At 41.6% G+C, this 135,311-nt stretch overlaps 2 protein-coding genes and 1 non-coding gene across 10 annotated transcripts in view; all 3 read left to right on the forward strand.

Annotated features, from left to right (window-relative positions):
* Nucleotides 1-7,009, forward strand: part of EIF5 (eukaryotic translation initiation factor 5) — a 9,451-nt gene extending 2,442 nt beyond the window's left edge. For both annotated transcript variants that reach the window (XM_063118087.1, XM_063118088.1), the window contains 10 exons: nt 175-454; nt 573-654; nt 1,252-1,424; nt 2,719-2,830; nt 3,815-3,960; nt 4,121-4,276; nt 4,481-4,642; nt 5,114-5,278; nt 5,920-6,057; nt 6,617-7,009. In XM_063118087.1, coding sequence (XP_062974157.1) covers nt 383-454; nt 573-654; nt 1,252-1,424; nt 2,719-2,830; nt 3,815-3,960; nt 4,121-4,276; nt 4,481-4,642; nt 5,114-5,278; nt 5,920-6,057; nt 6,617-6,709 — 1,299 coding nt within the window. In that variant the 5' untranslated portion in view covers nt 175-382 and the 3' untranslated portion in view covers nt 6,710-7,009. The remainder of the gene's footprint in view (nt 1-174; nt 455-572; nt 655-1,251; nt 1,425-2,718; nt 2,831-3,814; nt 3,961-4,120; nt 4,277-4,480; nt 4,643-5,113; nt 5,279-5,919; nt 6,058-6,616) is intronic.
* LOC134393828 (small nucleolar RNA SNORA28) lies at nt 3,037-3,158 on the forward strand. The gene has a single exon (XR_010025113.1). It is a non-coding gene; the product is annotated as a small nucleolar RNA SNORA28 (small nucleolar RNA).
* Nucleotides 7,010-47,901: 40,892 nt separating the features above from the next.
* On the forward strand, nt 47,902-121,521 carry MARK3 (microtubule affinity regulating kinase 3). 7 transcript variants are annotated; one of them, XM_063118089.1, is made up of 19 exons: nt 47,902-48,964; nt 59,004-59,042; nt 62,365-62,556; nt 72,653-72,706; nt 77,644-77,692; nt 82,825-82,890; nt 86,287-86,357; nt 88,435-88,491; nt 89,673-89,909; nt 90,040-90,159; nt 92,232-92,331; nt 92,579-92,691; nt 96,497-96,650; nt 98,970-99,187; nt 104,545-104,648; nt 110,115-110,372; nt 114,455-114,481; nt 119,046-119,090; nt 120,939-121,521. In XM_063118089.1, exons 1-19 carry the CDS (start codon nt 48,908-48,910, stop codon nt 121,282-121,284), a joined length of 2,307 nt encoding a protein of 768 aa, XP_062974159.1. In that variant the 5' UTR covers nt 47,902-48,907; the 3' UTR covers nt 121,285-121,521. The 7 variants fall into 7 exon arrangements, with proteins under 7 accessions (XP_062974159.1, XP_062974163.1, XP_062974161.1 ...); XM_063118093.1 differs by lacking the exon at nt 119,046-119,090; XM_063118091.1 differs by lacking the exon at nt 114,455-114,481.
* Nucleotides 121,522-135,311: the final 13,790 nt, after the last annotated feature.

Genomic DNA, 135,311 nt, shown 5'->3' on the forward strand with positions numbered 1-135,311 from the left:
CTACTTGTTCATACATACTGGTACTTCTGGAGTGGATAAGGGAAGTTAAAGTAAAGTAATAATACTTGACTGTTTTTTTAAGCAGTATGTATTGGTAAGGGATGGGCCTTACCTGAATAATAACCACATAATATTATTTTAAAACAGAAGTCTTCTTGTTTCTTAATCTTGCAGAGCTGTTGCGCAGCCATTGGTACCTGTATTGGGGAAATATAGCATACAAGCAAGAACCTCACAGCCTCGGTGGCGAAAAATTTTTCATGTCAGAGACCGAGAACTCTTGCAGTCGTTTATGTCATCACGTCTTCTCCAGACAGAAGATACCAAAAAGTTGCAATCAAAGATCTCTCCATCTTATTGATAAAGCTACTAATAAGCCAAAATGTCTGTCAATGTCAACCGCAGTGTTTCAGATCAGTTCTATCGCTACAAAATGCCCCGTCTGATTGCCAAGGTAGCTGTTCCACTGTTAATCTTAAGTTTCACCTTATTTAAAACTCATGAAACTTAAGATTTGTTACTTGAATTGGACTGCACTTGATATATGTATTTAACCAAACTTTTTTTCCTAGGTTGAGGGCAAAGGAAATGGGATAAAGACAGTTATAGTCAACATGGTTGACGTTGCAAAGGCGCTTAATCGGCCTCCTACGTGTAAGTTGGTGCATAGACTTTTTCCTCAGGCTTCCTTTTGTTTAGTACATTGCTGTAAATATGCATCTCCTAGAGATTGCAAACAGCTTATTATTTAACACTTTTTCTGCAAGTCTGGCTTGCTACTGCTACACTTCTCCTTTGAACCTGGAAACCCAAATAATACCCATAATACTGCTTCCACACTGGTGTTTGCCTTTCTGTTTCATGGAGCTAGTAGCCCTTAAGGCAGAAAGGAGAACGCTATATGTAGCTTGACGTGGTGGTGATGACAAATCCTGGTGTGCAGAGTACGCTCTCACAATGCATAAAACTCATTTTCTGCTTTCCTATATTTTACAAAAGGCAGTGCTGAGTTGGCTGTGCAATGTATGGTGCTTATTAATGTTGTGCAAATTTTAAAGCTGTTCTTAAAGATGATTGGCGGTAAGACAAGCTATGTTACAGATGTTCTGATGCTCGTAAGAATTTTATTAATGCTTCTACAGATGTAGGAAGGAACTTGGTCAGGGGAAATCCTTTTAATTCTGCAATCATAAATGACTGTGGGAAGTGTTGAAAAGCCTTATAACTCTCTTTTCTTTATTCTTTTGAAAGATCCCACCAAATTTTTTGGTTGTGAGCTGGGAGCGCAGACCCAGTTTGATGTTAAGAATGACCGTTACATTGTCAATGGATCTCATGAGGCGAATAAGCTACAAGACATGTTGGATGGGTTCATTAAAAAATTTGTTCTCTGTCCTGAGTGTGAGAATCCTGAAACTGATCTGGTAGGTGGTGCTTTCAGAATGGCAAAAGTTATATACACAATCGTATATTTCAGGTAGATAATAGTATAACCAGGGCATCTAATCCAACCATCTTACTGAAACTTAAGTGAACTAAATATTCAGCTAGAATCACACTAATTGGAGGACATGTTTCCAGCAACACATTACACTCTTATTTGTACCAGAGGACAGGCAAAATATGGAGTAATAGTATAATTAGGGTTTGGGGAGCTCAGTTGGGGCCCACCCTGCGAGCTTGCTGAAACAGACTTCAAAGAGCCTGGCTGCACGAGCCTTTACCATCCGCCCTCCCACCCCACGTCGGTTGGGGCCTTAATGGTCCTCTTAAGGCAAGGCTTCCTTGCACTAAGGCCCTGATTGGTGGGGGGAGGGCGGTATTTTCTCCCTCCACTCTAATGGCAGCTGCCATTAACTCAGCAGGGGGAAATCCACCCCGGGGCCGATGGGGGGCTTTAAATGCCCTATTAATAGGTCCTTTAAGGCCCCCATTGGGGGAGGCGAGGAAATTGCATGTTTCTCCCTCTATTCTAATGGCATTAACGCAATAGGGAAAGCGACAAAGGCTGTGACTCAGAAGTCAAGGGGGGACCCGCACCGTAGCACTCTGGAAGGATCACATGCAGTCAGGCGTGGGTCCCTCCTGACGACGAGTGGGGGCACATGGCCCTGTGAGGGCTGGATGTGGGGCGGTCCGCTGCCCTCATCGACCCAGGTGGATATCCACTACAATGCTAATCATAATTTAGACTGTAATCCTGTACTTTGGAGGGTGAGAGGCAGTTGCCTCCTTCCCAATTCAGCTAGTGAAAACTTTCTCTTGACAGAGCGGCACTAGTTTGATTCTGCTCTCCTTTATCTACCTTTAAGGATGGAAATCCTTCCAAAGCAGCTTACAAATGAAATCACATTACAGCGATTCAATAACATTACAGTGAACAATATTAAAACAAGTCATCAGGACCTTACTCCCAGAGCAGTTGGTCTTGGGCTGTTGGTGGGGGAAAGCCATCTAGAGTAAATTTGTCCATCCGTCTTGCCTCCCTCCATACTCTTGCCCGAAGCCATTTAGAACTTTAAAGTTAAAGCTAGCATTTTTAATTGAGCCCAGAAAGCAGGTCGGTAGCCGGTGAATCTAGTACAGCTTTGGTGTAATAAAAATACTCTGTATATTACTTATAGCTTATCAGTAGCAAAGACATCATATCTATTTTAGCTGCTTATTCCAAAATATTAGGAAGGTAGCTGATACTAAACTACTGTTCTTCTTTGGCAGCATGTCAATCCTAGGAAACAAACTATTGGTAACTCTTGCAAAGCCTGTGGCTATCGAGGCATGCTTGACACAAACCATAAACTCTGCACGTTCATCCTCAAAAACCCACCTGGTAAGTGAATGTATTTGTGTCTCATTTTTGTTTCTCATTTTGGTGCTGACCTGTAAAAAGGTGAGAAAATAGAAACATTTTCTTCCTAATGGAATTTGCAAAGTAGTTGAAATCTTTCAAGCAGCATAGTCAAGTGTTAGAACTACTCTAGTACCCAGCAGGCATCAGTTATGCTCAGTTAATGTTGTTTTAAGATTAATTTATGCAGGCAACACTCTGTGGTAGATACCTAGTTATCTACTTCAATTTAAGCTTGCTACAGTAACATAGTCTCACTTATTCCAGTGGTCTCTAAGGTGAGGTCAGCTGTTATATAGACTCTAACATCCCTAGTTTTCTCCATGAGCAAAACCTACTGTAGTCTATGTGGGATGGTTATCTTTCATTCATGACTGCCTTTTAGCTTTGTAATACTGCCACTGAGAGTACTTCTACCGTGTCACTACTGGTGGCTGGTCAAGTATTGCTGACATTTCAAGCTGTATTATCTCTAGATGGGTATAGTAAAAGTCACAACTAGCAGTAGCACCCCTTTTGTGAGTCATGGATCATTTCGTGCAGCTTGTCTGGTGTTTTTTCTGGTGTGTCTGGATTTTTATTTCAAAAGTGCTGAAGTTTGTTAAGATAACCTGTGAAGTTTTACTGCACATTCTTTTGCATCCTAGAACTTTGAACTGTTCTAGGAAGCCATTTCATAGTCTAGAAGCTAAAAGCAGTTTGCTCTATTCTCTTGATTCTTAGAAAGTCAGATGTTTGCCATATATTCTGTCTAAAGACAGCTTTACAATTTGGCTTGCTCTTGTACTCCAGTCTCAAAATGTGTCTATGTACTTGTTGTCAGAACCTGGTTCAGTGAGGTAGAACCGTTCAATCTATATTTAGAGGTGTTGGCTAGCTGTGACTGAAACTGGAAAGTTAGCAAAGGCTTAGATTCACATCTGTTTGAAATACAGCTACTGAATGGACACTTGTTAATGTTTGCAGAGAGCTGTGAGACTGGTACAGGCAAGAAAGAGAAAGAAAAGAAGAATAGAAAAGGCAAGGATAAAGAGAATGGTTCTGTGTCTAATACTGAGACACCATCGCCACAGTCTGCACCACCAGAAGAGCTTAGTCCTCCAAATGTAGCGGTAAGTGACCAAATCTTGAATAGGTGAGAAATATTTGGTGCGATCATAAATATCCCATGTTGTTGGTCCTGCATATTACTTTCCAGTAAGAGAGAAGTATGTGATGAACTGATGCATGACAGTGGCTGTTGCTCTTACATTAACGTTCTAAACTTTTCAGGAGGATGATGATGATGACTGGGGTGAAGACACAACTGAAGAAGCCCAGAGGCGCAGAATGGATGAAATCAGTGATCATGCAAAAGTTCTCACGTTGACTGATGACCTAGAGAGGACCATTGAAGAAAGAGTCAATATACTATTTGACTTTGTTAAGGTAAAAAGCATATTAGTGTATTCAGTTCCCTCTCACTTCTTACAACATGCAGTTTGAAATAGCATTATCTCATAATAAGACTGGCTGGTTCACTTCATTAAATGAACTAGTCTTAATTGTTGAGGTATTTAGTTGTGTGGGTGACTACATGGTTAGCATGTTGTAAGTACAGCATTTGATTTAAAGCAAATTGCTCTTTTTCAGAAAAAGAAGGAAGAAGGTGTCATAGAATCTTCTGACAAGGATATTGTCGCAGAAGCAGAAAGACTGGATGTTAAAGCTATGGGCCCCCTGGTATTGACTGAAGTCCTCTTTGATGACAAGATAAGAGAACAGATAAAGAAATACAGGCGCCATTTCTTGCGTGTAAGTTCTACCAATGTTTTCACATGGCTAAGAGTGGGGTGTGGTAGTAGGGGCGGGCAGAGGCAGGAGTGCCTTGCATCTTCTGCCAGATTGCAAGAGTTTTGAAGATTGGTGTTGGTGCCGTTTCCCTCCTTTCCTCTCTCATCAGCCCTCTTGATTACTGTGCAGAATGTATAGCGGGGAGCTTCCCCTCCTGCACATGCAATATGGAAACGCAGTGGACGGCCAGAGGAAGAGTGAAGCCCTCCATGTCTCTGCCAGCAGCCCACTTAGTTTCTTTGCTGGGCAGGCAGGATGCAAAGTGCACTCCTCCATACCCAGCATAGAAATGCAGAGTGGGGGACTGTTCCTCTTCTGGCTCACTTGTCTGAGTAAAATTCTTACTTGCCTATGTTGAGGCAAGTTATTTAAAAACAAAGCTGATTTTACACAAATCGACTAATGTTTTAACATATCCCCTTCGCTTCATAGTTCTGTCACAACAACAAGAAAGCTCAAAGATACCTTCTTCATGGCCTGGAATGTGTGGTAGCCATGCATCAATCTCAGCTGATTTCTAAAATTCCACACATCCTGAAGGAAATGTATGATGCAGATCTTCTTGAAGAAGAAGTCATTTTTGGTTGGGCAGAAAAGGTTGGTATTAAATAGACATCACTATATATCTCACAAGCAATCAAATTGCTTGTAAGCCTGGTCTTGCCTTTGAGATGACAGTGTCTGAATTATGTGGTAATGTTTCCATCGGGTAAGCCTTGTTGATCCTCTAGGACTCTAGAAAGAAAAGGAGATTGATAGAAAGGACAGTAGGAGGACTTGTATTTTGTAGGATCCTCCCTTGCAAGGGAGATTGCGGTAAATCCATCAGTGTTGTGAAGGCAGATACCCAGATTCACTTTCATACTACAAACTAAAGAACCAAAATCTACATCCAAAGATGAAGAATTGCAAAGAGAAAAAAATAGCAAACTCAAAACTTCAGTAGTTTCCTGAAAATTAGTCTTTTATAGAGCACCATTTTAGAAGTTCTTCCTATTTTTATGGTTGGTGCAACTTATTCTAGATGAACCTTCAAATGAATTTTGTGAACCACCCAGAGAGCTTTGGCTATTGGGCGGTATAAAAATGAAATTAAATGAAATAAATAAATAAATAAATATGCTAAATGGTACCAACAGGGAAACTTCTATATTTGTACAACCCTATGCATAAACTTAGCAAATAAATAAACTGATGGTATAGTATCTCTGTCAGCTGCTAACTTCACTCTTTTGCAGGCCTCGAAGAAATATGTCTCTAAAGAGCTTGCCAAAGAAATTCGTGTCAAAGCAGAGCCATTCCTTAAATGGCTGAAAGAAGCAGAAGAGGAATCATCTGGTAATGAGGAAGAAGAGGATGAAGATGAAAATATTGAGGTAGAGCTTCAGCTAACAAGTATTCAAGCAGTGGGTTACCTTATATCTTGGAAGCTTTATTTTGAAAAGATTCTGGTTTTAAAAATAAACTAGGAATTAGTACTTTGCTCTTTTTCCCCCCCTTCAACTTTTGTAGCTCTAATCTTCTGAGTGAGACCTCCTTAGAAGTCCTAGGCTCAAGGCCAACCCATCTGGAATATGGCAGTGTAATTTTACAAGAAAGGGGATCTGCATTTGTGTTAACTAGAATTGTGGTTGTTGGGTTGAAATTGCACTAAAGGCTAAACTTACTGAGTGCAGCACCAGTGCAGTGCAAGATTATACCATTTTGTGTGTACACAACAGTATATAAGCAGCCCCATGCACTGTGGAAGAGACGTGTGGTCTTTGTAGATTTCTTTGATGGTAAGGTAGCAGAAGTATTTATTCCTTCTGCACAGGCATAAGTATTATAGCATGCCGTCTACATAAAGCGACCCCAAGCTATGTGCAGCCTTCTAAAAATTACTCAGACATGAGGCATCAGTGTTTCATGAACTAAACTTGCATATTCTTGCAGGTGGTGTACTCCAAGACTGCCAGTGTACCTAAAGTTGAAACTGTGAAGACTGCGAACAACAAGGAAGAGGACATTGATATTGATGCTATTTAAAGTGAAGCAACCTAGTTTCCAGTGTTACAGTGCATACCTCTCTCTGCATCTCTTGACAGAAGTGCAACATGTGTGCACAAGCTGTAATAGCTATAAACATCGTGCTACACTTCTTGAACTCAAATTTCTCTTACCATGACTGGTATTGTAACTAAGCTTAACAGATGAGAGGAGTTAATACACCAGCGAACTGATCCAAGTTTGCTGTACAGCATGTTTCTTTTAAACTTGTCTTGGACATAAATACTTGGAGCACATTTATACAGTTGTGAAAATAAAGGATTTGGTTTTGGAATCTTCTATCATGGTACATTCCTGGTGGTTATTCACTTAGTATTTTATCTAATCAGGCTGAGAAACAATCTAGAGTGGATTTCCTCTTGCTTGCCCAGAGTCATTGGGGGCAATGTATAGGTTTAGTCTCCCATCTGAACAGCTTCCCTTAATGTGTCCCTTTCCCAAGTTAAATTGCTGGAGCAAGTACAGACTGCAGAGAGTAAAATGCTGTACTGGGAGATGCTTCATTCAACACCCCAGTCACTTGTGGGCTCTCCCACACTAGAGGCATTCAAGAGGCAGCTGGACTACCATCTGTCAGGGATGCTTTAGGGTGGATTCCTGCATTGAGCAGGGGGTTGGACTCGATGGCCTTGTAGGCCCCTTCCAACTCTGCTATTCTATGATTCTATGATCTGGACCTTGCTCTCTTCCCTTCACATGCATAGACCATACCATCATAATGACAGTATTTTAGCTAGTAGGTGATGTTTATCCTCATAAGACCCTACATGGTGGCCTAGAAATAATTTTAAATAAATAAATTGTACATGCTTGGCTAATACGTGAAATTTGTTGATTGAAGATCCAAATTATTTGGGAAGCAGGTGGTGATATATTTGGGAAGTATATGGTGGTGGTACCAAAAGGTTCTGCAATCAAGTCTACTATTCTTCCCCTAGTGTCAATGAGGGGCCTACAGCACTGTTTCCACAGGATGATGGGGGAAAGTTTGCAGTTTTAAAATATATAGCATTTCGTAAAACAGCTTTCACCTCATGATCAACCTGAGCGTGGACCAGTACCTGAAGCCAGTTTAGTTTCTGGACACTACTGTGCAATTGTATAATGCTCATGGAAGTACAATGTTCTATCGGAAGTCGCCTGCTGACAACATAAGTCATAACTTCCACCATGAACACACCTCAAAATCCAAGTTCTACAATACTGCCATATTTTCACACTTACAGATTGAAATAGCTGTTGACAGAGAGATTTCTTTTCCTTCTGAGAAACTAGCACCCACTTGTGTTAGTGTAGGGCAGCGTTCAACTGGAAAGACAGAAGTAGCTACTGTAGAGGACAGGAGTGACATATGCTTATGCAGGCTAGTATGGACCCCAGAAGACTTGTTCATGAAAATCCTGGACAGCAATCGCGAAAGGGAATCCAACCTAGCCCATTTCAGCCCATTGTTCAAGGGGAACTCTTAACGGAACACCTCCCTGGGTAGTATAATACAAAAGTAGACTAGTTGAGTTGACGGGGTGCCGATCAAGAAGAATGAAGCCTCTATTCTCTACCACAGTCCTTTGAATCAGGTATCCAGGTATAGATCTGATCCCCTCTCCTACTGCAAAGTGAGAAGGTTCATGTCCAGGTGCTACACAGAAAGAATAGATATAATCCCAGTGGCCTGCCCAATCCTCAAAGTAGTTTCAGCACCTTGGATAGCTCCTTCAGAGTTCTAACAAGTGTAGAGTGGATTCACTGCCCCACCAATATCAGAGCCCCCAACCTCCACTGCAAACAAGTTAGTTTCTATGCAAAAGAATAAATGGACACATCTGGTATTGGTAAAGTCAAGATTCAAATCCCAGGTAGGGAACTCAATCTCCCAGGACACTCAACGACCTTAAGGTGGCCATTCTTGAATAAAGGAACTTCAAAGACCGATTTTAACACACAATGGCTGAACACAATTTGTCAGGACGGCTCCTATCATGTGGCTTGAACTGGGACAAAGGCTTTTTATCACACTGCAACCCTGTTCAGATGATGTGCTAAGCTACATTAGTTAAGCATTTTTAGTTGAACATTATGGCTTAGCATGTCATGTTAACCATGACTTAGTGGCTCAGTTCAGACAAGGTAGTATAAGTAGTCATCTGTTGTTTAAATAGTCAACAGTTGGTTATTGTGTTATTTGTCAGGCAAAAACCACCCCACGGTTGACTATTTCCTCAAAATAACCAATGGAAATAGCCAACTCTGCAGAGTTGACTGTCTGCACAATCGTTGTTTAGCGTGTATTAGGACATTTGTTTGCACAAGATGTGGCAAAATTGTGTGCAACAAAGTGTACAGATTTTCTTGAAATATTTTTTTAAAAAAAATGGTCATTGTTCAAGGGAAACTAAAGTTAAAATTGAAAAAAGAATGAGAAAGTGAGAGAACCTAAGATTGACAGATTTGTCCATCACTAGCTATGGACTGTTGCTTAACCCAATTGCTTAACAATTATCACTGTTGCTTAACCCAATTTTAGTGGTTGGCAGATGTGTACTAAAATTAATTAAAAAGGAAGGGTGCACCCCTGCTGCTTCTTTTCTTTTAAGGTGAAAAATCTCTAAATGTATGCTTTAGGGTGTATTCCTGCATTGAGCAGGAGGTTGGACACGTTGGCCTTACAGACCCCTTCCAACTCTACTATTCTATGATTCTATGATCTCTGTGTAAGACACATCATGCTATGTTGCTTAGAAAGCACTAGGGGGCGTTTCTACAGCAAGAGTTTCCTTTTTCGGGTGATGCATTAGAAGTCAAAGTTATGGGAAGCGTTTTGGTCTATGAAAAAGGTGTCATTCTATGGCTCCTACGAGCCCAGTTTTAATTACAATTTTTAATGTTTTTTTTAATTATTCATTTCAAATGGTCTGTTATTGTATATTCCACCCTCTTGGTTAAGAACATAAGTGCCATGCTGGATCAGACCAAGGGTCCATCTAGTCCAGCACTCTGTTCACACAGTGGCCAAGCAGGACATGGTGCAACAGCACCCTCCTACCCATGTTCCCCAGCAAATGGTGCACATAGGCTTACTGCCTCGAATACTGGAGATAGCACTCAACCATCAGGGCTAGTAGCCATTGATAGCCTTTGCCTCCAGGAATTTATCCAACCCCCTTTTAAAGCCATCCAAATTGGTGGCCATTACTACATCTTGTAGTGAGTTCCATAATTTATTTGTCCTGGATCTCCCACCAATCAGCTTCATGGGATGACCCTGGGTTCTAGTATTATGGGAGAGGGAGAAAAATGTCTCCCTATCCACATTCTCCATACCATGTATAATTTTGTACACCTCTATCACGTCTCCCCTCAGCCTCCTCTTCTCCAAGCTAAACAATCCCAGGTGATGTAACCTACCCTCATAGGGGAGATGCTCCAGCCCCTTAATCATTTTAGTTCTTCTTCGTGGTCTCTGTGCATCACACATGGGCTCTGCACCTGCACAGGGCCAGCTTCGGAAACTTCTTTAGCTGAAATCTTTTTAGGCGGGAACCCCTCCCCCACCATCCACTGAGCATGCTCAGGGGTTCCCGCCTAATCCCCTCAGTTCTCTTCAACCGCCTGTAGGGTCAACAGCATTTGGAGACTTCTCTTGTATTGTGGTATTTTACCTCAGCTGAATCTACTATTTTCATCCTTTATCTTCTCTCCAGTTTTTCCAACTTTTTCTATATAGTTATAATAATAAAAAAAGAGAGAGAGAGATTTGTTTGTTCGTTAGTTTAGCCTTGGTGCCTATGGCACACCAAGGCCTCTTCAAAAAGTGCTCCGGTTGCGGGCAGAAGATATCGCAGACCGACAGACATTCCCTTTGTTTGCTTTGTTGGGGAGACACATGTCGTTGACTCCCTTGTTGGGGAGACGCATGTCGTTGAATCCTGTTGCTTTTGCCTAAGATTCTCTAGGCAAGCCAGGAAAAACCGCTCAGACCGCTTTCGGGCGTTACTCTGAGAAAAGGCGTTGGAGGCAGTGGAGAAACCGAGAACATCTCGACGCTCCAAATCTAATACAATGGAGTCTATGCCCCAACCTCCTCCCGCGTGGAGTGATGCCTTATCGGTTCCCCCCCTCCTCCTCCTCTCAATCCACATCTTCAAAGGATAAGAAGATTGCTAAGAGAGTGAGAGAGCATCCTGGGGCAGAAGAACCCCAGAAGAAGATAAGCAAACTCAAGACAAAGATGGGAAGAAAAAACCGTCGAAACCGATTTTATCAGTACCAAGAAGCCCGGTACCGAGCACTTCGCTACCGTGGCATGCGGCAGGGCACAAAAGCCCGATACCGAGCCTTTCATTGCAAAGGTCTCCGCCACTACCGATAAGCCCGATACCGAGGCTATCGCTACCAAGACCATACTACAAAGGTCTCCGCCGCTACCGATAAGCCCGATACCGAGGCTATCACTACCGAGACTGCAAAAGTCTCCGCCGCTACCGATAAGCCCGATACCGAGGCTATCGCTACCGAGACCATACTCGATACCGAGATGTGTGACACAATCCTCACCGCCGGTATCGAACCAGTGGACAAAGAATAATGCACCAGTGGACAAAGAAGGCCGTAGGTTGCATGGCCTGGGGAGAAGAGTATACTCTTCTACAGCTTTATCCCTTCGTGTGCATAATTACCAAGCCACAATGGCAAAACGTAAGCTCTTTTTATGGGGGAAGATTACATCTCTCTCCGGATTCTTGCCAGATGACCAAAGGGAACTGGCAGATGTTTTTGTACTGAGGCTATGAGACTTTCTCAACAATAGCTTAATACAGCACGCCACGCTACAGACTGCGCCTCAAAGCCATGATAGTTTCCATTGCGCTACGAAGGCATGTGTAGCTGAGGTCCGCAGGGCTGTCCCAGCAGGCACGCACCCGCATAGAGGACCTGCCGTTCGATGGAAGCCAGATCTAACCACTACTGTTAGAGTCCCCATGGCTGGCCTCCTTGGTAGCAATAATAACTAGGTTCTTCAGTACACTGAAGCCTCTCGGTACCGAGACTTGCAACAATATAACTAGCTTCTTCAGTGCCTAGCCTGTGACCTCTCGGTACCTAGACTGCTCTCAATACCGAGAAACAATATAACTAGCTTCTTCAGTGCCGAGCCTGAAGCCTCTCGGTACCGAGTCTGGCAACAATATAACTAGTTTCTTCGGTACCGAGAATGAATCCCTCAATGCTGAGACTGGCAACAATGTAGCTTCTTCGGTACAGACTGGAGCCCTCGATACCAACAGTGGCAATTACGTAACTAGCATCTTCAATGCAGACGCTGGAGTTCTCTATGCTGACACTGGCAATGAACATAACTGGCTTTTTTGGTACCAAGGTTGAAATTTTTGGTACTGAAAATGACAATAACATAACTGGTTTCTTCGGTACCAAGGCTGGAACCCTTGATACCGAGATTGGCAATAACATTAATAGCTCTTTGGTACAAATGCTGAGACTCTTGATACCAAGAGGGCATCTCGCATGCAGCTTCAATGTCAGAGGGTGAGATGTAATATCTCTCCCCTCCAAAGCCAATGGACATCTGTCCACCACATCAGGCAGTGTATACCTTGCAAGCGAACCACCAATTTCAAGGTCCCCATTCCAGAGTCTCTACACTCTGAGTGCTTTGCTTTCAATGGAGAGCGTTTTATTACCATGATGTCTGATGTCATCATTCTTGGGGCTCCCCCCCCCTTGGAAGAGGAGGGCACACAATGTTAAATGGGCCACGTCTCCTGAGAATACCATACAAGCATGGATACTGGCTTTAGTACCGTGATGGGGATACGTACAACCGTGATCACTGTCATTGCGACCGATACACAGGGCTCAGCTGTTACAGCCACAATGCGTCAGCACAATTACTTAGCTCTTCCCCATTCCACCCCCATTCCATGGGACATTAGGAGATCAACTTGGGGAAGATGAGTTACAGCATAAGAATAGACCTGATTCCCTTCAATCCTTTGAGGACTATCAATCGGTCTCAACATTGCTCTCTTCTGCATCACCTACACAGGGCAGAACTTCCTTTGGAGGACTTATACCACTTCCCGGTCATTGAGGATGACCAGGCTTGGTATTGAGACACATAACTAGGAAAATAAAGTGCAGGTTTTTGTATCTCATGCTGTATGTACTGAGAAGCCAACTCCAGTGTCGATATTTTTCCTCCCAGCACTGCTTCTGACAGTTAAAAATTCCTGGAAGGGCCCTTCTTTGATGGCTCTGACATTGGAAAGTGCAGAATCTTTACATAAGGTCCAGTAATGGACATGGGGTTTTTTCTTTATGCACCTGTGTTCCAATTCTATATTAGTTCAGTTAGCCCCAAGGGGAGTTTTCAGAACATATTCATCTGCTTTGGGCCCCAGAGTCATACACTATCTAGTTATGATGTCCAGATACAACTTATCCTTTTGTCAGCAACTTTACATGACCCGTCACTTCACTGTGAGTTGAGAGCGATGGTGCGTGCTCTAGCGCTTTGCATGCATACCTATGATTAGCAGGTCTCACTCTGTGAACTAGATTGAGGACCTACTATCCGATGGTGAAGGATTGTTCAATCTCATTGCTCATCTCGTTTACTGCATCAGAACCAGCAAATTACAGATGACACAGTCTTTCTTAATGCTGCTTCTCAAGAAGGGAGTAGGTTTTGCCCCATACACATAAGTATGCATACTTCCATATAGCCATTCAGAACACTCGCCAGAGGTACCTTGGGGTTATCATAGGTACCGATATGTCCCAGTTTGGGTGCATCTGTTGGACCTAAGCACAGCCCACCGAATGTTTGCAAAATATATGGCAGTTCATTTGCCTACACAGGGTGAAAGTCTACCTATATTTAGACAACTGGCTTCTAGTGGCATCTTAGAAGAGGATGCTATCGAAGGCAGTGGGAGTAATCCTCAATTTATTGAGCTCTCTGGACCTCATAGTAGAAACCACAATGTTAGACTGTCAATCCTTACCCCCGATATATGGGACATAATTCTAGTAGCTAAGAAACTAGCGACTAGAAAGTCATATGCTACCAAATGGGAAGCTCACTCCTCCTTTGCACTAAGCAGGAATGAGAAACCCCTTTCAGAGCCTATTTCCACCATCCTCACTTTCCCTTTTTCCTTGTTAAAAGAGGCCTTAAGTTTCCTCACTTAGAGTTTATCTGGCAGCGATTCTGCCTCACATTTATGGATTCAGGGCTGTTCGGTCTTCACTCATCCACTGGTTAAGCGCTTTATGAAAGGGATGAAAGATACAGTTCCACCCCTTTGTTCCTTTGTTCCGCAATGGAGCCTTTCCGTGGTGCTCAAAGCACTGTCTGCCAAGCCTTTCGAACCGTTGGCAAAGACAGATTTGCGTTTACTGACTTTTAAGGTGGTATTCCTTGTTGCCATAACGTCTGCTAGACGTGCATCAGAGTTAGCAGCACTCCGTATGGACTCACCTTATACGGGTTTTCATGCCGACAAAGTGGTCCTTAGACCGGACCCAGCTTTTTTCCACAGGTTGTTTCTCCTTTCACCTTGGGCAGGATTTTACTCTGCCAAGCTTTTTCCTTGCACCAACAACTCTTCTTGAGTCGACACTACATACGCTGGACAGAACAGTGACTCTTCCGGAGATCCCTAAGATTTTTTGTTTGTTATGGGTCAAACAAAAGGGACTCCAAGCATCTCCGCAGACAATATCTGCTTGGGTTTTTCAGTCTATCAAATTAGCCTATGAACTTGCTGGCCCCCTGCTGAAGGGGAAAGTGCGCTCTCACTCCACCAGAGGAGGGGCCACTGCTACAGCTTTTGAAAGAGGTATTGCCATACCGGACCTCTGCAAAGCGGATACCTGGTCGACACCTCTGACTTTTGCCAGTCACTACCGTCTGGACATCAGAGCGCGTAGAGACTGTGCCTTTGGGCGTGCCGTTTTATCTGCAATCCGTTGAATTTACATCCATCACCTGACACCACCCACCTCCGGGTAGTCAGCTTGTTATTCGCCCATATGTGTGATGCACAGAGACCACGAAGAAGAAAGACAGGTTGCTTACCTGTAACTGTAGTTCTTTGAGTGGTCATCTGTGCAGTCACACAACCCTCCCACCGTCCCCACTATGGTGTCATTATTTTTGATCACCTGGTGGTTCTCCTCAGTGAGACTGTCTAGGCGGTTTCAGGAACTGAGGGGATTAGGCGGGAACCCCTGAGCATGCTCAGTGGATGGTGAGGGAGGGGTTCCCGCCTAAAAAGATTTCAGCTAGAGAAGTTTCCGAAGCTGGCCCTGAGCAGGCGCAGAGCCCATATGTGTTACTGCACAGATGACCACTCAAAGAACTACAGTTACAGGTAAGCAACCTGTCTTTACCCTTTTCTGCACTTTTCCCAGCTTCTATAATATACTTTTTTAGGTTTGGTGATCAGAACTGTTCTCTTTATATGTATTTTATGAGCTGTCCAGGTCATAAAATACAATGAGAAGAAAATCCTACTAGGCCTGCTCTTAGACCTTTTAACAGAGGTTTGTTTGCTAAGGTTAAAGCAGAACCTGAAGCTTCTGATCGCATGGGGCTGAATTTTACATTGCCAGCTATTGGTTGCAATAGATCATGTTGCTTTTAAAGAGAGAGCTACAGGGTGGTGTCAAAAGTTGATCACCCAACACTAGGGAAAATCTGTCCATTTTGCTTTCTCTCCATTTCTCATTGTTCAAATTTTCAATTTGTTTTATTCCAGATTCTGAGACAGACTGAGGGGAGACACTTTAGGTACATAAAAGGGTGCCCCAGGGAGGAGGATCAAGAACTATTTTCCATTGCTGCAGAAATTAGGACCCAAAATATCACTTCACATGAATGGTTTAATTAGTTTTCCTGCATATTGCAGAGGGTTGGACTAAATGATACTTGTGGTCCCTTCCAACTCCACAGTTCTATGATTCTATGATTCTTATTTTTTAAAGTTCACATGAACATTTACGTGCATTTTTATTTTCAATATTGCCTAATATATGCTTCTTTTTGTTACCAATTTTCCTATTACAATGCATTTGAAAGTTATTTTCATGAAAATAGGCATTCTCGTGCATGCATACACATCCCATAATATGCATTTTTGTATACATTTTTGACTGGAGAATTCCATTGCAAAATTCAGAGATGTGCGAATTTCGAAACATAACTGAGTTTCTATCCACGTATAGGTTCAAAAGTAGAAAATTGGGGACACATTTCTTCCCTATCCCTACACCCAGGTGTGTGGGGGGGGGGGCTTGAGAGACTGTAACTCAGTGGTAGAGTTACAAGATTTACATGCAGATGGTCCTAGATCTAGTGGAGGCAGGTGGCTCTGATGTCCGTGGGGCAGTGAGTCCACTCCAGGTTTCATTCTGAACCAGCCAGAACTCTAAAGGAGCTCTCCAAGGTGTGAAGGATAGCTCCTTTAGAATTCTGACTGGTTTGGACTGAAACCCAGAGTAGATTCATAGACCCACTGCAATCGGAGCCACCAGCCTTCACTGTCAATCCTTGGCACCTCCAGTTAAAAGGTTCAGATAACAGGTGGTAGAAAATCAGAACTGAGGGAATCCGGGGCAAAATGGTAACTGCTGGGCCCCCTCCTCCTTTGGTAGGCCCTAGTGGGCTTACATGGCAGCAGTGGGCATCCAGCACTCTGAGCAGGTGAGTCTGGCGCCCTTTTAAACTACCCACAATGCCCCAGAACAAAGCTCGGTCAGGGGCATTGTGGGGAAATTAAGCACTGGCTACACCCAGCTCTGCTCAGAGACCTGGGACAGGAAGGAACAAAAATTAAGGATGACCCGGGGCAATGATAGGCCAAACCAGGATACTGGATGCACAGTGTTGATGCTGGTCCTGACAGGAAACACCCTGGAGGGACTGCTGGTAGGCTACGCTGGCCTAGATGGATATTCCACATTATTTGGTATTGGCAGTTCAACATGTACAGTGGCAGCGGCTATTCATTATTATTTATTTTTATTTATTTACAATATTTATATATCACTCCCCATGCAAGGATTTCAGAGCGGAGAACAAATAGAATAAAGGAATAAAACAGACTAAAAACATGTTAAAATTACATTTTTAAAAGAAACAAACATGCAAATAAAACCAACAGTGTGTACGGAGTGTTTCAAAGGTCGTCTATGGAACTGTAGCCTGACTTATATTTGTAATCTTAATGGTATGAATTTCTGGGGTTTAACAGTGTTTTTATTTATTTATTTATTTATTTAATTTATTACATTTTTATACTGCCCAATAGCTAAAGCTCTCTGGGCAGTTCACAAAAATTAAAACCACAATGAAACAACCAACAGGTTAAAAGCACAAATACAAAATACAGTATAAAAAGCACAACCAGGATAAAACCACGCTGCAAAATTGATATAAGATTAAAATACAGAGTAAGAACAGTAAAATTTAAATTTAAGCTAAAATTAAGTGTTAAAATACTGAGAGAATAAAAAGGTCTTCAGTTTTATGATATATGTACAATTTGAGTCCTGTTATGTGCAGCCCAGGGCCCCGATTAGAAGCAACTGTGGGATATAATAATAATAATAATAATAATAATAATAATAATAATAATAATAATAATAATCCCAGTGGTTGTTCTCTTGCAGTCTAAGTAGTGTAAACCTGCCCCATGTCAATTGATTATTACCTACCAAGCTTGCAGTGCCTCACCCATCCAGCAGGTGGGGCAGATAACCTACGCGATTGTCTGAGCTGGGTGTTGGGGGGGGGGTATTGCATTGAGGTGGTTTAGCTCCTTCTTGGCTCCAGAAGGTGGTCCTTGGGGAATATTGCTCGGTTCCATGGATTCTCCGGTATGGGCTTTTAATGCATTTTTATTTGAAACCAGACTGAAATATCGTCAAACTGTAGTATACAAATCCATTCTGAAAATTTTGTGTCTCTGTCTTGTGTGATCTTAGAAACATTGGTTGGACAGATGGGTGTATGGAAAACCAAATAATTGTCCCCTCTGTTTAAATAAATATGCTTTAAAAACATTCAACAGAAAATAGGGGCAAACTGTTTCCCAGTTTACCAAAAACTTCAGTCTAGATCTGCCCTTGGGCTTGGGGGCACCAATTGCATGATTCATCCAGGGCAGCTGGTCTAGGGCCGACCCTGGGAATCATGAGTGTGTGTGTATGGATCCTATAATTGTGCTCAAGTCCTGCTTGTGAGTTTCCCATAGGCATCTCATTGGCCGCTGTGAAGACAGAATGCTACCCCTGGCCTTTGGTCTGATCCAGCACGGTTCTTCTTATGTTCACTGCAGTCTTATGCCTATTAACTAAAGAATGCTCAGTCTGACTTTGACACTGGTGAAGATACTATAACATGTTGACCCTGTTCAGATGACATGCTAAGCCACTGTGGTTAAGCATTTGGAGCTAAACATTGGGCCTGTTCAGAAGACACCTTAAACCCTGCTGGTTAAGGCTTTTGGTTAAACAGTAGTGTTTAAGGTGTCTTGTGCATTTTGCTAAACCCTGCTCACTCGCTCGGACCGTCTGCAGCAGGGTTAGCAGCTCTAACCATGGCTTAAAGCGATGTGTGCGACAGCACAGCTTGTGGTTAGTGCTAACCCCAGAGCCTGAAGTGTCATCTGAACAGGCCCATTATGGCTTAGTGTCTAATGTGAACCATTCCTAACCATGGTGGCTATATAACCACAGTTTAAACACACTCACTAACCATTTACTGCAAAAGGGGTAGTGACCTAATCATGTTTTAGCATGTTGTCTGAACAGGCCCATTATAAACAAGTATGCATCTTGATAACAATGCAGTGACTAGCAGAAGCCCACATGGATTTGTCAAGGATAAATCCTGCCATAGTAGAGCTGTGTATTCTCGTCTGGGCTTCTAGCTTTGTTACCAAACCTCAGCTTCTGTACAGCTATGCGGTGTTTGAAAAAGTAAAGATTTCATAATTTTATTTATTTATTTATTTTTACTTAATACATTTGTTTTTATTTAATCAATTTATTTTTAAGAATATCTATGGCCTTAGCTAGACCTAAGGTTTATCCCGGGATCATCCCAGGGTCATCCCTGCCTGCTCCCTGGATCCCTTGTGTGTCATTTACATGAACAGGGATGATGCTGGGACAATCCCGGGATAAACCTTAGGTCTAGCTAAGGCCTATAAGCCATTTCACATCCAGCTGAAATCGTAGTGCATCTCTTGCAAGGTTAGTTCTGTGCTATAAAACTGAGCTTAGAGACACAGAGAGAAAAGAGAAGGTGGTGCCTTAATGGGGTCAAAGTTCAGCGCCTTGGCTTCCAGATGACACTGAGTGTTACTCATGTTGAGCGGTTTGTGTTTATGTGTCGATAATTCTCGGAGAACGGTGAGTAGCCTGCTTCTTGGAAAGAAGGTCTGACATCCACCAGTAAATTTGCTGATTTTTTTAATATCTGGCAAAAGTACAAGACTTCCCCCCCCTCCCTCTCTTAAAGTAAGGTCCAAATCCCCAGCGCAAGCGTATCTGGCCCTGCTGTTTGCAATCCAGCCAACTCATAAGAACATAAGAAATTCCCTGCTGGATCAGACCAAGAGTCCATCTAGTCCAGCACTCTGTTCACACAGTGGCCCATCAGCCATCAGCCAGGGATGAACAAGCAGAACATGGTGCAACAGCACCCTCCCACTCATGTTCCCCAGCAACTGGTGCACACAGGTTTACTGCCTTGAATACTGGAGGTAGCACCCAACCATCAGGGCTAGTAGCCATTGCTCGCCTTCGCCTCCAGAAATTTATCCAACCACAACCCTCTTTTCAATTGGTGGGCATCGCTACATCTTGTAACAAGAGAACCTTATGCCAGGGACCTCCCAAACCTTTTCAGTGTGCAAATAGTTTAGAAGAATGTGTGCCTTTTATTACAAAATCCTCTCCCTTCCTTCAAGAGCCTCTAGCACAGCCTTCCCCAACCTGGTGCTCTCCAGATGTTTTGGACTTCAACTCCCATTTGCCCCAGACTGCAAGGCAATAGTCAGGAATTCTGGGAGTTATAGCCAGAATAACTCTGGCTATAACTCTGGGGGAAGAAGCTTCTATAGCATGTATCAAGATTTTTCATAGCGTAAGGAGCCCAGATTGGCATCCTCTGTCCTGTGTAATCCCCCTACAGCGGCATACATTTTGGAGCAGGCCTGCACAATTTCTGGCCCCAGTGGTGTCATCGGGGTAGGACTTTGGGGCAGTGGTCCAGGGCTCCCCTCAGCAAAGTGAGCAGGAGGGCCCAAAATAGGTTGGCTGCTTATGCATCACCAAAAAAGAGGAAATGCATCATCAAAATCAGAAGTCAAGAGACGGCACACATTTTCATCGAATTTGCACTAGCTAATTTCTAAGCATAGGTACAAATGGAAAAATAATGGCTGTCATTGAAATTGAAATGCAGTACATCTCATCATAATGGGCAACAGGGTGCCCAGGTCACCTGTGTCCCTGCTCAATCTACTGTCCAGGTGCTATCAGTTGATGCTGAGCCACTTCCAGGCCCTTTTTCTCCCTACATGTGGTTCTTTATCTTTAAATTGGAGTTAGACTGAGCAGCCTCTCTAACAGAGAACTGCCCTCGGTAAAGTAGGGCACATGGCCAGCTTAGCACAAAATGCAGGATGACTGGCTTAATGCAGTTTTAACTAAGTGAAGCAATACCTGTTGCCATCTAAAGAGAGGTAGGAGCTGGCAGTAAGTATAGGGTGAACATATGAAAAGGGAACCCTGCCCTGAGTGACCAGATAGAAAAGAAGGCAGGGCTCCTGCAGCATCAACTGTTGTGATGAAGAGGGAATTCCGCCAGGTGCAGCATGCATACAAATGACACCTGCTGAAATTCCCTGTTCTACACAACTGTTAAAGATACACACGCCCTGTCCTCCTTTCCATATGGTCACCCTATAGTGAAATACAGTTGTGTTCTAAAGGGTCTGCTTAATTCTTGCCTCCCTCCCCTTGCTATCCCAACATAATCGGGCTGTTTGCATGACTATCAATGGCTAAGATTAAGGGGAGACATGATAGCACTCTTCAAATACTTAAAAGGTTGTCACACAGAGGAGGGCCAGGATCTCTTCTCGATCCTCCCAGAGTGCAGGACACGGAATAACGGGCTCAAGTTAAAGGAAGCCAGATCCTGTCTGGACATCAGGAAAAACTTCCTGACTGTTAAAGTAGTATGACAATGGAAACAGTTACCTAGGGAGTTTGTGGGCTCTCCCACACTAGAGGCCTTCAAGAGGCAGCTGGACAACCATCTGTCAGGGATGCTTTAGGGTGGATTCCTGCATTGAGCAGGGGGTTGGACTCGATGGCTTTGTAGGCCCCTTCCAACTCTGCTATTCTATGATTCTATGATAATAGTTCTGATGGCTATATGCTACCTCCAGTATCAGAGGCAGTAAGCCTATGTTACACCAGTTGCTAGGGAAGATGGGCAGAAGAGTGCTGTTGATAGGTACTCATGATAGGAGTCCCAGAAACCTCACCATGCCTGATGCTGACCCTGATACTCTGATCATTGACTTGAAAATAACCAGACATGCCTATCTTTGATGCCAAACCTATCAGCAGCAGAATTGGGGCATGCCGGGAGTTGTAGTCTACCGCATCTGGAGGGAACCAGGTTAGGGAAGGCTGATCTACAGGTTCATAGAATCAAAGAATCATAGAATAGTAGAGTTGGAAGGGGCCTATAAGGCCACTGAGTCCAACCCCCTGCTCAATGCAGGAATCCACCTTAAAGCATACCTGACAGATGGCTGTCAAGCTGCCTCTTGAATGCCTCTAGTGTGGGAGAGCCCATGGCCTCCCTAGGTAACTGGTTCCATTGTTGTACTGCTCTAACAGTCAGGAAGTTTTTTCTGATGTCCAGCTGGAATCTTGCTTCCTTTAACTTGAACTCATTATTGTATTCCATGTCCTGCACTCTGGGAGGATCGAGAAGAGATCCTGGCCCTCCTCTGTGTGACAACCTTTTGTGTACTTGAAGAGCGCTATCATGTCTCCCCTCCCCAATCTCTTATCCAGGCTAAACATGCCCAGTTCTTTCAGTCTCTCCTCATAGGGTTTTGTTTCCAGACCCCTGATCATCCTCATTGCCCTCCTTATACCAAGATCCATATTCTCATAAGAACATAAGAAGAGCCATGCTGGATCAGACCAAGGGTCTATCTAGTCCACCACTCTGTTCACAGAGTGGTCAACTAGCTGTTGACCAGGGACTCAAAAGCAGGACACAGTTGCAATAGCACCCTCCTGCCCATGTTCCCCAGCAACTGGTGTATATAGTCTCACCGCGCTCTCTCGCTTTTCATCTATCGATCAGGGAAGGGGAAAGGAATGCTGACTATATTTTCAGAGAAATCATTTCCATTTAAAGAAAAGTGGCTTCTTACCACAAAATATATAATTATGTTTCACCCGGAATTATGGTCTCCCCCTGCCCCTCTTCTTGCACACCGCAGAAACAAATGCCACGTTCCTTCAGGTGCACTAAAACTTGTTAGGCCACTCGAAAAATGCAGTGATGATTTATATAGCCAGGAAGCAGGTCTTAAACCACGGATGGTTTCCAGTTTCATTGCCGAAAACGCGTTCCTTGCAGGGGGTGGGGGTGTAACTGAAGTGCATTTATTGGAAAGAGCAGTGCTTCAAGAAGGGGAAATTCTGAAGCTCTGGAACAAGTCTGACTAACTTTTTGAGAAGAAACTCCTCTCTCTCTCTCTCTCTCTCTATCTATCTCTCTCCACAACGCCACCCACACCCACCCCGATCACCCAAGGGGATAATGACTGTGATTCAGTTCTGCATTTAGATTTTAGAAAGAAGGTTCTTAACATTCAGAGTCCGGAATAATTGGAACAAACCCCTTATTATAGTCTTTAACTGTGTTCAACAGCCTTACAAATAGATGGAACACGTGGGACCTGAAGCAACAAAATGATGCCGTGTCTCCTCCCCTCTTTGCAGGAGTGGTTTCTGTCAACCAGCCCGTCCGTCATGCCTTCCTCCAGGATACCATAAGCCCCAAGTTTCCTCTTTTCTTTTCTTTTTTAACTGCCATCAAAAGCAGATTGGGCTTAGATGATCCAACCTCTGAGACTGAAAAAAGTTGGCCATTGCTGCAATTGATGAAGTGGGCTGCCTCTGTATTTAATTTATTTTATTTTAATTTATTTTATTTACTTATTACATTTTTATCTTGCCCAATAGCCAAAGCTCTCTAGTCAGTTTATAATTAAAACCGTAATATGCCAAAAGTCAAGATTTAAAACTTTAAAGATATCACATAGAATCAGAATAAGTTATCAAGAACTCTCTGCTTTAATTTTCTTTTCTTTGAAGGTAGTTGACTAGCCCTCATGGTTTACAATGTAAATAAGTGTGAGTAATGTGCATCAAGTGTGGGGGAATCCTAACTTCACATGGGGTCTGATGGGATCTGAGCTGGTGGTGATTGACAAGGACAGAGCCCTTGGGGCTGTAGTGGACAGCTCAATGTAAACATCACCCCAGTGTGCAGCTGCTGTGAAAAAAGCAAATTCTACATTGGGGGTCATTAGAAAAGGAATCGACAATAAAATTGCCAATATCATAATGACTTTATGCAAATCTGTGGTGCAACCACATTTGGAATGCTGTGTACCATTTGATTACTGCATCTTAAAAGGGATATGAATTTTTCTACACAAAGATATAAATCCACTGTATCTACTATTGGTTTCGTCACAGAATTGAGTGTGAGCAGTATATGAAGATCATTTCCTTTCCTGCTATATAACCACTAGGTGGTATAGCAGAATGGTGCAAATACACAGGTGAAAAAGCATTTTCTTTTCATAGAATCATAGAATAGCAGAGTTGGAAGGGGCCTACAAGGCCATCGAGTCCAACCCTCTGCTCAATGCAGGAATCCATCCTAAAGCATCCCTGACAGATGGTTGTCCAGCTGCCTCTTGAAAGCCTCTAGTGTGGGAGAGCTTTTGTTTTCACAAATAACACCGCATTTTACCTGCCCTACAAAACTCGCTGAAAGTGCTGTTTAAAAACCAAACTGGAGGGGCACATCATCATCTAAGAACCCATAAACAATCACGAGAAGGGAATGCCAGGCACACAGTAAATGCCTTTTGTGGAAAAGCTCATTGTGGAACAACCAAAATGATCAGGAGGTTGGAGCAACTCTCATATGAAAAAAAGTTTAAAATATTTTTGGTTGCTCAAGGCTAAATTATATGCTACATTAAATACTTACCATGCAACTGGCCAACACCATTTTGTTTATCTTAGTGTAAATTTGTGGGGGGTCAAGATCTAGATTGGGACCACTATGCAAGGATAAGGAACCTTTCCACTCAGCCACTTTCTCCCACAAAATCCACCAAAATTGTGGATGGGCTTAAACCTCTCGTACCAACGCATAGTGTTCCTGATCTTGATTGGGCCCCAACTTTTTTACATTAAGGCAGAGGGACTTAGAGACCCTGATGTCAGTGGGGTGGTGAATCCATTCCAGGTTTCAGTCAGAACTCTAAAGGAATTATCCAAGGTACTCTAAAGGAGCTATTTAAGCAGAAGGATGTTATTGTACTTAAATCCTGCTTATGGACTTCCCACAGGTGTTTGGTTGTCTACTGAGGGAAGCAGAATGCTGGAATAGCTAGGCCTTTGATCTGGTCCAGCAGGGCTGTTTTTCTGTTTTTCTGCAACTTTGGGCATAATCTTATGCGTGTCTGTACAGAAATAAGTCCAAGAACTCCCAGCATTCCCCAACCAGAAATTATTCCTACAACTCCCAGCATTCCCCAACCAGACGTCCTACCAGCTTGGCTGTCTGGGGAATGCTGAGAGCTGTGGAACTTATTTCTGTCTAAACATGCATAGAATTGTGCCCTTAAAAAAATGCAGATGATATCTGTGGAAGACTTCAGTAACTGGGAGACATGGCATCCATGTTCTTCCCACTTTTTGGATCTTTATTCCTTCTCCACTTGACACCCCATATGAAATTTGAAACACACATACACACAACTGGGCATGTTTAGCCTGGAGAAGAGAAGATTTGTGGGAAGACATGACAGCACTCTTCAAATACTTGAAAGGTTGTCACACAGAGGAGGGCCAGGATCTCTTTTCGATCCTCCCAGAGTGCAGGAAATGGAATAACGGGCTCAAGTTATAGGAAGCCAGATTCCAGCTGGACATCAGGAAAAACTTCCTGACTGTTAGAGCAGTATGACAATGGAACCAATTACCTAGGGAGGTTGTGGGCTCTCCCACACTAGAGGCCTTCAAGAGGCAGCTGGACAACCATCTGTCAGGGATGCTTTAAGGACGATTCCTGCAATGAGCTGTGGGTTGGACTCGATGGCCTTGTAGGCCCCTTCCAACTCTGCTCTTCTATGATTCTATGAAATTGCGCATATTCTGCCAGAATTCTAATTCTTTTCCATTCTGAAGGGGATACACAAATGGAACAAAATGTGCACAAAACAAATCTGCCCAGATAGCATTGTCATCACCGTTTGCTGAAGCATCACTCTCCCTTCATTCTGTCAGCTGTGGGTTGTTGGATGTGGTTGTTGCTGTTGCTGTTTTGTTTGCCTTTTGCAAATAGTGACATTTGCCGCATCCTCGGATAATTACACAGCTTTAACTATAAGGTTCGGATCCTGCTACCAGAAATAGCATTGTCTCCTTTCTGAGGGACACACTGTTTACAGATCCGAAGTTGCCCTCATGTCGGTCTAATCAAAAGGGTTCCCTGCTAGTAGGTGCTGCTGTACAGCTCCTGGCAAAGTTCTAACCAAGAGCAGCATCTTGGCGTTCATTCGCAGCACGCCGACTTGACAGCCTTTCTCTAGAACCATAGCATCATCAGGTTGGAAGAGGCCACCTCCCTGCCCAGTGCAGGAATCCAGTTGGTTTCATTGTAAGTTTGTTTCATTGTCTGACTGCTCTGACCGTTGGGACATTTTTTCCAATGTCCAACCCAAATCTACCTTCCTGTAACTTAAGCCCATTATTTCGTGTCTTACCATATTTAATGGTAGAGAACAGATTGCAGCCCTCTTCGTTGTGACAACCCTTTAGGTACTTGAAAAATGTGGTTGTATCTCCCCTCAGTCTTCTCTTCTCAAGGCTAAACATACCAAGTTCCTTCCATCTTTCCTTGTAGGACTGAGTTCCAATTTTATCTGAATAAACATGAGCAGCAGAGCAGGGCAAGCCTCAGGAGTAAGCGGGACTAAATCACTCAGCAGCTTCCTCCTCAGGTCCTACCTCTCTCCCCTGCAGGAGGAAGCTATTAACGCCAACCAGCAGCTTTTCCCTGCCAGGAGAGGGGGCACTGCATGGGAAAGAAGTTGGCATGCCAGATGGGGAAGCCCTGTGGGCTGAAGATTCCCTCTCTCTGGTCTACTGTGACTGGTAGTAGCAGCTCTCCAGGGATTCATGCAGAAAGAGTTCTTTCCCATCACCATCTGATCCTTTTAGCTAGGGATGAGTAGGTCATTAGTAGATGTTGGCTTCAGTCTCCAGCTTCCCCAGATAGGAATGGGAAAGACCCCTGTCTGAAACCCTGGAGAGCTGCTTCCAGTCACTGGGGCTGTTCACACAACACACTAACCCACAATCAGTGGTTGAGTGTGGGTTGTTGTTGAACCATAGGTTAGTGTGTTGTAAAAATCCAAGGGCTTGTCTATGCGGCTTGTTTACCCCAACCTAAATGCACATATTCACGTTTCAGGACACATGATGCAGCTGTCCATTCACCGTAGCACTGGGTTTTTAATGCGATAATGTGTTTATTCGCATTTGCGATTTACCGCGACTTTTGGATCATATTCGAGTTTGCGCCGTGTTATAGTTATGTGTCGTTGGGGGAGTTGAAGCACATTTTGACATGTGAGTGTAACTTTGAGGGCAGGACAAAGTGATTGGCTGATTTCCCGCCTTCCCACCTATCACGTCCTCTGGCTGCCTCGTTCCTTCCCGCCGTTTTCATGTTGAATTAAGATGGAGCTTTTACAATGAAGACAAAGAGGGGTGATCAGGCAGTGAGAGAGAGGAGACCTGTTCAGTCCCCCGCTTGCATCCTCGTCTGCTGCCTCGTTCCTTTCCCCACTTGCTTTTCCTCTTCTATGAATCTGTGGAGCTCCGCAGATAAAATTTATAGCTTGCCTGATCTACAATCCATAGCCTGGTATGTGCGAATGTGTGCACTAATAACTGCACTATAAAAAAAAAATCAGGAGATAAATCGCTGTTGCTGCTGCAGTCTGACACTCATTGGCTAGATTTGAATCAACTAAAATTCGGATTAAAATTCAAAGAGAAGCAATCCCACTGTCATATAGACGAGGGCCAGGACATTTTCTACAGTGTGGCTGGTTAACTACCCTGAGCAACCCAACAGCAAGCCATTGTTTCTTAAGGTGGCTTGTTCAGGAAAAAAAGATGCCACACGGTGTTGTTAACAAGCCTGTGGGAAATGTCCTGGGTTCAAACAACATGCTAACCCATGGTTCAACAAACAACAACCCACACTCAACCACTGAGTGTGGGTTAGCATGCGGTGCAAACCCTATCACTTTAGGCCACCTTCCCCAAACTGGTGACCTCCAGTTGAGTTGAACTCCAACACCCATCATTTCTAGGTTCCCAACTAGCATGGTTGTTGGGGGAAAGTGGCCATAGACCAAGGTTGGGAAGAAAATAGACTTCCATTTGGCCATACTGGCAGGGGCTTCTGGGAGTTGGTGCAAAATATCTGGCGATACACCTTCAGCCCACCCCTGCTATAGACAACAGTGAGCGACACAGACCAACAGTCTGGCTAGATGGTATAAGGCAGCTGCCTATGTCCCTGGGAGATGTTGGAGACTGAATCTGGGGCTTTCTACATGCAAAGCCTGTGCTTTCCTGCTGAACTACTGTCCCTCCCACATTCCTAATACTTTAGCAATGCAATAACATCCCCAGGTCATTCTATAGTCCCAAGTCTAGTGTGGAGAAAACAAACAGTTTTATTTCTATATTTTATTTGTTTGTTTATTTATTTATTTTTAAGTACATGTCTAATCTGCCCAATTCGCTAGGGTGGCCATGTGTCCTCTTTTACAGAGAGCAGTCCTCTATTTGAAGGGCTGTCCAGTAGGGTGACCATATGGAAAGGAGGACAGGGCAAGAAGGAATTTGTGATGAAGAGGGAATTTCACCAGGTGCTTCATGCATACAAATGACACCTGCTGAAATTCCCTCTTCATCACAACTGTCCTCCTTTCCATTTGGTCACCCTACTGTCCAGTTCAAGTCCAGCTTAAAGATCTAGAACCATCAAAAGGAAGTGCAGAGGCTGTCCTTGATGGTACCCATCCACTTTTAGTACCTGGACAGTAGACTGAGCGGCAAGCATGCAGGTCACCTACTACAAAGAGACGTATCACATTTCTATTTAAATTATAACAATTATTTCCAAATCAGCATCTGTATGTGTTAATGAGCACATGCAAATTTGATGCAAAGCTGTGCCCACTTTGGCCCTCTTTTGGTGAGCGTAAGTAGCTACCTCCTTCACTCTGAGCCCCTGAACAGCACTCGAAACCCACCCGTTCCTAAATACCCAGAGCCAGAAGGCCTGAATTTGAAATGTAACCTACAGGGCATCCAGGCGGAGTCCTTGATGGGACAGTGAGACACCTGCCCACCCAAGCCACAAGCCTATTCGAGCGCCGTGAACAGCTGTGTGTGGATGCCAAACAATCCCCAGGGACTTGTACAATGGTGAAACCCAAGCGTAATTACACATTGCTTGCTGTTAAAGATGAAACGGAGAGATTAAGCTGTTGGTAGGCATGGAGCAGATCCAGACCTGAAAAGTTAGCACAGGCTAGCAGAGAAAGACAACAAAAATTCCACCAGCCTCCCTAGACACTCAGGACAGATCACACAGCTAAATTACATGTTACGCTAATTGCGTAGGGTGTAGCTGAGGCTTGCCCTTTCTTTTACTTTGGTGTAGGAGTGGGCAACTTCGTAAGGTGCATGTGCCATTTTCACACACACACACCACCCTGTGGGCCACACCTCCCCATCTCTACCCCATGGTGCCAATTATTTTTTTAAGGTGTTGAGAGCAGCTATAAAGGGTCAAAAGGGTCAAAAATAGATTGTTTGCAAGCTTTTTGATCCTTTTGTTGTTCTGTAGCAGCTACAGAGCACTAAAAGGGTCCAAAAGGCTGCTCAAGAGACCTTTAAAAAAACAATTTTGGGAGAGAGTGAGGGCCGCATGGTGTCCGTGGGTCACATGTTGCCCACCCCCTGTTCTAGCATAAACATGCACACAGCCCTGATTCAGATCCGGACCAGCACCATGATCTGAGATGGGAGGATTAAACTCCCCCCCTCCTAAAACAAAAACTCCCCCCTGCCTTGCAAGAGGGGGTTAACAAAAGAAAACATTTCCATTGGTGTCAATGGAGGCTTCGATCCAAACTGAAGCTGTGTGTGCTTACAGTACAGTAAAATAAAAGTCATGCCTTTTATTTTACTGTACATGCCACCCTTTTACATGCCACCCTTCCCCAACCGGTACCCTCCAGATGTCATAGAATCATAGAATAGTAGAGTTGGAAGGGGCCTACAAGGCCATCGAGTCCAATCCCCTGCTCATTGCAGGAATCTACCTTAAAGCATATCTGACAGATGGCTGTCCAGCTGCCTCTTGAAGGCCTCTAGTGTGGGTACTTCCCTAACAGTCAGGAAGTTTTTCCTGATGTCCAGCCGGAATCTGGCTTCCTGTAACTTAAGCCCATTATTCCATGTCCTGCACTCTGGGATGTTCGAGAAGAAATCCTGGCCCTCCTCTGTGTGACAACCTTTCAAGCATTTGAAGAGTGCTATCATGCCTCCCCTCAATCTTCTCTTCTCCAGGCTAAACAAGCCCAGTTGTCTCAGTCTCTCTTCATAGGGCTTTGTTTCCAGACCCCTAATCATCCTCGTTGCCCTCCTCTGAACACGCTCCAGCTTGTCCGCATCCTTCTTGTGTCAGACTACAACTCCCAGTATGCTGGTTGGGGATGCTGGGAGTTGTAGTCCAATATATCTGGAGGTGATAATCATAACATATAGCTGTGATTAGCATAACGTGTTGTTTGGCTCTCAACCCCAATTGCTGCAGGTTCACCGGTGGCGCACCAGCGTTTCACATAAAGAGTAGACAACTTACCCCCTGTTTTTAATCATTTCAAGTGGCAGTTTTTAAAATACCTTTATTTTTAGCCTAGTTTTTTGGTCACAAGTGGATTCCACAGGAAATCCTGTATCAATGGAATAAATGGGGGGAAACTGAGGGGGAGGTTCTGTGATTATGTTACATATATTAGCAGAGATATGATCTATAAGCTGTTGTTTAAAAAAAAAATACAGAGTCTATAAATACTTGCTCCAGCTGTACCAATATCCCCTCATCTCTCTTTCCTTGAAGGCACCTGTTGACACTAATGCCCGAAGTTAAGATTAGCTGCACAGTAGAGAGGCACTAAATCTGGAGCTGCCGGCAAGACAATCTGTGTTGAGGAACAGACATTCGGCTGCCCCATTTCAGAAGATCCCATTGGTGGTCCAAAAGAGGCAACCCAAGACTACAAGCTATATGGTGCCAGGGTTGGCTTCAAGGCTCAGCATGGCTGGGGCACCTGCAGGGGGCGCTCTCCCCAGCAGGGCCCAAGGACAAGAGCCCCCTGGTGTTGTTCCTCTTCTTAACCATTTGAACCTGCTTATTCACCTGCCTCTCGCTCAGGCCCAGTGTTGATGAGGTGGAAGAGGAGAAGATTTATTCATTTATTTATTTTGACATTTTTATACTGACCAATAGCTGAGGTTTTCTGGGCAGCTCACAATTAAAACCATAAAATACAGCAAGTCAGAACATGGTGACCCTGTTCAGACGACACACTAAGCCACGGTGGTCAAGCATTTTGAGCAAAACATTACGGCTTAATATGTTGTGTGAACCAATCCTAACCATGGGGGCAGTGTGGTGTAGTGGCTAAGGTGTTGGACTGGGAGTCGGGAGATCCGGGTTCTAGTCTCCACTCGGCCATGGAAACCCACTGGGTGAATTTGGGCCAGTCACAAACTTTCAGCCCAACCTACCTCAGAGAGTTGTTGTTGTGAGGATAAAATGGAGAGGAGGAGGAGGAGGAGGATTATGTATGCCACCTTGGGTTCATTGGAGGGGGGAAAAGGCGGGATATAAATGCAATAATAAAATAAATAAATAAATAAATAGGTTTCCAGCTGTGGGAAATTGGTCTTTTCCTGAGCTGGTGGGAAAGCACTACCCTCTTTCGGGCTCATAAGCAGCCCAACCTGATTGGCCGGACCTCATCACCTCACCTGCAGGAGCTGAGGGGATAAAATGAGTTCGTATTCCGGTGGTCTTTGTTCTCTTGGGGACCCCCTGTGTTCGGGTTAGAGCGCAGGTAAAAATCAGGTTTTGTTTCTAGTCTGGTTGCTCCAGAGAATTTGGTCGCCCTAGTGGCGTTTTACGATTGTTAATGGTTTTATTGCTTGCTGCTATCTGTCTTAACTGACACATTTTATTGCTCTCTTTTTTTACCCTTCCCTTCCCATTCCCTTTTAATTAATCTGCCTCTGCTAAAGCCTTAATATTTCCTTTTAATAAACTGCTTAATCGTGTTTTTATTTGCAGACGCTATTGGCTCCCAGCTGGGTTGGCTGGTGGTTGAGGTTGGTAGGTGCTGGGGAAACTTGGGTGTTTGACCTGGGTCACCCTTGTCAGGAGGGTGTGGGAATTCACACTCTCCTTCACAGCTCCTTTAGAGTTCTGACTGATTCATACTGAAACCCAGAGTGAATTTGCCACCCCACTCACATTAGAGCCACCAGCTTCCACTGAACAAAACTGTTTGCTAACCCTGATTCAAACAAATGAATATTCCGAGCATGTGCTGTTAAATCATGACTATGGGGATAAAACACAGTTAGTTTCTGCTGCCTTGATGCCCTCCTTGTATAATAGTGATGGCAGGAGATCACACTAGCAGAAAGTTTTACCAAAGGGTTAATTTGCTCTTTGAGTTTTAGAAATGTAACTGCAGGGGTCACCCAGAGGGCAGCTCCCCTGGACACATGGAAGGATAGATCCTAATAGATCTGCTGTCCAGGTGCTAAACTGTTGATGGGCACCATTAAGCCCAGCCTCTGCTCTCCCTTCTGATGGTTTTGGCTCTTTAAGCTGGACTATTTGATACCGCCCAATTGCTGAAGCTCTCTGGGCGGTTCACACAACTTAAAACCAGTCAAAATATAAAACAAACAGTATAAAAAACATGATATAAAATACAATATTAAAACACAACCTGGATAAAATCAGAAGCAGTGCAGAAATACAATTTTAAAATACAAATTTAAACAGCAAACTTAAAATTAAATTTATAAACGGTTAAAATGCTTAGGGAATAAAAAGGTCTTCACCTGGCATCCGAAATAATGTAGTGTAGGTGCCAGATGAACCTCCTTAGGGAGCTCGTTCCACTGCTGGGGTGCCACAGCAGAGAAGGCCCTCCTCCTGGTAGCCACCTGCCTCACTTGGGCTGGACAGCTCTTCAAATAGAGGACACCTTCAGTCCTCTGAAATCCCTTAAAAAAAGAGGACTGTCCTCTATAAAGCAGGATACCCTAATAGAAAGGAACATTTTATTTATTTATTATATATTAAAGAGTGCATAATGGAAATATGGGAAGGCATTTTCCTACAGGTTCTTCCAGTTTGCTCTTAGGGTTTCAGATCTGTTTGCTGTCAAAGCATCACAACGATTTTCTAGTAACCACTTTCACCCCCCCAACCCCTTTTCTTCCTGAACAGGAGATTTAATCTTTGTCCTGGATGTGCCTTTATCCCAGGCAGAGCTGTCTTTGTTACATGAATCAAATTCAGGATTTTCTTCTGCATCTTCTTAATCCCCACCCCCAAGGTTGCCTTCTTTTGTTGGGACTCCTGTTATCTGCCAGCTGAAATACATGCTAAATAATTATATTAATTATATAAGAACATTTTGCCTTTATGACTCACAAGCCTTGTTACTGCATGAAGTTTCTTGCAGCAGTTGTGCAACCCAGGGAAGAAGATACGGGAAATTGAAGTGCAGTTGAGTAGCATCTATTTTTCAACCCAACTACGCTGCTACTCAGTTGTGCTGCAGTTGTATGTATCTTCTTCCCTGGGTTGCGGGGAAGAGAACCAGTGTGGTGTAGTGGCTAGAGTGTCAGACCGGGAATCAGGAGATCCGGGTTCCAGTCCCCACTTGGCCATGGAAGCTCACTGAATGACTTTGAACCAGTCACAGACTCTCAGTTCAGCCTACCTCACAGGGTTGTTGTTGTGAGGATAAAATGGAGAGGATGATTATGTACATAAGAAGTTCCATGCTGGATCAGACCAAGGGTCTAACTAGTCCAGAACTCTGTTCACACAGTGGCCAACCAGTCATTGGCCAGGGATGAACAAGCAGGACATGGTGCAACAGCACCCTCCCACCCATGTTCCCCCAGCAACTGGTGCACACAGGCTGGAGATAGCACACAACCATCAGGGCTAGTAGCCATTGATAGCCTTCTCCTCCAAGAATTTAGCCAACCCCCTTTTAAAGCCATCCAAGTTGATGGCCATCACTGCATCTTGTGGTAGTAAGTTCCATAATTTAACTATGTGCTGTGTGAAGGAGTCCTTCCTTTTATTTGTCCTGGATCTCCCACCAATCATCTTTATGGGATGACCCCAGGTTCTAGTATTTTGAGAGAGGGAGAAAAATCTCTCCCTGTCCACCTTCTCCACACCATGCATAACCTTGTACACCTCTATTATGTCTCCCTCAGCCTCCTCTTTTCAAAGCTAAACAATCCCAGTTGATGTAACCTTGTCTCTTAGGGGAGATGCTCCAGCCCCTTAATCATTTTCATTGCCCTTTTATGCACTTTTTCCAGCTCTATAATATCCCTTTTTAGGTGTGGTGACCAGAACTGTACACTGCCTTGGGTTCCTTAAGGAGGAAAAAAAGTGGGATATAAATGTAATAAATAAATAAATAAAATAATAATACAAAACAATAACAAGGGGTCATGGAATAGAGGAGAAAGAATGAGAAGCCATCAGAGGGAGAGGTGGGTAACAAATAAATAAATAATAATTATTATTATTAGGTTAGGGTGTCTACTTATGTATATTTACTCTTGCCAGTGCAGCTCGTTGTGTCGTGCGAACCCAGCCTGAGAATAATTATACAAATTCCTCTGGCGCATGGCCACTGTGGCTTATTTCCTCCTCCATGATCGTGCAAAACCCAGTCAGAATGTTTTAGGCAGTCATGAAGGGATGTGGGCAGACAGTGACCCAAGAATGAAGTGAATCTTTGTAATGTAGCAACAGTTAAGAAGATGGCTGAGAAGTGTGAAACAGCCAAGAGGCTCCTTGGAGCTTTGCGATGCCTCCTTCAAGCCCTGGTTTTTAAAAGCATTTCAGGGGGAGCTAAAATGGCTCACCCATGCGGTGTTCCATGTGGCCAGCTCCACGTTTAAATTCGGCCCTCAGCTGCTATGTTTGTGGCGTTGACATATCAGAAGCCATGGCCATTGGCAGGTGCCAAGATATGCTATTTTGCACAGCTGGAAAAGCGTATTATAGAGCTGAAAAAGATGCAGAAAAGAGCAACCAACATGAATGGAAGGCTGGAGCACCTCTCCTAGGAGGAAAAGCTATAGCACTGGGAACTTTTTAGTACAGAAAAAAAAGGCATGTAAAGGGTAGGGGATAAAAAGAGCCATGCTGGATCAGACCATCTATGATGCATGGTGTGTCTGGAGAATGTAGGCAGAGAGAAATACTCTTTTAAAACATTAGAACTGAGGGTCATCCATTGAAGCTGAATGGTGGGAGATTCAGGACAGACCAAAAGTATCGTCTCCATCATCATCATCATCTCCATCATCCCTTTACTGCCCCATAGCCAAAGCTCTCGGAGTGATTTACATAAGATTAAAACATTAAAAGCAATATACAAAATTTTAAACCATAAAAACATACCAGAGACAGTATACATAAGAACATACACCCAAAACCAACTATAAGCTATCAGTCAAACCTAAAAATAGATCCAGGATCGATTAAGCTTATCACATATTGCTAAATGCTTGGTTGGGAAAAGTGAAAAGTCTTGACCTGGTGCCGAAAAGATAGCAATGTTGTAGAGATTGTTCCATAATTGGGGGGGCTACCGCAAAGAAGGCCCTCTCCCTTGTTGCCATCTTCTGAGCCTCCCTTGGAGTAGGCGCCCGGAGGGGGACCTCAGATGTTGAGCGTAGTGTATGGGTAGGTTTGTGTTGGGAGAGGCATTCTGTCAGGTATTGTGGTCCCGACTCATTTAAGGCTTTATTGGTTAGAACCAGCTTCACACACTGCCTAATTAATGTTTGGAACTCACTGCCACAAGATGTGGTAAATGGGAAAGCCTGACACCCCTGCACTTGAGGTGTGGCTGCCTATTGCGATGATTGCATAGCCTTCACATTCCATGAGTTCCAGTAGACAAGCATGGAAAAGTACTATTTTCAGACTTGTAACCAGGATGCTATGGACCAGGGATGAAAACCTCTGGCCACCAAGATGGATAAGGCCTGCAGGGGTTCCCTACACAGCCCTAGAGCTTCTGCTTCTGTCCCTGTCCCTACCCTCTCAGCCATGGAGGGAAAAGCAGCTGATCAGAGAAAAGTGCTTTTCCCTGCTGAGCGCTGAAAAAAGGCTTCCTTTCTCAGTGCTTAGGAGGGGGAAGCACTTATCTTTGATCAGCTCCTGACTGGGAATAAGAGCTTCTGTGTAGGGCAGGGGGTGGGGAGCAAAGAATGAAACTGCAAGGTGATTCAGTCTTGCTTCTTTCTGAGCAGTCATGCAAGGGCTATTCGAAAGTGCTGCTGGATGATTCGGTCCTATTTCCTTCTGAGCCTTGCCCTGCTTACTTGTGGGTAGATCTTCAGTTGCTTGTCCAGCTTACTTGTGAGTAGACCTGCAGACACTTGATATTGGAGATGCCTTTTGGAAGTGCTGCTGAGTGATTCTGTCCTGCTTGGACAATGAATGTGATCAGTTTCAGTTGCCTGTCTCTTGCAGAAGTTGGACAGAAAAGAGAGAAGAAGGCTGGATCTACACTACTGCTTTAAAATGGTTTGTAACGGTTTTGACAACTGTTATGGTCCAGGACACGCTGGTACAGATTTCAAACCGTTTTCAATGTGATACATCCTGCTTGGAGTAGATTTGGAAAGTTTTATTCTTCAGAGTAGTTACTTTTTTTCTATTGGATTATTTCGGATGTTCTCCAGTTTTGTCTGATCTTGGGGAAGTTATTATTATTATTATTATTATTATTATTATTATTATTATTTATATAGCACCATCAATGTACATGGTGCTGTACAGAGTAAAACAGTAAATAGCAAGACCCTGCCGCATAGGCTTACATTCTAATAAAACCATGATAAAACAATAAGGAGGGGAAGAGAAAGCAAACAGGCACAGGGTAGGGTAAACAGGCACTGGGTAGGGTAAAACTAACAGTATAAAGTCAGAACAAAATCAAGTTTTAAAAGCTTTAGGAAAAAAAGTTTTTAGCTGAGCTTTAAAAGCTGCGGTTGAGCTTGTAGTTCTCAAATGTTCTGGAAGAGCATTCCAGGCATAAGGGGCAGCAGAAGAAAATGGACGAAGCCGAGCAAGGGAAGTAGAGACCCTTGGGCAGGCGAGAAACATGGCATCAGAGGAGCAAAGAGCACGAGCGGGGCAATAGTGTGAGATGAGAGAGGAGAGATAGGAAGGAGCTAGACAGTAAAAAGCTTTATAGGTCAACAGGAGAAGTTTATATTGGATTCTGAAGTGAATTGGAAGCCAATGAAGAGATTTCAGAAGTGGAGTTACATGGTCAGAGCGGCGAGCCAAGAAGATGATCTTAGCAGCAGAGTGGTGAACAGAAACCAACGGACTGATGTGAGAAGAAGGAAGGCCGGTGAGAAGAAGGTTGCAGTAGTCCAACCGAGAAATAACCAATGCATGAACAAGAGTCTTGGCAGAAGAGACAGACAAAAATGATCGAATCCTGGCAATATTATACAGGAAAAAACGACAGGATTTAGCTACTGCCTCAATATGAGGAATAAAGGAGAGTGAGGAATCAAATATAAAGCCAAGACTACGAGCTTCCTTGACTGGAGTAAGCGTAACATCATTGACAGTAAGAGAGAATGAGAGATGAGGAGAAGGTTTAGGAGGAAAAACAAGCAATTCAGTCTTCAATTCAGTTCCCCAAGAATTTTAATGTTTGAGTGAGTGAGTGAGCAAGCATCTATTTTATTTATTTATTTATTTATTTTTATATCCCACTCTTCATAAAAATCCCCAGGCAGGTAATAGTATTAAACAATAATATTTATATTTATATTTATATTTATATTTATATTTATATACCACCCCATTGCTGAAGCTCTCTGGGCGGTTTACAAAAGTTAGAAACAGTGAACATTCAAAACAAATATACAAAAATTTAAAAGCATATAGAATCATAGTATAGTAGAGTTGGAAGGGTCCTATAAGGCCATCAATGCAGGAATCCACCCTAAAGCATCCCTGACAGGTGGTTGTCCAGCTGCCTCTTGAATGCCTTTAGTGTGGGAGAGACCACAACCTCCCTAGGTAACTGGTTCCATTGTCGTACCACTCTAACAGCAATATCATTTAAAACAACTATTCTGGATACAACACATAATAAAACCAATAGAAAATCAGCAAAGAGAAGCAAGTTCATAGAGGTCAGTCATATTTATTGACTGCTCAAAAATGCTCAGGAAATCAAATTGGTTGGCACCAAATGCCTGTAAAGTTGGCGTCAGGCATTTCTTTTGGGGGTGGGCATTTTTTAATTGCATTCACAATGCTAGAGTATTATAAGAAAGCAGCAGTGGCATCTTCTCTTGGCTTAAATAATTATTTTAAGCCAAGGGAAACTATTGTCATGATGGAAGTCTGCCTAAGTATGCCCTCATTTTAACAACCAGCTCCTTCAAGCATATGGGCCCAGCATGTCTTCGACTGCACTAGCTGATTTAAATAGTACTTAATATTCTATTCATTTCTTTGTGTCTTCAACGCAACGCAGAATTACTTTACTATGCAGCATTTCCCATTTCCCCTTGTTTTTATGGGGGCCCAAGTCTCTTTTTCTGGGAAGCATTTTCCTTCTTTTTACTCCTATAACTCAGATTGACTTCCATAAAATGTTTAAAAACCAATTATGTCAGATGACAGCCAGTAAAGCATATAATAAGAAGCAACAGCACTTCCAGAAAACATTTAGTAAACAAGAGACCAAACCACTGAGTTCTTGATTTGGGGGGTCCTTGACTGATACGAGCATGCATGCATGTTTCCCATAGAAAGCTTTCACTCTTTGTCTAGCAGCTTGTAGGATGGAGCTCCTTTGTGGGTTCCTTTTCACCCATTGCATGGCTAGCGCCGGAAAAGCTGGACACAAGGCCATCCGGAGTCCATTGAACTCTCTGCTCGTTCCCCTCCCTGCTCACCCCCCAGAACCCAGAGTTGCCACTGCCACCACTCATGCGGCTTATGTTTGCCATCCATCTTTCTCCATTAGAGCCTCGATTTAAAGGTAAGATGGGGGCTCTCTAATTTTTATAGCTCTATGGCAGCAAACTACAGAAATGGCTTTTATAGCAAAGGACAAGATGATTTCGTACTCCATTCTGTGTAAGAAGCCAACTGGACTTGGAGCTGAATCTTATTTCAACACCGCAATGGAATAGCATCCTCAACCACACCCAAGGGCAGCAGGCTAGCTTAGAGGGTCCAGGAGAGGCACGTGATACATACAGCTCTGTTCTCCAAAGCCTTAGCTAGACCAGGCTTTATCCCGGGGCAAACCCCGGGATCGTCCCTGTGCATCCAGATGACGCACAGGGGATCCTGGGATCAGGGAGGGATCATCCCTCCTTTGCCCCGGGATAGAGTCCTCCCCTTTGGGACCCGCTTTTTTCATGGTCTCGGGCTAAGCCTGAGACCGTGGAATGTGTTTGTCCACGGTTTGACCCGGCTTCGCGTGAGTTCTGAATCAACAGAGGATTGTACAAGAAGCATGTTGTGCTGATGGCAGCAGCCCTAACACACATTTATAATAATAGGATGTGCGTCTGTCCATCCATCAGCACCACAGTGCTAAGACTATGAAACCTAGACACCTGAATCATGGCATGTATACTAGGGGGACCCTAGGTTTGTGCACCTTGGAGTTCTTTTGTTTTTAAAACACATTATTTTATGTGTTTTTTATGTGGGGGGAGCGGGGAAACTAAATTAAAATTTAAAAAATCCTTACCTTCAGCGCACAAGCGTTTGTGCGCTCCGTCTTCTTTAAAAATAAAAAATGGCGGGTGCGACGCCTCTCTTGCTGAGGTTGTCGCGCGTCACGTGTAAACGGAGGAGGATTCTTGCATTAATCACAATGCGAGATCTTCCCTCCTATGTTGCGGAACAAAAGGTAGGTCTAGCTAAGGCCCAAGAGTGGGGAACAGCTGGAGGGCTCTGGAAGAATGGCTAGGAATTTGCTACTGCTACCAGTTGCCTCACTCTGCCTAGTGGTAGGGGCGGCCCTGTTGTAATATTTATATTTGTTTTCAAATATATGAGGTCAACACAGGTGAAACGCAGCTTAAATCCTAGAAAGAACAAATTCCATTGCCGTACCTGAGAGGAGTTTCGAAAGGACTTTGCGATGTGGAGTTCCAGGCTGCTGTTCAACCAAGGCAGGCGGTGGGGGGGTGGGGGGAGAGGCATTAAAAAGTCCTACTATTGAAGCTCTCTGTATTCTTGCATTTGAGTTTACATTTGAAATTGTCTTGATGACTAACTTTTGTATGGCCTCTGAAGATAAAGATAAATAAATCTTAATAGTATTAGTTTAAGATTACTGTCTTACTACTGCTGCTGCTACTCCTACTATTACTACTACTACTACTACACAAAGAAACGCTTAGGTTGCATCTTTGGCTGCCACAGAATAAGTTCCTTCCTGCTAATGTTCAGGCCCATCAATTATTAATTTGCAGTTGAAAACATTACATGGTCTGGAGTCATCTATTTTCTTTCCCATCTCCATGAATGGAGTCTTTGATTCAATATGATTAACCACACAGGAAATACAGTGTTGCTGGAACAGTTACATGCCTGACTCAGAAGGCAAAGCATTTGAAAGGAGATGACTCTCCATAGGGGATGTGCTGTGATATGAATAGACAGCTTCTTTAAAACAAGTTTGTTGGTTTTAAACATGTTGGGCAAAATTAATTATTGGCATCACTTCATTGGTTTCAAAGGCAAAATTCCAGGGAAAGTTTGACCTGCTGCCCTTAAATGGCATTTGTTTTACAAACCACAAGTGATCACAGATTTATAGTATGCTAAACATAAGGCATGCTAAGTTAACAGACTGATCTTAAACATCCTTAATTGGAGGATGGCCCATTGATATCAGTGGTCTTATAACCTTTGAAGACGGTTCGGAAGCTGCAGCTTGTGCAAAATGCAGCGGCCAGATTGATAACCAGAACCAGAAGGTTTGAACCTATAAGACCGATTCTGGCCCGCTTGCATTGGCTGCCTATATGTTTCCAAGCCCAATTCAAGGTGCTGGTTTTAACCTATAAAGCCGTACATGGCTTGGGACCACAATACCTGACGGAACGCCTCTCCCCTACTCATACACTACACTCAACATCTAAAGTCTTCCTCCAAGTACCTACTCCAAGGGAAGCTCGGAGGATGGCAACAAGGGAGAGGGCCTTTTCAGTGGTGGCCCCCCAATTATGGAATGATCTCCCCGACGAGGTTGGCCTGATGCTAACATTGTTATCTTTTTGGCACCAGGTCAAGACTTTTCTCTTCTCCCAGGCAGTTAACAACATGGTATGACAATGGAATCAGTTACCTAGGGAGGTTGTGGGCTTTCCCACACTAGAGGCATTCAAGAGGCAGCTGGACAACCATTTGTCAGGGATGCTTTAGGGTGGATTCCTGCATTGAGCAGGGGGTTGGACTCGATGGCCTTGTAGGCCCCTTCTGGCTCTGCTATTCTATGATTCTATGTGCTGAGTTGTTTGTTTTTAACTGACCCCAGAATAGTTGTTTTAAAAGGATATTGTTGTTTTTGTGCTTTTGATGGTTTTAAATTTTGTATATTTGTTTTTAATGTTAACTGTTTTTAACTTTTGTAACCTGCCCAGAGGGCTTCGGCTATGGGGTGGTATAGAAATGTAATAAATAAATAAATAAAATCACTAGCAAATGGACCTGGCTTTGCATGGGTTGGAATAGCCGTTAGCTTGATACAGCGGATCCCTGAAGCAAACTTAGATAGCATCAGAATTGGAGAGATTGTCACTGTCCCATCTGAGTGAAGCCATCCCTGCTGAGAGCCCGAGACATTGGCCCCTGCCCTGGTGCACCCCTATTGCATCTTGAGAGAGGGCTCTGCCCACTCAATTCCCCTGAGGAGGAGCTAACCCACAGTAGGGGGCAGGCATATAATTCTGTTCCCCAGCCAACTTATCTCCCCTGGCTTTGAACTGTATGAAATGCAAAGCTAGGTGCTGCTTAATGAACTCTGCCCCCTAGTAACTGAAGATGTTGCTGCGGGCTTCAACCACATGGACACATTTAAATTAATTCAAATTAAATAATGTGTTTTAAAAACAAAAGAACTCCAAGGTGCACAAACCTAGGGTCCCCCTAGTATACATGCCATGATTCAGGTGTCTAGGTTTCATAGTCTTAGCACTGTGGTGCTGATGGATGGACAGACGCACATCCTATTATTATAAAGGTGTGTTAGGGCTGCTGCCATCAGCACAACATGCTTCTTGTACAATCCTCTGTTGATTCAGAACTCACTTGGCGACTTTGGGCCAGTCAGACTCTCAGCCCAGCCTACCTCACACGGTTGTTGTTATGAGAATAAAATGGAGAGGAGGAAGATTATGTATGCTGCCTTGGGTTCCTTGGAGGAAAAAAGGTGGGATATAAATAAATATTTTAAAAATGAATTAATTTAATGTATCATAGAATCATAGAATCATAGAATAGCAGAGTTGGAAGGGGCCTACAAGGCCATCGAGTCCAACCTCCTGCTCAATGCAGGAATACATATTTTGTATCCTTCTTTAACAACGTTCATGTGTGCCATACAAATAGCATGAAGGTAGGTTCAATTTAAAAGTGCTTCCAGAATCATGTGAAAGCACCAGCTATGTATCTCACACGATTGTGGTGAGGACAATTGTGAAGGCAGAATCTCCCAGCATTCCCATGTAAATCCCATGCTGGCTGGGGAATGATAGGAGGTTTAGGACTTTTTTCTGTCCAAACCTGCATAGGAGTGTGCCTTAAAGTATGAGTCCTCATATGTTCTATATTTGGGTCTCATGGTGAGGAAAGAAACACAATTGTGAATGATCCCTTGGGGATAATTTCTTTCCTCACTATGAGAATGCAGAAGTCAAAGAATACTGTGAGGTTTTAAGCACAGTAGATGACAACTGGATGGTGTGCAGGTTTTTCCAGATTTTTCAGGAACAGAATCATTTGCCCCACCTGCCCGTTATCTACATTTGCGAGATCCAAATCTTCAAAATACCCGGCATCTTACAGATTTTAATAGTGAAAAATAAGCACAAACATCAGTTGTCTCAGTGAAACTGGCAAGTCAAAAAAAGAGCCAAGCTGCATCAAACCATGTTGCTTTTCACAGTGGCCAATCAGTGAATTGTGCATTGTATGAAGAAGTGTCTGCTTTTATCTGTCCTGATTTTATTGGATGAGCCCAAGTTTTAGTACTATGGGAGAAAGAGAACAACTCTCTACATGCTTTCAATATACTATGCATAATTTTATAAAGCTTTATCAGAGGTCTCCAGCTATTGGGTGATATAGAAATGCAATAAATAAAAATAATATCTCCCTCTCCCCAGTCTTTAGCCATCTTTTAACTAAAATAAAACATCCCCGAACACTTTAGCCTTTCCTCGCATGAAAGATGCTGTTCCAACCTTTTGGGGGGAATGTTCTCTTCAGGAAGGCTCACCTCGGCCAGATCTACACGTCGTGGCGAAGGCGCTTCCGTGCGCCTTTTTTAAAGACGTAACCTAAAAGAAGAGCCTCTTTCTTTACTGTGTGTACTGTGAGCTAGGCAGCGCCGCCTGTGGAAGAATCTCTACCCCATTCAAAGATGCTGCTCTGGCCGCTTCCCCCTTGCGTGTTCTTCCGTTCGAATAATCCCCCCTCCCACCTGGCGGCTCTTCTGGCGCGTCCCGGCGGTGGCGGCTCCTCCTGCAAAACACTTTTCTCCCTCGGTGTGTTTGTATTTGCGTTTGCGTGTGTGAGCACACACCGAAGAGAGTCCCGGGGAGATGACACCGCAGGGGAGAACGAGAGGCAGGAGCTGAACTCGTCCGCCGCGCGCAGGAGGGAAGCGGCCAGAGCAGAGCAGCGTCTTTGAATGGGGTAGAGAGTCTTCCGCAGGCGGCGCTGCCTAGCTTACAGTACACACAGTAAAGAAAGAGGCGCTTCTTTTAAGTTACATCTTTAAAAAAGGCGCACGGAAGCACCTTCGCCACGACGTGTAGATCTGGCCCTGGTGCCTTCAATGGTATATTTTTGGCAGCTTTTTTGTTTTCCCAAGTTGTGGGCAGAGCAATCCTACACTCCAATAACAGTAGTACTGGAGATATGCAGAGGCTGGGAATCACCAAACCCGCCAAGGAGGAATGAGATGCTCCCTCTGACAAGCATGGTGAGTGGAAATGTGGAACCTTGCAAATAAGCATTAGGGAACCAACAAGGTGGAACAATCTCAAGAAGCATGAAAAAGTACTCTCCAAGCAGGGATGGTGTCAAGGGTAGGCATGGCTCAGTCCTGGGCCAAGTACTCTTCAACATTTATATTAATGATTTGGACAAGGAGGTGCAGGGAATGCTCATCAAATTTGCAGATGACACAAAATTGGGTGGGATAGCTAATACCCTGGAAGACAGACGTGATCTTGATAGGTTGGAGCGCTGGGCTGAAAACAACAGAATAAAATTTAATAGGGATAAATATGAAGTTCTACACCTAGGAATAAGAAACCAAATGCACAGTTACAAGTTGGGGGATACTTGGCTCAACAATACTACAAGCGAGAAGGATCTTGGAATTGTTGTAGATCACAAGCTGAATATGAGCCAACAGTGTGGTGTGGCTGCAAAAAAAAGCAAATGCTATTTTGGGCTGCATTCATAGAAGTATAGCTTCCAAATCGTGCAAGGTACTGGTTTCCCTGTATTCGGCACTGGTTAGACCCCCATCTTGAGTATTGCATCCAGTTCTGGGCACCACACTTCAAGAAGGATGGAGACAAGCTGCAGGGGGTTCAGAGGAGGGCAACAGGCCCTACGAGGAGAGGCTGAAAGAATTGGGCATGTTTAGTCTGGAGAAGAAAAGACTGATGGGAGACATTATAGCACTCTTTCAATACTAGAAAGGTTGTCACACAGAGGAGAATCGGGGTCTCTCCTCAATCCTCCCAGAGTACAGGACACGGAATCATGGGCTCAAGTTATAGGAAGCCAGATTCCGGCTGGACATCAGGAAAAACTTCCTGACTGTTAGAGCAGTATGACAATGCAACCAATTACCTAGGGAGTAGTGGGCTGTCTCACATTAGAGGCCTTCAAGATGCAGCTGGACAGTCATCTGTCAGGTATACTTTAAGGTGGATTCCTGCATTGAGCAGGGGGTTGGACTCAATATCCTTAGAGGTCCCTTCCAACTCAACTATCCTATGATTCTAGCAATGGGCACCTGCTGGGGGCTCACATCCCAGCGGGGACCCATTGACAAAGATCCCCCTGGAATCTTCCCTCTCACCATTGAAACCTGCTAGTTCACCTGGCACTTGCTCTGGCACAGACAACAGTGGTGCTGAGAAGCAGCAGCAGTAGATGCAGTTGTTGATTTGCTCACTGGCTTTCTGCATGTCAAGTAAGCGAGTGGTAGCAACAATGGAAAAGAGGATGAGGAGCAACAGCAGCTGGTGACAATGGTGGCAAGAAGCTAGATTCACTCGGGAGGGGGACCATGAAGGGTATCTTGCCCGAGGACTCTCAAAAACATTGCCTCCAAGGAAACACTGAAGTGACAAATTTGTTCAGCTTTGTACACAACGGGGATGAAATCCTTTTTGTGTTCCCTGTTTCCCCATGGACTAGGAAGTTTAGAGAGAGCCTTTTCTCCACTCAGTTTTGTTGTGACTGTGAGGGGAAAGAACTGGAGAATTACAATTGTATTTCTCAATATTTTCATTTGCAAACTGAGCAGGGAGAAACAAGCCAGCGCTCAAAACAGACAATGCTAGTGTTTAAAACCTTCCCAAAACTGGTGGCCTCCAGATGGACTGCAACTCCCATCATTCCCGAATGATGGGCATTGCAGTCCAACACATCTGGAGGTCACCTGGTTGGGGAAGTCTGGTTTAAATTAACAACACACCATTGAAGTTCACTCCCCACCTCTCTATGTCACCTTCTTGTTAAGTAACTGCTCACTGCAGGAGCTGTTCTCCTTCACTGGCTACTAGCAAACTGTCAAAATGTTGCAACGCAAGCAGGTGTGGTGTCCAGTAGCTAGTAATCATCAAAGGGTGTTGGTGCTCATTAAGCAAGCATCTTCATCTAGCAAACTGTGTGAGAGAATCATTCCGAAAATTTGGACAGGATGTTTGCAACAATGCAGTCAGTGTCCATACAAATGTTTATGTCTACATTGCCATTGTTAAATGATGCATGAAACAGGGGAAGTGAAAGAGCACCCATGTTCCCTAAGGGCGAATTCGTGTCACTTCAGATGCTAGAATCACCCACATATTTGCATAGTGTGCTCTTTGATTCTTTTTTTAAAAAACAACAACAACACAAAATCATTCCCTTAATGTGAAAGGGAAACTCTTGATTGAAATCAGAAGTTGGTAAATCTAGTAGCAAGGGAAAGCAGAATCAGTGGAATCATTAAAACTGCAGTTCTAAAGCATGCTTTAAAAGGATTTAAGTGATATTGAACTGAGTTCTGTGAACATTCCAGAACTAGAACTTATCAAGAAGTTTGATACTATTTGTTTAGGACACGACCCAGATAAAAGTCTTCTCTCTGATTCCAGATTTGACGTTAACATACCTGAACTAAATTGCATCACTGCCAATTACTGCTTTTATGAATGGTCTCTGCTTATCTCTGACACAGTTGAGCTTTACATAGAATTGTCACAGAATGTACTCCTTGTATTTAATGGCCATTTTGGCTTCACTGCTTACATTTGTCCTCCCATCTATACAGCCATGTTTTCAAACACTCTGGACATGTCAGAATGCTTTTCTCGCAGAGGGATTTTTAAATTATTATTATTATAGGCAGAAGGGCTAAGGGCAAGATGTCTTGGAACATTGTTTTATTTTATTTATTAACATTTTTGTATCCCGCCCTATATCACTGGGATCTCAGGGTGACATACAGATAAAATCAGAATAATATAAACATAATATATACAGCTAAAAAAAGTATTAAATCATTAACAGATTAAAACCAGTAGAATTCTTTTTAAAGCAATAAAACAATTAAAACTATGTGTGACCATGGAGAACTGAGCCCTCAGAGGCTTTGATAAAGAGCCATGTTTTAACTCAGTGCTGAAATAAAGCCAGTGTGGGAGCCAGTTGGGCCTCCAAGGGACACAACAGAAACATGTGCAAAACGCCATGGGGTCCTGAAATAGCTTCTTGCCTTTCTACCTAATGAGGATAACACTTCAGATATCTGCTGCACTAGGTTCCAGCCCCATGAAAAAGCATTTCACCACAATAACTCTTTGAATCATAGAATAGTAGAATTGGAAGGGGCCTATAAGGCCATCGAGTCCAACCCGCTGCTCAATGCAGGAATCCACCTTAAAGCATCCCTGACAGATGGTTGTCCAGCTGCCTCTTGAATGCCTCTAGTGTGGGAGAGCCTACAACCTCCCTAGGTAACTGGCTCCATTGTCCTACTGCTCTAATAGTGAGGAAGTTTTTCCTGATGTCCAGCTGGAATCTGGCTTCCTTTAACTTGAGCCCGTTATTCCGTGTCCTGCATTCTGGGAGGATCGAGAAGAGATCCTGGCCCTCCTCTGTGTGACAACTTTTGAAGTATTTGAGGAGTGCTATCATGTCTCCCCTCAATCTTCTCTTCTCCAGGCTAAACATGCCCAGTTGTTTCAGTCTCTCCTCATAGGGCTTTGTTTCCAGACCCCTGATCATCCTGGTTGCCCTCCTCTGAACACGCTCCAGCTTGTCTGCGTCCTTCTTGAAGTGTGGTGCCCAGAACTGGACACAGTACTCAAGATGAAGCCTAACAGTACTCACACGATTTGGAAGCTATACTTCTATTAATGCAGCCCAAAATAGCATTTGCTTTTTTTTGCAGCCACATCACTCTTGTTCCTCTTTACAGTGTTACAAGCCTCCTTTCTGGTTCTATGTGAATTTATCTTCTGGAACTGGGCAGCCCATATTTAAGTAAGCCCATCTGAAATGAAAGGGGTTTTCTTCTGAGTCATTTGTGACTGTTGCAGAGGGATGGGGGGGGGGACACGTGTACGTGTGGACGCGGGCAAGCGCTGAGATCAGCATAACCCAGCTATCAGCCTCCGAGAGGGGGAAGCACCACTTTCTTCCCCTCACGAGCGCCCAAATTGAAGCCCCTCCCCCATCCCTGCCAAGGGTACCTTAGCAACAGGGGAGGGGGAGCTGCGCCTGCGCCCTCTCCTTTCTCTCCCCCCTCCCTCCAGTCTTTCCGCAGCCCCAACAGCGGCCTGTCTCGGTGCAGGGGGTGGTCTCTTCCGGTTCATGTCGGAGCAGAGGAAGCCGGTCGGCCATCTTGGATCATCCGGGAGCGGCGGCGGCACTGCTGCTGGCTGAGGGGGGAAAAAGAGGGCGCCCGCTTGGTGGTCTCCTCTTCCTCCTTCTCTTTCACCACAGGAGCAAAGAGCGAGGCCCGGGGCTGTACGAGACCCCGCTGAGGGAGCTGCGGAAGAAGGGCCTCCCCGCCCCCCACCCTGCTCGGCCTGAGCCTGCCCTTTTTTGGGGTAGGAGGGTGGCGGCAGCGGCAGCTGCGAAAGGACTTGGAACTTCTGCGGGAGAAGGAGGAAGAGGAGAGGGCGCGATTAAGCCATGAGAGCCGAGGCCCGGTGAAGCGGGGCTGGGGTCCGGGGAGAGAGAGAGAGAGAGAGAGAGGCGGCTGAGGGAGACAGAAGCCTCCTTTGAGCAGCCGGTTGCTGCTTCCTCAGCGGAGTGCTTCAGAGAGGACGGAGGTGGTGGTGGTGCAGAAAGCGGGTGTTAATCCTCCCCCTTTACTCCTTCAGTAGCCTCTTAGTTGGACTCTGTTGCTGCAGCTCCCTGCACCCCGCCTCGCCCGCAGCTCCCTCCCTTTTGCAAGCTGCTAGTCTCTTCTCGTCTCCCTCTCTTTCCCCTAATCCCAGCCCCTTCTAACACGCGCACACTTCTCCCCCCTCCTCTTTTTGCACTCCATGAGAATCCCCCTCCTCTTTAATCCGCCGCCACCACCTTCTAAGGATCCTAATCTGTCTGTAGGATGATCCCTGAAGAATCCGAGGGGCATACAATGCTCCATTATCAGACTGGAATATAGATGAGAAAGAGGGGTCGTGGTGGTGGTGGAAATCACCCAAATTTCCCTCCCCACACTCCCTTTTTCTTGATGGTGGCACTTCATAACCACTATCATGCAGTAAAATCACACGTATTTTGTAAATATATATATAAGTATTTCGGGGGAGAAGGGTGCTAGGATTTTTTATTATTATTTTTATATAATATATAGCTGGATTTTGCCATCACAAACAGTGCTTCAGCACAAGTGAATGAAAATGTCCACTAGAACTCCATTGCCCACCGTGAATGAACGCGACACTGAAAATGTGAGTGCTCCTCAATATTGTTTGTTGGTATAATATATAGTTTTAGTGTAACTGAATGCCTTTTGAATAGCCAGTGTTGAATTTCATGGTATCCAGCGTAGTAAAATTTACCTTAATCTTATAAAGTATGTGTGCATGATAACATGGGTTACTAAATAGTTGGTGATAAATGTGTTTGTGTTCTTCTGCAGTTTTCTATGAAAATACGTATGCTTGCAGTTGTGATGAAGTCACTCCTATACAATCAAACTGTGAAACCGTTTTAATTCTTTTGAACGATAGTTTGACATCAACTCTAGGATATCCTCTGCCTTACTATGACTGCAGTCATTTTCTGGCAGCTGGACATCTGATAACAGATGTTTTACAGGTTGTTATAAAGAATGTTATCAGTAGGGAAGCTCTTATTAAGGCCTGCCTACAATAAGCTTCTGTTCCTGTTTAAACTTAGGACCTCTCTCTCTCTCTCTCTCTCTCTCTCTCTTTCCCTTTCCTTTCTAAGCCCCTCACACTTTAGTCAGATGTCTTTGTGATGCAAGGGAAAATTGAACATCCAACAGATGTTATTGGACATAAAATGTGCTAATCATTAGAAGTGGATCATCAATAAATATATCACAGGAAAGAATGGGTCCCTTTCTCTGACAAAAATGAACTGGGTGACCTAGATAACATATATTTGAAATTGGTATTGTATTTCTCTTAAATGACAAATCAAGCTGTAATGCTGGGTTATTTGAAAAAGCCCCCTCCCCTGTTTTCTGGAAGAGGGGTCTTATCTAACTACAAATACAGTGTTTGAGTGCTGGTTGCATAGGTGGTGAAGAAAATTGCATTAGCTTTAGATAAAGTATGTGATGGTATTTAGTCCTGTCACACAGCAATGTTGCATTAAAATAATGTTGAAGTTCAGTGTGTCTGTGGATCGTGGGAGAGGAAAATTGTGAATTTGCTGGACTTGAGTGGACAAGTGCTGAAATCAATGAATAACTGGTTTGCTCTAAATATCACTTTAAATCGAAAGGCTATTATGGAAATTCCTTCTGTCAAATTGTGTAGAGAAATATTCATTGATACAAGGCTTAAGACACAAGAGGCAAATCTTTTATAGCATTGGTTTGATTGCAAAGTTTGCAGTAAAATTGGCAATCTGATAGGTCTCAAAAAAGAAGAGTGTTGAGATCCATTTTTTGAATGTAAGGAAGATAAAATTAGCTGAATATTTTGTGGTGTATATGTGCAAGCCAATTTATTCATTGTCATTGGTTGAAGATACTTGAAACAACCTTAGATTCAGAAGAGGAAAATATGCTCAGTGGAACAATTGTTGCATTGTCAAGACTCTGAATTTATTGACATAGTAGATAAAACTCTGTTCTTTGTTTACTTTAGCTCCTGATACAACCTGCAAAACTAAAGGCTATATTCAGCCCAAGTTAATTAACTAATTCAATTATAGAATCATTGTGGACTTCAGTCTAGGCCCCCAAAGTTGCATTTTGGAGAAAACTGTTCAAAGTTGGACATTTCTGTAGTTCATTGCCCTGAAGTTTATTCAGTAGATTTAATCATTTGGCCACCCACTCTTCCATTAGTTATACTATGTATCATCTTTATTACCATTCATCAGGTTTACAAATGTTTGTAGACTGCCTACGTATAATTCTTTACTATGATTATTGAAGTTCTAGACTCAATGAATTCTTAAATAGATAGTGGATTGATAGTTCTAGTTCAAAAATGAAGCAAATTTAATATTTGTTGCCAGGATTAAGGGTGTATGTTTAGAAATATGTATTTTTGGAATAAATATATAGGGGTTGGATCCAGATTTAATCATACTTGTAAACCCATTGAAATCAGTGGGACATTAGCTAGTTGTCACTAGCTAAAATTCCATTGATTTCAGTGGGTCTACTCTTAAGTGACTAAGAGCACAATCCTATGCTGGTTAAGGAGTGCTGGGAATTTTCTGTCTAAACATGCATAGGACTGCACCTTAAGGGTGGAAGTACTAGGCAAAAAAATCCTACAACTCACAGCATGCCCCAGCTAGCATGGCTGGCTGTTGGGATGTTGGGACTTGTGGGACTTTTTCTGTCTAAATATCCATAGGATTGTGCCTAAATATGGATCCAACCCATAGTATAGTGGTTTATTTATTTGGTGTCTGGTCATATCAGAGTTTGCAAACTAAGCCACACTGGGTTTATTGGTAACAGAGTATGCATGTGGGGAGTAGTACTGATGAGTTAAAAGTGCAGGTTATGCTGAGGCCTGCTTTTGAAGTACCAGACTGCAGGAGGATCATTAACATGAGTCGAGTACATATTTTACTGTTTCCCTGAATATATTTTAAATTTCAAAACTTCAGAGTTTACACCTGTTGTTGGAAAAAGTTGTTCTTTCCTCCTCTTTAATTCATCAAGTTCAAATAGTCTTCCATTACAAATGTGATGACAGTGTTTAATGGGGTGTTTAGCTGAAAGAGCCATAAAATGAAAAGTACTCACATCATTTTTTGATTCAGTGGTATCATGGAACTGTCTTCGGTACTTTTTTATTCTTAAAATTTATCAATTTCTGATATCAGGAAAGGGATGTCATTGAGCAATGTTGAATTTTCCAAGGTAGCATTCAACAGCGTCTATTGGCAAAGACCATAATGTTTACTACAGTTCCATATCGGTTTCTAGAAAAATGCTGAATGAGCTTTGTTCTTGCTTGTGCTGAAATGGAACCATGCTAAGTAATTTTTAAAGTGAAGATAAATCCTATAACACGGGGCAGAAACCCATTTTGTTTTCTAAAATTGCTAGGCACAATAATATTCTTTAAAAGCATTTTTAAGGTTTACAAGCTACAAATGACCAACAGTAATCTTGGTGTTCTGAACTCAAATAATTGGATCTAAATCTGCGATTTCTGGCTCTTTATAACTATGTCAGTGCATATATGTGAGCTTAAGCCTTTGAGTTTCTGCTTAACTTTATGGAACAGGCCTTCCTCTTGGGCTAGTCACACAAAATGTTTCCAGTAAACAGCAGTTCCCAAACAAAGGAAAAGAGACATTTTCATGGCATTTACTAATAATGGAGTGCATATGTGTCTAATGTATGGATGTCGTGTAAAGTGATTCAGAATTTTGTAGCTTGGATAATATTCACCTAGTTAGCATGCACATATACACAGCTACTATTTATTCAAAATAATAATTCTTGATGTTTACACTGCTCCTCCAGCAGAAAATTGGATAACTTTAATTTATTTTTAATTTTTGAGTTACATCTCAATATCATTGCATTGGCTTAGGCTCACTTGAAAAGCATTATTCTAAAAAGACATCTATTTGAATTGTATTTCTCTTAGCACTGTCAAGATTTCCACAAGCAGTCACACGTCTTATTCAGTGACTTAGAAAACACATTTGTGGGGGTGAAATAAGAGAAACTGGTAAAACCAGAGTTTGCAATCTTAGGCATTTTTACTTGGAAGCAAGTCCAATTGTGTTCAATGGTGCTTAATCCCTGGTAAGTGTGTATAGGATTGATCTGTAGATTTTATTTCTATTATTGTTGTTGTTGTTGTTATTATTATTATTGCATTTTTATACTGCCCAACAGCTGAAGCTCCCTGGGCAGTTCACAAAAACTAAAACCATTCAAAGTATAAAACAAATAGTATAAAAACATGATATAAAATACACATTAAAAACTTATTAAAAACATACCATACATAATTAAAACATCTTCATTGCATTTATATCCGGCATTTTTTCCTCCAAGGAACCCAAAGCAGCATTCATAATCCTCCTCCTTGCCATTTTATCCTCACAACAACAATCCTGCGAGGTAGACTGGGCTGAGAGTCTGTGACTGCTGCAAAGTCATCCACTGAGCCTTCATGGCTGAGAGGGGCCTAGAACCCAGATCTCTCAGCTCCCAGTCCAACACTCTAACCGCTACACCACACTGCATCTCTTTACCCAGTGTGGTGTAGTGGCTAAAGTGTTGGACTGGGAGTTGGGAGATACGGGTTCTAGGCCCCACTCGGCCATGGAAACCCACTGGGTGACTTTGGGCCAATCACAGACTCTCAGCCCAACCTTCCTCACAGGGTTGTTGTTGTGAGGATAAAATGGAGAGGAGGAGGATTATGTACGCCACCTTGGGTTCCTTGGAGGAAAAAGGCAGGATATAAATGCAATAAATAAATTAATAAATATATAACTCTGGAACTGGAATCAGAAATGAGGCCCTAGGCACATCTAGCAGAACTGAAAAGCAGCCTCTCTTGTGGCCATTTTGCTTTACAAAATGTGTATCTGAATATGGATCTGCACGTTTCATAGCCCTTGGTTATGGGTGTCCTTTTTTTTTTTCAAGACATTTGAATAAATGAGGTTGTATCATATATCCCTTTAGGCTTGGAGTTTGACCTTTTAAAGTGCTGAACTCCCCAAATGTCTATTATAGCAAGTCTCTTGGGGTGAAATCTCTAAGAGAACTTTTTGGCCAAAAATTGACTTCTTAAAAATAGCATCGTATTGAATCATGGGGATAACATCTAAACAGGCTTTTCTTAACATGAGTCTGAGACCTTTGACCATTAGGTGTCCTTCTGGCTTCATACATAATTACTAACAATGGCTATATGAGAATTGGACTTAGTTAGCAGTTTTATTGATGATTCAGATTTGACTATGTCTTGCTCTTCAGCTGCTATATTTACACTTCAGTGCTGATGTCAGTAAGAACTTGTTTTGATCAGTGAACAAAGTCAGAGTGACTTGGACAACGTAGTAAATCTCAGATACAGACTACAAATTTTCCCTTTTCTTTTTAAAAAATATAGTTGGAACATTTTTGTAATACTAGCTACTTTGTCAAAGCTGGATAATTCCTTATTCTGGAGGTGACATTTCCCCCTAGCTCCATAACTCAGCCTTCCCCCAACCTGGTGCCCTCCACATGTTTTGGTCTTCAACCCCCATCAGGAATGGTCAGGAGTTCTGGAAGTTGTCTAAAACATCTGGAAGGCACCAGTTTTGGGATGACTGTCTATCTACCTTTATCCTTTATTTTTATATCAATCCAGTGCCACTCTTCCCATCCAGGCATCCAAACACGCAGTGTTCTAGTGTATACTGACACAACCTTAGTTTCAAACGTGAGTACTCCATGTCTTTACAATTATTGCTATTGCTGATGTTTAACATATGAAATCCATAAAGTAGTTCTGTTGACAGAACTGCTTCTGTCAGTGGAACTGGAAGGGGACAATTTCCTCTCCCATTGTGCACCTTCTAGAGCAAATTTTTGGGAGATGTGGTGGGGCTTTGGGGGTGGGGAGGAGGAGAGACTGTGAAAATCCCCTCTGCTCACGTGATGTTGGATTCCGCTCAACATCTTTTGGCTGCCAAGGTTTAACAAGCTGTTCCCATTTCTCACTCCTTGGCATGATGGTTCCCAGCTTTGTCACTCTTCTCCAGTCTGCAGGTTGGCTGCGGATAGAATTCTATATTTGGAATGTGTGTTTGCCTTTGACCTACACAGTTAACCTACACAGTTAAACGTGCATGAGAAATATAGTTACATCTGATTCTATAGCTCATACCTTTGTCCTAGGCAGGTCAATATTGTTGGCTTTCTAGTGGATACTGAATGCACAAGCATTCCGAAATTTTGTATTTTTGTGACAATTCAATAATTTTGCTCCAGCTGGTTTTAAAAATGTAATTTTTTTAGGGTGTCACCTGTTCTATTTAATGCAGAGGAAAATTAGGGTAATGTTGAGATGATTGAGCTATTTGTAGTAAAGATTATACTTGCTCTGCTGGTTATCTTTTTAAACTGATTATTGTTTGGCAAGTATGACCTGGTTAAACTGGCCAATCAGTTTAATAGTCTTAGGAGCTGCATAATTGGGTAGGAGAAGAAGCTGGACCAGAAAGCATAGAGATTGTATTTATACAATAAAGTTTGTTATCATTTAAATTGCAGTATGGCTTCTGTTTACAAGCTTCTGGCTGACTGCCTTAGCTATTCCATTATCTAGCTCTACCTTGCTTTCTGTTTACATTGAGATGGATTGCACTAGCCCAAGGTGTATGTCTGTCTAAAATGTATTCTGTTAACTCTATTTTTAGAGATGATTTTGTTTACAAAAGGACATTTGTCCCCATCCCCTGGATGCAACAGCATATGGGAGACTGTAAATAATGGAAATCTTTAGCAGAAACTGATAGGTTTTATGTGTTTAGAAGGGCAAAGGCAGCATTCTTTAGTGGTAAAAGTGTTCACAGTGATCACGTGGTAGTGGTGGAATGAGATTGGAGTTACATAAATGTAATAAAATAAATAAATAAATAAATAAATAAATAAACCATATTAATATCAAACCACCAGGTGCTATGTAGATGCTATGTTAATACACCCACAGAAGTCCCAGTGGCTAGTTCAGAGCTTAAATCAACCTTATCTTCTGTAGGTCAGGAGAGATTGGAAGATAATTTGGTGTCTACTGATAGATTGCTGGATGATTTGCAGGGGATTGGCAATAGCTACTTACTCCAAGATGTTTAACAATAGTAACAAAAGGTTTTGGGTGTTTTAAAAGGTGATTAACACTTTCTGAATTGTAGTATCTCAGATGTAAACTTGTACTTGTGAATGTAGACCGTCCCTGTTTATGGCTTATGGGGTTCAGTGAATAACTTAGTTCCCACATCACGATAACCCACGCTAGGTTGTCAGCCTTGTTTGTTTCAGTATGGCTTGTTGTGATGTCCAAACCTGATGCAGTTTTCTCAGCTTGGTTTGTTAACCATTCACAAGCCACCCTGAGGATGCATGGCTTATTAGTGGGATGTTCAGGGTGCCTTGTTCTCAGAGTGGCTTATTGTGATATGTGAATCCGGCATGAATGCTTGTGCACGACATGTCAGAAAGCTGGTGAGAGGAGCGAAAAATCCATGATCTTGCTTATGATATCCCCTCTCTATTATGTCTTGAAATGGATCTAATCAATTTACTTCTCCACTTTGGTGCCTCCCTAGTGAGTGTCACCCTTTTTCCCCACCTTCGGAGAGATTTGCACAAATTTAAAATTATTCCGCCCCACCTTCGGGTAGTTTTGCGCGAATTTTATATTATTTCCCCCACCTTTGGTGATACATGTGCATATTTAACAGTATTTTTTTATTAAAAAAATCGGGAATTTGCACAAATTTGCTAAAGTGCAATGAGTACTGCATAAGCAAATTTACGCAAATCTCCCCCAAAGTTTTCTTTTTAAATGTTAATTTGTGCAGATCTCCCTGAAGGTGTGCGTGGGGAAATCCACAATGTAAACTCTACTATGCCAATGAGCACATTTATCCTCGCTAGCAGAGTAGGCTGCTGAGGTTGAGTTGCAAAGGCTCGTGTGATATGTGCCAACAGTGGGCTGGAGGATTAAGGGGGAAACAAGCCATGGCAAGTTGCAGAGCACATAATTGTCGGGAATAACGTGAATTTTTGTGAACTGCCCAGAGTGCTTCAGCTATTGAGCAGTGTAGAAATGAAATGAATGAATGAATAAATAAATGTTGGTTAGTGAGCAACCAACCACAATAACGTATTTTCAATGTAGCTTATTGTGACATGTAAACCAGACCAGAGTTTCTGTGGTAGGCTGGTGTGCTGAGAGGAGATCCAATAAAGCTTTGGGGGAAGTCCCAGGGACTAGTTGTCTAGTCCTGAGGCATAGCTGATTGCTGGCAAGGGCAGGACTTTAGATAGTTAAAAGGAGTGGTGTGTTCTCCATCAGCTAATCATTAGGTTCTGCTGACCTCTTAAAACCACTGAAAGCCTTCCCAACCCTTTTGAATGGGAAACTCCCTGAAAGATCTAGAAAGCAGCCTGATGCTCCATTTCGTTAGGAAGTTTTATAGCTTCTTACTTGTCCTCTTTCCTACAAAGCTTTTAGAAGATGTCAGAATCTAGCAAATTCTGACAATTGGCACTGTTATCACTGGTAGTGTACCTGTCTGCTTGCAAACTCTCACCAGTCGTAGACTGATTTTCTCTGATGTCATAGAAGCCAGGGGAAGGTATGGATGAAAGGAGGTGAAGGTGACTGTCTAGCTTTTAAGGATAAAAGATGGCCTAAGCGAAAGAGATTATGAGAAGGCAGGTGGCAGATAAGAGAGTGCTGATGGATGTAGGAATTGTGTGAAAGCTGAAGATATAGGGACTGGTGGTAGAAAGTTGACTGTAATTATAGTATGTAATGCCCCTTTTCCTGGACTGTCTTGAGTGGTTGTGATGTCACAATTTTGTGAAGAAGCTGTATTTTTGTTAAGTAGGATTTGGGCACATGAGGAGGACAGAAATGTCTAATGAACTAACCAGAGAAGCACTGTCATCCTAAATTTTACACACTTCTAGTTTTTAATCTTTGGTATATAATTACCAAATGTGTCCCATTATTCTAAAATACCATGACCCTGTGTCCACTTGTTCTGCCTCTAAAAAAAGTCATTAGGTGATTGAAATTCCATGTGTTATAAAAGAAAAATAGGTTTGCCTTTATGTATATCATAACCCATTAAATCAGGAAACATTTTTTAAAAATCAAGTTCTCTAATTCTTTGGTGATTTTGCAGGTTGAAATGTTTTTCTGCAAAAATGTAAAATAAATTCTGTTTAATGTATCTAGTTTTAAATACATGTATTTAATGTATCTAGTTTTAAATTAATTTTTGTGAACTGCCCAGAGAGCTTCGGCTATTGGGCGGTATAAAAATGTAATAAATAAATAAATAAATAAATAAATAGCAACTGAGGAAATTGGGGAGAATTAAGCAGCTTTCATATGTTATAGATCTTCATTTTAATTGAGCAACAAGAATTGATAGCTGTTTACACACTTGGGTACTATTGATAGCAAATGCTTGGGGTGCTGCTAACCAAAAGCTTCGCATTCTTTCTCTTTGGAGCTTTCTTTAGCTTGCAAACATGCTAATTTTACTCTTTTGGTACTCAAGAGGATTGTGGACCACATGTTGCCAACTCCTACATTAAGAGAAGTTTCCCTTTTCTTCCCCCACCCCACCACTGAATAGTGATAATATCTGGTGGCATGTTTTTCAAATAATTCTTTGTTCTGAAGTTGTCACTTCCCATTACTCCTGATCTGGAGAAAGCCAATATGAATAAGGGAGGTAGCTGCCTATGTAACTGTCCATATGTGTGCTACAGACAGTGTGTGTGTGTTGCTAGAGAAATAAGTTGTGTAGATGGCAAGCATGGTTGTCATATAGTATGGCAGAGCTGAGGGCACATAAAATCCATCCAAAGTGGCCCGTGCATGCTTTTCTCTTAGATGTATATTACTTCATAATGATTGTAAGTCAGCTTGAGTGCCATTTTTCTTGGTACAGAAGTAGGATATAAATCAAAACAAATAAATCTAATCATGTGATATTGTACTCTGGCATAATAGTCTACTTAAATTCTGGGTTCTGCAGATGGTATGTTCTTTCCTGCAGAGGATTATCATAAAGGTTTCTACTGCAGATTTCTACTACAGATTAAGTACTCTAGAGAAAGGTTAAGGATAGTGTTTCATCCTCATACTGAATATCAATAGTTTCTGTGCAGTATTTCATGCTTGAATGAGCATTTACACATATAGCTTCTCTGCAGAATACAATAAAAATAAGTTCAGTAAAGAAACTGGGTTTTTTTCTGAATGTGCACACAGTTTATTTTGTAATCGGGGTTTTTTTTCTTCCTCCAGTGGGTATGAAGTTTCATACATCAGGTTTTCTATCTTCTGGTACTTCTGTAGAATAGCCAATCCTGAATCTTGTGAGTTGGTGAATGCTGTTCTCTTTAAGTTGCTGCTAATGCATCAGTATAATAACTATATGTACAAATTGAAAGTAAGCACAAGTATCTCTTTAAAACTTCCACATCCACCTTGTCCAAGTTTTTTATTTTTGTTAATTTTTCTCTTCTTTTCTTGCTCTCATGCTTATTTCTTAATGAGAAAGGATGCCGGAACATCAGTAGGGGAAGGCTTTTGTGAAAAGGTGGGTTGTAAATCTCGCTTGAAAAGCAAACTTATTTCTGTCTTACCTCTGTGTATGTGTGTTGCCCAATTTATTTCTCTTTCCTTAGTTTGCTGACTTTATTCCTGTCCGTCCAAAAGATAACATCTTATTCTGTTGCTCTTGTGAAATCACTGTCCATGAGCATTTTGTAGACTTACTTACGTCTTTTGAACTAAGAAAGATAGCAACTCCGTTACAAAATCTACAATCCTTCTTGCTTTCGTAGGACTGCTCCTTAAAAGCAGAGCTTGTCTGTTTTTATTGGTGTTTCTCCCTTATCAGTGTCTGCCTCACTCAGATTCTGGATCCATTTTCCACAGGAAAGGGCTCGAATGTAAATGAATGAAGGGTTGACTACTTCATCATATTTTAAAATTTAGTTCTCCTTATATTTTTTGTTTTGTGTCCTGTATCCTGTTTCATATTTTGGCTTTGAGCCCTGTAGAGATGCCTCTCCACCCCCACCTCTTACCTCATAGGTAACATACAATGGGCCTGTACAGACAACACACTAAGCCATGCAAATATAGGGTCATGGTTAGAAAATGGATAAGGAGCATAAAGAAAGATTAAAGAGTAAAACTAGGAAGCTTGAAATGCTTTGTCCCAAATGGTTCTGAAGGGAAAAGAACTTTTCTCTAGCTCATCAAATTTTTGAACTGAACCTGTCATCTTCCATGGAGCTTGTCACCTGTGTCCCAAGGCTGAAAACTCCCTTTATGCACAGTATAGTAATGTCCAATTTCTGTGCCCACACAGCTAAAGCTGCTACCGTATTTCTTCGATTGTAAGACGCCATCGATTGTAAGACGCCATCGATTGTAAGACGCCATCGATTGTAAGATGCACACTAATTTCAGTACCACCAACAGAAAAAAAAACCCTAAGACACACCCGCGATTCTAAGACGCACCCCATTTTTAGAGATGTTTATATGGGGGGGAAAGTGCGTCTTAGAATCGAAGAAATAGGGTATTTAAAAATTATTTAAAACACTGCAATGGCTACTAGCCCTGATGGTTGTGTGCTATCTCCAGTATTTGAGGCAGTAAGCCTGTGTGCACCAGTTGCTGGGGAACATGGGTGGGAGGGTGCTAATGCACCATGTCCTGCTTGTTCATCCCTGGCCGATGGCTGGTTGACCACTGTGTGAACAGAGTGCTGGACGAGATGGACCCTTGGTCTGATCCAGCATGGAATTTCTTATGTTCTTATGAATTCTTTGATTTCAAGTGGAGTGCATCGGATGTTGAGAGGAAGACGGTTTAAATTCCCCTCACATTTGGCTGCATAAATGGTTAAAGTCCTCACTACTTCATTTTGCCAACTGATAGTTTTGGTGTGTCTTTGGGGCAAGATTGTGATCTAGAGAGCTATCTCTGTGGATATTTGTAAGATAACCATATCACAGCTAGATTATTTTCTCTAGTTACTTGAACCAGAGTGTCTGCTGAGTGACCCAATCACTTTTCTCAGCTTCCTCTTCCCTTCCTGCATGTGTATGTACAGGCACACACCCCATAAATGTTAGAGCAAATAGACCAATGTAAGCTTTGGCAAACACTATTTTATCTTGTACGTTTGCCACTTACCCTTTTAAAACAAACGAATGAGACATGGTACATATTTTACTGAAACTTTTTACTGCTACATATTTTGACTTCACTTATGTCATACATTTTGCTATTTACCTTTTAAGACTTAACTTTTAAATACATAGTTTTCTTCTCTATTGATCTTAGTCATGAAAGGTACAGAAATGGGCTAAATGAAGCTTTCATTATCGCTGTAGGTCTGTCAATCCTGTACTTCTCTTTAAACTTCTAAATCAAATTAGCTTTCTCATTATCATTTGGTTTACGTTATACATAGTTACATTTTGATATTATTAGTATATGTTAACCCTTTTATTTGTTCAGCTGAAGCAATACTTGTGACAAGACTTCACAAATTGTGATAGAATTAGATAGCTGAGCTGTGCAGAAACAGTGGAAACATTGTTGACATTGCCTGGATTTGCCATGTATCATTTTTAGTCCTTGACTGGTATTGCAGTTACAATGTTAGGAAATAGTTGGAGACTCTTTCTCTTTATACCCTAACCAGTGTTTCTGTAAATATTATTAATTGCACAACATTAAGATACATATTTTTAGGAAGTTTAGAAGGGGACTTAGTTAAAAGAGGAACTATGGTTTACTGCCACTTCGTTGTTTTATATAGCTCAATCAAAAGTGCACTGTGCTTCAGAGTAAAAGAAGCAGGTCCCTGTCCCAATGAGGTTAACGTGTAAATTTTGAAAGTGTAAGGGAGAGAATGGAAAGAGTGAGGCAAGAATTGCATAGCAAACAGAAACAGGAAAAATGCCAAGGGTAATGTAGTGAATATGAGCAAGTAGAATTGCACACAGTAGGCCTGTTTCAGTTGAGAATGTGGGCAAAAAAAAAAAGAGCCTAACAGCACAATCCATTACATGTCTTCTCAGAAGTATCTTTCATTGAGTTCATTTGGTTTACTCCTTGGTGAGTGGCATATGAAATTTTTCAATGGGGAGCGGTATATAAAAATTCTAAATAAATAAATATGATTGATTGTCTGACTGCGTCTTCCACATTTGCTCTGCTGCCCTCAAGTCTCCTACTTTATCCTTCCCTAGACATTTTTGTTTTACCATATTCTGAAATGTACCAGTCAGAAGTTCAGTTAATAATCCGTTCCCCACAATATGAAGACTTCTTATAACACTGAGAACGTGTTGCTGGGCTTACAGTATAATACTATGTAAAAAGTCATGGAAGCAGATGAAGTGTGCCTTAAGTATTCCAAAGCAACTGCTGGATACGTATTTGTTTTGAGTTAGCAATTCATTCAACGGCAGTGTTAGTCTGTGAAGAAATTTCAGCACACTTGACCCTTTAAAAAGGTCCCTGGTGGGTGAAACCAAAGATCCACCTAGTTTCCAATAGTGGTCATTTAGATGCTTCTGCAAAGCCCACAAGCAGATTATGACCTTCCCTGTTTGCCTTCCCATCAGCTGTTGTGCATGGGTTCATTGTCTCTGAACTTGGATATTTCATTTAGCTATCGTGGCTAATAAGCACTGACCTATCCACCATGAACTTATTTAGACATCTTTTAAAACCATCCAGGCGAGTGACCCTCACCCCTCTTACAGTGAATGCTATGCTAATTAAACATTGTGCAGTAGTACTTTATTCTGTGTCCTAATCCACTGCCCCTGTGATTTAATGGTGACTTCAAGTTCTAGTTTACCTGAAGTTTATGTGTTTCTTTGTTACAGCACACCTCTCATGGTGAAGGACGGCAAGACGTTTCATCTCGAACTAGTCGCTCTGGGGCCCGCTGTAGGAATTCTATAGCTTCCTGTGCAGATGAACAGCCCCATATTGGGAATTACCGACTTCTTAAAACGATTGGAAAGGGGAATTTTGCAAAAGTGAAGCTGGCCAGACACATTCTTACTGGCAGAGAGGTAAAGTGTTGTGCTAGTACTGGAAACATAATGCCATTTTAAATATGTTTAAACATAGAAGAGCAGCTGATTATTTGGCCTTTACCAAGATAATGTAAGGATTTCTAGCAAGTAAAAAACACACCTGTGAACTTTGCATGTAAACTTAACAAAAATATAGATTCTTTGTCTTTGTAATGGATAAAAAAAAACAAAGAACGGGGGATTAATCTGAGAAGTTACAATTGAGAAACTGTGGACAGAACTTTCCTAAATTGAAGTACTTGTAAACTAAGACTCCGTAAAGAGTGTTTACTCCACACATTCCTAACATTATTTAGCCAAAGCTCCATCTATGTATCTTTTTTCAATGCTTGTCACTAGACATGGATTTGGATGATCAGTTCTTCAGATTACTGACTGTAAGAAGAACTACTGAATCAGACCAAAGCCCTATCGTATCCACCATGCTCTTTCCCACAGTGGCCAATCAGATGCCTCTAGGAAGCCAATAATCAGGATTTGAGAGCAATAGCTTCCTGTTGTTGTTTTCAAGCAACAGGTATTCAGAGACATGATGGCCCCGTTCAGACAACACGCTAAACCATGCTACTTAACCACAGAATGGTTAATGGAATGCATTAAGGTTAATGCATTCTGTTAACCATTTTGTGGTTAATAGCATGGTTTAGCGTGTTGTCTGAACAAGGCTGGTGTCTCTGATTCTGGTGATTGCATATAGCCATCATGACTAATAGCCATTGATAGTCTTATCCTCCATGAATTTCTCTAATCCTTCCTTTAAAACTGTCTACGTTGGTGGCTGTCACTATATCTTCTGAGAGCGTTCCATAGTTTAACTATGCACTGTGTAAAGAAGTACTTCATTTTGTCTGTCCTCAATTTCCCGATATTCAGCTTCATGGAATGCCCCCGGTTTCTAGTGTTATATGAGAGGGAGAAAAATTTACCTCAATTTTTTCCACACTGTGTGTAATTTTATACACTCTACCTTCTGCTCCCCCTTTCTTGTCCAAAGTGAATAGCAGCAAATGTTGTAACCTTACCTTGTACTGGAGTTGCTTCTCCAGCTCTACAGTATTCTTTTTGAGGTGCAGCGACCAGAATTCTACACAGTAATCCAACTGTAATAGTACCCTAGATTTATATGAAGGTGTTATGAAATTGGCTGTTTTATTTTTTTTTTATCCCCTTCCTAATGTTTCCTAACATGGAATTCACCTTTTTTCCCAAGTGCTGCACACTGGGTCAATGTTCTCATCAAGCTATCCAGCACACCTCCAAGATCTTCTCTTTCCTGTCAGTCACCACAGATCCCTGCCCCCCCCTTGCATCACTTTACACCTACTTACATTGAACCACAGTTTCCATTTTAATGCCCATTCATCTAGTTTGGAGAATTCCTTTTGGAGTTCTTTACAACCCCTTTTTGTTTTTGCTATCCTGAATAAGTTTGTGTCACCTGGGAAGAAGAGCTAGTTGAATGTAATAATGGTTAACTTTAAATTAATAGGGTGTGTGTTCTCCCTCTGAAATAATGTATTATACTGGCACGGTAGTGGTAACTTTCTAGTTAAGCTGATGTACTTTTTTTTAAAAAGGTTTTGAGGATATTTAGATTTTATGCTAATCCAGTTTAGTTATAAATCTGGAAAAGTTAACCTGAAAATTGGGATTAGCATCTTTTTTTAAACCGCCCAGAGAGCTTCAGCTGGGCGGTATAAAAATGTAATAAATTAGTAAATAAATAAAACCTGAATCTGCCATGCCTTATGAAGGTTAAAGAATGTATTACACAAACCTAAACTAAATAATGCATTGTGTTATCTTTGCATAAACTTATTCATGATCTGTTTTTTGCTTATGCAGTATCTTAACATTAAGCTGTATACCTGTGCATATTTATTAGGGACCAAGTGCCATTAAACTCAGTTTCTTTTGCAGTCTGATGGTACTGAAGTCATAGCTGAGTGTTGACAGTCACCACAGAGTCAGTGTGGTATAATAGACATGTCCTGCCTTGCTGGTCCCTGGCCGACGGCTGGTTGGCCACTGTGTGAACAGAGTGCTGGTCTAGATGGACCCTTGGCCTGATCCAGCATCAGGGCACTTCTTATGTTCTTATGAGTGTTGGATGTTCAGCAAGTTCAGCAAGAGCTTTTAACTCAGTTGGTAGCCTTGCACAGCTCTCCTGTAATTTATTTCCATGTTTTATGAGCATAATATATGCATATATAAACCACCATAAAGGTAGATAAGACAGCATATAAACAAAAACGGACTGATTAAAAGAAGGTGCTGCTTCTACAGCTCTCTTGCATTGGCTAGGCTGAATGTCTTCATGATACCCCTTTTATAACTTTAATTCTCACTGCTTGTGCGGGTGCATTCCCTATTGACATAATTAAGATATGTACTGAGGAGATATGTACTGAAGAAAATACTGACTAATAGAGAAAATGCTCCTAAAATATGGCACTGGGCCATCCTCATTGTTCACCTGTGTCTTAAATTCATTTGCGGAGTCTAACATTGCAACAGCCCATTGTATTTTTAGCCCATGTATTTGCTTTTCTTATTCAACCAAAGGCTTTGTGCAGAAAGTTACTACAGAAGCAGATGAGGGAGCTAATTTGGTAATTTCAAAAAGTGTCATTGGCTGGGTTCACACAACACGCCAACCCACACTAATGAATGGGTTGTTTGTTGAACCGTGAGTTAGTGTATTTTCTGAACCCAGGACACGTTCTATAGAGTGGCTTGTTAACCGTGCAGAATAGTTTATTTTTCTCGAGCAAGCCACCTTGGGAACCCATGGTTTGTTGTTGGATTGTTCAGGGTGGTTTAACAAGGTGTGAACAGCCACTGTCTCTTTCCAGAGAGAGTAGAGATAAGTTATATAGCAAATCCAAGCAAGCATCTGTTTTTTATCCAAGAAAAGTGTAGCGTGGGCAAGAGGCACCATTTATTGTTGCTGCTAGACTGGTGGTCTTTCTTTTCAGGTTCAAATATTTTCAGTGTTTCCTATCATTCATTTTTAAAGTTTTTAAAATGAGCACCTAGCAACATAATGGGATTCAGCGTAAATAATGGGCAAATGTGATAGCGCTACTTACAAGAGGAAAGCCATTCCTTGCAAACAGGCGGCTGTCTTTTACACTAGCTGATGTTTCTGAGTAGCTTTGCATCATCCCCCCCCCCCCCCCCACAGTGCAGTGTCACAGTTAATCCAGTCTGGAAGTGATCAAAGTGCATCTGGGAAGCAACAGAAGGAGGTTGCATATAGCAGTATTGTGTTGTCTTATGAGGATGAGCTGACACTGCGGTGTATGGTGTCAGTCTGTGTTTAATACACTGTAGAAAGTTGAATTGAGGGGAAGAGGCTTACTGCTTGGGGTAGAGTATGTCTTGGGTTAAAGTTGATAGAGACAGCAGCAACTAAAAAATAGAGAGAAATTTCATTATAGTCTGCAGGTAGAAATCCCCATATATGCTGTGTGAAAAGTTTTAAAATCTTAGTTCACCTTTGAAAACTTCCATATTTAGCATGTGCTGATGGATTTACAACTGAGAAGGACTTGATAGAGGTTGATAAACTTATGTGTGGTATGGAGAGAGCGGATAGAGAGAAAATTATTCCCTCTGTCCTCTATCATAATGTCAGTACCAGGAACTTCCAATGAAACTGATTGGCCAAAGGTTCAGGGTAGGTAAAAGGACATATTTCTTCATGCAGCACATAACTAATTTATGAAATTGCTGCTACAAAATGTAATGATGGTCACTAACTTAGATGACATTATAGGAGAACTAGCTGATATACCTGGCATTGCCTGGGTCCCAGAAGAGCACCCCCGCCCCCTCAGTCCTCATTTCCTTCTCCCTCACCTGTCCAGTGTCTCCAAACTCGGAGGCGCCACTGCCATCTGCCCCACCATCGACACCAAGCAGGTAGGTCTCTGTACTAAAACAAGGCTGCTGCTCTCCACAGTGGCTTGCCCCGCTGCTGCTCTGCCATCCATATTGGAGCATTTATTTTATTTATTTATTGCATTTCTATACCGCCCAATAGCCAAAGCTCTCTGGGCGTTGAGATTAGACACTGGCAGGCAGGCAGGCGGTTCCTGCTTCCTTGGTTCCTTTTTCTCTCCTCAGCCTGAGCTGGTGGTGATGGTGGTAGCGGTGGGAGGCAGTCACAGCCAGGCAACAAACTAGCAGCTGTCAGCGGCCATGGGAGTCATGCAGGGCTGTGCGTGATCCCCCAAGAATGTTGAAATGCCTACACCTCCCAACATGGCTTTGGCAGGCCACTGCCCACATCCTCTGAGAGGTGCTTCCCTCCTTGTAGGCATCAGCGCAAGATACGTTTTAAATTATTTTAAAAAATAGTTAAACCACAAAAAATTCTAGATTTAAGGTGCATGTTTTTTAACTTTGTACATGAAGAGCTAACAAGGTTGCAAATTTCAAGTTTCTAGCTCATCAGGAAGTAGGTTCTGGACATACAAACCCACACACGTACTTCCAGCTTTATAGGTAGAGATTAGCAAAATGTATGGAAGAAATGTTTATCAATGGTTATTAGTCATAAGGGCTATGTGGAACTGCCAGGATCAGGGGCAGTATGTCTCTGAATGCCAGTTGTTAGGGAACCTTAACAGGAAGGTGCTATTATGTCATGCTGTTGGCTTCCCAGAGGCATCTGGTTGATCACTATAGGAAAAAAGATGTTGGAGTAGATGGTTTAATGTGGCAGAGCTTCTCTTATGTACTGGACAAGTCTGTGAGCTTCCATTGGAACTTGCTAAGCATCTATATTCAATTGCAGAACTTCTGGAAGGGAGTCTGAAGAACTGAGGCAAATAGTACTGACAAGAGATGAAGTGCTCCACCTTGTTGACAAAATTATTTATTTATTACATTTTTGTACCGCCCAATAGCCGAAGCTCTGGGCTGAATCATTGGAGCTAGATGGTATCCATCCGAGAGTTCTTGAAAGGACTCAAATATGAAATGGCTGATTTTCTGACAAGTAACGTGTCCCTGAGATCAGCTTCTATACCAGAGGACTGAAAAATAGCCAGCATAGCACCCAATTTTAAAAAAACTGACCCAGGGAATTACAGGCTGGTTAGTTTAACATCTGTTCTGGGTAATTTGGAAAGCGATGTTATGTTATCTTTAGCAACCATATAGAAGTTCAAGTCTTGCTGAAGGGTAAACAACATTTTTTTTTGAAAAGTTAGGTCCTGTCTCACTAAAAGTTTAGAGTTCTTTGAGAGTAGCAACAAGCATGTGGGCAAGATACATAGTTTACTTGAACTTCCAAAAGGGTTTTGACAAGTGACTCACCAAAGAGACCAGGCAGACTTAGCAGTCGTGGGAAAGAGGAGAGGCCCTCTTACAGATCAGTAACACATTAAAGAACACAAATCAAAAGAGTAGGAATAAAGTGACAGTTCTCGCAATGGAGGGGTGCTAATACTGGAGTCGCCCAAGGATCTGTATTTGACCAGTACTTTTTAACTTTTCATAATGATCTACTGTTGGAGTAAGCAGTGGGGTGGCCAAGGGTGAAATCCAAATAAGGTGGGAGGGGGCATTTCCTCTCCTTGGTGCAGCCCCCTGCATGACCTCAAAACCTACACTGGAAGATTTGGGGAGAGGAGAGAGGGATGAAATCCGATTGCATGAGCAGAAGTCTGCTCACACATCATTGGATCCCACTCCACGTTTACTGATCACACCAAACTGCTTGGGGTGGTTAAAGCAAAAAAGGACTGTAAAGGATCTTAACGGACTGGGTGAATGGGCATTAAAATGGCAGTTCCGTGTAAGCTAGTGTTAAAATGGTGGGTGGGTGGGTGAATCCTCACTTCACATATACGCTGATGGGATTTGAGCTGGGGGTGACCGGCTAGGAAAGGGATCTTCGGGTTGTGGTAGATAACTACATGAAAATGTTATCCCAGACCCAGTGCATTTTGAGCATCCTTAGAAAAGGAATTAACAATAAAATTGCCGGTATCATAAGATCAGTACTATGACCACACTTGGAATATTGTGTATGGTTCTTATCGCAGCACAAAAACAGTACTGGAGAACTGGAGAAGTTGCAGAAAAGGGGTAACAAAATTATCAAAGGGCTGGAGCAATTCCCCTATGAGGGAAGGGTACAACAATTGGTGCTTTTTAGCTTTTGGTGGGGGGGGACAAGTAAGGGGGACAATCACCGAGGTGCATAAAATTAGGTCAGTCACCATTATCCTTGGTGTGAAGAAAACAACTAGGAAGATGTTTTTCTTCCTCTCATGTAATACTAGAACCCAGGATCATCTAGTGTAGCTGAACAGTAAGAGATTCGGAACAGACAAAAGGAAGTGGTTTTTTCATACAACAATAGTTAAACGGCAATTAGCTACCATAAGATACGTTAAACATACATTTAAGACAAAATTCATGGAGGACAAGGCTATCAATGACTGCTAGTCATAATGGCTGCATATATTACCTCCACTTTCAAAGGCCAGTGTGCCTATGGATACCAGTTGTGGAAACATAAGAAGAGCCATGCTGGATTAAACCAGGGATCCATCTAGTCCAGCATTCTGTTTCAGTAGCCAACCAGCTGTAAATGGGGGAACCCACCAGCAGGATATGAGTACAAAAACACCTTCCCACCCATGTTCCCCAGCAACAGGTGTACACAAGCATACTGCTTCTGATAATGGAGGTAGCATATAGCCATCAGAACTAGTAGCCATTGATAGCCTTCTCCTCTAGGAATTTATCTAACCTCCTTTTAAAGTCATCCAAATTGGTGGGCCTCACTACTTCTTGTCAGAAGGTGCTGTTGAAGTTGTGTCCTTGTTTTGGGCTTCCCAGAAGTGTCTGGTTTGCCCCTGTGAGTACAGAATGCTGAATTAGAGAGCTCTTTGATCCAGCAGGGCTGCTCTTATGTTCTTAAACAACGTAGCAGTTAGTAAACATTCTTGGTTGAACACACATTTTCTGAAATGACTTGGTACAAATTGAGTCGTTTGAAAGAAGTCTTAAATTATCCTAAGAATAGTTTTGAGATTTTGGGACTTTTTCAAAGTCTGGATTTGTAACTCCTTTTGCTGCTTGATGGTTGTACCTTCTCTACCCCTGCTACAGCATGTGGTATTTAGAAAAGACCTCATGCAGTTCCTTAGTTACCTGGTTGCCACCACTACTCCCAATCCTCTTCCCTTTTTATTGCCACTGACGTTGTTTCTAGTAAGCATCATTCTGTAGGTTATACACAATTACCTCTGCCATAATGCTGCACTGTATTTATCTTCTTGATTCTAGAAGTTGTGGCAACAACATCCCCACAATTATTCCATGTTTCTTTTCTTGCTTAGCACGGAGTTTTTATGTAGAAACACTCCTAATTTTAGCAAGCTTACTATTTGAGGAAGGAAAACCAATTGTCACATTATTTCTGGTGTTTCTGCTGTTAACCTAAAAAGATATATGGGTGTCCATATTTTCAATCTGTTACTACTGAGCGAATAAATTGAAAGATGCCTTGGGCTGTATCCAGCGTTATGCAAGCAGATTCCCATTTGCACAACAAGATTTTCCCTTGCTGTCTTTCCCCCACCCTTGCTCTCCTTCCCCTACAAATTTGAGGATACATGGAGAACTGCAGGGAGAAGTGGAAATCTACCCCACCAGCAATTTTAGTTCCACTGGTGGACAGACAACCACCTGTGTCTCAGAGCAACGTTCATGTACATTGGAAAGAGTTGCCCATATCTGCTAGGTATTCAAGATGTTCTTTGTAATTTATTTTTATTTATTTATTGCAACATTTTTATACTGTTCCACATCTAAACAAATTCTGGAGTGGTGAATAATAAAAGTATAAGATAGGAGGGGGGGAACATTGTATGGAAATAATTACTATTTTTAAAAGAAACAAAATTCTGATAAAACTGTGGCCAGTCAATCATGGAAGTCTTCCTGACATGAAGATATTTTCAGGAAGTACCAGAAACAATACAAGGTTAGTGCCTGCCTGACCTCCAAAAGCAGGGAGTTCCATATGAAGGGGGCCACCACACTGAAGGCTCCTCTCCAGATGGATTACAATCAGGCCATAGGTCCATGTGGGGAGCCATCAGGAGCATGTCCTCTGATACCTTAATGACCAGGCAGGTTAGTAGGGAGAAGGTGTTCTCTCAGATACCCTGGTCCCAAGTTGTACACTAGTACTTAAACCTGGCCCGGTAGGGAATGGGCAGCCAGTGTGTTTGTAATGTCTCTTCTTGCATTCCTGCTGAAATTCTAAGGGGTTTAAAATTACAGGCCAATTACATTACAGCAAACAATTATTTCCCCTGCTGCTTAACTTTCTCACCAACATTTAGAATTTATTTACATAGAGATTTGTACATCTCTTGCTTTGAAGATCAAAAAATGTTTCTTATGCTTTTGTATATTGAGAAATAATGCTAGAGAAAACATTTTGAATATTCTCTTTGAGATAATTTCTAAAAGGGGTTTAAACCGCCACCAGTATTTGTATTTGACTCAGAATTTCTTTTTACATTAATTAATCTACTGATTTTATTTGCCAGTCTTGTTTGAGTTTTGCAAACATGGCTTTTCTAATATGGCCCTCTTAGGGTTGCTAAACCTAGGAACATGTAAAACTGAAATAATCACATATTCCTCCCTTGTTTGCCTTACTTCCATTTCTCTTCCTCTGTCTCTCCCCCCCCCCCCGCCATTGTATCTATTTCTAGATTGTAAAAGCATAAGAAACCCTGTGCACCTAGAGAGGAGGGGGATTCCTCGGTGCATCAAAAAGGGGGTGGCACTAATAAACTCTGGAAGGGTTGCAGATCAAACTTCATGCCCAATGTCCCGTAATTGGGATGCAGCTGATCTACCTTCAAAACCCTGCATCCCTGCCCCTTTTGTGCACAATAGCGATGGGGCTATTTTTGCTTTATTTATACTGTATCGACATAGCATTCTAGCACTATGTCTGGAGTCCCTATATCTCCCATTTGATTGGGTCAGTCGCTCTCTTTCAATCTAACCTGTCTCAGTTCCCAGACTTTAGAGTTCCCTCTTAATGGAGGTTCATCTAGCCCTCTTGTTAATGGTGTTTGACATAAGGCTGGGAGACTCCCCCAAGTTCAAATCCCCCTTCAGCCATGAAGCTCACTGGGTGACATTGGGTCAGTCGGTCTCTTTCAGCCTAACCTAGCTTGGCGTTGTTAAGAGGCTAACATGTGCAGAAGGAAAATTATCTGTTCCACTTTGAGCGCCTCGGAAGAAAGATGGAATATAAATGTAAATAAGTAAATAAAAATAAATACTGAGCTGATTTATTTTGTGGCTCTGGATTGATCTGTATTTTAATTTAGTTATGTTCTTAACTGACTGCCATTTTTGAACTGCTCTTATCTGATTGTATTGTGTTATTATTTGTTGTATGGATAACTTTTTACTGTAGATGCTTCTTTATCGCCGTGGGTATTTTTTATGGAGAAATGGGGTACAAATATAACAAATAAGCTGCAACATTTTGTTGTAGGTCCCAGTTGTGCATAGTAATTGTCAGAACCTATTTCAGATCTCATTAGTGGCTAAGTAGCGTGACCCCTATAATATTTTACTATCCAGTTTCTTGTGTGCATATTTGATGACCGATTCATTTTTTTTAAAGAACCAACTGCAGGTTATTTTGTAATGTGCTGATGACCATCCCCATGTTAGGTTCTCACAGTTTCTGAATGAGTCATGACGCATGGTGGAATACATTGTGTGTTTTATTTTCAATAGAGACTATGGGTGATGTGCTCATGGTTGGCTCATTACAGATCCAAAGCAGCGGTCCTAATCCACAGGTTGTAAAGTTCAGTTTTTGAATCTTCAGATAATACCAGCTATATTTTTTAGTCATCATTCATTCTAAAGCTTATGATTTCTAACTTCACTTTCTGCAGTCCTGCTTGATGAGTGGTACCTTGGTAACATCACCAATATCTCTGAATTGTAATGTGGCCAAAACACATTCTAAAACAAATTTTAATTGCAGTTTTTTCCCCTCTAGGTTGCAATAAAAATAATTGACAAAACTCAATTGAATCCAACTAGTCTACAGAAGGTAGGTCCATTTATATGGTCAACCTTTCAAGGATGCTAGTTTATTTCTCTTTATATTCTCTCCTTTCTTTCTCCAGTCAGCTGTCTCTGAGTTCATTTTAAACATTGCATGCTCCTTATTCAGAGAACTGCAGATTAGTTGTTTCAGTTTAATGCTGACTCGTTTTCCTACACTGGGGGGATGGGGGGGTGGAATCGTGCAGTCTCATCAGATGAATCCCAATTTGAACTAGGAATTTACACAAAAAAGGGCTGAAATAGCACCTGTCAGTCTTATTTCTGTATTCTAATACCCTCAAACTGCTGCATAAACGGAAAAAGATCCCCTGTGTCTTCTGCTTTGTCTCATGAGCAGAATCTACAAAAATGACATCTATAGAGATCCATTTTCTTAGGCTTGAACTGCACATTGAATGACAGATCGAGGTCTGGGAACCCAGGCTGCTGCTGAACAACTGAAAAGCAGCAGGGTGCTGGAGGGGACACTTAACCCATCCCCTAACCAATACATTCCCCCCCAGACCTCATTTTCCCTGAAATATGCCGCAAATGCAAGCCAAGAACACACTCTGGGGAAAAGCAGCTGAGGACTGAGTTTGGGACAAAAGTGGGGGGAGGATTTAGCACTCTATCCAGCCCATTACTTCACCGTTGGAAAACCCCTGCTGCATTTTAGCGGTGTCCTAGGTTTGTTGCCAAACTTAAATTTCTGGGTTTTGAAAATGTGCTGGTTTTTAGCAGTGAATTTTGTAGGCGTTTGAATACTGACTCGCTACCATGCTGTTCTAGCAATCCACTGATAGTTTGCTAGTTTATCTCTGAGGACAGTAGTTGGTTTAAAATAAAACCACTTGATTGCTCTGCCTCCTTCTGCGTTAAGAGCAGCTTTTAGGAAATAATCAAGAAAATGCTTGAGAGTGCCAACCATCTGGAGTCCTGGGTTACTTGAAAGGATGTAAGAGCCAAACACTGCTTTCTAGAGGATTACGAGATACTGCACTTCCTAGGAATCAGACTTTGTCTTCTTGGGAAGCCTCCCATGACTGGAAACCCCCACCCCACCCAAAGTTATTCTCTTGCTTTATTATTAACTAGCTGATATGCCCAGCGTTGCTCGGATCCGTGAATAATGTTTATAACATTTGTTTGATATATAATAAATTTCTGTGCAACTTATTCATCTTTAGGTTGGTTGGGTTTTTTTATTTTGGTTGAGTTAATAAATTGTTTTGTTAGAATAAATGGGAAATTGTGTTAATAAGAACTGTATTTTAAATTAGAGCTTCATGATGAACCACATTTTTTGTTTTACCTGAAAAGCCTACACCTCCCATCATGCCTTAGCCAGAGCATCCGTCTAAACTTCAAAAACAATCAGGACACACAACACCCTTTCTACCAGCTAAAAAAAGATGCAAATATAAAAAAATATTTTCAAAATTTACCCAGCATTGCCCAGATAGCTGAATAACATATAGTAGGGAAGTGGATCCACCATCTTAATTTTATTTATTTATTTATTACATTTTTATACCGCCCAATAGCCAAAGCTCTCTGGGCAGTTCACAAAAATTAAAACCATTAAGAACATAATAAAACATCCAACAATCTAAAAACCCAAATACAAAATACAATATAAAAAACACAACCAGGATGAAACCACACAACAGAAATTGATATAGGAGTAAAATACAGAATTAAAACAGCAAAGTTTAAATTTAGGTGTTAAAATACTGAGAAAATAAAAAGGTCTTCAGCTGGCAATGAAAAGAATACAGTGTAGGCGCCAGGCGGACCTCTCTGGGGAGCTCGTTCCACAGCCGGGGTGCCACAACAGAGAAAGCCCTCCTCCTAGTAGCCACCCTTAAAGTAGCAGGACGGTACTAGGCCTGTGAGTTAACCTTTAAATAAATTAAATTCATTTTTCTCCCTCTCTTAACCTCACAACAACCCTGCAAAGTAGGCCTGTCTTAGGCCTGTGAGGTAACTTTAAAACAAATTAAATTAGTTTCTTCTCTCTCTCTCCCTCGTTCCCTGAATGCCTGGCCAGGGCCATCTTGAGGTTGTCATCATGATTTTCCTTGTCCCTGCAGAAAACAAAAACTACAATTCCCAGCATGCCTTTTTCCCAGAGCTGTGACCTCCTTCCCTTCTGCTACTGATGGGGCCTAGTAACTGAGGCAGCCAACCCAGGCACTTTCCCTTCAGGCCCAGGATGGTGAGCCACTTCCAGATAATGCCTGTCACAGCCTGATAAATCTTCCCTCCCACCCAAGACTATTGAAACAGAAGAGTGAATGGAGGAATGACTGACAGCTAAGGCTAGAATGGAATGGTGGGTGGAGATAGTGGCAGTTGGGGAAGGTCAGTTAGTGGGGGCCGAGTTAGGACTGAGAGATAGTGATGCCAGTACTACATCTCCCAGCATGCCTTTGGCAGCCCTCAGGTGCTCATGTCCCCTGAGAGGCGCTTTCCTCCTCTTGTGGCTGATGCTGCTTCTTGACAGAGCATCAAGGAGTAGCATCGCCAAGGAGGGGAGGTAAGCAGCTGTCAGTGGACACGCACAACTCCGGCCAAGTCTTGCTGGGACTGCCTCACCCCACACTTCTCACCCACAAAGTGTTCCATCAGGAGTCTGTACTGAAGGGCCAGGACTGGGCCAGGCACTTGCCCCTCTTCATCAAGCCTATTTCTGGGCATGCACAGAATGCTTCCCTTTTCTCCTTCCATCCCTCCCTCTTAAGGGTGAAGGCTGCGCATGTGCTTCCCTCAGTTTCTGAGGGAAGGGAGAGATAAAAGAACGGCAGTGATGGGGAAAGGAGAGAAATGCCAAGGAAAGGGCTTGGGTCAAGAGAAAATGGAAGACTAGAGTTGGGAGTGGAGAGAGAGAGAGAGAGAGAAAGCCAAGGGGAAAGTTTTTCAGGGATAAAAGAAGATTGGGTGGGGCTAGGAAGCAACTCTTTCCTTCTCTTCATGTCCTCTGAACACCTGATCAGCAGGTCCAGGAGGGTAAACCTGCACCCTAATGTTTTTCAACTTTTTTTTTTTAATTAAAAATAAATTTTTGAAGGGGGCAGAGAGTGGAGAGCTTCGCAGGTGCCATCTTGAGAAACCTTGTTCTAGATCCTTCCTCCTCAATCACTCCCTAATAGCAAAGTAAGTTTGTGAGTGCTGCCAGGATTGTAGCCAAAATGGGGCCATTGAAAAACAAGAGGGAAGCACAGGCGGAGGAACTCGAAGGTTTACAGAAGTACAATATATAAGATCCCCCCCCCCACAAAAAAAAACCACCCAAAAACCAAAGGGGTCTGAGCATACTCACTAGCCATGAAATCCAGAGCAATACTTGAAAAATAAAGCAGAGGGTGGGTAGAAAGTGAAGTGGGATGACTGGCAGGAATGTTGAACAGGAGCACTCCTTTTAGAAGGGTAAAGACATTGTTGCATGTACGACTTGCTCTTTTATGTAGGTCACCTGGGAACACCCATGAATGTCACCTTGAGTTACATGATGGAAGAAGGTGGGGACATAAATGTAGTAAACTTTCTGCAAGGTTATGACCAAAGTTCTCTGTTCCTTCTCAATATAGTTTGAAACACACACACCCCAAACATTTCAGGAGGCTTTTTGTAATGAGTCCCATCTTGCTCTCTGAGTGACTGTCTACCATCAGTCTCAGGAATAAATGAGGCAATCTGCTAAATACACACATGTGCATACACACTGTCAGTAAATATCTTTGGCGAACTGAGTGGGCCTTTTTCCTTAAACACTACATCAAACTCGCAAAATGAAACACTACCTTCAACTCACAAACCTTAAAATTCCCCTTACAGCTGCTATGCATTGCAAGACACTTTCTGTGTAGCTGACTGCTGAATTTTGTTCCACTCCATCTCTTAAGACTTCTTTATGTTTACAGTGTGAAATGGATAAGCAGTTTGCTGTTTGTGATCTTGAACTACAACATGGTTGGAAAGGAAAGGAAAGGAATCTCTCGTGCAAGCACTTGAGTCATTGCTGACTCCTAGAGGGACTCCTGCTTTTGCTGATGTTTTCTTGGCAGACTTTGTAGTGGGGTGGTTTGCCATTGCCTTCCCCAGTCGCAGTTACCTTTCCCCCAGCTAGCTGGGTACTCATTTTACCGACCTGACCTCAGGAGGATGGAACCAGCTTCCGCTGGGATCGAACTCAGGCCGTGGGGAGAGTTTCGGCTGCAGTAACTGCCGCTTACCACTCTGCACCACACGATGTGGTTACTTCATTGTTAAATCCCTGGTGTTCTGTGAGGCTTATTACACTGTCTAAACAAAGTATTGAAGGAGGGAATTGTGTAGTCCTTGTATGGAGGGAAAGCAACTAAATCATTGATGGGAGTTATCTTCATTAGCTAAAGTTTGGGGTGACATCAGGTGTACGCAAATATTTACAGTCCCAGTGGACGCTACAAACTTCGCCTTTCTTCTATATCTGTACCTCAGTTTTCACTACTAGAAACTTATGCCGCAAGAAGACTTCTTATTTCGTTCCCCACCACCATTCCCATGAAATATTTTTGCTAGTTTGTTGGCAGAATCACAAAAACCATTGTGTAACTTTTTTGTGATAAACACTTGATTTGACCCAGAACTGGACAGGATCCAGGTACCTATCAAACTGTAAAATTATTACTGGAATGTTCAACCCTTAGCACTTAGAGCACTAAGATATTTCTAGAGTTTAGAATAAGAAGATCTCCAAGAAGTTAGAATGTCCTTTCCAAATCTCTTTAACATCAGCTTGCATGTGGGGAGAAGGTGGGGGTAGGGGTTATTTCCTATAAACTCTTTTCAGATATAATTATAATTTCCAAGCTCCTAAAGCGTGATTACAGACTTTTAAAAGAAAACACAGTTGCTGGTCATTTTTATCACTAACTTTTGTATTTTCTGTTCTAGCTGTTCAGGGAAGTAAGGATAATGAAGATTTTAAATCATCCCAATATAGGTAAAGCATATCTTAAGATGTTTTCTTTATATATTGAACCTGTTAAGGGATTAGTGTGTATGTGTGTTGATGTATTATAATAAAATACATGTATAAATTGAATGAAGCTTCTCCATTATACCACATTTAAGTTTCTTTGACTAGCTTCATGTACTGAACAGGCCTTCTGCATGTTTTTGAACCGAAAACATTACCCTACATGTAAAAAACATTTTTTAACAAAAAATCCAATGAAACTACATGTTAATCACTAACATGTTGCTATAAATTTGCTGTAAATTTGTATTTGGACGTACTCGGAATGAAATGTTTATTTTTTAAAAAATACATTTTGGTTGATCTCTAAGTCCTTTTGTGCAGAAAGCAGAATTTCAGTGGTAACAGCAGCAACCATGCCTCATTCAACTTGCTTCTGCAATTCCTGACTTTCCCTAAAATTTCATAAGTAGCTTGCCAAACTCAGTTTAAAATAACAACAAAAAAGCCATGCTGGGCAAATGGACTCAATCTGTTTGTTTTGTAGCTTAAACCTGCCCTCAATTAGTGCCTCTCTCTCTCTCTCTCATTGTTTTGCTGCAAGACAAAAAAATGCACTCATCACATTAACCCTCCAGATATGGTGTGCCATAATCAGGGAGCATGAATAACAAGTTGGCTCCTGATAATTCAAGTAAATTGCATTCAACAGGAGATGGCAATTCCCTGACCTATAGGGATACTTCATATTGCCCACCAATATGGGTAAGATAGGTTTACCATTTCTTTCTAAAGAAACGGAGCATGTCTACTCCAGCTGACATCTCAGATATCTCGAGCTGGATCATGTTGAAAAAGGACATCAAATTACTGTATGGCATTTATTTGTAATTGTGGCAAATACTGAGGCAGGTGTGGGGAACCCGAGGGCCAGAACCAGTACACAAGGCCCTACTGTCTGGCCCACTGACCTCCGCTCCAAGACCCTATCCCCTCTCCTCAGCTCTGCCCCATGCTCACTCTTAAGTACTGCTGCCTACTGTTGCTTGTCATGGTCAACACTGTCTGCATTTCTTGTGGGACCTCAGAAACATCCAGGCACTTTCCACCACATGTGATAATCTCCGGAAGCATTCAGACATGCTTGGGCTCACTTCGTAAAGCTGCTTGTTCAACTTGCACCCAGTTCCTTGGAGTGAAGTGAACACTGGCTGAGCCTCCCCTCTGCTTGCTAGGTTTGCTGTGGTGGAATGGCAAGTGAGAAGAGGAAAGAGGAAAGCAAAGATAGAGGGTGGAGCAAGGAGGTGGATAGCAGGTGGAATTGGAAAGCATTAGAGAGGAAGAGCTGACTATTTATTTATTTATTTATTTAGAGTATTTTTATCCCGCACCTCAGCCAAAAGGCTCTCGGAGCGGCTTACAATTTATCAAATTGACTAGACTGAGCAAGAGAAAGTTCGGGAGCAGCTGTGGCTGGGACGAAGAATCAGAGAAGAAGGATGGATGAAAAGATGTGTGTGTAGATGGTGCGGTGTGCTGCTTTGACCCCGCCTACTGGTGGCATGCAGTCCCTGGAAGGTTGCCCATGGAGGAATGTGACACATGGGCTGAAAAAGATTTCCCACCCATGAGGGTAAATTATCTCAGGGCTGTCTTCCAGGTTTGAAGTTCCTTTAGTCTTTCCTATAGAGCAGGGGTAGGGAGTGTGTAGCCTTCCACATGTTGTTGGACTGCAGTTCCCATTAGCCCTATCCAATATAGCCAATAGTGAGGGCTGATGGGAGTTGCAGTCCTGCCACATCTAGAGGGCCACATGTTCCCCATCCCTGCCATAAAGCATGGATGGTGAGAGCTTACAGAGATATGCTCTGTTTCTCAAACATGTCTCCTTGTTTAAAATATCCCCCGTCTCCTAAATAAGAGACCCAGCAGTTCTCTGACTCAGCACTTCTTAATCTCTGGACTCAACTCAGGTTTCTCTGACAGCCTTGACATAATCCCCAATAGCTCCATCACACTTACTATAAAAATTCAAGTCAACCTAAAATTAAGCTCAGTTCTAAAATAAACTACAATTGATACTGTCATTTATAGTGATGGCTTCTGGTGGTGCTTTCTGGTGTAGTTGATGCAAACTTTTGCTCTAGAAAACAATGTACTGTTAAAACTTTCTAGCACTTGGCGGGTTTGTGCAGTGTCAAGCAGCATGTTGCATGGGCTGAATTTAAAATGCAAGCGAACATGTTTCTACATATGCAGTGGAGTTATGCCACCTGTACCTAGCATTCAAAAGTAGTCACCAACACTTCCAATTAAAATGGCTTAGATTCTGTGGTACATATTTCATTGTGTGGGCTTTTTAGGAGCACTGACACATTCATTGGAGAGAACAAAGTAAGAGATTAAATAGTTTTCAGCTAACAGGAAATAATTGTTGCGAGATTAAATTTGAAGTCCAGTCAACACTGATTATATTTAAACTGCTCAGGGATTTTTAGGAATATAAAGAATAGTTTGAGGGCTTCTAGTTTTTTAAAAAAACTTTGTTCTTACAACACCAGCCTTTTCTTTTCTCAGGATGTATAATTATAGCATACTTTGGGAACTGCCTGGCTGTTATTCTTTAGATGGGGGTGGGTGGGTGAGAATGAATTAAAAACAATTTGGAAAGAAATAAATACTGTTAACTGCATTCAGATGATCCTGGTTTGCAATGAAACCTGTGCCTTGTGTTCTGCAACCTTGCTTTGCAATATGCAGTGTAGATTGTAAGTCTATGCTGCAGGGTCTTGCTATTTACTGTTTTACTCTGTACAGCACCATGTACATTGATGGTGCTATATAAATAATAATAACTTTCCAATAATCAAGTAGTAGTAAATTGCATAGCTAGGTTTGTTATAGAAAGGTTTTGTTCTTTAATGAGAATTATCGGTTTGGTAGGAATTAAACAGCAATTGCAATAATAACAGCTAGAGATAGCAGTGCCAGCCTACCATGGGAAATAAAGATATGGAATTTGAAGTGATGAGAGATGGTTGTACTGTAATGTCAAAAGTCCATGTACTTATTTCGGTAAATCTCTTCCAGCATCTCTTCTCTATTCAATTGAATCTATAAATATCCCTCACTTTAGTATCTAAGCACAAATTGTACTCTAGCATGAATAATTGAATGATATTGTGTGCATGTATTGTGAAGCTGAGCAATAATTTCCCTTTCCGTTTTCTGTCTGTAGACCCTTTTGATTTGGGATGGCTTTCTGTTGACAATAGGTATAGCAGATATCTATGGAAAGTGTTGTGAAAAATGATGCTTGACAGCTAGGATTAAATAGCACTGCATACTACTTTTATGCCGGCATTCCCCAACCTTGTGTCCCATATTATTTTTAAGTATGACACCCATCAGTCCCAGCCAGCATGGCCGATGATCAGGAATGCTGGGAGTTGTAGTCCAAAGCATCTGGAGGGCATCAGCTTTGGGAAGGCTGTTTTATGTAACTACCTCTGATTACCTACAAACACACACACTTCCTGTTGTAAGATTTGATCAGTAAGAATCAGAATCATAGGATTAGCAATGTACACTACCAACTTTGGAATCATAGTAGTATGCATATTACACAATACATACTAACATCACACAGAAAACCACTTCCTTAACTTGGTGCCCTCCAGATGGTTTTTGAACTACAGCTCCCATCGTCTCTGACCATTGGCCGTGCTGGGTGTGGCTGATGGGAGTTATAGTCTGAAACATCTGGAGGGGCCCCAGGTTGGGAAAGGCTGTGGGTCTTAGGCAGAACATTTTCCGAGCCTGCTGCAAGACATATTTTTAACTGAGATGCTAAGAATTGAATCTGGGACTTTTTCAATGCAGCTATAATTTTTCAATGCATTATGCAGCTATAATGTCTCCCTTCTCTCCTTACATCTGCTGTCACTTCACATTCCAGGTTAACTGTTAAATCTTTTTTTTCTGCACTTTTTTTTCTAATAAGAATTTATAGTTCAGTATTAGAGTAATCAGTTTTCTAATATTCTTTAATAATGTTCATAGTTTGTTATGTTCCTTAAGAAAATGAAGGTTAATCACAAATAATTATTTATAAAAGCTGAAATAAAACTACTGTGAGGAACAATGACCTCTTACTCTGCCTTAACTAAAAAAATCTAAGAACAATGCAGAGCAAACTTGCGTGTGCGTTGATTTGAGTGAGAATGAAGTGCATATAATTGAGAACTGGATTATGATAAAAAAAAATGTATGCTTGTTAACTAATAATTTCTGGGGTATACTCTTGGTATGCTTGAATAGTTTTATTATGTATTTTATGGTTGTAAGCTGCTTTGTGAGGGCTTCTGACCTGAAATGTTTTAAATAAGTAAATATTCTTCAGATCTTAAATATCATAAATCCTAATAAGCATTTACTTATCTAGTGTGTTAAAACTCCTGTAGATGGTCATGAAATAACAGGATGACTACACTTGGATGTTTCAGCATTTGTCTTTGATTTGTGCTCCTAGAAAAAAAAGTTTTTTGTCTGTTTCCTAAAGCATAATCAATTGATGCTTCCTGAAACCACTTAGAGGATCCCGCCTCATTGATTCTGTAAGTGGTTTCGGTACTACAGCATTAGTCTGCATCATCAAATACATAACAAATAGTTACAACTGCAGACCAGAGACCTTGCCCTAGGTTAATGTCCAATGGGGCTTTTGACATTTCTCTTTGAACAACCATTCCATGCTGTAAACTGCTTTTGAGTCCGTCCGCCCCGTCCCCTTCCCCCGTGTTTCTAACATGGTTTATCATAAGGTTGGGGGCTGGCAGGGTTGAGGGGGGGAATTAAAAAGCCTTGTCGTGTACTGCAAAGCTAGGCACACAGGGCTTTGGCTTAAAGAAAGGCTGTGTCTCAGTGGCATTGTAATGACAATGTGCCTGGCAGTGTTTTGCAATACTTGCACATGGCCATTGAGATCCTCATTTAAAATAATGCATTTTATAAATTCTTACCTTGCCTCCTCACCATAGTTGAGGTGATGATTTGAAACATCAAATAGGAAAACTACATCTAGTGACAAATATTGGCTTTGTAGATAAGTCTAACAGATGTTTATCTCTAAATCAGTTCTCTTCTCTTTCTTCCAGTTAAATTATTTGAAGTAATTGAAACTGAAAAAACACTCTACTTAATCATGGAGTACGCAAGTGGAGGTAAGTACAAAAATGTTGCAAACAAAATTCTTTATGAAGAGACAGTCTTGATAAAATTATTTGTTGGAAGAAGTATTAACATTTCAAAATCATCAATCTTTTCCCATTAGAAATGGAAGGATATTTAACTGTTTTTATTCCTGAAATACCTCCCTTTTCCCTCTTGCACTGGCCTGTATATTTCTTTCTATGCATGCTTTATCTTATTTTCTTTAGACAGAAAACTCAAAAAAGGCCTGCAGCCAGTTGTAGCCCCCCAAAACAGAGAAATCCAAGGCTACAAAAGTCCAAACACGTTAGTGATAAAAGCCAGATTATACATACACATAATTCAGGAACAAAACTCTTAGGGAAATTATTCAAATATAGTTTCATGTAATTTTAATTAACGCAGAGTCTAAAATCGGGGTGCCTCGATTTTAAATCAAGACGCTTTAAATCAGCAAGGAAAAAAAAGGAAGATTTAAATTAATTTTCCCATTAATATTTCATGTACTTCCTAAACAAAGTCTGTCTGCTAAACCGTGTTAACTTGCAACTAAAAAGACTATTACTTATGCTATTTCATTCCTTGTCACATTGTATATATTTTGCATGCTTTTCATTTTTAAACGCCTTCAAAATATCCCCACATAGGATCTTGCTTATCACCGGCAGACATGAAAGTTTGTAAGGTTAAGTAAAGAAATACAGGAACCAGTTTAGTAGGCATTTTTGTCTTCTTTCACCTCACTCTGCCTTGGCCCACCTCTGCGCTAGCAAAAAATGGAGTGCCCATGAGTCATAGGTTGAAGCAAGGTCTGATAGTGACTGAGCAGAGTAGGGCAGTTCATTTTCATGAGGTGAAAATAAAATACTTGTGTTTGGTAGGTTGAGCGTAAATATTCATATTGGATAAATGAATAGGTTGGTCCTTCATTTATATAAGAAAGCTTCCATTAACTTACTGTGTGTGGTAGAGGACACTGGTACAGATTCAAGATAAACTGTAGGACCAACATGCTTATATTCAGATTATTTACCATTAGCCAAGTTATTATTTAAGAGATACTTAGCATTTTGTAATTTTATCCACACTGTAATCAATCTTAACGTTGGTTCCCACTGTTCAAGAAACATTCATTATAGACGCTGTATATGGTTTAATTTGTTTTTAAATGTGTATTATTATTGTTGTATACTGTATGTTTTTATCTGTACGCCGCCCTGAGATCTTAGTGATATAGGGCGGGATATAAATATTTTAAATCAATAAATAAATAAATATTGGTGTTTTTAATACGTCTATGAAAATGCTTACTCTACTCTATTTTGGTTCTGTTTATCTTCCTTCCCCCAGATTCTGATTTTCTGAATAATCTTAATACTTGACATTTTTATGAGACATTGTCTTCTATAAATATGTGTGTGGTTCGTTGTCAGTGCTTTGCTCTGATTCCCCTGTAGATTGTAACGGAGGTATTTCAGAGGTGGCTGCATGGCCATCCTGACCCTTACTTCATTTCTGAACAAAAGCGCAGACAACCAATTGTTCCATTAGAAGCTGTTTCTAGCTGTTTTTGTGCCATAGCTGAGCTCTGCTTAGAAAGTAGAGCCTCTGCTATCAAGGGATATATTTAAAATGACTTCTCAGTTGTTTTCTTTCAATATACAAAATGCTTTTTTAAAAAACAAAAATGGTATACACCTACACAAACCTAGGCTCTCTACACATTTCATACCATTAACCTTACCAACTGCAGACGTACTGGTGTCAGAATTTTTGTCAGCAGTGTTTTCAAGTACCATTATTTTTCCTGTGTGGGTGTAAATTAGATACTGGCACTTTAAGACCTCCAGGAGGAAATTACACAAGTTTAAGGGAATGTACAATGCAGAGCAGCCATGCACAACTTGTGACCTACTAGGACAAACAGACTTCTAGCCAAATGTGGCCTTCAAGGTGCTTGGCAATTCCATTATTGGTGCAGTCCCTGGCAGATAGGTTTTTGTGCAACATTTCCCTATTAGTCTATCTAAAGCAGGTCTTCTGGTCATTAGAGATATAGGTAATCCCAGAACTGTTAACCTTTGACAAGCCAAATTCCTGCAAACTCTCTTGCAGATTTGACTGATTTTTAGCATTGGCAAGGAATCATGTAGTGAATAGTGCGGCTATACAAACTGCTACCTTTTATGGAATTATAGAGTGTAGTAATCTTAGTGGGAGTGAAACAGGGCAATACAAAGACTTTTAAAGATTGCATTCAGGCCCAACCCTTGGCCGCCATAACAGTGGCCAAAGCCCAGCAATCGAACCATATAACTTGGATCTTATGCCAGCTATATATTGGTTATCTACTTGTTTCTGGCCTCAATTTAAAGTGCTAATGCTGATCTTCAAAGCTCTTAATGACCTGGGACCATGTACACTAGTTGCTGGGGAACATGGGTGGGAGGGTGCTGTTGCTTATAGACCTGATCTGATCCAACATGGCTCTTCTTAGGTTCTCATGTAGCCAAATGGCAGCACCCATGCACAAGAAGGGAACAAAAAATAAACTCTAAGCAGGGCAGAATGTGGAGAAAAACAGTTCTCCAAAACAACCCACTGATCACTGGGCATGCTCAATGGCCACAGAGTGCTGGCTGACTGGAGGGCAGACAGAACGGAAGAAAATGGGGTTGTGGAAGAGGGGAATAGAATTGCATATTCTAGAAAAAGTAGTGGCTGGCTAGAACCCTGAACAGATTCACCCAACACTGCCACATTTTGTTGCATGTTCCAAATTTGTTTTGGATTGTTTTGGCTCTGGGTGACTGTGGCAGACGGTGGCCTAAATGCTCAAAATGGCTTGCTTTGCATTTTAGTAAAAATACATGATGAGTTGAATCCAGTTGCTTTGAGCAGAAGGCAGCTCACCCAACAAAAGTTTCTTGTCCCCTCCTACCTATTGCACCCCGTCGTCTCCAAAGGGCCAACAGTGAGGGTTGTGTAATTCACAAGAGGGTTGTGAATTGCCCTCTTGCCACAGAGCAAGAGGGTAATTGTTCAAAATCAGGCAGACAGACCTGATTTTGGTGACTTTCAGGGGGAGAAGGGGAAGAGAAAGACTATTGGATATAACCTAATGTGAATAATTCCAGGAGTTGTGCTTTAGACCATGTTTCTGCTTCTGGTATTGAAGCAACAGTATTATTTACTTCCCATTTATACAACTAAAATATTTTACTTGTGTGAAATTCTTTTTAATGAATGTTATGACAACCAAATTAATTTTTTAAGGTTCATATATCTTCTTGTCATAAATTATTAGTGCCATTGCAATGCCATTGTCACAGTCAGAAAAAAAAAATAAGCTACCATTTAAACTCTCAAGAGCCTCTGTCTTTATCTTTCATATATCTTAATTACAGGGGAGGTATTTGATTATCTAGTTGCACATGGAAGAATGAAGGAAAAGGAGGCAAGAGCTAAATTTAGACAGGTATGTATGGTCTACACTAGACTTTTAGATACTACATTTATCAAGATTTTCCCCAGATGATGGTTGCTTTCCCTCCTGGAAGAGGGGTGTGTGTGTTGATAGTGGGAAATGCTGACAGAATTGGCCCAGACAACATGATTGCAACACACACTCAATGTACAATATCGCTACAGGGAAGTAGCTCTTACATAATTCAGTGTATATAAGAAGGAGGACTTTGACATTAGTGTAATGCACATTTCCATTGAAATGAATAATGAATGTTTCCAAGTAAATGTTTTAGGATTGAGGAACTAAGCTTTATCTCCAGTCCTGTTTTGGAGGGCGAGCCAAAGCCCTAGTTCTGTACAATCTCACATGGTCACAATTATTATTCCAATAAAGCTATTCCATTTATCTGCAGTATAAATTACATGCAAATTTCACCCACATTATATAAAGCTCCCCTCAGCTTATCCATTTCTGCTATGTCCAAACACTTAATCAACCATTCATGAGTTGAGGGAGACCTTGCATTCTTCCAATATCTAGCCCAGAGGCTTTTGGCAGCAATTAATACAATCAATAATTTATATGTTTAAATCAATAACATTAAATAATACTAGCAAAGTGGAAAAACCCAAATTCCTGCCCACAACCTGAGATATGATCCTCAAACCATGATTGGGCATTCCTGAATCATTACATTTTAAGTAAGGTTGCAATGGAATAAAGACCTATGAATTGGAAAACTGCTCAAAGAAAACAAGTATTGGCTGTGGAACAGCCTGTCCTTGATTTGAGTTCCTTGTATCTCAAATTGCAAGTCTGATTTCCTTTTCTCTCATTCACTCCCTGCTCCCATTCTGTATTGTGGTGCTCACTGCCCAACCTGCAAACCAGTCTGCAATAAGGTTCTATTAGTGTGCAAAGGAAGTGAGATAACTGGTATAAGGGTCTGTCTAGATGTTAGTTCTCGATTTGTGTGTGTTCTGAGCTCTGATGTTGAAAACAGGCTCCAGATGTAAACCCTGGTGAGATCTTGGTTAAATTAAATCTCTTGTTATGCATATGGTTAAAGGCACTTTTATAATGCCTTCATCTTCTTTAGCAAAGTCTTGGCATTGAATTAGAAATGAGCAGATACTAGGACTGATCCTTGGCTCTTTGCTTTCCGCCACAAACCAACCTTTATCCAAATCGTTTTTAAAGGATTTACTGAAATTCGTTTGTGGTTCATACAATGGGTTACAGGATTGTAATTGTAGATCATGAAATCCATACTTCACTTCATTTATAATGTTTATTTATTTAAAATATTGATATACCGTCCTGCCAAGTGTAATTGCATTTAATGTTTATGTCATTATCAACAGTAACCATAGATAATACTAACCAGGATTCCCCCTTAGCTCAGGATTGAATGGATTATGAAATAGAGCTTCAAATTCTGAGTGAAGCACCAATAGAGTCAGCATAATGGCCTTAGCGTTAGAGATTCATCCACTAGATTGGAGTGGGACAAGAGTCCAGTTCTGTGGCTGAGCAATCAGGACGCCATCTTTATGATGACTTCACTTTCACAGAAAGTGTTGGAAGCTGGAGAAATATTAGGGATATACATAAGGATAAGTGATAAGGTTTTTGCCTTTCCACATCTTATCTGACGATTAATCTTGTTTACCATATAGAGAAACCATAATAATCTGCTTGATGGCTAACACTAGTCTAAGTAAGAAGCTTGCCTTCAGTTGCACTTATTTGAATAATGCACTTATTTGAATAATTCTTACTGATTTTGATGAGACTTTCCCACAATTGAGTGTGTTTAGGTTTCCAGCTTTTAGTAATTATGTTCTCATAATGGGTATTATATTAACTTTATACTTGTTTCCCAATTTTAACGGCTACTACTAAAATGTATGAATAAGGGCACAATCCTATGCATGTTTAGACAGCAAAAAGTCCTACAAATCCCAGCATTCCCTAGCCAGCATGTTGTAGGACTTTTTTCTGCCTAAACATGCATAGGATTGCAGCCTATATATGGTTCTTTTTTCTATGTCACTTTATATAATTGAACCTGTTTTCTATCCAGATAGTATCTGCAGTGCAGTATTGCCACCAAAAGCATATTGTTCACAGAGATCTCAAGGTAAGAAGTGAAAGCCAAGAATTTGTGCATGAACATTATTCATATTTTTTAGTTTCTAGGTTCCTGGATTGATAATAGTTTCTGCTTATCCTTGATTGGAAAAATAAAGGATACATTTATGTGATGACTTATGAGCTACTGGTTGGCTTATTAAGGGTAACATACCTGCCTTATTCATCATTGCCGGCTGGCATATTAATAAAGCTGAGGATATTGTTGGAGAAGCATCTTATGGAAATAGTTTCCCATTGTAAATGGGACTCCGTTGCAATAAGTACAGATTTTTTTTGCCAGCAGCACAAAGAAGATTGCTGAGGCAAAAGCAGGAGCAGTGCTTCTGCTTGTTTCTCACTTTCAGCTTTACGTAGGCTACTTGGGTGATGGGGAAAGAGAGAATTGTCTGCCTGTTTCTTATGCCATCACTCACTGTCTCTGGGAAGAACTGCTCTTCACACAGCAGAAGCAATGATCCTATGGATGAAGTCCATTTCATGAAATTAGGCTGTAGCAGCTGCAACATTCCTGCTGTTGCATACGTCCCTATCCTCACAGCTCCATCTTGGGTCTGCAGTGCCCATTGGTCAGTTTAATGCTCCTCCAGTTCTTGTTATGTTGCCACACCAGTTTGCCTCTCACTGCTCCCTTTCCAGTTCTCCTCAAAAATTGCCTTCACTGTTGCACTTAACCTTCGACCGCCAAAGGGCTGCTCCATGTCTGTTAGCTATCCTCTCCTTTTCTTCACCACTTCCAAATTATCTCTCTCCATGAACAGGAAACCGAATTCCCACGGTAGTGCAAATTGAGCTATCTAAGCAATTCTAAACTTTCATAAAAATCAGAACTCTGCTGTATTATGATAAATAGGGTTCCTTACCAGTAGTCTGGTATATTACAAACTTTTTTGAGTCACTTACAAAAAAGAGTTTAGAAAGCTACTACAGTTAATGAAACTAAGCAAATCAGTAGACTTTATAATACGTGCATACATACGTGTCAGTGGGTATATATTTATATGTTTTACAGCTTCTATAATCTTTGAGATTGCCAGGTAAATATTAAGCTTATTACTTGCTATCACTTCAGCTAGCTACATAAATTGTACTTAAAATGCATAACATTCAAGAAATGATGTATTTCTGGGGAGGAAACCTTACATCTTACTACATATTTTACCCCTCTAGGCTGAAAATCTACTGCTTGATGCAGACATGAACATTAAAATAGCCGATTTTGGTTTTAGTAATGAGTTTACAGTTGGAAATAAACTGGACACCTTTTGCGGCAGCCCCCCATATGCTGCTCCAGAACTCTTCCAAGGAAAGAAGTATGATGGACCTGAAGTAGATGTTTGGAGTTTAGGTGTCATTCTTTACACCCTTGTGAGTGGATCTTTGCCTTTTGATGGACAGAATCTAAAGGTATATGCCTAAATTTTACTTAAAGAGCAGGGAGGGGGGGGGAGTTCTTGAAGTATATTTTTTATGGTAATACTTCTCACAGGTCTGCAAATCTTTGTAATTTTCTATTTGTTTCTTGTGTTGATTTAAGGAACTGAGAGAGAGAGTGCTGAGAGGAAAATACAGGATTCCTTTTTACATGTCAACAGACTGTGAAAACTTGCTAAAACGTTTCCTGGTGCTAAATCCAACTAAAAGAGGCACTCTTGAGGTGATACATTTTCTCTTATTTCATTGCAAGTAATTTACTCAATTTGAGTTTTAAAATTACTTGTGCGTGGAGAATGATTTTGGCTACCTTGCTAACACCTGGATCTCCCCAGTTGTTTTCCCTTGGCAGGAAGGAATAGCATATTTGAGAATTAGCAGAAAAAATGTGGCATTATGTGATGGAATATTTACTCCAGGTACAATAAACTTCCCCTGCAGTGGTCATACAATCACTTCTAACCCCTCCCACCTACACACACACACACACACACACACACACGCCCTATCCAAGCTTCTGTTAGTCTTCCGGAAGCATTTGTACAAACATCTCATTGTATTGTACTAAGTAAGCACATCATGTTATTATGCAATTGGACAGAAATCAGTATAGAGTACTCATTCATAGTACTTTAGACTGCAGTGAATGTTAGGGAGGTGTTGTGCTCCACCTAGAGGGTGTTCTTTGTGTTAATCAATTTAAGCCCAACTAGATGTCTTCATTATACCAATGTATACCAAGACTTAACTTCATAAACTGGAACTTTGGCGCTAAAACATGTTCAGGAACTTCTAGTGCTGTGTTGGTATTTTTTTAAAAACAAAAACAAAGGAACACCCTCTTTTAGAATTATTTCTCGTTCAAGTAGTTGAATAGAAACCATGACTTTTAAAAACAAGTTTCAGGAAGATACAACTATTTCATTTTAAGGCGTGACCTGCTTACTGTTGGGAGTATGTGATCTCTGGTTAATATTGCATGAACAACTTTTTTACTGTTTTATTTTCCTCTACTGTTCTTTTGTTAAACATTTTCCACTTTAATTTCATATGACTTCACCTGACCCCCTCTCAAGCAGTCCAGGTCCCAGTGGAGCACCCTCACCCTCCCTCCATCCTCAAACATTCTGTAGAGCTGTTTGTTTATTTATATTTATTTGTTTATTGCATTTATTTACTGCCCCATAGTCAAAGCTCTCCTCAGGCTGAGAGTGGAAAGGAAAGCTAAGCAGCACCTGTTCTTTTCTTAGTCACACAGATCAAGGAAACATACAGGGCCCAAAAGTTCATTGAATGAATAATCTAACCTTTAGTTTATTTTGCTTTCTAAGAAGGATGAAAGGAAAATATAGTTCATGTAGCCATTCAGTGCTTTATGATTTGCTTCCCTTGCTACAGGGGGCAGGAATCGGTTTAATATAAGACCCTCACACTGGCTTAAGAGCATAAGACAGCCCATGCTGGATCAGGCCTATCCAGTCCAGCATCTGTTCCCACAGTGGCCAACTGCCTTATGAACTCTACAAGTAGGACATGAGTGCACTCACGTTCCCCAGCAACTAGATTTCATATCTAGCCGTCGTGACTAGTAACCATTGATAGCCTTATCCTTCATAACAATTTATTTTTCCATGGGAGAGTCTTAAGTATTGTAAGATTGTTATATTGTATTTTATAGTATGGTTTTATACAGTTGTTTTATACTTTGAATGTTTTAAATTTTTGTGAACCGCCCAGAGAGCTCCGGCTATTGGGCGGTATAGAAATGTAATAAATAAAATAAAATAAAATAAATAATACATTAGTATTACTGAAAGAATGGAGCATGCCAATTCAGAATTTTCCATTCTTCCCAAGTAATCATGATGGTGCAGCCGGAGGAAATAATGTCTGATAGAATACACCCTTGGGTTCCACCACTTCACGGAAGCATTTCCCATTGCTTATTTCTTGGGTGCATAGAGTGTTCCACATAAAGGGATCAGTAGCCTTTTTGTGGCCCCAGGGGGTAGGCGCCTCCCTTCCCTTTAATACGATGAACAAAGAGCAGCAGAAGAGGTGGGGGAAAACCTAAAATCCCATCCCTCCAGGAACTTGCCCTTCATTAAAGGGCTAAGAAAAAATGGTACTGGCACAGGTTTCAAATATGCACAATATATTTTGCTTTTGGTAGAATGAAGGCAGGAGGAAAGGGCAAGCTTACTTTCCCTCAGTTACTCAGCTTAAAATGTTAAGACTTGGCCTTTGCTAAAGACTTTTGTTACTGTTATACTAATACAAAACTTATCTTGACAGCAAATTATGAAGGACAGATGGATCAATGCAGGTCATGAGGAGGATGAACTTAAACCTTTTGTTGAACCAGAGCTAGACATCTCGGACCAGAAGAGAATAGGTAAGCACCGGATGGAGATAGTTGGCATGCATACTTCATAATGGTAGTTGTGTTCATTGTGGTGTGAGGCCTTATTGCTTGCTTAAATGTGCAGGTTTAGATCTTGGCCATCACACTTTTCCATGAGAAGAATTTAAATTTTGTTCTATTATTAATAAATTAGCTTCCTAGAGATATTTATGTATCAACTGTATGTAGTATATCAATAAAGCAGTGTTGTTTGAAACAAGCTTTCCATTTGTTTTAGACATTATGGTTGGAATGGGGTATTCTCAAGAAGAAATACAGGAATCCCTTAGTAAAATGAAATACGATGAAATCACTGCTACGTATTTGCTACTGGGGAGGAAATCATCAGAGGTGAGTAAAATGCGTAAATAAACTATTGTAAGCTAATGTTGGAAATGTATAGGCTTAATTCAGATTTATTTATTTATTTTACTGTGTAATCTGTACAGCACCATGTACATTGATGGTGCTATATAAAATAATAATAATAATAATAATAATAATAATAATAATAATAATAATAATAAATTTTATCCTGGTTGTGCTTTTATATTGTATTTTATATCATGTTGTGAACCGCCCAGATTGCTTCAGCTATTGGGCGGTACAGAAATGTAATAAATAAATATACTTCATGTTGTTTTATACTTTTAATGGTTTCAATTTTTGTGAACCGCCCCGAGAGCTTCAGCTATTGGGCAATAAATAAATAAATAAATTCAGATATCATGCCAAACAGTGGTTTGTGCTAACCTTGTTTAAGAAACCATGCCATGGTTTAGAGCTGCTAGTCTGCTTTCATTGTTTGTCTGCCCAGCACTTAGTTTCATAAGTTCATTCTTGTCTCCATGGTGCAGCAGCATCTTGGGGTGCAGCAACAATTGTAATTATTGTTTTGTCTATTTTGATATAACATAAAACTACATTTAGCACAAATGGTATCCTGGTTTGGCAGCCCTTCATAAACCATGGTTTGTGAGCTGACATAGAGCTGATTCTAATATAACAAATCATGGTTTGCTGTGACAGAACTGAGCCACAAGAAGTCTTTGGTTTGGGTGATTCCCCCTACCCTACCCTCCAGCATGACTACAAGAAAATCAGAAGTTTTTTTTATTAACATCAGAGCCCTAAACTTCGGTCAGTCTTAAGTATTGCTTGATTGAAACAAGCCAACTTCATAACCCATAGTTTGGCTTGTTTCAAGCAAACAGTTAGGATTAACCCCCATTTGTCAGGGTTGTACAAAAGAGAAAGCTTCTGTTACTCAAAAACTGAAATATATGCTTCTGAACTCTTCATGGCCATGACAGAGCAGGGTGCATGAGAGTCCAAGGTTTACTGCAGCTCACTCCCATCATAAGCCATGGTTTATCATGAGGTCTGAATTGGCCCATAGACTTGGTTGTAAAAACAAAGCACAGTCTGGCTTCTTAATATACTTAAGGAACAATCCTCTGCATATTTAGAAAGAAAAACAACACAGTTGGCTGGGGAAGACTGTAAATTGTAAGAATGGTTTCTGTCTAAACATGCAGAGGATTGCGTCCTTACAGTGGCATATTCAGGACTCCTGCAGCTGTGTTGCATCTCATCACGTAGCGGGATGTGTAATGGTTTTACTGCTGTTCTGTTAACTCTCACTCACTTCTGATCTTAGTGAGCTAAGGGCAGCCTTGGACCCAAACTCAAAATGTGGGATCCCCTAGTTTAGGAGTTAACTTCTAATGTGAGGGGAGAAGGAAGTACAAGAGCCACCAAGAATCCAACCAAGAATGCTTGTTGCTAAAGAATGGAAGACAGTTTTGTAGAAAAGAATTGCCAACCCAAAGTTGCATTACTGTCACTATTTGAAGATTTAAAATGTAAAAAAGAAACTAAGGAATTGATATCGAATTTGCTGACTGCGGCACGATTGATTGTAGCTAGGAACTGGAAGATTCAAGGGGATTATTGTATTGAAGAATGGTATAAAGAAGTTTGGGATATAGCTATTAATGATAAATTGACTTGTAATATTAAATTGAGAAGAGGTATAGCTAAAACAAATGATTTTGAAGGAATTTGGAAACAGTTCCTAATATTTGTATTTTCTAAGGGAAGTGGGAACCCGCCAGCAGAAGAAAGTATGAGATTTTGGAATCAGGAATGAGATCCCGAAGTGGGGGGAGCACTTATATGTTAAGTTTGATTATGTTATGTAGGCATGATATTATGTATTCAACATTTATTCAACATTTATGTAGTATGTTTTTTTCTTTAATTGTATGCTGTATGTTTAAGTATTGTAGAAAATAAAAATATTTTTTAAAAAAGAAAGAATTGCCAACCCGTAGAAAGGAATTGCTAAGCTTCAAATGTTGCTTTTCTACTGCTTTTATGGGGGGCTTCCTGTATTCTCCACCCAAGAGTCTGACCAAACCCAAACCTTAGTTTCAGCAGTGCTGCAGTGTCAGATGCTCTCACTATTCACTGGCTTTTACCGAGATGTTAGAATCCTGTGTGGTGTAGTGGCTAGAGTGTTGGACTGGGAATCGGGAGATCCGTTTTCTAGCCCCCACTTGGGCATGGAAGCTCACTGGGTGACTTTGGGCCAATCACAAACTCTCAGCCCAACCCACCTCACAGGGTTGTTGTTGTGAGGATAGAAATAGAGAGGAAGAGGGTTATGTATGCCGCCTTGAGTTCCTTGGAGGAAAAAGGGCAGGGTGTATATGCAATCAATCAATGTCTGGCTTGCATGCCCCACTGATCAAACTTGCAAAGGCAGAGGCAACGTATTTATTTATTTTATATATTTCAGCTATTTCCTTTAGGGTAACTCCTACAAGGTGGCTTACAAAAACTTAAGATGGAAGGTGTTCCTTGCCCCCTTTCCTACTTTCAACTTTAGGTTTTGTTTAGGAAAAAGCTAAATGTTCACAACAGCCCAGACTTTGCATAGGTCAACTACTCTGAAACGTTGGACCATTTCAGAAAAGAGCTTCTGATTATTCTGGGCTTTCTCAGTTTCAGTTCACTTCAACCTCTTACTTGCCTAAGTTTGAAGAAAGTTGGTTGCCTCAGGGTTACAACTAAATAATTATTTAACATGACTTGTAGACTTGTGCACAAGAAGACAATAAGTGACGCATGCTTAATATTAACGTTTTTTCTTATGGCTAGTTGCAGACGACCCCATCTAATTTAAGTGAATAGTGTGCAAGACGGGCAATATTTTTTGTTCTGATTAAGTAGGATGCAGGGCAAAGGACTCTGACAGATTGCAGTTACTCTTTGGAAATTCCTTTTATTGATAGAATTTCACCCAGTTTGAGCAAAATGCAATACAACAACTTTATATTGCTCTCACGCTGAACCAACACCACATAGTGTGCCTCAGTACAAGAAAAATATTCTATCCAAGTACCGAAACTCTTTATTTTTTTTATATACCTTTTTATTTTGTTTTTCTCAGTGAGTCAGCTATTTATGAAGAATGTCAGACTGGCTAGTTCTATAAAGAGCTGCAGGCCCCAGCAACTCTTGTCTGCAGCATGACTCCAAGCTCTCAACAACAGGAATTTCCCATCCATGTTCCTGAGAGTATTTAACTGGAAGTGCTGGAGGTTTATCTTGGGACAGTAGATGTGCAAAGCTGCTGTCCCTGTTTGTGTTTGCTAGCCCACCAAGGCTTCATGGACAGGGAATGGTCAGTTATGAGAAGGTCTGGAAAACAAAATCTGTCTCCTGGCCTGACATTCGTAGGACTGATTTGACTTTTGCCCTGTGCCTGCTTACCCTACCCTGTCCCTGTTGGCATTCTCTTCCCCTCCTTATTGTTTTACTATGATTTTATTAGATTGTAAGCCTATGCGGCAGGGCCTTGCTATTTACTGTTTTACTCTGTACAGCACCATGTACATTGATGGTGCTATATAAATAATAATAATAATAATAATTAGGTGAATAATTCCCTCATCACACTAATCTTCCCGTTCAAATGCATAACGTTTCAGAAATAGTACAAAGTGTGAAATGCTTTCTCTCCCTAAGATGTTGGTTAATTAGCCCTCTGGATACACACAGTGTTAGACTTTGAGCCCCTTTATAAGCTTGCTACGTGCAGGACCACTGTGCTGATATGCTAACCTTTATCCTCACTGCTTCTGTTTAGTTGGATGCCAGCGACTCAAGCTCCAGCAGCAACCTTTCGCTTGCTAAAGTCAGGCCAAGTAGTGACCTCAACAACAGCACTGGACAATCCCCACATCACAAAGTGCAGAGGAGTATATCTTCCAGCCAGAAGCAACGACGGTACAGTGACCATGGTGAGCGGCCTTTTCATTGCCTTGGGACTCCTGTTGCAGGAAAACAGTTCATAATTTGTGGCTCTTCTTGGGGTCTCAGCTTCCAAAGGAAAAGATTATGGATGAAGAATTTAGCATATGCTAATCAATAGGAGATTTGAATTGGACATTAGAGACCAACTCTATGTCATTATTGTTGTAATAATATTTTTTGCGGGGGATAATCAGTTCTGAAGTGAGACAAGGATAGCCACTGTGATATCTGATGTGGTTCTGCTTTACCGTGGGAGAAATGTTCGGTCTAGTACATGTTAGTATAATGTATTGGTATCCCTCTTCTCTCTTCTCCAAATACCTATGGTACAATTTCAAACTGGGGCAGTTGTTACAGAAGATGATTCCTCATTAACAAAAAGGTTACAGTTTCAGCCCTCTGCCAATTACTCTGGTTATGCACAGCTGTACTTCAAGGGAGTTTCCTGTGCCAATTATAAGTTATAATGAAGTTGTCTGCCTTCATAGAACAATTGGAACAAACTAGAAAAATATTAATTCCTAAGTGCCAACACTGGATCTTTAGGGAGCTACATGTGTGGCATTTGTTTGACCTCAGCAAACAAATGCTTATTCCTTTTTGCATGGATGAAGAGCTCTGAAAAGTCCTTAGAATCTCTTTACAATTCTCACCACCTTATGATGATCCTAGTAAATGGGAATCTCCATTCTGTTTCATAGGTTTGGTTTTGATATATTTTTATGGTAATACTGACCAAGAAACTACTTTGGCTGAAGATATTTTTTCTCAGCAAGAAGAGCTGACTCACTTTGTCTTTCTATGCTAACCAGTTTTATCCAAATCATATTAAGTAGCTATGTTTTACATAGAAGCCTCCCTCTGCATAATAGGGGGGGTCCATCATTAAAACTAAATATTTGTCAACAGGAACAGGCCCTGACAGGTAAATGTAGAAATTTGCATTGAAATAGAAATTACCAAAATATTTTAAGTGTACTTAAAATTGGGGATGTGGGTTGTAAAAAACGAAGTCACTCAAGTAATCCCAAGTGTGCTGTATCAAAATATCCTCCTTAGACTTGTGTATGTATCAAAATTGAACATTCATATCACACAGCAAGAAGTTTAGTTTGCTAATGGATTGCTTTATGTTATCAGTTCAATTTCGTATGTTTGTTTTGCCGGTATGTTCCCTGGCATTCATGATTGTCCTAGGGAAGATTTAATAAGTATTGTGACATTTCTTTGAAGAAGCACAAAAGTCCCTTCTCCCTGAGATCTACTCTGTGTGTATAGCTTTTGTTTTCTTTTTGACACTATTGGGTCAGCGTGTGCTTAAAGGAACTGGGGAACTGTGTGTTCACCAGTATTTCTTCGCATTTCCTTTCGTTTGAGTCGCTGTCCTCTCTTCCACAAAGTCTGCTAGTTATGCGGAGCAGCAACACACAGCCTATTTGCTTTGTATGACCTAGTAAAAGCAACCATCTTCTCATCTGAATGCACTGTGAGGCTTAATCCCAGCTGAAAAAGGTCAACTTTTTCTAATGCAGTCCCTTAAAATCATTGTGACTGGTTTTGAAGTGGGTGATCAAAAGTTTAAAAGCTTTAGCTTTTTATTTCAATGCAAAGATAAAGGCTGGTAAAGGAAGCTCATTTTAAAAGCATGACTCACCATCTGCATAGTACCTACATATTAAAGGATAGTAGAAATAGCTGCTCCATGATAATCATGTATAGAGATCATTTTGCCCATTGCAATAGCCGGGCAGTTCTGGGTGTCTGGTTTGTTACACTTGAGGGTTTTTTTTCCCACCGAACTCCCCAACATTTTAGTTCCCAACATAGAATCCTTCACTTGACAAAGTGTAACAAAACAGTGAACTAATTGTATGCGTGGGCCTGGAGGCATGTTTCTGGAGGCATGTTTTTTCTGGTCAAATCCCATTGTGCCTTAAGGCTTCCAAGTTTGGGGATCGATTTTTAAGGGTTATGACACAAATTGTGCTCTTGCAGAGAAGTGTCTGTATAATATTCACACCGTGCCCTTCTTAGGCATGCACACCTTAAAAAAAATAGCATGAAGAGATCCTTCAAGAAAATTAATGACTACCATGTCATATATTCTTCATACTGTCGTCTTCATATAAAAACAGGCCAGCTAAATGTCTTCAGTAATAATTGCTGGACTTCTTTTTAAACATGATAATCTGTTTATGAGTAAATCTAGGTCATCTGCTGTTACAACTTTATTTCTTTGTCTATTAAGCTTTTATGTTTTTAGAGATGCCTTGACATTGTAATGTGTAATCCATTCTGTTTTGCAGCTGGTCCATCTATTCCTCCAGTAGTGACATATCCAAAAAGAAGTCAGACAAGCACTACAGACAGTGACCTCAAAGAAGAAGGGATTCAATCACGGAAATCTAGCAGCAGTGCTGCTGGAGGGAGAGGAATTGCTCCTGCTAGTCCTATGCTTGGGAATGCCAGCAATCCAAATAAGGCTGATATTCCCGAGCGGAAGAGAAGTTCTGCTGCACCCAATGTAAGCTGTGGCTTTTTCCCCTTCAAATTGTAAGGCATTTGCAGGCACATTTTCCTCTTCCACCAGGCTTATTTATCAGGAGCAGTTTATGACAAAGCACATTAAATAAAAACATTTTCAGTCAGAAGCAAATGCGGGTAGCTCATATATTCTGTGCAGTAACTATCCAAAAAACGTAATTCTACAGCCTATACATTCTGAAACTTTGACAGTGAACAATTCAAAGGTTTACTTAGACAAGACTGTGAGATCCTGTTGGCTTTTTTGTTTCCTTCTGCCTGTATTTTTACTTGTTGTCTTATGTTGTTGTCTCTCAGCTTGGGCTCCTTTTTATTACATTTGGGGGTGGGAGAGATAAATGTTTTTGGTTTGGCACTTTATAGTACCAGAAATTGTATACAGTAGGATGCCCTCCAAATGCTTTGGACTATAACGTTTATCGTCCCTAACCATTGGCCCTATTGGCTGAAGCAGATGGGAGTTGTAGTCCAAAACCTATGGAGGGTGCCAAGTTGGGGAAGTCTGCTTTATAGCAATATTTTTTTACCACCAGCTCTGTCCAGAACTTGGACATGTACATCTAATCATTTATTTTCACAAGCCTGAGTCTGCCGAATCATACAGTTTTCCATTCATGGTGAATTTTAAAACACAAGACTCTACAAGTATTGAATTTGTAGTGAAATACATTTCGAAATGCCAAATCTAGAGTGTTGGGCTTTTTGTATTTTTTTTATTTATTTATTTATTTATTTATTTATTTATTTGTTTATTACATTTCTATACCACCCAATAGCCGGAGCTCTCTGGGCCGTTCACAAAAAGTCTTCTGAGGCAAGGATAGCTAATTACAATCCCTTAGAACAGGAGTTGGGAGCCTGTGGCCCTTGGCCTAATTTCGGAAGCCTTCTGCATGTAATCAGTTCAGAATTCTGGCAGGCGCAGTCTGTTCCCTGCATGAGAAAGAAAAGGGTGAGAGGGAGAAAACCGGGGTGGGGGCCAGAAAGACACTTTTGGCTTTGACCCTGCCCACCGCTGACTTGAACCCCCTGACAGATAACTCACAAAGGAATGTGGCCTTTGACGGAAAAAAGGTGACCCACCCTTGCCCTAGAACCTTTCATTACCAGCATTTCCAGTATGAGTATGTTTTATTCTATTTCCTTCCTCTGATCATCTACATTTCCCAGTCCTTTTCGGGCCCTTCTAATTTTTCAGACTGTCTTGATCCACAATCAAATGAAAAGTTACCTGTTTCCTTTAGGAACTCTAAATAGATGAAAGAATCCCTGGGTTTTCAGTTTAGCTCTGAGCTTACTGTTAAGCATTTTGCCTTTCTCCTGTAATTTGTGTATTAAGTGATCAGTCAGTGGGAATCGTCTGTCAAGATTTTATGTGAGAGATGCATCTCCCTATCTTTGTTCAGCTTTGGGCTTTCTTAGGCTTTCCATTTCAATCAGTAGCACTGCTCAAGTAATTCACGATGCCTAGTATGAGCAAAGGAAGCTGCCTTATACCAAGTCAGACCATTGGTCCATCTACTTTGAATGGCAGTGGCTCTCTAGGATCTCAGGCAGTGGTCATTCCTAGCCCTCTTTGAGGTCCTTATTTAACTGGAGATGCTAGAGGAGAATGTTCTTGGAGGCTATGGAATATCTGGACCCATTGCAGTCTGTAATCAGGTCCTGTTTTGGTTAGGAATTGGGCTTTGTCGCTTTAATGGATGACCTTTATCAGGAAAGGGACATAGGGAGTGAGACACTGTTGCCTGGGTGGGTTGGATGAGAGCCAGCCAACTGAAATTGAATCCTCATAAGATGGGGGCTCTGAGTAATTTACCTGTCCTGGATGGGATTGTACTTCCTTGACAGGGAGATAGTCTGGGTGATGCTCTTGGGTTCATCTCTCCCATGAGGCTTATGTGGCCTCAGTGGCAAAGAGCAGCGAATACCAGCTTCAGCTGGGAAGACTGCTGTGACCATTTTTGGAAAGGGAACCTGGCCAAAGTGATCCATGCAATGGTAACCTCAAGATTGGATTACTGTAATGCACGTTATGTAGGTCTGCCCTTGAGATTGGTTCAGAAGTTGCAGTTAGTGCAGAATGCAGCGGCTCAGTGGAAATCACGCACATATGACTCCTGTGCTGAAAGCTCTGCACCGGCTGCCAGTTAACCACTGTACTATTTTCAAGGTGTTACTGGTGGTTCATAAGGCCCTAAACAGCTCAGGACTAGTTTGTCTGAGAGACCGCCTTCCCCCATATAGGCCGCCCCCATCTCTACCTTCTAAAAGAGAGGCCTTGCCTTACTATTCCATGGCCTGCTGATGTTCGTTTGGCCATGTGCAGAGGAGGGCTTTCTCTGTTGTGGCACCCACCAGGTGGAATGATCTCCCCATTGAGATTAGGTGGGTTCCTAGTGTGGAGTGTTTCCGCTGACTTTTTGCATGTAAAGCATGTACTCTCTCACTGAGCAGTAGCCCTCCCTTAAGGGAGGTCTAAAAATAACCTTAATAGAGCCCAGGTCCCCATCACTAGACCAAACTACAGAGACCCAAGCTTAAGTACCATGGTGAATGGAAGCATCTGGCTGACCAGTACGTGCAAATGGATACTGCAATAGATGGACCCTTGTCTAATCTAGTAGGGTCCCTCTTATATTCTAGCAATTTTCTGTGATGCAGAAATTAATGGCCACTGGTTGGCCTCTGTACTGGACTATATGGACCCTTGTCCAAATCCAGCACGGCTCTTCTTATGTTCTTAATGCAACCTGTATTTACAGTTTGCCTATTGATATGTTGTTTGGTTCCTAAGAGATGTTGGGAGCAGGCGTCTGGTTTGCACACACCCCTCCCCACCATCCTCACCATGGAGGGAAGCAAACAAAGGAATGACAGATATCATATTCAAATGTGTGATGTCCCACGAGGTTGTTCCCTTCTTTATGCAGTGCATCCTGATGCATCTCTTGGAAAAGTCCAGGAGGGGAAAAGCATGCCCAACATGTTTCAGGCCCTTCGCAGGCTCAGGCAATCAACACTGTAAAAACAAAATTTGGTTTTTCCTTTGTATCTTGACAGCATTGCTTCATAGCAGGCTGCTGTTGTGAATTCTTCAAGATACCTAGAAGCTTGATTCATTTAGTTAGAATAAGGTGTTTGAATAAGTCTTTGCCTGTGCTTTATCTTTTTTATTTTATTTTTTCAAAGAAATCAATCACTTTCTGCCACCAATCCGCACCATACTAATTTAATAGAGTTTCTTTTGCCTCCTTTTTTGGTGCACAGTTAATGGTATGTGTGCAACCTTGTTAAATATCTCCTTTCGGCGCCTCCTGAAAACATCTTTATTCCAAGAAGCCTTTCTTTAACATGCAGCCTTGGATTTCTGTTTTTGCTTCTTTTAAATTTTGTTTTAACTGTTTTATTCTGTTGTTATTTTCATTTTACCTTGTACACCGCTCCGAAATTTTTCAATGGGGAGCGGTATATAAATATTCTAAATAAATAAATAAATATTCCCTTTTCTGTTGTAGCAGCAAATCCTCAAAAAAGTTAGTTGAAAATGGTGCTCCCATTTCATAGTTGCCGTTCTTAATCAGCTTGGTCTTATCAAGGTGTTTAGTTAGCACAGTGATAGGCAAAATGGTGCCTGCAGGCACCAATGCAGCCCTGGATTCCATTTTTGCTGCCCTTTACCTCCCATTCTTTTAATTAATACATTTTCTTACCAGCGAGTGAGATTGCTGTGAAATAGGTTTCTGTTGGTTGGTTCCGAAAACTATGAGTCCAAAGGAGCTGTTTAGTGTGTTGGTGCTCAGACCCCACCTTTGTGTTGTACTCAGCCTTTGGGGCAGGTGACTTGTCTTTTGTCACCCCTCCCATAGCAGCCATTTTGTGGTGGAGCCCAGGACAGTTTCTTAAATTGCCAAATCCATTCAAAACGATAGCCCAAAATGATAGTGTACCCCTGGCTTAGCATGGAACGTAACCAGATTTCAATGAAAATAGGCCTAGTAAGTCTTCCTCACAAGTGAACGCTTGACTCTGTGACCTCTGTTTCTTCTTGTGTTGTTCATTGAAATCTAGAATGGGTGGTGGGAATGCGAATGGAACTGTTTGTTGCTTTTCTGGTTCTCATTGGGGTTTATCCCATTCTTGGCTTGCTGTACTATTCAGGAACGAGAAAGATCAAAACTCTCCCGCTTTCCTTGTTTCTTCTGAAGCATCAGTGGTGCTTGCTTATCCTGATCATATGCTTTGACTCTTTTCTAACACTTTTTTAAAACCATTCTGTTATCCACTAGCTCTTCTGTCATTCCTGGAAAATTGATCACCGGCTTGGGCATATCTCCACACTCTTTCTCTGTAAAGACAGAGGCAAAGTAATTATTTAACTTTCTTTGTGCTCCTGCCCCCCCAACAAAACGTTATTTTTGAGTGGGCTTGTGGTTATCTTTTCCTCTGTGTATGTATGTGTGTACATATTTAAAAATGTATTGTCAAACTCTTCTGCAATATACCCTTCTACTTTTACTTTCTTTTGTTTAAACTGTGTTTTCTGTACAGCCTTAATTATTTTGTGTTCAAAAAGGTGGTGGTGGTTTTTACTTCCTAGTGTACATAGTAATATTTCTTACCATTTTTCCTTAATCTCTACTTGCCCTCCAATTGTGTTCTTACTTGGCACTTCTTTTAGTTTTAGGGGGGAAAGTGATACTCATTTATTTATTTATTTATTTATTACATTTCTATACCGCCCAATAGCTGGAGCTCTCTGGGGGGTTCACAAAAATTAAAAACATTCAAAGTATAAAACAACAGTATAAAACCATAATATAAAATACAATATAAAAGCTCAACCAGATAAAAACAGCAGCAATGCAAAATTACAAATTTAAAACACCAAGTTAAAATTTATTTATACACTGTTAAAATGCTGGGAGAATAAAAAGGTCTTCACCTGGCGTCTAAAAGCATGTAATGTAGGTGCCAAGCGAACCTCCTTAGGGAGCTCATTCCACAGCCGGGGTGCCACAGCAGAGAAGGCCCTCATTCCATTTTTCTAGAAGAGACATAAAATGTTTTAAAATAGATTGCAAGAAACAGTTTAAATTTCAGATTTGGGTTTCAACACGGCTAAGAGCTAATAAAAAGGATAGGGTGTTCCGATTTTTTAATGACGGAGAAAGAATAAGCAGGATCATGAAAACTAGAATATCATATGTACCTGTAAGACTTGACTGTTAAACTAAGTTGCCCGTTAAGCATCAGCAAATAGACTTTTCCTTTCTAGTAGGACATTAGGCATCCCTTTTTCTTGGAAATTAATAAATGTGTGACGTTTCTTGGCAGAACAACACTGCACCTGGAGCCATGACGCGGCGAAATACATACGTTTGTAGTGAAAGAACAGCTGCAGACAGACACTCAGTCATTCAAAATGGCAAGGAGAGCAGGTAAGAGTTTTTTTTCCTAAGGAAAACTTGCCATACTTAAATAGTTGTATGCATCAGGATTCCATTATAATACCACTGGCTGCCTATTTGCTACTGGGTTTAAGGTTCTTGTACTTGTGTACAAAGCCCTAAACAACTTGGGACCAGGATACCTGAAAGAGCACCTTTTCCCCTACCAACCTGCCCAGTCACTGAGGTCATCTGAGGGCATGCTCCTGGTGGTTCCACATAAACCCATCCTCTGATTGGAATCCACCAGGGATAGAGCCTTCAGCGTGGTAGGCCCCCTACTATGGAATTCCCTGCCTCTGGAGGTCAGGCGCCAACTTTATATTCCTTTCGGCGCCTCCTGAAAACATCATTGTTCCAGGAAGCCTTTTCTTAATGACCAGCCACGGTTCACTTTGCTTCTTTTAAAATCTATTTTAAAGTGTTTCATTCTGTTTTTATTTTATTTTATCTTGTACACCGCTCCGAAATTTTGAATGGAGAGCGGTATACAAATATTGTAAATAAATAAATAAAATCAAAAGCATATTATTTTCCTCTGAAGATAGCAAGCATGAAAATTTATAGCATGTGCCAAGTAAGCTGCAGTACTTGATATTGGAATTATTTACCTTGATAAACCCTAATTCGTCATCTCTGAAAATAAATGAGAGAAAGCACAATCCGGCCAATATTAAGTACTTCAACTCCTGCTGACTTCAGTGGGAAATATACAGCACAACCCTATGCATGTCTACACAAATTAAATCCCATTGGTACCTACTCCCAGGTTATGTGTGTATAAGATTGCAACCTTAAGTATATGCTTAATTCTTCTCCCATTGAAATATAAAGGGAATTAAAGTGCTTAATTTTGACTGAGTTGTGCCCATAATTCATTGTGTAATCCACACAATCTGTATTTAATGTTGGTATTTTTGCTCTTGTGGAAAGCAGGGTAAGAGGCTTGGACCTTTTTATAAATTTCAGGTGTGTGTGTGCGTGTGGGTGTGTGTGGTATTGAGCCCCATCTTGAAACAGAAGGAAAGGAGGGGCAGCCAAAAGCTTTAAAAGGGGGGGGCACAATACTCAGAAAATATTTCTATTGTATTGTGGTGTGCAAAATCCCTCCAAGACAAGGAAGCAGACCTCAGAAGGAGGCTGAAGGAAATGTTGTGTACTATTTTTAAAAGCATTCCAGTTGTTACACATTATGCATTTCAAATGTGTCCATTCTTCACCAGAGGCTGTAATCCCTTCTTTGTCTCTTGAGCAAACTGTTCTTTTGTCTGCTAAGAGAGCAACGTGTAATATACACAACATGTTGTATCTACAACATGTGCTAAGTGAATTGCTACAATAAGACAGGGAAATAATATTGTATTAGATTTTTTTTTGTCTTTGAAGAAGGAATATATTGGGCATATTACGCACCACAGTAAATTTGTTCATTTTTTTTCAGACATGCCCTGAATATTCAAAAAATACAAATCATTGTTATTTTGTATCGAAACATGTCTGTCTGTGTGTTCAAGTTCTAGTAGTTGTTGCATTCCTAAATAATTCCAGGTTTTCCATAAAAGGGTGCCAGTTTTGCTTTTATACATTTGTTCCTGGTTTGCTGCCTTATGATCGGACATGCAGGCTAAGTATTTATTTGTTTATGATATTTTTAGACCACCCTTCATCCTCACAGATACCAGGGTGGTGTACAAAGAGCATAATCAAAACTAGTCAAGTGAAAATTAAAACACAATAAATTGTGTACACTATTTGTCATTGCTAGACTATCTCCTAATTCCAGCCAGTCTCTTAGCTTGGGATCTTCTGTTCATTTTCTCCAACCTATTTTTTTTAGCTGAGGTGGGGGCTTACTAAACTGCAGAGAGGCTGCGTGCTGTGAGGCTGCGTGCTGTGAAAAATAACTGTGGGAAAGAAAGGAATTAAATCCTCCTCCTGGAAGACTAAATTACAGATTGTCTCCCACCAAGACCTGTAATCCATTAGGCAGCCTCTCCCAGTCTAGTTTGTTGGTTTGTTTGTTACATTTATATCCCGTCTTTCCTCCAAGGAGCCCAAGGCAGTGTAGATGATCCTCCTCCATTTTATGCTCGCAACAACCTCTGATGTAGTTTAGGCTGAGAGAGTGTGACTACTTCAAAGTCACCCAGTGAACTTTATGGCCAAGTGGGGACTAGAACCCAGATTTCCCGAGCCCCAGTCAAATACTCTAAGCACTACATCACACCTAGTGCCCTCCATGTTGGCTAGGAATAATAGGAGTTGCAGTCCAAGACATCTGGAGAGCACCAGGTTGGAGAATGCTGGATTAGATAATATGCATTTCAGACAAAGGGCAAGGAGGGGTGGCAGAATGGCAGCAAGACGAGCAACTTACTTTGACAGCACAGGTAAAAATGGTGACTTGGCTCCCAAGGAAGGTCTTAACTTTAACACACATTCCCTTGGAGAATTTCATGTGTGTATGTTGAAAGGCAAAAGTGCATTGACTGGCAGTTGTGAATATTTATACAAAATCCAACACACAGAGTATGTGAGGTAAGCTGCTTAAGAGGGACCTAGGATTTGGGTTCTTATTTTATTGAGAATCTTCCAGTTATTAACCCTTTTTCATAAAAGATGTTTGATCCTAGAACATGTCTAGTTTGTGCATTTTCAGACTGAGAAGTCAAGGTGGATGAAATACATCTGCTTGTACTTGAACTGGCTGTAGTAGATTTTGTAGAAGTTGTAAGATAGTTGAAAGTGAGCAAGAGAGATTCTTCACATCAGGAAAGAATGATGTATTTTTTTGTCTCTTGAGGGCTGGGCAGAGTAGTTAATAACGTAATTGTCACTATCTGTCTTTGTATTTCATTTTCCGCCAATTGTTGTAGTTCTGGAGCAAATTAGGTCCTTATTCCAAATTGGACACATTTATTGCTGATTGTACATGCAGGAGAGAGAAGGCTTTATTGTGCTGAATAAGGATAGTAAATTTGCTCAGTATTTAGAACCTTCTCCTTCACTGGTACTATCAGAAGAGTCTGTTGCTTTTTAGATGAGCATTTATCTTTGGGCCTGACAAAAACATTTTGGTTTGGGTTGACCTTGGCTACCTTGAATACTGTCATTTACCATGATGTACATGTAGAGAGGCATATTGTTAAACCTTCTGTCCAGCTAGTTAATCATTATTCAAGGCAAGAGCTGGTGTGGTGCAGTCACTTAGGACATAAGCTATGAACTGGAAGTCCCTGGTTGAGTGTGGGGAGCCTTAGGCAAGCTGTCTTTTTAAGAGAGACCTGTTTTTCCATGGGGAGGACTCCTAAATAGTATTAGCAATCCTGCAGTAGTGCTCTCGTCTGTCTTGCACAACCAGGAGAAGATAACGCACAGGCTGCATTCACATGTAATGTAAAACCATCTTTACCCAACCTGATCCCCTCCATATGTTTTCGACTATAGCTCCCATCATCTCTCAACTTTGACTATGCTGACTAGGGCTTATGGAAGTTGTATGTTGCCCACGCCTGGTCTAGTGATATGTGCATGAGCCTTGAGCCAACTTCAAATTATGGATAATGATCCTGGCTAGTTTCAATAAACCATTGTTAACACTAACCACAATGTGACAGTGTGGCACATATGGGTAGCCCAGAAGCCACCTGCAGCCCGCAAAGCCCTTCCTTGCAACCTGCTTATGTGCCCAAGCAACTGCCATCAGCAAATTTCCCCCTGCTGCTCAGCTGAGTGGCAAGCTTTGTGGAGCATGAACTATGATAGGGAGGAAGGCACATAGGGATGACTCTCCCCATCATAATCATGCTATACCTAGGCTACAAGTACAATCGATATGTGGTGGGTGGCCAACAGAGCATCATCCCAGTATACCTTCCTCCCCACTTAAATCATGCAACCTTCTTCCTCCATCAGCTGGTTTGTCCTAAGTACAGTTTTTCCTAGTGCCGATCAGCTGAGGTGGGGAGGCACAATGAGATCTCAGCATCTGCAGGTCTAAGATGAGGAGAGGAGAGGGGAGGTGTTTGGCCCAGACACAGTGCCGCATGTCAGTCCTCAGGGGCAAAAAGGTTGCTCACCCCTGTTCTATGGCCTCATCTACAAGGCCATTTTTACAGCGATCAGTAATAACCAGAGAACAAAAGGGGTGCAGCACATCTTTGCATGCACAAGGTCTCAGGCTCAATTTCTGGCAACTTAAGTTTACGATTCCTGTGTAGCAGGGCTAGGAGGGACCTTTGCTTGAGACCTTGGAGAGCCTCTGCCAGTCAGAATAGACAGAAGAAGGCTAGATGGACCATTGGCTTGGCTCGGTTTAAGGCAAATATGTTTGTGACTAGCAAGGAAAACGTATCTTTGGCTGTGTCCCTTAAGCCCCTTTTGGGGATTGATTGTGAATGAGTATTCATTTCATTTCTGATACCACCCAATAGTCAAAGGTCTATTTGGCCAAAATGGAAGACGTTTATGGGAGAAAGGTGTTGGTGTTTTACTACACAGTAGTTTGCATGTTTGTCATTGGTCCATCATACTATTCTTTCTGCCTTTGCCTGAACCCAACCCTTTCGCAGCCTGACCGAAATGTTCGCTTATCCAGCTAGCCCTGATACAGTTTATACCACATCCTCCATCAGTGTTCGGCTGCGACATCAGAAGTCGATGTCCATGTCGGCCGCTGTTCACGCGAAGATGATGTTACCTCCAGTAAACAATGGCACAGATAACGTCAGGTCTATGTAAGGAATGCTGACATTATTGTGAAACTAACTGGTACCTACTGCTGCTTAACTCTGTGCTATGGAACCTTTAGTCATAGATAATGCTAGAAAACTATATTACCTATGAGATGTGTTTTTCCCCAGTTCTTGTTACTTATGTCTGTCTTGTGGTCAAGGTTGTTTGTGATGTGATCCCTTCTTAATGAACGTCCTCCTTTAGCACTGTGAGAAATCTTTCTTCTACCTTGCCATATATTGTAATCTATATTGTAATATTGTATAGCTTCAGAAAATATTAGAATATTTTAAAATAGTCTCTTTATGGAAATTTTTCTCCTGAAAATATATTCTCAATTATCAACATGGGTGGAAAGTGACAGAAAGGAAGATTCTTACATTCATATTTCTAGAAGGAAGCTGAATTTGATCCTCCTTTCCTTTCTTGCAATAGTTTTTTCATTAAAAAAAAATCCATATGAAGTCTACTTAGGCTGAGCTTTTCCCCCTCCATACAGATTTTTAGATTACCTTTTTGCTTCTACTGCATTTACGTTGAAAAAAAGCTGTGAATAATTGATGTGCTGAAATAATACTCCCTCTAAATTGTGATCTATAAACTTTTTTTGTGCTGGATTGTAGAGGTAACGTCATGCTCTTTGTAAGTATGTATTGTGTTAGTCTTGCAAAGAATTGAGTTTCTGCAGATAAAATATTTAATTCACCTGTGATCTTATTCTAGCACTATTCCTGATCAAAGGACACCCGTCGCTTCAACTCACAGCATTAGCAGTGCAACAACACCTGATCGCATCCGTTTCCCAAGGGGAACTGCCAGTCGTAGCACTTTCCATGGCCAGCTCAGAGAACGGCGCACCGCCACTTACAACGGACCCCCTGCATCGCCCAGTCTGTCCCACGAAGCAACACCACTTTCACAGACGCGAAGCAGGGGCTCCACTAATTTGTTCAGTAAATTGACTTCAAAGCTGACAAGAAGGTATGTATTTTTTTAAAAAAAAATAGAGCAGAATTTTGCTTAGCACAGGCATTCTCATTCTCCAAGAACGTAATCTAGCCACGTTTTCAGTTTTATGTGTCCGTTTCTCTTTTCTGTAATCTGAAACTCTTAACGTTGTTTTTTTTAAAATTAGGTATTTACTCTGTAAGTGTTGGAAACATTTATGAGGTTCAGCAGAAGTAAGCTTATAATATTTGCCTTCCTTTTCTCTCAAACCTATCGGAATGCTCCCCTCAAGTATGTAGTGTCGTGAGTTCTGATCCTGCAAAGAGGATTGTAGTTTGCATGGTTAATCCGTAAGACCCATCTTTAAAGGGCCAGAAATATACTGGTTAATGTAACATGCTGATGACGGGAGTTTTAACTTGGGAAATTTTAACTTGACAGCATCAAGCCAGTTGAACATTTCAGGAATCTTGACACTTTGAAGGCTAATCCAGTCAGTAGCTTCCCGTTCTCCTGCTTCAGCTCTTTAGAGTATACCCAGAAGAATGAGAAGTGTTCTATGGTGAGCACGAAGAGTCAGCCAGTTTTAGAGTTTTTGTCAGAATGTGGCATTTCAAATTAATAGAGATGCAGATGACCAGCATTGAGGCAGGTATATAAAAGAGAGTAATGTTTTCAAAATGAGAAACGGAGTCATGTAGATTCATGATTAGAATTACAATTGTATTCTTTGTTTCAGGATATGTCAAAAGCAGAAATCTGTTTAGAATAGTGTTCATTACAGGGAAGTGCACATTCAGGAGGCCCATGGTAAAAAAGATTCATGTGTGCAACTAATTAACTGAAGGCGGACAGGCCATAGTTCAGTTGTAGAGGACATGCTTTGCATGCAAAGTGCCCCAGGTGCAGTCCTGGGCATCTCTTGAGAAAGAAACTCAAGCCATAGGACTGGAAAAGACATCAGCCTGAGAGCACAGAGAGCTGACGCCACTCAAAGATGACAGTATTGATTCACTGAACTTCTGTTGTGATGGTGTTCGCTGAAAAAAGTCTCTGAAAAGCCAGTAAACATTGAGCTCTCTTTCTCGAAGCTGGTGCTGCTGGACCACCGAGGCATGCCCAAGGACATAAGAAGAGTCATGCTGGATCCGACCAAGGGTCCATCTAGTCCAGCACTCTGTTCACACAGTAGCCATCAGCCAGGGACCAGCAAGGCAGGACATGGTTTTGCTCAGTCCTTAGTAGATCACCTTCGTATTTAATATGTTATTTGTTTACTTGTATTGCCTTTCCACAAATGTCACCAAGGTGGTATACAACAATCAAACAAAACAGCAATAATAGCATAAAAACATAAAATCAGCCACAAAGCCCCATTAATACCACTGTATAGCCCTACAATAGTAATCCTTGTTCACATGGCACAGATTTCATAGGCCGTGCAAGTCTGGCATCTGTGTCTGAATCTGGTGAATGGGCCAGGGTGGGTGGGGTGTAGAGAAAGAAGCCTGTGTGTGGTGCCTTGCCTGTACGGATGAGATTTCATTTTACCTTTAGTCTCCTGAGTGCTAATTACATGCTGTATTTTATTGGCACACTCTTCACACTGAGTAAGTTGTTCTTTTTCGTCAACTATCTCTTCGAGTAGTTGACCATATAAGTAGACATTCATTTCTAATGTAGTTATAGACTGGGGAGTGTTCAAAGTTTGATTCCTAAAATGAGGCTATCTAGATCAGCTGGAATTTGGGAGTAGCTAATCATCCTGTTTTATGGACTTCCAAGTACTCGAAAAAGTAGCAATCTTTACAGTTCCCTATCAAAGGCTTTGCGGTCCTAATTTTCCCATGTGCGTCACTTCTGATGTGAGCAAAGTTATGTAAGGAGCTGATCAAAATGCCAGTTAGCCATTCCAGAGTGCAATTTTGTGCTCATGGTAAATTACACAAATCTTCCAAAATTAAGATTTATTTATTTATTTTATTTGCAATATTTGTGTACTGCCTCTTTACAACATTCTCTGGGAGGTTAACAATACATTTTTCAAAACATAAAAACGACATCAGTCTATGTTTTTATCCTTAGGAGACAGAAAAGTGGTGAGTGGTTCCCTACTCCAGGTGATAGGCTCATTGCCTGTTCTGGATGGGGTTGCACTCCCTCTGAAAGATCAGGTTCATAGTTTGGGGGTACTCTTAGATCCATCTCTGTTGCTGGAGGCTCAAGTGGCCATGGCGGCTCAGAGTGCCTTTTACCAGCTTCGGCTGGTTCGCCAACTACGGCCTCTCCTGGACTGGGATAGCTTGGCCACGTTGGTACAGGCATTGGTACCCTCACTATTGGATTACTGCAATGCGCTCTTTGTGGGGCTGCCCTTAAAGCTGCTCCGAAAGCTGGAGCTAGTGCAGAATGCTGCAGTTCAGCTGTTGTCTGGAGCTGCCCCTTTCCAGCATGTAACTCCTCTGCTGAGGGAACTGCACTGGCTGCCCATTCGCTACCAGGCCAGGTTTAAAGTTCTTGTACAATGTACAAAGCCCTAAACAACTTGGGACTAGGATACCTGAGAGAGCACCTTCTCCCCTACCAACCTGCCCAGTCACTGAGGTGGTCTGAGGGCATGCTCCTGGTGGTTCCATATAGGCCCATCCTCCAATTGGAGTCCACCAGGGGAAGAGCCTTCAGCGTGGTAGCCCCGCTCCTATGGAATTCCATTCCTCTGGAGGTCAGGCGCCAACTTTGTATTCCTTTCAGCACCTCCTGAAAACATCATCGTTCCAGGAAGCCTTTCCTTAATGACCAGCCATGGTTCACAGTTCACCTTTCATTTTGCTTCTTTTAAATAACTAAGGTGTTTTATTCTGTTTTTATTGTATTTTATCTTGTACAATGCTCTAAAATTTTGAATGGGGGGTGGTATATAAATATTGTAAATAAATAAAATAAATAAATAAAAGGGGGAGGAGCAGTTGTAGAAAATGGAATGGAGATGGACAGAGAGTACAAACCCCAATTCCTGTTCGTCTGACTTCCTCTGGCATGTTTTGTCTGGCTGGGTGTGGGTGGGTGCCCCTTCCCCTCCCATCACCACATTTGCTGCTGAAGTTGTGTACAAGCACATTCGCACTCCTGGAAACCACCCAGAAGCGTGATTGCCTTTGTAAACAAGGCATGCGTGTGCGCGCACACACACCACACACCATGTTTCAGTGTGGAACATTTGGCAGCAATGTGCGATCCCTGATGGGTTCCAGAGGGAACAATACCACCCCCTGAAGTTGCCTACCCCTGGCCTAGAATGTGAGTTGAATATTCTGTCTGGCCACCAAGGTTTTAAAAGACATTGCATTGGATCCTGGTATTCCTCCTGTAGAAGGCAGTGGGTAGAAGCTCCCCCCATCCCCCACAGGCCAGTCTCCGAGACCCCGAAAGTGTTCTCAGACTATGGGGGGGCTCTGCTGAATTAGCTGGGCTGTGGCACAGAGGACAGAGGGAATCTATGGAAAACTGGGTGGAGACAACTTCTGTGTGTGGAGCAGAAGGTGTTTCCTGCCAACTCCCTCTTTCTCCCACAGTCCCTTGCACCACAGACCTCCCCATTCAGCAGGCTTCCCCACCCTCAGGGAGCATTTGGGGAGGGGACTCTGGGGACTGGTGGGAAGAGGAGTGAGTGAGGAAGTCCTCTTTCGCGTGTCTTCTCCTGGGGGCAGATGGCTGGATCCCAACCCATCGTTTTCAAGCTTTGCTCCAGAATGGTAAAGGCTAGAAACGCAAACTGTCTTCAGTAATCCAAATTCTATCCACTGCATGTAATTGGGTCTTTGCTTTATTTCCAGACTTAGAAAACAGAAATGCTGGCAGGGGATCCCAGGTTTTCAAGGGAGGGTCTGAACCTTCCCCTTGATGAGTACTAGGAGCGCTTTGGGAGATTTCTCTTAACATTGAAGACCCATCCATTCTAATAACCATTCTTTATTTCCAGAGTAAATTCAAAACGGTTATTTCCACATTTCATTGAGCTACAATTATCATTCTATGTCTCACATGTTGTATGGATTTTCAATTTACTTCATACCAACATATTTTGTTAATTATTATTTTGGCTTAATTTCTTTTAGAAACATGTCATTCAGGTTTATCAAAAGGTAGGATTTTATTTATATTTTAAGAAACAGCTCTCGCAATTAACATTCAATTTGGCTTTCTAGCCTTGGTTTTTCTTTAAAATAAACATTGAAAAAAAAACACTAAACTTTCTGCTGAGAACTAAATACTCTTCATGTACCCAAGATAAGAAGAAAAATCATTAACTAATTATAATCCCTATGGATCTCGGGCACCTGCATAATGAGATGCAAAGCATGCCTTATGCGCTCTACTTACTTTGATAGTACCAACATAATTTTGTTCTTATACTAATACACCTAGCATGCTTATGGTTGAAAAATTATATGTTTCGTAATATTGATTAAAAGAATAATACAAAGGTAAGTAAACCTCTATTTGCTTTATCAATCTTAATTTTACTTTAAGAGCTTTGTCAATTTATTTTCTCCTGTTCATAATATATTTGGAACCTAGCCCTAGGTTTTATTTTTGTTAAAATACAAATAATGATACACTGAATATGGTTATATAGTTAGAACTATAAACATCTTTCTTGATAGCAACATGTTTGAATGGTCTCTTCATTCATAGTTCTGGAATGAAGATAGAAAATTGGAGGGAGGGAGAATGTTTAAAAATTGCAGTGCTGAAGGCAAGACCTCAGCTGCTGACTTTATTTGTAAGAGGTGTAAACAGTATTTACAATGTGTCTGCCATGTTTGAGAACTAGCTGTTGAAACTCAAACTGGGTCAGACATTTATATGGTAAAATAATAGTAGACCAAGCTATTTATTTTCTTTCAAAATGCAAGAAATGTTGCAAGCTGACCTAAAGGGATGGCATTGCACTTTCCATGCATGGCTTTTGGCACCTATATTCATAGCTTCTTGCACTATAGGAAAAATGAGTTTTTCCCAGGATTACATAAACCTCAATTTCGAAAGGATTTAACACACACCTCACTACGGGTACAGTTAGTGTTGGTAGGTTCAGAGAGTCCTTGCCATTCACAGAGTTTCTCAAATTAAGACTAAGATGCAATACATCTTTGCTTATACCTGTTGGGTTACTGTGCTCAGTTCCCTCCAGCCAATGATCTGTTGTGGTTTGGGGAGTTCAGATCTGCATACGATACCCCTCTGTCACTGAGTGCTTTTGCATTCATTGTCATGAAGAGCTTAGCTATGTATGAGTATCTCATGGGATGCATATAGAGCTGCCTCCATTGAGTGATTCAGGCAGCCTCAATGTTGCAAGCATCGTGCTATTCCTTGAGGCTCTCAGCTGAGGCGATTGAGTCCAACTGTGATCCCCGCAGGTCAGGAGATGCCACAGTGACTAGATATTGGCTGCACATTTCAGACCAGCTTCTGATATGCCATAGCTGTAGGGCAAGGGCATCACAGGAAGCACAAGAGCCTCACAGTTCTCAGAAATGCACATGCCTCTAGTAAGGGCACATGCCCCCATTTTGTCACATCCAGGGTCACTCATAAATTGAAGGTGAGTACTCTCTAGATACTCACAGCTCATTGATTTTTATGAAAGAGATAAACTAGAGTAGGGATGGCGAACTTGTATCCCTCTGTATGTTTTGGCCTACAACTACAATTATCCATCGCCATTGTCTATGTTGGCTAGGGCTGATGGAAGTTGTGGCTCTCCAGATGATTTAGCATACATGTTGCCCCTCCCTTTTATCTAGAGTGGGTTGGCTACTCTTTAACACACCCTTAAACCCCTAAATAAGAATGATAAAGGTGGTGTGCTTTCCTGATCTTTCAGTGCATGCCTATATGTGGAGTGATGATTTTAATCTGGAACACCACTGTTCCCTCATTGATTAATCTGGAATAAAAGTATATGATCTTTGGGACATTTCATGGCTTAGAATTGTCGCAGGTTCACTGAATTTGTTATATAAATTGATGTTAAATTTTGGATTCCAAAACTAGATTATTTTTTTAATTCCATATCTCAGTTTAGAATTGCAACAATTCCTAAAATGTGTGATTGCCATTCAGAGATATAAATACAAAAACATAATGTAGTTTCTCTGAACATATAGAATCCTGTTTCATCCTCTTAAGGCTAGATGAGGCATCTGCAGTGTCGGTATAATTTCTGAAGCTGTTGTCACTTTCAGAACTTGAATTATGTTGAGCTCTGATTACGTCCAAGCATTTTCCCCATGCAGTATCTCCTTTTTTGTAACGGATACATAAAATTCACCATAGCCCTGGATTGTGTTATGTAGCATTGAATGTTTTGTCATCACAAACTTCATTCCTTCATGTATATTTCACGTGTGCTATTTGATAGCTTGAATCTTCTGAAAAGGCCTGCTGACAACCTTCACATAATTTTACAGATGTTTACTGAGCATCTCTGATACTAGTACCTGGAAGCACCCTTGTGATGAACTAAAATGTTCTACAGCTAACAGATTTTGAAAAGTGATTTGTTTTGATATTATTTATCTAGATCTATATAAATACACACATGTATCCTTCCTTTCCAAATAGTTCAAGGCAGCTAAAAAAGAAAGACAAAGACAGCAAATGTACCAATCAACGTACAATAAAACACGAAACATAATTATTTAAAAGAAGCAACAGAGAACCAAAACCCAGAAATAGACAATAAGAGCAGTAAAACCAGTAAACAAAAGTACACCAAAAACTCAAAGGCCTGTTGAAAGAGTTCTTCACACAATCTTAAAATATTAGTTACCATCCTAAAATATTTTTTTATAAAATATTGCAAATCTGATTCTCTTCTGAATTCTTTATGAAGTTTTTTAATTCTTCAATTTTTATCATACATTAAGCACTTGTCAGACATACAAACATATATTTGTACAGATTTTAATCAGCCTCTACTGAATTATCATATGTCATTTCATTAGCTTAAATGAAATGCAGATACATGCAATAGTATCTATTTGTATAACTGGCAACTACAGTCTTAATGTTCATGAAAGTCAGCTGTTCTTCTGGACCCCTGTGTCAATTTTGCCATTTTAAAATTCCGTTGGACCTTGTTGAGTCGGTCGACCATGTAATTTTCTTGTTGTTACTAGTTGATATCTTATTGGTACAAATTCCTTTACATAACTCAGTAGACAAAGCAATGGATCTTGGGGTTAGATTATATTCAACATTTCATACTTGTCAGTGATGATTTTCTAGTATATCTCAGTTATGTAAAAGACAATATAAATGAATGGAGGAAGTTCAGTCTGTGCTTTTGTATCCCATTTGAGTTCAGTACTTCTGCTATTACAGTGATAAGGAGCCTTTGAATTGCGCTACAGAATGCCATTGACAAATTTTCTTGAACTTTGCATTCATTTGAAGCACATAGTGGTAAAAATTCTTTGTGGATGACGCACTGTGCTGCGTAGACAGATGTACGCAGAAGTGCAAAGGGAAATGGTGTACTTCTCACAAAGTTATGGAATAATTCAAACTTTGCCAAGTATATGTTGCAATGTGTTGGATTTGTAGACTGCTTACTGTGCATGTCCCTGTGCAAAAGATCTCTTGGTGCATTATTTCACTTGTGTACTCCTGAATTCCCTATCAAGTTAATTTAAATTCCCCAGGGGGCCACGAGGGTGACACTGAAATTGATTATTGGATAAGATATGTGTAAAGACTTTTCATTCCCAAAGTACTTTTCCGTTCAGTATTTCTGATTAAGCTAAATATGTTAAATGTAGCTGAATTAAAAGTATAGAGAGAGGATTTTCCACTATTCTGTTGGCTAGGAACCCAACACTGAAAATCACATTATCAAAAAGAAGTAGTTAATTTTAAATGGGAACTTGAAGTTACAGGGGTTTGTTTGTTTGTTACGAACATGGCATTCATTAGGAAACATTTGAAAAATGAGTGAGATTCTTCTTTCATTCCAGTTGGTCTTCAAATTTTCTTCCTACCCTCCCTGCCAGGGTTCAAAAACATTTTATTGCACTGTTTCTGTTTCTTTTTAAAAGCTTATTCATGACAGGTAAGGCAGAAGAATGCTAAGTGGATGGAGTTATATAGTGATTAAAATTTCTAGCTGGAAATTGTGTGTTAATACCTAAGAGGCTGTGGGTAGTGGTTATCAGTTGATCATGAGATTAGGCCATTTATATATTGAAGGAAAGATGAAAGGCTGGCAAATCCAGAAAATAAATCATGGACCTTTAACTGGTGTAGCTAAAGTAAATTTCTAAGTGCTTTAATTCATTTTTCCTTCCTGTCTAAGGGCTTCTTTATATGAGCAGCCTAGTCCTTAATGAGCATCATCGTTGCAAATCCTTCCTGGTGTCACTAGAGCCCTTTTGAGGATCACACATAGCTCTCTCCTTGTGTATCAATATATAGCCCTAACAGCAACCATTTGAGGCTTCCAAATATATTTTATTTGGACAAAGGCATGTTTGATATCCTAAGTCTATTGATCATTTCAATGTTTAAACCCAAACACTTAATTGCAATTACTTTGAGTGAGATGTCACTGTGCAGTGTTCTGCCAACATTATTCATGCTAGTGTAAGATTTGTCTTCTCTTTCCTGCTTCCTTTGTGCTTCGGCATTGTTTTCATTGAGGCTCCCGACTGAATATGAGAGGAACGGGAGATATGAGGGCTCAAGGTGAGGGCAATTATTTTTTGCTTAAAATGTTCTTAGATTGAGTTAAACTCTTTCTCCACTCCTTCAAACGGCATAGGCGGTAGAACTCTGGTGGCGGTCATCCTTAGCTGAGCAAATATGTAAAACCAAGATTGCCTCCTATCTGCAAAGCTGTGATTAAATCACTTAAATGACATGAATCTGACTTCTCAAGCGTATAGGCACACCCTATCACACCCATGGCAAAAAGCTACTATCTTATATCTGTAATGGTTATTCCATTGCTGCTGAGATAGCCACAAGAGTACTGGACTGTTGTAAAAGGAAGCAAGTTCCATTTATCCTGCAATTCTTACTGAATGGAACTCTCTCCCATTTCTAAATAGAGGATGGCATGTGCACTTTTAAAAACCCAAATTTGAATTTTTGAAAGTTAATTTTTTGTTCAGCTACCACACTGTAGCACAGAAACCAGTTTCATGTGACTAGGAATTAATCACAGAAATGTCTATAAGAAGGCCTTGGTTTTGAATGGTGAGTTTATTTACCTGCAGAAGTTCTGGGATTAATTATGCTGGGATCCTGTTAAAACATCAGATATTGTGTTACCCAATTACGTGCTGCTCCTCTCTCTTGGGCATCAATTGAACAATCTTATGTCTGGAAGTGTTTTTCAGCCGTGTTAAGCTTATGCTACCAGATAACATTTTTCTTAAAGAGAAGAAAGCTTGGAGACTACCTGTCTTCAGGGAATCAGGGCCACTAATTCTCAGCTTGAAGCAGAAGAGCAAAGAGTTTCTAGACTTCTCATTTAAAATCTTTCCAAAAAGAGGGGGGGGGGGACTGGGATGCAAAAAAACCCAAGATGGGTTTCTAGTTTTTATGTGTTCCAGAGAACTGTGAGCAGAATCCATTCCATGGCTGCTAGTATGTTTGCACTTCGCTCACTCACTGGATCACAGCCATGATTGTATGCTTTAATTCTAATAACTGCAGTTATTAGAACCAATGCATATTGTTATCAGAACTAAAAGATAATGGACCTTTTTGTCACTAACATCTTTGTTTTGCCTACACACAACGTTTAGCAATTTTAGAATAGATGTGTTATTAACTTCATGATTCCTTCTGGAGCTAATGGTTGGCAGTTTTTACCCATAATTATTAGTACTTGATACAGAATGTGATCATTTTTAATTTACTTTTAATTTGTAGGGAAGTGGGAAGTTATTTTGAAAGTCTGAGTCATAGGCACCATCTTCATGTGCTTCTAGCTTTGTTAGAGGACAAAGGTCCTAAGGGACCTTTCTAGTAGGATCCTCACATATGTAGTGAGTTCATGATGAGGTTACTGTACCTTACATTGGGAAGACATGCAAAACTCTCTCTTAAAAATCCACAGTACTTAAATTCTACATTTTGGGTATTATGTAGGTTTGGCCTATTTGCTTGCCTACTTCTGCAAAATCTTGGATTGACAAACATATGCGTTTGGTACCCTGTAAGGGTGGGAAATGGTTTATGGGGAAGGAAGATTTGGAGCAGAGAAGCAACATTAGTGGGAAACCATTAAACACCACTACTGCCACATCTCCTCCTCCCGAAGCTGCTTTCTAAGGGGTGGGAGGGACCCTTTGCGGCAAAGTGTCATGTTTTTTCCATATAACATCTACTTAGCTTTAACTTTCTGGGACTTTCGAATTCAAATCTTGCTAAGCACTAACAGGAGCTTCTAATCGCAGTGGGGATTGGTAGCAGTCACTAAGAGAACATGCTTAATGCATGCTGCAAAAGACAGTGGCTTTGACTAACGTAAGGTCCAAGGAAATTGGTTCATCTGGTGAATACTAAACCTCGATTTGCTTTCAGCCGTAACGTGGCCGTCGATCAGAAGGACGACAACAAGGAAGCCAAGCCCCGCTCGCTGCGATTCACGTGGAGCATGAAAACCACCAGCTCCATGGATCCCAATGATATGATGAGGGAAATCCGCAAGGTCTTGGATGCCAATAACTGTGACTATGAACAGAGGGAGCGTTTCTTGCTTTTCTGTGTCCACGGGGACGGCCATGCAGAAAACCTGGTGCAATGGGAGATGGAGGTGTGTAAGTTACCAAGACTGTCCCTGAACGGAGTTCGCTTTAAACGGATATCGGGAACATCTATAGCTTTTAAAAACATTGCTTCCAAAATTGCCAATGAATTAAAGCTGTAATGAGAAGAGCAATCAAGTTTGTAAATTTAAAGTAGCAATTTCAAGTGGTTTTTTTTTGGGGGGGGGGGGGAGAACTCCAGTGGAAATGTATAGAATAATATTTAGGGCAATAACTTCTGCATCTTCTGAATCATGATATTAAAAACAAACAGTTGAGACAAGCTGCTGAGCTGGGAGGGAGAGTTGGACTTTTTTTTATAAGTGCACTACAGCATTAAAGTTGCCTACTATGTAAAATATTATTCCCTTCTGCTTTATTTCCATTGCTCTGAGTCTGAAACACACAATCTATATACATTTGAATATTCCTCCTGTTTGTGTGGATGTGTGAATGTACGGTATGTGTGTAATTATAATATAAAAGTATTATATGTAAAACAATTCATTTATAGCATCAGAGCTGTACCAGTACCTCTTTTGGGGACTAATTTTGGTGCTGAAATTTGAAATGGCCAAGGAGGAAAAACTTGAGAATACTTTAAAATAACTGACTAATTAACCAGTACATGCAGGTTTTGCAATTCTCTGCTGTGTTTAAGATTAGTATGAAGGGTTTGGGTTTATGATTGTGAATATTATTCCTGTGGGGACGTTTTATTTGCTCTCATGAGGTAATTTAAAACTCATGGTTCCCCCCCCCCCCCAAGTCTTGCATTCTTTCTCCCACCTATTTATTATTATTATTATTTAAGTCTGGAATCAAATTAAAACTACACATTTGTGATAATTAAAATTGTGGGGAAATGCTTCACTTTTTTCTTTTTTCTTACTAAGTTGAAGCTGAGCATTTTTATCCTCTTGATCTTTTCACTTAATGGTTTTTACTAGTACAAATTACCATTTTCGTGATTTTATTTTGGACAGCTTTGCTCTTCCAGAGCTCCTATTCGTTTTAGTTGGGGTCCTGCAGGGAAGCTTTCTGGTGGACTTAACAGTTTCTCATCTCAGAAAACTGAAGTGATTTCTGCACTTAACTTGCCTTTTAGAGCTTTATGCTCAGGGAGGAATAAATATTTAACTTCAGATTTGCTGGAACTTGCCCATTGTGGATGACATTTTCAATGTGTCAGAAGTTCTTGTGATAAAACAGCTGAGCTAGATTAGCCAAGAAAGAACAAGGGTGAGAGAACTTTTAAATACCAATTGATGGTAACTTTCTAGTAAGAATTTCTCATGATTAAAAATGCTCACTGACCATTAAACAAACAATTCCCCTTGTGAACACTGCTTGAAAAAATGTTAAAGTGAGCAAAGTACCTATACCTGTTCCAATCAGTTTTTATGTTCTAAACCAGCCTTTTCCCACCTTTTCCAGATGTGTTGCACTACAACTCCCATAATCCCCAGCCATTTATCTTCCAGTGACCCAAGCTTCTCAGCAGTGATCAGTGGCCTAAGTTTAAACTCACTCTAATGTTTTAGTATTTCTTTGTCAACGGTAAACAATTGCAATTCATACAAGAGATTATGTTCCTAAAGACAAAAAGTTATTGAAAAGAAGTCTATTTAAATTTTTTTAGCTTGTCAATACAAAACTGCTTGGGATGCTCTCCTTCATATCACCTAAAGATTCTGCACGCATGCAGACAGACCGTATTCTGTGAACTGGAAGCAATTCTGTAAATCTGTATAGGTTATATGCTTTGTTGTCATACAGATATGAGGATTTTGCAAAACTTCACATCTAAACATTTTTAGTCACATTGCATCAGGGCTGGCAGAGGGATTGTGAGGGTATTAGGTGTTGTGTTGGGTACACAAGTACAAACCCCTGGCCTTTATCTCGACCGCTATTTTCTGAGCCTTTGGAAGTATTTGTCCAAACACTTTCAGACTTTATGTGCAATCATGGTTTCTAGAAACCTCCACTAATTAAAATAAATGCTGAAATTAACAAGATCTTGCATTGCAGGTTATATTTTGTGTTCACAGCTATACAGATTCTCTATATCCACTTGCCTTTGTAAGAACCCAGATGTAACGAGTCTATTTTTACAAGCTACTAGCAAGCTTTCCTAGTGGTCCCTATCAAGCAGGATGTGTCATGCCTGACTCAAATCATAGGAGGGCATAATCTTGTTATCCTTGCTGATTGTATCAATGTCTTCCATGAGTTAGGTTTCATATGGGCTTAATTATCTTTCCATTATTTTGTATGTTGTCTCATTTGAATTAGTAGTTATGACCCTGGTCTTGCAAAGAGGGGCTTCATTTAAGAAAAAAAATGTTTAAAATGCAGCTACTTACATCATAATTCATCATCTTGATAAATTCAATTTGTGTTTTACCTGGGTTGCTAATATAGAATACCAAATGTTTCAGATCAGCTTTCACTTCTGTGTAACTCTTCCTTGATACCTTGTTATACTAGTTAAAGTATCATCTTAACTATTGGAGAGCATAAAACGTCTGATTTAACACATTCTGAATAGAGATTTAAAGGTAGGAATTGTTTAACAATGGCTGTAATGAATACTGGTTCTCCATTTTGTTAAAGCAATAAAACAACATTTCAGGGTGATTATTTTAAAATCTCAGGTGAGTATCCAATAATCCTTTTTATCTCTTCTGTTTTTTAAAAACATCAAAAACAATCTAGGCCTTTTTCATATGTGTAGCTATGCAGGTTATAACAATGTCTTGGAAGAGACACATAAAATTAGCCTGATTGAATGTTGTCCTGAAGAGAGACAGACCAAACACAAGGAATATAGAAAACTAACTGAGGGATGATAGAAACTAAAGCATCTTTAAGGAGACTGGCTGAATAAGATTTTGCCTCATTCATGGACACTGATGCAATGAATCAAAGAATTCCCTCAGATACTTATTTTTATTAATGTATTTATTACATTTTTATACTGCCCAATAGCCGAAGCTCTCTGGGCGGTTCACAAAAAACGCAGCTTTCAAAAGAATGTAAGCCTATGCGGCAGAGTTTTGCTATTTTATTGTTTTACTCTGTACAGCACCATGAACACTGATGGTGCTATATAAATAATAATAATAACAGAGAAAGTCAAGGACTTTTCTATTATTATTATTATTATCATCATCATCATATATATATAAAAGGCTTGGGTATGCAGGTATGTTTCCGTGAAGATTCCAGCATTGCTAAGCAACCGCGACCCCGGGCCCCCACTGTTACAGCTCAGTAACTCAAGTTCCGAGGAACGTCCCTAGATGGCGCCAGAGGGCAAAAATTATAACTGCCTTGGAAGAGCAGTCTGGACTTTTATTATATATATATTTAGATTAAACAACAACAATAAAACTCCACACTCCAAAACTCCACTGATTCATCCCCAGTGTAGAGAGCTCGGTTTCTGAAGGAAGGTTAGCAGAAGAGAGGTTTATCCTCCGTTCTTGAGAGGAATCAGCATGGGGCGGAGGGATATGTGAAAGCTGAGGGGGGGGGGGGTGACGTGCCCCCGAATGTGAGGGAGAGAGAGGATGAAGGTGGTTGAGAGGGGGTGAAGGGGCAGAAGTCTCTGGGGGGCATATCCCACGTCATCTTTCATGAATTAAAAATGGCTGAACCGTGTGAAACAACTGAGAAACCGTAGAATAAATGCTAATGAAACATTAGAGGACCGATCAAATAGACTTAGAGACCGAAATGAAACTTTACGATAACAAAGACAGACAGAGAACATTGAAGAAAGGGAAAAACAATTGGAAATTAGAAGGACAGCGAAACGCCGTAAGACTAATCAAATATCGGCGTCCTCCAAGCAGCCCACACCCCCGCGATGATATTTAATTAATAAACTTTAAGATATGCTTCAACGGCGTATGTTACGCCGGATACAGCTAGTCTACCATATTTCTTCGATTGTAGGACGCACACTAATTTCAGTACCACCAACAGAAAAACACACACCCTAAGACACACCCATGATTCTAAGACGCACCCCATTTTTAGAGATGTTTATATGGGGGGGGGAAGTGTGTCTTAGAATTGAAGAAATAGGGTATAGATAAAATGCTTAGGTATGTTACTGTTTTGCCACGCCCACTTTGCCTTCAGGAATTCTAGAATGGCTTCAGCTACGCCCCCACGGCCGCGCTCCTTCCTGACTCGCTCGCTGCCGGAGGGGGGTGGGACGTGGCTCCCCTCTGTTCATCAAATCCACCAACTTCTGCCTTCAGCTCTAACTGCTCTCTGAGATCCGAAACTAGACTATGACCCCCAGCATGCACCGCGGTGGCGACCGTTCTCAGCATGTGCGGTTCACAGACATCGCGCTCGAAGAAGAACAAAGCCTTCCGCTTTTGAAAATAATTCCACAGCGGCCTTTTTTTTATTACTAGCAAAACCCGTCATACGACAGGTGTAGAGGAGCAGTCTGGTGAGGAGGTTAGTGGGTTTTGGCCCCTCTGCTAGGCCAGAAGCTCCTGGTAGTTATCTTTCCTGGAACTTCCATAGAAGGCCGCAGTTCCGAGATGGGGTAAAGGGGCAGAAGTCTTTGGGGGGGGGGGTATAACCCCCGTCATCTTTCATGAATTAAAAATGGCTGAACCATGTGAAACAACTGTGGTGCCAGAGGGCAAAAACTATAACTGCCTTGGAGGAGCAGTCTGGGCTTTTATATATATAGATTAAACAACAACAAAACTCCACACCATGATATGATTCATCCCCAGTGTAGAGAGCTCGGTTTCTGAAGGAAGGTTAGCAGAAGAGAGGTTTATCCTCCGTTCTTGAGAGGAATCAGCATGGGGCGGAGGGATATGCGAAAGCTGAGGGGGGGGGTGACGTGCCCCCGAATGTGAGGGAGAGAGAGGATGAAGGTGGTTGAGTGGGGGTGAAGGGGCAGAAGTCTCTGGGGGGCATATCCCACGTCATCTTTCATGAATTAAAAATGGCTGAACCGTGTGAAACCATAGAAGAAAATGTGATGATATTTTTAATTAATAACCTTTAAAATATGCTAGAACGGCGTATGTTACGCCGGGTACAGCTAGTTATTATTATTTTAGATTATAGTAGCTCGCGTCTTTCTTCAGCTCTTGAGGAAGGGTTTTTATCTGAAACATTGAGCCTATTGAAGAAACATAAGATAAGAATTTTTACCAGCACCAGAGTGTGCCTCTATTTTTGCAGTTGATTTGTGGTGCTTTCCCCCTTTTCTACACTTGCTCTCTCAGGGGCAACAGTTCTTCAGTGCAATGGCAGAGCAACCAGAGAACCATTCCCACTGTGTCTGGATCCCCTTTGGATCCCTATTCAATGGTCCCCTTAATTCGGCACTTATTACTCAAGGCACACACCTATGGGATTCCTCCTATGTGCCACTCCCCCTCACAATTCTGCTAAGTGCAGCGTGCTACAGGGAATCCCAACTGTTTTCTCCAATCACTGATCCAATCACTGTTGGATATAGGTCAATATGTTCAATGGTACTTACACTTAGGTAAATGTGTATAAGATCGCAGCCTAACCATTTTATCTGTAAAAGTGGTTTTCAAGCTGTGTTACTAGAAACCAGGATTCCTCAAAGTTCTCTGTGAAAGTAATGGTAAACTACTTTTCCTGAAAGGCAACTTGTCCCCTCCTGCTAGCCTGCCCATCAGCAATACAGCTATACAGGCTTTCTGAATGTAGGGCAGCCTTCCCTATCCTGATGCACTCCAGATGTAATGGACTATAACTCCCAGTAACCTTGACTATTGGCCATGCTGGTTGGGGCTCATGGGAGTTAGTCCACAACATCTGGAAGGCACTAGGTTGGGGAGGGCTGCTGTAGGATATGCTGCTGCTTTGAGGAAGAATCTTCGAATAGCAGAGTTGGAAGGGGCCTACAAGGCCATCGAGTCCAACCCCCTGCTCAATGCAGGAATCTACCCTAAAGCATCCCTCACAGATGGTTGTCCAGCTGCCTCTTGAATGCCTCTAGGGTGGGAGAGCCCACAACCTCCCTAGGTAACTGATTCCATTGTCGCACTGCTCTAACAGTCAGGAAGTTTTTCCTGATGTCCAGCTGGAATCTGGCTTCCTTCAACTTGAGCCCGTTATTCCGTGTCCTGCACTCTGGGAGGATCAGCAAGAGGGCAAGTCCTTACAATCCCAGATGCTCTCCTGTATGCCCAGAGGGATTTGGCTTAGTGCACCCTTCCCCAACCTGGTTCCCTCCAGGTGTATTAGACTACAACCCCCAGCCAGCATGTAGTTGAGAGTTGTAGTTCAAAACATCAGGAGAGTATCCTACGGCCATCTGTCCCTTGGTTGAAAAATCTGTATAGAAAGGGTTCTTTGATGGTAGGAAACTTTGGAATTAAATTACTCTTGGTTGAGAAATACATGGAATATCTGCATACAAAGTGGCCGTGTGACAGTTGCTGTGGAAACCAAAGCAGTGACCATCCAAAGTCCATCTGTTTAATGTCACAGCAGTTGGTTCACTGAATGCCACCAAGAAAGCACACTGAAACAAGAAGGCTTTAACATTTCACTGGAATGGTCAGATTTCTTGGAAACCATTGGGACGCTGTTCTGACCTTTTCAGATAATGTGGAAAGTACATATCTAATCATAGAACAGTAGAGTTGGAAGGGGCCTATAAGGCCATTGAGTCCAACCCCCTGCTGAAAGCAGGAATCCACCTTAGAGCATCCCTGACAGATGGCTGTCCACCTGCCTCTTGAATGCCTCCAATGTGGGAGAGCCCACGACCCCCCTAGGTAATTGTTGTACTGCTCTAACAAGTTTTTCCTGATGTCCATCTGTAATCTGGCTTCCTGTAACTTGAGCCCATTATTCCGTGAGCCCATTATTATCTTGTGCTGGATCCAGGATCTGCCTTCTGCAGGAACAAGGGCTCTACTCCTGGAAGGTCCTTCTGCCCAATTTTTAGGAATTTCCCCTCGCCTCCACAGCTCACTCCAGTGGTGTATCCTGACTCTGCAGTGTTTCAGGGGGCTACTCTGGGAAGGAGGGGAGGGGGAAGACCACTCTCACCAGCACAGTTCATCCAGAGTAAATCTGGATCGAACTGCTTGGACCCAGATGCAGCAATCTCTTCAATATGATTTTTATTTTTTATTGGTGGGTGGGATGGACCTGCTATTCTAATTTCTTTGAATGATCTGCAATGAACTACATTTTAAAAGGAAGGGAATTTGTGTATTGGGCGGTATAGAAATTAAATAAATAAATGGAAATTGTTCAAGAAAGGTTTTGGCACTGCCTGCTTCAAGACCATGGGTAGAAGAAACTTAACAACTAGGATCTGCAACAAAAAGTTACAGCGTGGAGTGCGCAAGTCTGTTCAGAGTTCCAGCTGGCCATTCTCTTTCCAATCATAATTCCATTCCACTTTCCCACCTCCCAAAAAACATCTCATGCTTTTGTGATCACTAACTAAGAATGCTATGTCCCCATTCAGCTTTTTTGGATTCTCCCCTTCTATAGTTTTTTTTTAAAAAAAAAGAAACAGAGGGGTTGTTTGGTTTGGTTGGCTATTTTGCTGTTTGGTTTGTTCTTCTGGGATTTCCTCTTCTATGTAAGGATCACACTACAAGAATGAATTTGCAGTTAGTATATAGGAAGATGTTATACTAGGGTGACCCTATGGGAAGGAGGACAGGGCTCCTGTACCTTTAACAGTTGTATAGAAAAGGGAATTTCGGCAGGCGTTATTTGGATGCATGCAGCACCTGGTGAAGTTCCCTCTTCATCACAACAGTTAAAGCTGCAGGAGCCCTGCCCTTTTTTGTATCTAGTCACTTTTGTATAGGTCCTACAGCTTTAACTTGTGATGAAGAGGGAATTTCACCAGGTGCTGCACGCATACAAATAGCACCTGCTGAAATTCCCTTTTCTATGCAACTGTTAAAGATATAGGAGCCCTGTCCTCCTTTCCATATGGTCAACCTATAAGTTGTACCCAATTTGGAGGCAAAATGGACACCGTTTTACTTGGCATTGGAATTTTCATGCAATCCTGGAGAGACCTTCGTTTTAAAAAATTCCCCAATTGCGGGGTGGGGAAGAAAAATAAACAGTGAGTTGTTTCCGATACTAGCCTACCTTGTCCCATTCATTTCAGTGGCTATACTCTAAGTAGGTCTAAAATTGGATTCAGCCCATTAGTTGCTGGTGCACTTGATGGAATCTCATTAGAAGGTGAAGGTGGCTGCAGGCCGAATCAGAATGGAAGATCATGTACAAGGTACCTGGACAGTTAACAGGCAGGTTGAATGTGATGAGATGAAGAGTCTGTGTAAATGAGAGACAAACAAGGAGAGACGGCTAATCCCTCTAGGACTTGGAGAGCTAACCTTACAGTAAAAAGTTAAACTTGGGAAGATGTAATGACAGTGGTGGCCACACGAGGTCTCTCAGATGCAGAAACATGAGAGATGTACAGAGCTGACCAAAGAGCAGTGATAAATTGATAAGACTTAGCAGTGAAGGGATGCTGAGGATTAATTCAGTTTCTCAACAGAGCAATTTATTTTAAAGCCTTGTCTCCCAAAAGAGAGGACAAAGGAAGGCACAGGTTTGCATGAAATTTGCAAATACTAATTTACATGGTGCCAATTTTGAAACAATTATTACAATTTAAATAGAAATACAATACATCTCGCCGTAATAGGTGACTTATGCGCTTGCTGCTCAGTGCGCTGTCCAGGTGCTGCATGCTGATGGGCAATTTCCAGGCCTGCCTCTGCTCTTCCTTCTGATGGTTCTTTATCTTTAAACCAGACATGGACTGGACAGCCCATCAATAGAGGCCTATTTTCTCCAAGGCCTGCAAAAAGAGGACTGCCCTCTGTAAAATGGGACACACAGCCACTCTAGGAAAAGTACTGGCACAGTGACAAAGGCCGGAACAACAATAGCCTCTGGGCTGGAACTGTATCATCCTGCCTCGTTTGGAAACTATCGCTTAGTAATGAGTTCCAGCTCCTGGTAGGCCTGGGATTCTGGCAGCGAAGCAAGACTTGGGTTGGCTAAACAGGAGGACAGATGTAATGGAGAAGCGAAGCAGGAACATGGGAAATTATAGAACAGAGTAGGGTTGTGTATGTATGTATTATTGCATTTATATCCCACCTTTTTTCCTCCAAGGAACCCAAGATGGTGTACATAATCCTCTCCATTTTATCCTCACAACAACAACCCTGTGAGGTGGGTTGGACTGAGAGTCTGTGACTGGCCCAATGTCACCCAGTGGGTTTCCATGGCCGAGTTAGGACTCGGTAAGGATCTCCCGACTCCCAGTCCAACACTTTAGCCACTACACCACACTGGCTGTTGTGCAGGGTTAGCCTAGCCCTCCAACCTGCAGTGGGGTAAAATTGTGAAATGCACAACAGTGTTATTGTACACTTGCTATTTACTGTTTTACTCTGTACAGCACCATGTACATTGATGGTGCTATATAAATAATAATAATAATAATAATAAAAGCAGCAGGCAACGTTGCAGTTTTGTTGCACCCTCTCAGCTTCAGCCCAACACCCTGCCATAGGGCTACAATACCTCTGGACAACACTGCAGGGTTATTGTAAACCACTCAGAACCCGACTTGCAATACTCACTGTGAACTACACTGAGGGCTGTCAGAAGTCACTGTTTTTCAGCTGTTTCAATCTGCGATATGGGAAGAATGAACTGCATTTTCTTTGGAATTTGCAGCAGCAGGGCTAGTTTTAAAATGTTTCACACTAGATAAGAACTGTTACAGTTTGGGATTGGGGAGGGGGTGGACTAGGGTGACCATATGAAAAGGAGGACAGGGCTCCTGTATCTTTAACAGTTGCATAGAAAAGGGAATTTCAGCAGATGTCATTTGTATATATGGAGAACCTGGTGAAATTCCCTCTTCATCGCAACAGTTAAAAGCTGCAGGAGCCCTGCCCTCTTTTGTATCTGGTCACTCTAGCTATACTCCTGCAGCTTTAACTGTTGTGATGAAGAGGGAATTTCACCAGGTGCTGCATGCATACAAATGACACCTGCTGAAATTCCCTTTTCAGTACAACTGTTAAAGTTACAGGAGCCCTGTCCTCCTTTTCATATGGTCACCCTAGGGTGGACACACTTGTTCCTAGCTACATTAAATCCCGTTTGAAGTCTATGGGCAGCTCTCTCTTTCCATCCCTGGGTGTGAACCAGGAAGTGACCTATCCGGAATGAGATGGTTCTTTCTATCCTTTCTATCTCTAATTGAAATCTGTATCAATGTGTGTCTGTCCTGTTGTTTAAATCACTCCATTCTATTCCTACACACATTACTGTTTTCTCCAACTTCCTATCCTTCGGTGGTTTCCTGGCATTTGTGCATGTTTTTTTCCCATTCTAAAAGGTTGAACTGCCTGTCCTAGGGCTTAGTTACTGGCAGGAAGAGTAGGGTCACCATATGAAAAAGAGTACAGGGCTCCTGTATCTTTAACAGTTGCATAGAAAAGTTGCATAGTTACAGGAATTTCAGCAAGTGTCCTTTGTAGGCATACAGCACCTGGTGAAATTCCCTCTTCATCGCAACAGTTAAAGCTGCAGGACCCGAGCCGTCTTTTGTAGAGCTATACTAGAGTGACCAGATACAAAAGAAGGCAGGGCTCCTGCAGCTTGTAACTGTTGTGATGAAGAGGGAATTTGCTGCATGCATACATCTGCTGAAATTCTCTTGTCGATGCAACTGTTAAAGATACAGGAGCCCTGTCCTCCTTTCCATATGGTCACCCTAAGGAAGAGATTCAAGCTAAGTTACACTGGTATTTTTGAAAGTTTGGCCCCACCCTTTTTGCATTCAGCCAGTCACCGACCCTGAAATGCAACCCCTGAGAGCTTCTCTGAAAAGGAATCCAGCCCTTGGGCTGAAAGCAGTTTGCACCTGAACACTAAATGCTACGCAGGTTTCAGGTTAAGGTGCTGAGAAAGAGAAGTCCCCCTTCTCACCAACTTTCCCGAACACCTAGCTTGATGAAGAGTTCTGATGAACCCGAAAGCTTGCTCACTACTTTGGGACATGTTGATGGGCCCTAATAAAGGTGTTGCCTGACTGTGGATTGGGATGGAGGGATGATTGGGGCTAGCTAGTGCTAAGAGATGGAAGCATTGTCCCCAGGCAAGCCGAAGTCTGAAATGGCTCTTCTTTGCCTGGTTCCCATGGAAACAAACGCTTTGCCCTCTGGCTTTGTTGTTTCTTGAAGCTGATTTTTTTTTTTTAAGTCTAGCTACTGTTTACATGCGCCTGGCAGCTATAAACCAGGCAAAGGAGAATCACTCTGGCATGGCATGTGTCAATTGAATACTAGCCCTCCTGCTGCTGCTAGGTTGAAAGAGTACAAACCTGTAGTCGCAGCTCAACAAAAATGGAATATATATATATATATATATATATATATATATATATCTGCCAAGCCTGTCTAATCAGAAAGCAGAACAGAGAACCATACATGGAAACAAAGTCAAGTCTGGGCTGACAAGCTGAGAAACAAAAAAAATGACCACAAGAGGGTTGTAACATCTATCTCTGTTTAAAAACCAGAGGTCGCTTTACTGAAGTGAGGTTGGCAAAGATCTTACTCAAATGGGATGATTCTCCGCCAACGAAAAAGCTTTTTTGCTTACTTGAGAGCTGTTAGTTTTTACATGCAGCCACACGGTGCTGGCTGCAGGGTTTTGAAGCCACTTGGCGGCCCCTCTCCCTCAATGAGTCTACCTTCTCAGAGCCTTTGTCACCAGCTGCTAATGATACTCGGTCTCTTTCTCATCGCTTGCCTCGCTTGGCAGGCAGAGAGGCAGTGAGTCAGTAGGCCGTGGCATCCCCTGCTCCTCCTCCTCACCACCACCATTGCCTGGACTAGAGCAAGAGGCTGGTGGACAAGCACGTTGCCATGGTGAAGAGAAGAAGCAACTCCAAGGGGCTTTGGTCAGAAGGCCGTTGCTGGTGTGAGGGCCGTTGGCAGGTGGCCAGCCATGCCTACCAGCCCAGCTGGCAACCCTATGAGCTAAAACCTGAAGAAAGCCATCCCAGAAAGGACATGGAGACACTGCACCTGATGGGGGCTTTTGTACATAAAGGACCAATTTCTACTGCCTGAGCCAACCCGTATGATGAGACAGGCCTCTGAGGCCCACACTACACCTTGCAATAAACATGCCTTTTAAGAACACTCTGCTTAAACCAGGCACTTCTATTTTGATGAAAAAGCAACTGCAGGGACCGGATTCCAAAATGTTCATGATCCGGATTGGGGCAGGGTGGTCGTGTTTCCTACTTTGTGAAGGAAACTCCTTTTTTCTTTTCTTTTTTGAAGGGCTTTCAGAGGACTGTCTGCAATTAGAAGGTGTCCTCTGTTCAAAAGTGTCCTCTGTTCAAAGGGTTTTCCCTCAAAGACCAGTTTAAAGATAAAGACCCATCAGATGGGAGAACAGGGGCCTTGAAGGAGCCCCTTAAGAGTTAGCATATGGATTGAAGACTGAACAGCCAACAAACATACAGATCAGCTGTATTATATTCTAAGAACTCTTTCCAAATAGGCACCAGTACATATAAATTAGCAGATGCAAATTTAATGCAAACCTATGCCCTCTTTTGGGGGGGCTGTGTAAGTGGTTGCTCTAGATTGTAGGGGGTGGGGGATGCCATTTTCTGCCACCCACCTCCTTTGGCTGCTGGCTGTTTACTACAAACAGCATCTCTGGAGACAAATAGCAGCTGGGGAGGAGGCGATTTTCAGCAGAAAACTGTCACAGGGCCCAGATCTAGATTGCAAGCAGATTCTGGATCAGAGCTCTATGGCTGCTTTTTCTTCCAAATAGAAATAGCCTATTTGAGCATGCTTTTTTTAAGCCTGTTTTTTAACCTGTAGTTTTGACCCTCCTCCAAGTCTCCCTGCCAACTGCAGCAAAGTATGTGTAATAACTGGAAATAGCACCTTTTTAGTAGTGGCACTTTGGAATTCCCTCCCCAGGGATTCTCCATTCTAGCTCAAGCTGCTCCAGAATTCTCCATTCTAGCTCAAGCCGCTCCAGAATCTTTTCATCACAACAGGGAACAATATATTGTGGCTGGGGAAATGCATTTCCCACCAGCTGTTGTGAGGACTGCAGCTAAGCTCAGTGGGAATGGGCAAGTCTGAGGGGGTGGCAGATCAGGTCAGCATCCCTGCTAATACAAAAGTCCTGGGGCTGCATCCCTGTGAGCCCTGGTTCAACTACACCACTGTGTCTATCCATCTATCCTTGCTGATGTCCAGCTTAAAAAGAAACGATAATTTAAACTTGCAAGAAGGGAAGCTACCTTATACTGTTAGCTGATGGAGGCTGGTGGTGCCCATGTAATTGGGGCAGTGAAGCACCTTGGGTAGCTCCTTTAGAGTTCTGACTAAAAACCAGAGCAGATTCACTGCCCCACTGACATGGGGGCCACCAGCCTCCACTGCTGTGAGCCCACCAGTCCATGTAGTTCAGTATTGACTAATAATGGTTCCATCTCTGTCTGGATATGCCATGGACTGAAACTGGACTTTCTGCATCCAAAGCAGAAGGTCTAACCACAAAGCTCTACTACTGAGCTAACACCCATTGTGAAAAGTTCCTTTTTTTAAGGAATTGTGTGTGGGGGGGAGGGGAATTCTCACTTCACTTTTTGTTTGCTGTGCTTTATCGGAACCTGTTTTTTTTTTAAAAAAAAAAAATTCACTGAAAATTAAATAAAGCAGTTCCAGTCATAACATGTTAGTATTTCCCTGCTTAGTGAGGTTGAGCCATTAATTGAATGTCGTGCTTGCTTCAGCACATTCTTTGTGGCAAGCTTATACCTAGCATTAGGGCTGGGTTTGCACTATATGAGAACTTTGTCTTGTTAATTGCCCAGGGTCACCCATCACTCTATACTGGTCTTTCCCAACCTACCTGTCCTCCAGGTAGGTTGGAGTACAACTCCCATAATTCCCCATCCCACATAGAATGCTGGCTGGGGATGATGGGAGATGTCATTCAACACATCGGGACAGTGCCAGGCCAAAGCAGATGGCTCTATACTGTTGCTGCCAAAGTCACCAGT

This window comes from Elgaria multicarinata, chromosome 2 (assembly GCF_023053635.1).
Source record: "Elgaria multicarinata webbii isolate HBS135686 ecotype San Diego chromosome 2, rElgMul1.1.pri, whole genome shotgun sequence".
NCBI classification, from domain to species: Eukaryota; Metazoa; Chordata; class Lepidosauria; order Squamata; family Anguidae; genus Elgaria; species Elgaria multicarinata.

Excerpts from the sequence above, each read along its gene's own strand:
- MARK3 (XM_063118089.1), top strand. The coding sequence starts at position 48,908 with ATGAAAATGTCCACTAGAACTCCATTGCCCACCGTGAATGAACGCGAC. Across the intron at positions 92,332-92,578 it reads CTCGGACCAGAAGAGAATAG|ACATTATGGTTGGAATGGGG; the intron begins GTAAGCACCGGA and ends CATTTGTTTTAG. Across the intron at positions 110,373-114,454 it reads ACTTCAAAGCTGACAAGAAG|AAACATGTCATTCAGGTTTA; the intron begins GTATGTATTTTT and ends AATTTCTTTTAG.